The sequence below is a fragment of the Excalfactoria chinensis genome, chromosome 4 (genome assembly GCF_039878825.1).
Source record: "Excalfactoria chinensis isolate bCotChi1 chromosome 4, bCotChi1.hap2, whole genome shotgun sequence".
Taxonomy (NCBI): domain Eukaryota; kingdom Metazoa; phylum Chordata; class Aves; order Galliformes; family Phasianidae; genus Excalfactoria; species Excalfactoria chinensis.
In genome coordinates, this window is record NC_092828.1 from 14,000,145 (window position 1) to 14,144,323 (window position 144,179).

The 144,179-nt window shown below is 40.1% G+C and overlaps 4 protein-coding genes across 16 annotated transcripts in view; all 4 read right to left on the reverse strand.

Annotated features, from left to right (window-relative positions):
* FGFBP1 (fibroblast growth factor binding protein 1) overlaps positions 1-701 on the reverse strand; it is a 2,151-nt gene extending 1,450 nt beyond the window's left edge. Inside the window, exon 1 of the mRNA XM_072336446.1 lies at positions 653-701. The gene's annotated coding sequence lies outside the window, so the exon portion shown is untranslated. The remainder of the gene's footprint in view (positions 1-652) is intronic.
* A 14,415-nt stretch (positions 702-15,116) lies between these two features.
* On the reverse strand, positions 15,117-16,164 carry FGFBP2 (fibroblast growth factor binding protein 2). Its single transcript, XM_072335334.1, has one exon. The coding sequence runs from the start codon at positions 16,112-16,114 to the stop codon at positions 15,488-15,490; it is 627 nt and encodes a 208-aa protein (XP_072191435.1). The 5' UTR covers positions 16,115-16,164; the 3' UTR covers positions 15,117-15,487.
* Positions 16,165-17,291: 1,127 nt separating this feature from the next.
* PROM1 (prominin 1) lies at positions 17,292-74,419 on the reverse strand. Of its 11 annotated transcripts, XM_072335333.1 has the most exons (28): positions 74,181-74,419; positions 68,201-68,611; positions 54,753-54,811; positions 51,732-51,758; positions 50,014-50,219; positions 44,231-44,351; positions 41,983-42,046; positions 39,973-40,062; positions 38,423-38,640; positions 37,948-38,022; positions 36,740-36,803; positions 34,722-34,881; positions 32,993-33,145; positions 32,224-32,347; positions 31,689-31,792; positions 31,195-31,279; positions 30,236-30,382; positions 29,896-29,967; positions 26,866-26,958; positions 25,683-25,736; positions 24,279-24,359; positions 24,128-24,196; positions 23,494-23,586; positions 22,425-22,540; positions 21,718-21,741; positions 21,302-21,370; positions 18,924-18,964; positions 17,292-18,693 (listed from the first exon to the last, which is right to left on the reverse strand). In XM_072335333.1, the coding sequence occupies exons 2-27, from the start codon at positions 68,418-68,420 to the stop codon at positions 18,946-18,948; spliced, it is 2,607 nt and encodes an 868-aa protein (XP_072191434.1). In that variant the 5' UTR covers positions 68,421-68,611; positions 74,181-74,419; the 3' UTR covers positions 17,292-18,693; positions 18,924-18,945. The 11 variants fall into 11 exon arrangements, 5 of the variants coding, with proteins under 5 accessions (XP_072191434.1, XP_072191430.1, XP_072191431.1 ...); XM_072335329.1 differs by lacking the exons at positions 21,302-21,370; positions 21,718-21,741 and adding an exon at positions 26,114-26,140 and having other exon boundaries at positions 74,181-74,418; XR_011903428.1 differs by lacking the exon at positions 17,292-18,693 and adding an exon at positions 26,114-26,131 and having other exon boundaries at positions 18,926-18,964; positions 21,302-22,004.
* Positions 74,420-98,589: 24,170 nt separating this feature from the next.
* Positions 98,590-140,842, reverse strand: TAPT1 (transmembrane anterior posterior transformation 1). Of its 3 annotated transcripts, XM_072335079.1 has the most exons (16): positions 140,432-140,512; positions 135,706-135,836; positions 132,975-133,093; positions 129,037-129,103; positions 122,414-122,437; positions 116,090-116,252; positions 111,821-111,956; positions 111,376-111,473; positions 111,150-111,219; positions 109,960-110,040; positions 109,337-109,446; positions 107,782-107,841; positions 106,687-106,755; positions 105,006-105,082; positions 103,036-103,196; positions 98,590-100,660 (listed from the first exon to the last, which is right to left on the reverse strand). In XM_072335079.1, exons 3-16 carry the CDS (start codon positions 132,982-132,984, stop codon positions 100,431-100,433), a joined length of 1,356 nt encoding a protein of 451 aa, XP_072191180.1. In that variant the 5' UTR covers positions 132,985-133,093; positions 135,706-135,836; positions 140,432-140,512; the 3' UTR covers positions 98,590-100,430. The 3 variants fall into 3 exon arrangements, with proteins under 3 accessions (XP_072191180.1, XP_072191179.1, XP_072191178.1); XM_072335078.1 differs by lacking the exon at positions 129,037-129,103 and having other exon boundaries at positions 140,432-140,842; XM_072335077.1 differs by lacking the exons at positions 122,414-122,437; positions 129,037-129,103 and having other exon boundaries at positions 140,432-140,816.
* Positions 140,843-144,179: the final 3,337 nt, after the last annotated feature.

Below are 144,179 nucleotides of genomic sequence, written 5' to 3' on the forward strand. Positions count from 1 at the left end.
CTGGTATGTAAGTTTTCTATTACACATAAAATAGCTTTTTCATAGACAGAAGAGTAACTCCAGATACATTTTTTCTTGTCTTACCTTCTACACAGACAGAACTGCTTTTTGCTTTTGAAGGCATCTGTAGTACAATTGGATGTGTCTAAAGCTGCCGTGTACAGAATGCATTTATTTCTGTAGCTGGTTCTCTCTATGAAGCAGCTTTCAGGATCAAAGCTCTGGTGGAACACACCATAATAGCTGAGGGTTAAATGTGGCTTTTAGTGTGCTAAGTGTACTGTTCAGATGTTTCCATCACACACATTTCAGTAGCCAAGCTGCCATGTTAGAAAGCAGAAATTCATGCAGAGACATGCTCAGAAGGAGCCTATTTCAGCATTCAGCTTTCTGCACATAGAACACGTAGATAAGCAACAGATGTGAGCAGCTCCCATTTCTGTGTAGCTCTTACCTGACTCACTTCATGCCTTATTCTTTTCAAAGAGATTTTCACAGCATAAAACCCTCTTTAGGAAACACCACATGGTAGTTACATTATATAGTTCTATTATAAATATGCAATCAGTAAAAATTAAAACAACTAATGATGTGGCAGTAACTTTCAGTTACAAGTAGAGTGATGTGAAAGTAAAACAGCTGAAATAAATACCTTGCCCAGGAGCCGGAGGTATCCAAACTTCACTCAAGATGCAGCTTGTCTCTCTCAGAAGGGCTGGAGCTGCTGGTAAAGGCAGTGCAGTATTTATAAGGGCAGAGACACACCTTCTAGGCTCCAACAGTACTGTTACAACATAATAGGATACCTCTGTGCCATGTTCCTTCACCTCTGACACACCTCCTTGGAGAAGTGCCAGGTCTTAGCACACAGAGCATCAGCTCTGGTGGGGTGACAAGGTGCGTGTGTGTAAATCAGACGTTCCTTGGGCCAAGTTCTTCCCTCTTTATACGCAGTGATAAGAACTTCCTTAGATCATGAGCTCCTCTAACAAAGCTTTTCCCAGACACGGAGAGACGTATCCTGCAAGTTGCTCTGCCACTGTGTGCAATTGATTTTGGGAGATAGCATGCATTCTTTGCAAAATGAAAATCATTCCACAGAGAACTTCAAGAAGAATGAAGACTTCTACCTTCAGAAGATTTCACTACCTCCTGCCACAAATAAGTGAATTAATAGTAAAGAAGTGTTGGAGAACAGTTTAGAACCAGAAGAAGTCGTTATTCTGCATTAGGGACAGGATTCATCACAGTGTAATGGTCACAAGCATAAAGTTCAGAAACAAATTAATATGAATACATACATAAATGTGTATAAATATGCATTTGGAGCTGAAAATTGACTTTGCTTAAATAACAGACTGTAGCTGGTGTTTTTGTAGTGAGGTTGCCTTTGTAGTGAGATTGCTTCAGGAGATTTTACTAGGTAGTAGAAGAGTGACAGTTGTTGTATGCGCTTTAGAAGTAGTTCTAAGACAAATAGTTGGGATACAACAAGAGGTGAAAGGAGATATCTCTGTAAAACAGGCAGCTCTTTCTCCTCATCTCTCCCGTAGTATATTAATGGGATGTGACAGGAGGAAAAAGCTGAAAGAAAATCATTGTCTGGACTAGTGATAAGGAGAACATTCACAATCTGTAAAAAAAAATCAGAAGCCAAAAATCCCCAAATAAAATGGGTCATTCTGCAATGTGTGAGTGAGAGAATGTGGGGAAGAGGACTCAAATATCCAAAGTACTGAAGGTGTAATCTATGATCCACAACTACCTGTTTAGCCATCCATCTATGTTCAGCTCCCTGGGATGCTTCTGATCAAGCTGAGGTGTCAGATCTGCCTTGTGTGCCTTTGGCTAGCATGAGTCAGTATGGAACTATTCGCAACAGTCCACTGAAAGTGGGAGATGTGTAGTTAGCACTGCCAAGGACTGATGAATGGGGCAGGTGTGTCTCAGGGATCGGAAAATGTTTGACAGCTTATCAGGTTGGGGGGGAATCTGAGAATGAAGATAATGCAAGAGAGAAGTCCAGGAGGGATTGTCCTGCTCAGGAATCCCAATATAACACTGCACAGAACAGACAGCACTGTCTGCAGACTATAGCTTGGATCCCTAAGCAGTGCAGCTGTGTTAGTGTGGCCATGCATCCAAACTAATGAGTGTCTCATCACAGCTAATTACTTTGGCGACAGTGTCAAGCCAAAGTGGTTACATGACCTCATGTTCTGGCTCTAATTCAGTCACAACTTTATCACATTCCATTGCCTTGTGTATGCATGCTATAAATTGATTTTTAGGTGACAAATTAGGAAGTTGGTTTGGGCATACCACCAAAAATGAAACCACAAGCAAACCAATAAAGCATTAACCTTTGAAGCTTGCAATCTCCATGCCCTTATCAGCAAATCCAGTGCTTTCAGTGTCCCAATATGGTCTCCATTTTTAATCTCTTTCTAGTTTCTTTGTTTCTCTGCTACCAGCCTTTCCTTCTTTTGTTTCTTCCTTCAAGAGAGGGAGAAGCCATGCAAACTAGAAACTAGACTAGAGATGTGCTTTCCATTTCTTCTGAAGATGTTGCCTACCTTTATCTTTAAGAGCAGTAGTGTAAGTAAGAACAACTCTAAAGTAGTTGTCTGCATCTCTTTGGCTAAACAACTTACACAAATAGAGGAGAGGAACGTTATGGGGAGGTATGTAAGGAAGCACAGGCAATAAGACCAAGCACAAGGTTTATAATAAGGAACCTGCATTCAGCTCCTCTGAGATGTCCATTAGGAGATGCTTGTCCACTATACATTCCCTCCTTGGGAAGGGAATATTATACTTAATCTCATAGGTGATGTTACAAATGTTTTGGTTGATATTCACAAAATAACACTTACTGGAGAAACTAACCACAATGTCCTGAAAATACTGCAGCCCTCCACCACAATAAAATTGCTTATTTTAGACAGTTTTTGCCTACCCAAGATAATCATTGTTAGCTGCCCCATTGTTGATGGGACATATCAGTGTTGTCTTCTTGCTTCGTAAATAACAGTGAAGATACAGGGAGAGAAAGGGCTGTGAAGATGAAGTCCATAGCATTAACGTAGCATCTTCATTTCCTAATTGATTATAATTAATCAGCATCTGTCAACAACAACAACAAAAAAGATGCAAAAACTTGTTTATAATATGATTTTCAAAGAAAATCTTTTTTTTTTCTTTTTTTCCTCCTCCCTTCCCCATGTTTTAAAATACATCTTCATCTTCATCTTTGATGAGTCGAAATGCTGTTTGCTTGTAAACTACAGTCATAGCACTGCCATGGAGCAAACAGTGCAGACTAATAACTGAGAAACAGTTTGATCCTTGTAGCATATGGCGAATCTGAGCAGCTAATTTGGCAAGATCAGATATATGGGGATCTGCTTAGTTATTAAAATCAGAAGACAAGCACAGAAGGCATTTGGCAATACTAACACATAAAAGTAATAACTGGAAAATACAAAGATGGGTGCCCAGATCCCAGGTGGGAGGAAAAACCTTAAACCAGCTGAATTCCTGTTGTCTTTTGGACTCAAACTTGAGAAATCAGAGCTTTATTTTCATTAGAGATGACAAAATTAAATCTCTTTGGTGTCTTTCTGCTGTTGATTCAAAGAGAAAAGGGGTTTTATGCATATTCCTGTCTGTAATTCACAAACTTGGAAGACATGCAGTATTTTCTATATGCTCGTATGTTATCCACTCATATCTAGGTCTTTTACATAAGAATTTGTTATTTTTGAAACTAATTATTATTTGCACTGGTGCTTTAATTGCAAACAGCTATCTGCTTTTGGTGTCGTTTGTGTGACGCTGTGATATATAGATGCATTTCCTCACAGAATAAAATGCTACATGAAAACAGTAAATAGTGAGGTAATTCCCTTGACCATGTACAGGTATGTATAAGGCCCCCTCCCTGGAAGCATTCAAGTCCAGGCTGGATGGGGCTTTGAGCTATTTGGTATAGAGGGAAGTGTCCCTGCCTACAGCAGGAGGGTTGGAACTAGATCATCTTAAGGGTCCCTTCCAAAACAAACAATTTTATGATTCTGTGATTCTAAGATTATTAGCTATTTGCCAGTCACAGATGTGGTACCAGGATGCTGTTCTCCATACAAGTACTCCAGTGGAGAGAATTAAGTGCAGTGAATAGATGCTGCACTTCAAATTAATCCCCCCAAGTGCTGCTCTGCAATTCCAGAGATGAGGAGCAACTCACTGCACAGCTATATTCCAAGGATATAACAGAGGGAATTTACTTTAAGCACTCTATCACAGAATCACAGAATAGCTTGGGTTGGAAGAGACCTTAAAGCCTGTCCAGTTCTGATACCCTGCCATGTGTAGGGCTGCCAACCACCAGCTCAGGCTGCCCAGGGCCCACCCAGCCTGGCCTTGAACACCTCCAGAGATGGAGCATCCACAGCTTCTCTGAGCAGCCTGCTCTGATGCCTGCTCTCTACCCACTGAGTAGAGAATTTCTTCCAAGCATCTAACCTAAATTTCTCCATTTTTAGCTTAAAGCCATTTCCCCTTGTCCTGTCATTACCAGACCATGTAAAAACTCAGTTCTCCTGCTTGTAAGCTCCCTTCAAGTGCTGGAAGGCTGCAATGAGGTCTCCCTGGAGACCAGCTCCCTCAACCTGTCCTCACAGGAGAAGTGCTCCAGCCCACTCTACATGGTGCTTTTAAAAAAGTAGCTGCCCTACTATGAGGATGATATTAGCTGTAGTTCCTTTCAGGTGTTTTTTTTTTTTTTTTTTTTTTCTTTCTTTCTAAATATGACTAGCATTCAAGATTTGAATAAATAAATTCAATTAAAGTATGTTTATCAGATAATTGTGGTGTATAGGTACACACATTATTAACACGCGATTCTTACCACAATCTAAGTAGACTTGTCTTTTTGTGCACAGTTTATTAACAAAATATAATCGTTCTCAGGCTGCAGGCTGTATTTTGCTGAAAATATCTGCTGAGAGACTCAGTTTGCCAACAAAGTGAGAGCCATACCCAAGTTCGTATCCCATTTTGTGTGGCAGCGAGCTGCTCCCTGGCTCTGCACTTCCATTCCTGGCCAAACAAACTCCAGGCAAAGACCCCAGGTGAAGAACAGTCTGCCCAGAGAGCCACCACTCCTGGAGGAGTTCGAGAAAAGGGTGGATGTCACACAGAGCAACATGGTCTGGTGCAGTCACAGGCATGGACTGATGGCTGGACTTGATGATCTTAATGGTCTTTCCTACCTTAGTGATGCTAAGATTCTATGATTCGTACCCATAACTTCATTTTGGTGTTTTTGTTTTGTTTTTGTTCATTCTGTCAATCCCTTATCTTCTAAAGTGAGTAGACAACAACCCTACTTGCTGAAGCCCTCTTACTATCACAGGAGTAGTGCCACCAATGCCAGCCTTTCTGTATCTCACGATCTATGCCCACACCTCAGAATAACCTAGAGCCTCTTGGCATGCCTCTGGAAGAGACTACTTCATCATGCGAACATGGTGATGCCTTCAAGGCATCAAGGTCTGCTCAATAACTATTTCACCTGGAGCCATAGCTGCTTGAAAGGAGGCAAAAGAAAACTCCTCGGTTAACAATAGTTTTCAGTCACTCCTCGCTATGTGTAAAATAATTATTGAAAAATGGTCCAGATTGACCCTTCATTGCAACTTCAGCTGTGGACACTTTACTTTGTACTTTAGTGTGAATTCAGCAGTCCTTACTTGTAGGGTTATTCTCCATTTTCATGCATGATGTGGGCAACATTTTGACTAGACTCTGTCCTGGTTCTGAGCTCACATGCAGCTTTCCCCAGTCACTGAGCTGCTCACCAAACACATACATCTAGAGAAGGGTGACGTTGTTTTCAGATGCGCAGAGAAATGCTTTATCTTGGTAGGCTACAATATGTGTGTTTTCAAAAACAGTCCATCCTTTCGATTAAACCAAGGAAACTCAAGGCAGGGGTGGAGTATGGGCCATTAGGAGTGTGTTTCTAAAATGATGAGGAAACTTCTTTTGTTTCATTAGATTATATGGAGGAAAATTCTGAGGACCATGAGATGGAGATGTATGCTGCCAAGTGGGGTTGAGAGTTTGGCCTTCAGGAGGAGGCTGCCCAAACTCAAACAGGGAAAGTAAAAGTTGGAAATCCTGTTTCATTGTAAAAGCTTCTTGAACTGAACTAAAAGGAAGTTTGTCTTCATTTAAAAATAATTAAAAGACGAAAAAGATACAAAGAATTGCCTTTACTAGCTAAACTCGATGATTACCCTAATCTATACAGGATATTAAACACTGATGCCAAGATAAAGATAATTGCTGCTATACAAGAGCTAATGAAAAACACATTGCGATCTGAGCAGATCCATGAGACTTTGATCCTTGCATACTTGCATCTTATGGCTCTATAGGGTCACCAAGGCAGAGCTGGGATAGGTAGATACAAATCCATAAGCTCCTGGTCTGCTCTTTCTAAATGCGAGATTTAAAAAGAGATTTAAAATGTTATTTCCTATAAAACATAGAAGAGTTTTTCTTCATTAAAAACTAGCTTTCATTAAATAGAAATGCTATATTTGATTTAAAAAAAAAAGAAAAATAATTAAAATGGAAGGATTGTGTACAGAAATGTGTTTCATATTAATTTTTTGAGTGCCAAGAAGAACTTAATCTCAAAACCTGATTTTTACATATTTTTCTAGAACTTTGGCTCTAATGAAAATGAACAATCCCATTATCTCAATCATGGCGAGGGATTCTCCGAGCACAATCACCTCATAATCCTGTGGTTTTGTGTGAGAGAGCTGGCTGCTGGGTTTGCTAGCTCAGCTTCACCATGCTCAGGGTGGGCTCAAGTTGCTGTGGCAGCCAGGGAATACTATTGACTACTTGCCATCTAAACTTTCCTCCCACAAGATTTTTATTGCTTTGAGCAATGCAAAAGCCTGTCTGTCTGACCAAAACAGCTCCAGAGATACACTCAGACAAAAGATTGCTCTCTTAAGAGCCATAAAATGAGTAAAGTAAAAAAAAAGATGCCATTTTAAATTACTGTCTGCCAACACACTGGAGTCTGCTCAGAGTAATGGCGAGCCGTGCATACCAATGAGAAGGAAGAATTGGACGAAACCACTACGCAGGTCTCAGTGGGACACAAGGGACTGCTTTAGTGCTGCTTCCCACAGCACTGAATTCAAAACTCCAACCAAAAAAAGTTCTTTCAGCTGTCACGGATCCCTGATCTCTCTTTAAAGCACTGCAGGAAAATATTATCCATGTTCAGCTGAACGGTCAAGAATAGTCCATTGCACTGAAGTGATACAGGTAGAACAGCTAAAGGAAGCAGGGGAAAGAAATGAGATGCAATTTCATAGAATTCTAATCCATCCTATCACAAAGGTAAAGTTTTTCTCAGTAAGAATTGGAACTTTTTTTTCTGGGGCATACATATCTATCAGCAATCAATTAGCTACTCTCCAGGTAGAGCTCCTGTTAACTGATCCTGCACAGGTGAAGTGAATCAAGTTCACAGGAGGGCTGTGGTTTGGTTTGGAACACTTCAAATATGGAGCAGAGGAGTAAATGAAGTTCCCTCACACCTTGGTGTGGTTGATGGCATCATATAGGATGAAAGGAAAGGGAGGTAAGGGGAGGTAATGTATGGGCTGGGATGTGGTTATTAGGAAGATCTTTCTTGTCTGCTTACCACTTCATTGAGGCCATATCTGGGTTTCTATAAGCCTTCTCTGATCTGAACTGATACAACCAACAAGGTTGGGGTGGTTTTTTTTTTTGTTTGTTTTTTGTTTGTTTGTTTTTCCTTTCACTTCTCTTCCATTTTCTTTTTCTTTTCCCCCTGAGAAATCAAATTAGCTGAGAGTTCCTTTCTAGTTCTTCCCTACTGTAGCCCTGGTCAGACAGCTGGACTTTTAGTGGAGTGCTTTGCTATCAGTGATGTCTCTGAGCTTTGTCTGCTGTCTGGGTCCCTGCTATCTGCAGCTGTTCTCTGGATAAATCAAGCTTTACCAGAAAACACACATGTGCATATACTCAGTTATACAATACGCAGCACTGATTAGTTTTCTCCCTTTTATTGTAGTTAATAAGTCTTAGTGGGTTTTTTTGTATGGCTTTTCTTCTTCCTTTTTTTTTTTAATGAGTGTTGTGCATGTATGTGTGGAGGGAGAGGAACAGAAGGGCCTACACTGACTGTGCCTGGAGCTGGTTGAGAAAGGTGGAGATGTTGCACTGAGGGGCACAGTGGAGTTGGGTTGGGGTTGGTCTACATGATTTTAGTGGTCTTTTCCAGTCTTAATGATTCTGTGGTATGGTGCTGTGCTGTGACCTGAATGATGTTGATAACACAGCGGTGTTTCAGCTGTTGCTGATCACGGTTTGCACGTTGTCAAGTTTTCTCTGTTTCTCACTCTGCCCCCACTGCAAGGTGCTGGGGGTATAGAAGAAGCTGGGAGAAGGCACAGCTGCAACAGTCTGGCCCTCACTGCCCAGATGATATTCCATCCTGTATAATGGCATGTTCAGCCATGAAACTATCAGCAGCCTTTCCAGAGAAGCTATTGCTTGGACTCTGGCTGAGCATCAGTTTGTTGAGAAAGGTACAAGTGAATGTCTTTGTATTACTTGGTGGGAATGGAGAAATCAAATCTTATTTGAAATGTTCATGTTTCTTCATACTGAGATTGGGATGTTTGGTTGTATAGCGAATAAGGGCTATAAACAAAGAAAAAGGTTTCCTTACCCACTTCCCCAAAGTCCAGTGCAACTTGTTATGGTTAGAAGAAGCTGTAAGGACACACAGCCTGCATCACTTATAACAAACAGTTATGGGGTTTGCTCAGTTAACCAGCAGAACATGAAGTCTCTGATTCTCTTCTTTGAAATCTTATCTCATTCTTAACTCTACAGCTCCGCCACGTGGAGATCATTAGCAGCTAAGAGATTAATACTCCTGAACAAATAGGGTTTATTATTGCTTTTAATGGATTTTCAGAGGATTATCTGTGTTCTAAATAGTTAGAACCCCTTTTTCCTCTGAGAGGAGTTAAATCCTATTTGGCCAGGCTGATGTGAAGCCATTTTGTGAAAAGCAGCATGCAACATCAGAATGCCATTGCTGATACTGTGATGTTACAATTCCAATTCTAATTAAAATTTCCTTTTTCCTACCTATCATCTATCTCCTTCTTTAATAGTAGTAATTTTAATTAGAATTGTAACACCACAGTATTAGCGACGGCACTGGAACAAAAGTGAGAGTGTATCTGGTTGGCTTCTTTCACTCCCCTGTTGGTTAAAATCAAGACTAAAAGTAGTAAGGTTCAGACATTTTCCACTCAGGAAGAATAAAATGAAGTTAAAAAGATGGAAAAAGGAAAAACTGAAACACTGTCTGACAGAATCCTTGCTACCCCAGATCAATGATTTACTATTTGTACAAAGCTTTTCTTAGTACAAAAGCAGACTAGGTTTAAAACATTATTTTTGCTATCTCTCTTTATCCCTTCCTCTGAATCAATATATTTAAACAGAGAGATCCGAAGAGTAATGGTTTTAATTAAATATAAACATAACTGCTCCAGAGAAACACTGTTGCATTCAGATGGGAAATACGCATTAAACTGAGCTGGCAGACATCACAAGCCTGAATTCACTGGGCACGCTGTATATATTAATCTGTTCTTAGCAGTGTGACTGTTTCTCATTTGGAAGAATTAATGAGATGCAGATGGACAGATATGCATGGAGACAACATTATAAACAGCAAGAAAGAGCTGGAACCTGCAGAGCAGAATTTCATCATTGTATAGGTTGCATTAGATGACTTTAGTGTTCTTTTTCCATCCTCAACGATTTCTATGATTCCAACACATACAACCTATGGATCACAAAAATAATGCAACTGTGGGTGTTTATTCAATGTTTATTCACCTTCAGTGCTCCCCCAGAACAGCAGCAAAGCAGTGGAAACATAACACAGACAATAGAAACGACATTTCCAGGGCAGCACTGATGGGGGATACCTGATGGAAGTGCTGTTCACCTTTAGCTTGACTGTCTGCCCAGGTCAGTGCCTCACCAATGCCTGGCACTCAGGGAATGCCTCAGAAGGTCCAAGTGGAAGTGCAAGATGCTGAAGTGAGGAAATCCATAGCCCAGCTCAATTACAGCTGAGAATTGGATTGTTTCTGTTTTTCTCCTAAGATCCCACTGGCAAAAAACTGGATGCAGGCTGAAAGTGGTGGCAAAACAACCCATACCAGCTCCTACTTGAACATTTGCTGTCAGAGGCCCCTTACATGCCTCTTTGTTTCCAACCTTTTGAAGGTGGATATGTCAGAGAGATGTAAGGAAGTTAACCTCCTATTCCATACCCCCCACCCCCCCCTTTTTTTTTAATATCCTCAAATTGTACAAGTAGACAATAAGGCAAAAAAAATGTATTACAATTTTCATCTATTTTTATTACTTGAAGTTCGTGTTTGAGTTGAGCTCAGGATTCTGCTGTTGTTTCCTTTCCCAAGTCCACGAGCTGCCAAGTGATGCACTTAGATGTAGGTCCTCTGAAAGTAATGTCTCTTGTTTATTTCCATGGAAACCATTGCAGATACAAAGAGCTTCATAACACTGTTTGATAGAGCAAATTCTCAGCTATAGGTTTAATGTGAGAATACACACTTTGTGTTTGAAGGCTGGAAAGGTTATCTGATGCCCACACAATTGCACAGGAGACCCTGATAGTGTTGAAGAGAACAGGAAGAAAGCACAGAGCAGGGTTTCCACATCTGTGTGCAGAACAAAAGCTGATAACAGCTCTTAGGTGCCTCAAGGGGCACAGGGAAGCTTATGCGTTAAGCACCTGCTTTTGGGCAAAAAGCTGCATGGCCTCTATGTCGGTCTCTGCATGAACTCTGTAGCAAGCTGGGATCAGCTCAGTACCTGGATGATGGCACTATGTGAGCTGTGTCTACTCTGAAAGCAGGGCAAGAGCACCAAGTGGCCAGTAGCACTGGGCTGCTTTGGCAGAGTATGCTGAGAGGCTGAGCCGGAGTTCTGCTAACCACTTCCTTCAGCACAAAGTTCCTAGCCTACTTCAGTTACTTCAGCTGCTAGTGAATTCTCAGCTTTATTACCACCACCTTTGTGGGGAGGGCCTCCTCGCACACCATGTAGGTTGGTAAGAGAAATAAAGGGGGTAACAAATTTCACAATTTGCACATTAATTTTTATGGGTGGCAGCAGTGGTGACCGAGCACTGAGAGTACTGCAGTTACTTTCTCCTGGCAGCCAGCAGACCTAAAAGGCAGTCTGTTTCCTCTCCTGACTACAATCATTGTAAGCACAGAGGTGCTGGAGGCACACCGCAGCACAGACACCTATGGTGAGGAGCTGGCTGTGCAAACACCTTCCTAACATGTTGAGGAGAGGGAAGCAGGGAGGGAAACTGAACTTCCGCTCTAACTCAGACACCAGCTTTGCATTTCTTTTTTTTCTCTAGCTCCTAGACGTAATGAGATGCAACTATCCTAAAAATTCAGCAGCTGGCCTCATGCAAGTATTTACACATTCAGCATTATATGGGAGACCAAAAAAAAAAAACAAAATTCTCAAAATGGCTGATATATGTCCATGAGGTAGTGTCTTGATGCCAATAGGATGAGAGGAAATGGCTTTAAGTGATGCCAAGGGAGCTTCAGGTGGGATATTAGGACAACTTCCTTCTCAGGAAGAGTGGTGATGCATTGGCACAGGCTGCCCAGGGAGGTGGGGGAGTCAATGACCCTGGAGGTGTTCAAGAAATGTGTAGATGTGGCACTGAAGGACATGGTCAGTGATATGGTGGTGATGAGATGACAGTTGGACTAGATGATACTAGTGTTTTTTTCCTACTGTAATGATTTTATGGTCAATCTGAATGCATCTCTTCTGCTTTATCTCATGTTTCTTGTCATTCTGAAGTGATCTGTGAAGTCTGATCAGAACAGTCCTCTTGTTTTTAAGGGCAGAGGAAGCCAAAAGAAATCTGTTGTTGTGCATCTGACTTATCTTTGGAGAGAAATGGAGAGATTAGAAGAACAGCAAGAGGAAAAAAAAAACAATGCTTAAATTCCTGAAGAAGCAGGTGTGTCAACAGACAGTTTTGGGAGATCTCAGTATTCTTTGTCTTCTTTCCATGCAAGATACCTTTTTCCCTGAAATTCATGCCCTATCAACTAAGGCACTCACTGGGAAGTCAAGAACGCAAAATGTAATATTGCAAATCATGCAAGAATGACTAAAACAAACAGAACTCAACAATTCTCTCAGAAAACACCAGAGTGCACTACTGCATAGTTGGGATAATCTAAAGGCAGATGCAGCAGTCTTATTGAGGCGTGTGTCTGCTTCAGCACAAAAGACCTATAGACTGCAAATGGTGATTTCCTTATGTTCAGACACTTAATTTTATGGCAAATGGGTTCCTTAACACCCAAATCTTTTGTTAATTGTTTCCAGTGTCAAAATCAGGGAAAACAAAAATAGGTACCAAAAGGTGGAAGCACCACATGAAGGTTTTTAAGATAGCAGCATCATATGGTTTTTAAAAGTAGTAATTCAGAAAATCCCATTGTTTGACACAGTGCAGTTAGTATGGTGGAGCCGAGAGGATAATTTAAGAAGACACAGATGCTAACAGATATATAGAGAGCTTTGAAGGGTGGTTTTTCAGAACCTTGCCTCTAACCACTCATGACTGCAGTCTCTTCTATCGCTCAGGTCACGGAAGAGTATAGCTGCATTTTCTCTACAGCCTCCTCTGTTACTGGGGGGGCCCTGAAAGCCTTCCCTTCCCCAAGCTAATCCATTCCCTCAGCCCTTCCTCACAGGTGCATGTCTCAACCCCAACAATCTTGATGTCTCTTCCTTAGACTTGCTCCAGTTAATTACCGTATCTCTTAACTTCATTTGCTAAATGCAGCAAGTACTTGTTTGTGCTTCTCTCTGAGCCTCTGGGTGAAGATTTGAGGCAGGTGCACTACACTGCCTCACATCGCAGCAGAATTGGGCCTGGATGTTAGGAGTCTCCTTGGCTGCAGGAATCCAGGCAAGCATTTCAGTGTGTGGCTCCTCTGTCAAGAAAATAACTGCAAACTGCATCTCCACTTGAGCAGACTTCCTTTGGTACGCACTGCGGGGAGTAACAGGTTAACCTAAAATGAATAAAACAGCAGGTTTCATTCATTCACAAAGTACTTGAAAAGTGCACTGAGCTCACCACAAACACGTCTCAATTCATCCTTTCATTAATGAATAGCACTTTCATACCAAAACGGTAAACTGAAACATTGTGATTATATTTCTAGTGCTGAACACAGGTAAGTGGCAATGTGGCCAACACAATCGCAGCACTGTTAGGCTAAGGTGAGGTATTTCAGTTAACATCTCATTTGGTGGCAATGTCATTATAACTAGCTGGCTTGCTGAGGGTGCATAGTGTTGCCCAATCAAACATAATCCAAGCTCTCCCTCACCTTGGTACCAACACCTTTACTGTTCTGTTTAATATAGAGCTGAATCATGCATTTTTGGACCTTGGATAATTTGCAGAAAGCATCTGATGAATGAAGGGCCTTTGGTACAGGCACTAGTTTCCACTTCAATGATGAAGCTTCATGTGGCCACAGCAAGAACACACAGCTCTGCTCTGCTGAAAGGAGGTATGAGTTCCCAGAGAAAAAATGCATTATAGATGTGATGTTTGGCCTCTACTAACTAGAATCAGCAATGGCCATGTATTTTGTACCAAGAGTTAGGTGAAGCTTTGCTCTGCTGCTTTTGGTACTCAATGCAAGAGCCTGACAAGGATAATGGAAATCACAAAATGAAACCTTACTTATATGGTAATTCAAGCCATACTTCTGCCTTATATGTAAAATAGTAAGAACAAAGCAAAACATTCAGTGATTGGGCAGGCAAGCCCTGGAATCAAGGATTATGAGGCAAGAATTGCAAATCTCTGAGTAAAGGTGGATTAAGTAATTAACTAACTATGCATTGCAGAAACTATTAATTAATATTAATTAATAACATTGAAAATATTCATTAAATATTCATTAAAACATGTTAACAGTGGAGAAACAATTCACTTCTGTAACTTCTCTCATACATTCTGCCAAAGAATCATTTAAGAAAGAGGTGTCAAGTATGATAACCTTACACAAGTGCCATCATTTGTTCAAGATTATAAGAAAGTGCACGAAACATGTTTCCAAAATCATTATTTTTATTGTTTGCCTTAACTGTAGCATCATGTACAGCCTTCAGCTGTAGCACAGCAAAGCAGCTCAATGTGCACAAAGCCCTATTCAAGACCAGCAGAAGTGGAACCTTGGTTACATAACGCAGTATATGCAAGAGTAGGTTTATCATAATATCCGAGTACAGCTGCTCTGATTCTTGATTCTTTCAGGGCTGCTGAAAAGTTTCATTTTAGGAGTGCGAAGAGAAAATAGCTACAGCTTTTATAGAGATGACTCGTTTAAACCCAAATTCTCAAGTCTGAATTATTAAACTACAGCAGGGACCCTTCTTCAGTTGTGAAAAAAGTTTGCTCTGGAAAACAAAGAAAACAAAAGAAGGAAATTAGTCACTTGGTTGTATGAAGCACAACTAAGAACATTAGCAGACTAAGCCATGGCTCATGCTAAGTACACTCCTGTTTCTGTCAAAAGTTTTTCAGGCTTAGCTGCCAGCTCCTGGCAGTCCCTCTGAGGTGAAATATAAGTGGGTATGAAGCCAATTACTTCTGGGAGGGCTTTGCCACTGTGTAGCCTGGCTGCAAACTTGAGACTTAACAGAGGAGTCTGCATGGGATCACCTAGCGTGGCTACAGACACAGTTTTGGTTTCGTTAATTTCTGCAAGTTGATTATAAATTGCTTTTAAAATTTAAATGGTTAACTACTAAGCAGCAGTTCTGATAAAAAAGTACTTTTCACATGCATCTGTTGTATTTGTTATTTATCACATTCCACTGGCTTTAATCCAAAAATCAGCACAAGAGGGAAGAAAAGACAGAAGGGGGAAACAAGCCCAATTCAAACAACTAGAATTGAAATACTATAGGATTCACAAATACATTCTAAGAAGCAAGAACATACAAGTAATGCTCAAAACGTCACTATTTGTTATCAACAGATGGAACAATTATCTCAGTACGTTCTAAAGACTCAGACTGAGTCTGTCAGGGAGTTCCGAGCTACTAGAGGCTCAGAGGAGTTTAAGTCCTACAAACCCCCAGAAATCACAGTACAAATTTCCAACTTTAGATTTGTTAGTGATCTTGGAACACCCCTGTTCATGCTCCTGAAAGAAAATAAACAGAATTACAACAGGGTTACTCTTAGATAAATGTATTTTACTGTGCTGCAAGATTGAGCTTTACCTGAAGTAAATCCTTAACCTCTAAAGAAGCCAATAATGTAGGAGCAGAACTCATGCAGGGATTCCCAGCAATGTTCCCGTGCCAGTTTCATTGCTTCGGTTTCATTTTCAGAACCTTGTCCATGCTGGGTTGGTTTTATACGAGGTAACATTGCAGGTTTCCCTACTTTCTTAACAGAGGTCTTCCCAGCTCCTCTCACAGAAGCTGAAGTTTTCTGGGATGATTTGTCCCGATTCATTACATCTTCCGGCTCCATGCCAGCAGCTACTTGCTTCATGAAAGCATCCACAGGAGCCTTTTGGCACATGGCGGCCTTCAACATTTGTGTAGATTCGCAGGCATGAGGGAGCTTTCTAAGTTCCGCGGCGATCTGATTCCAGTACATTTTTGGATTGTTTCTGAAAGGAGGACAAAGCAATGGCATGCCAGTGTATTCACACCAGTAGGACTTGCCTTGGCTTTTGCATTCAATTCTTGCTTTCATCTCTTCATCCCCACTTATGCTCATTGTGCAGATGTCTTTGGTTTTAGTCCGAAAATTGATTTCTTCACCGTTGCTTCTTTTCTTTGGTTTCAGCTTTTGTCCCAGTCCTCCCATGCCACATATCACTACCAGGAAAAGAAGAGCAACTCTCTTCATGGTGAGTGGAACTGACTGCGATCCTTCAGCAAAATGATCTGAAAAACTGGAAGTAGTAAGTACCCGGCTGCTCTCAATTTAAAGGCTTGGTGCACAAAGAAGCCTCTTTCCAGCTACATGTGGGATGGATGTAATTTTTTAATATTTATTTAAATAATAAATCACCCTTCAGTAGGCATGTACCCATAATTTATAGCCTGAGGAAGTGTCGAATAAGCTGTGAACTCTCATGAAGGTAACAAGACAAATCTTGTAAATGCAGTTAAATACAGAACGATAGTTGTATAACTGAGAAGCACATTCCTACCCAGACTGAACATGTCATATTTGATTTTTAACAGGTCTTTTCCATTCTCCAGCTGCTTTATAGCTATCTTCAAGACAGAACTTGTAATGCCAATTTAAAGTAAAAAAGATAAAAGTGCCAAAGCAATCTATGCAGCTACATCTGGATTGATGATTATGTACATGTGAATCTAATGAGATTCAACAAGGCCAAGTGTGAGGTGTTGCACTTGGGTTGGGGCCATCCCACATAAGGCTACAGACTGGGAGAAGAACTCACTGAGAGCAGCCCTGCACAGAAGGACTTGAGGGTCCTGATGGCCAAAGGTTGGACCTGAGCCAGCAGTCTGCACTTACAGCCCAGAAGGCCAACAGCATCTTGGGCTGCATCTACAGAAATGTAGCCAGCAGGGAGAGTGAGGGGATTGTCTCCCTCTGCTCTGCCCTCAGGAGACCCCAAGTGCAGTAGTGTGTCCAGGCCTGTGGCCCCTGGCACAAGAAGGTCCAGAGGATGCTCAGAGGGTTGGAGCACCACTGATATGAAGAAAGGCTGAGAGAGCTCAGCTTGTTCAGCTCAGAGAAGAGAAAGCTCCAGTAAGACCTCATTGCGGCCTTCTAGTACTTGAAGGGAGTTTATAAGCTGGAGGGAGACTGACATGTGCAGATGATGATCTCCCTCACACAGGGTCAATGTTCTTTCAGTCTTTCCTGCTCCCATCCTTGGTCTTTTACCCTACATGAGCTAAAGTCTCCACAAAATGTAAAATGCATAGCAAAAATTTGTTATTGAAGTAAAAATCTTAAAAAGTGATTTTGCTTTTTTTTTTTAAAACTCATTGCAAATATTCTGAAACAGATTACCTGACAAAACAATTGAGAATCAAACATCAGCTAGTTAAGCAAGTTATTTTTTATTTAAATGAACTGGGAACATCTTCTCAAATTAAAAATAGAAGCTTTAAAAAATCTACAGTTCTGAACATTACATATACACATTATGCTACATACTGTCAATTAGGAATGCTTTGATTCGTGACCTAAAACTGAGAAAATAAGGTTATTGCAGATTGAAGATTGGTAAGACTTTTAATAGTTATTTGAATGATTTTCAGGATTGCCCCTACTTCAAACCACAGACATATGAACAGACACTATTTGAGACCAATATGTCCAATTATTTCACACACTGTAATGTTTTACACTAGTAAGTTTAACACTTGCTGCCCTTTTGATGAATTCTGCTGTTAACTAATTCAGCAACACACTCGTATGCCTAAATTCAAGGCAATAACTCTAACAGTAGAAATGTTAACTCCAGTTGCTAAATGTCTGAACTTCAATACTGGAAATCGTATCTTGAAATTATGAGACAGAATTATTATCACTGGCCCCTGAAAGAGGTACAGTTGAACAGTGATGCTATTAAGGATGTTAAAGAAGTGGGTACAAATTAGGAAAAGGGAGACAGGATGTAAAGCATTCTACAAGTCACCAACATTATGACATCTTTCATGCTCTTTTTGCATACTACTGAACTTCAGAAAGCTTAGCTTTTTGCTGCATGAAGCATTACGCATACTCCCAGCCCTCCCACCCAAATACAGTTTCAAAACAAACGTCTCCCTTTTAGGTCTATACTGCAAAAATCACTAAACCTTAAATAATAATAAAAAAAAGGGAGAAAACAAAATTGCAACTGACCTTCTCAGAGACACAAATTGACACCGTGCATCCCATTACACACTTAAAATTAGTCCAAAGTGGTCATTCAAGAGCACCAAATAGCAACACTGATCATGCTGGTAAATTCATTTGTGAAATGTACTATACAATATTAAAATCTTAACTAAACACATGTTTTAAGAAAAAACATATATACAAAAGTCTCTGTATACAAAATGTATTTTTATGTAAACGTGTCTGTACCGTATTTAACACATCTCAACAATTTAAGATAAGAATTTGATCAACTGTCAGAAAACTGCTAAGCAAAGTCAGTTAATCTAATTAATTTATATCCTGTGATGTAAGATAGAAAGCCATATGTAAAAAAGTAAAAAAAAATAATAATAGTAATTCAAGCCTTGAACAGTGGTATTTGAGGGGCAGTGCCCTGGTCACAAAATATCCTGTACAGTAGTTTATGGCATAACATTCAATAGTACATTTGTGATTCACAGTACAGGTCGCATAAAACAAGTGGCTCAGTATTCTGAAGTTGACTCAAATGCCAGTGCACTTGGAAGAATATCGATATATTCCCGTAGAAGAATCTTGAGCCTCATTTCTATAGCCTGCAAATAACCACAAATAGAATTCAGGAAAATCTGACAGACAGAATTATACTGCAATTCAACTAGAATGAAGGCACAGATTTTCACATGGACACGAATGCGGCTCAGTAGTTGTTTAAAAATTATTTTTAACTCTTGCAGCATTCAGGCCAAAAAAACCAGCACAGTCTTCATAAAAAATAGGAAAGCAGTAGTAGGTCTAGAATTCACTCTACAGGCTTTTTGCTTACCCCTTTATGATTCCAGTTTCTGTTACCACTGTTCCACAGAGCTACACAAGAAAACAAACAAACACAAATCAAGCCCATACATTTCTCTTGCCCACAAACAGCAGGACAGAAATACCATGTCTGGTTATAAAGTGAGACAGGCTCAGTTGGCACAAACCATTCACAGACTTAAGCATTTAATGAAGAGAAAACAGATTTATGGTTTTCTCCACCAACCTTTCCTGTTACGTTTATTTCAGAATGGAGAGAAATGCTTCTGTTATCAATTCAACACCACTGACTTCCTCTGAAGACACCAATCCAGCCTCCAATTCTGCTCTCACAAAAATGCTGCCTGAATTTGAGGCTATTTATATATTTCAGAAATATATCTATGCAAGATACTTATACAAAAGTGAATATTATCTCATATGGATCTCAATCTCGTATTTACACATCCTTTCCATGACGAAAGATGTTTGCACTTTTCCAGCAAACCAATCCAGCTGATTTCCAAGGACAAAAATCTACTTGGGATTCTTTACATCTGCAAAAGTACAAGTGTACACAGATTTTATCAAACTCATCTTCCCCTGAGTGTCTAATATCAGTTGCAGGAACTGAAAAAAAGCAAGGATGGCATTAAAGCAAATAGTTTGCTCAAACAAAAATAAAGAATGAGACTCTATTGTATGGGAACTCTGGACTGAGAAACACAAAGCACATATCTAATACAATCAGTCATTTTTCAAGTGATCTGAGTTAAAACATCAGAAGAAAGTACTGCTTCAAACTCAATTCTTACACTGTATAATGGAGGCCAACTTTGAATAGCTCTATTAAAATTTAGTAAGAGGAAGACAGAATCAAACTAGTAAGTTTAAAAGATTAATTTATGCTAATATTTAGCTTATTCAAGGACACTGTCTTAAACTATTCATCAATCACTGAAATATCATGAAATATCATGCTCTAAACTCCAAGGTTATTAACAGTCATGTTAAAGATTCAAAGATCAGAAAGGGACTTCTATAGCCTGAGCAATTATTAGCTTCCTCTTATGTAAAATATCAGAAGTCTTAAAATGGAGTTCTTAGATGTGCCAGCGGAGACTAGTTTTTAATTAGACACTCAGTAGGTTTATTTAGGGAGTCCTTAAAGTACAGTGCAGGCTATGACAATCCTGAACATTAAAATCACTATCAACAGTTATGTAAAAATACATCCACACAAGTTAATGTGGAATCAAAATCTGGTCACGAAATCATTACTGCAGAATACAGCTCTATTAAACAATAATACACAACTGATGCAGCCAGAAAATCTGGCAAGGCTTCCAAATCATCAGCTTTCTTGGTATTTAACCATTACTAAAAGAACAATGCTATCTGATTCGTCTGCCAACACTCAACTTACGTTTTTAATCACAATGTTGTAAATTAAGGCACAGTGAGCTAAAGATTTCAATAATAGATTAGATCCTTCCTTATGCAACTCAGGTATCTCGCAAAACCTAATATTAAAGTTGTGGGACATTCTATGTTATCTGTACAGGAATGGTGCATCTCACAACTAGTTTCAGGTTTTAAAGCACGAGTGTCGCAGAGCCAGTAGAGAATGCAAATCTCCTGCCTTTTAAATGTAACTTGAATATCTTGTTTTGTGAAGTCACCCTAGTTCTACCTGTGCAGAAACATCCATTTTAACTGCTCACGCTTTCTGCATATCCTGCATCATCTGCTTTTTGCACAGCAAAAGCTCTTTACCACATTATCTAAAAAGCTGTAATATAAGCACGCTTATTCTGGTGACAAAGGAAATGAGTAATTAAATACTACGTTTATCTGCAGGATCTCTGCTGCTCCTCATTAGAATTTTGAATGATCAGAAGAAAAAGCTGATTTTATAAAATCTGGTTATGTGTTCTATGCGTTGCACAGGAAAAACTCATAGAAATTAATCTGCTTGTAAAGTTGTACCTGTTTCTATCCAATGTAACACATGTATTTGCTAGAGATCTTTGTATGAAGATAGAAAAAAAGACTCAGGGGCAATAATGCATCCTGCCCTACCACTCTATATTCATACCAAAGTATTTTAATTCACTCATTAGTTTAAAACCACCCACTATACCAGATAAATACCTAACTATCTGGACTTTAAGTTCAAATGTAGGCAATTCATTTGTTAAATCACTGGAAATCATTACAAAATCTGCTGTTACTTCCAGAATATTTGAGAAATATAAATCAAGCAGCATTTTCTATAGGGAGTAACCATGCAAAAACAAATAGAGAACTATGTGATTCACTTGAAAACATGCAGAAAATCGGAGAGGTGATTAATACAGTAGATTAGGCAAAGACACATGGAGACGTGCAGTTTCAGACTTGGTTTACCTTGTAATAACAGGATTGTGTATACCATATAAATGCTCTTTATGATAACCATTATTACCATTTTCCATACTGTAATAAAATAAATACACCGAGAAAAAACATGTTAACCGTATGATGCACTATGTACAGTATGGCTTCCAAGACATGTAAATGAATGATGGTATGCAAAGCTAAAGTGTTTCTGTACAATAAAAGATATCTTTTCTTCTGTAACATTCAGGAGTTATGGAATAAATATAATTGTAATATTCTCCAAAAGTTAATTATTAAGATATTTCTGTAGAGTTGGATACTCTAATTTAAAGTCTGGTGAAACAAAATATGTTACTTCTGTTGAAGTAACAAGTTGAATGAAAAATATAAACCCCCCCACCTGAATAAAGTCATTTTACCACATACCAACAAAAATGTCTTACTTTTCCAAGGGTATAGTTTCAACACTAAAAAACACAAAAAAGGAGTTGTTAACTAGACAACAAAATAAGTAAGTAATTTTAGCTGTACATGCCCGTTTCTGCTCTACTGACTTCTGAACGTGGAATGAAAAATGGGCAGTGTGAAACTGGAGGAATGGAGCGCACAGACTAATTGAACAATGAGCAAAACAAAGAGCAGAAAAGAAAAGAGTAAAAATGAAACTGATTGGAAAATATGTAAGAACAGTTATCATAAAGTAAAATGCCAAGTCCCTGAGACAGAGGAACTGCAAGTGAAAAAGGAAAGACTAGTTAGGAATAACTAAGGCAGTAAGGAAATAAGTAGTTAATTCAAGATTACAAAGGAGGCATAATTCACCTTAAAAGCTAACTTAGCGAAGCTAATCATCTCTACACCAGCAGATATTCATATAAAGCCTATACATAAAGCTATGAAGACCCATTCAGAAGTAAGTTTCTTATTGTCAGAGCTGCCAATATCTACAGAGTCATGGCAAGCTGAGTTCATAAAAGTCCACCTGCATGAAGCACTTTGCAGGCACCAACCCAAAGCTGCAGTATTTCACAAGCAAATGCAGTTCTATCTGACAGCACAGATTAAGCACCTGATAGCACCTTCATGTGAAACACCATAAAAAATATTTAAGCCCATCCGCCATTTAGCTTGCTTAGAAGCATATACTTACTCATCATACACATCCTCTGTATCCATTCTACGATAGTATTTGGAGAGTTTCACAGCAAAAATTATGGCAGGAATTAAAAATATTGAAGAGCCTCCTAAACCAAACCAGAAGGTATTCTGAAACAAAACAAAATCCAAGATAAAAAGATGGCAGAGAACAGTCACTCAGAGAACATGGTACAAATCACTGCTATGGGTCTGTGCGCTCTCTGAGGCTCCTTATACTAGTGTGGAAAAGGACATGTTAAGCACTTCCACAGTAAATGTGAAGAAAATCATGAACACCACTGTCTTACAAATGTGGCCAAAGAACATCCAAAGATGCTCAAATTCATACAGGCATAGTGTCCTAAGCAGTAATTTCAACTCAGTCAGCATTGAGCTATAAAGTGATTTTGTCTCTCTGCATTAATTTGCAGCCACATTTTTGCTCGCTATTTTAAAAGTTATTACCTGTGATTCTTCAAAAATCGGAGCTTTCAGCAAGGTGATGTTAGCTTGCTAGCTGAAGCACACTTACAAAACTTTTTATTATTACAGAGGTGAGGTGAGTTACTATCTGATGTTAGAATCATGACTTTTCAAATTTGATTTGTAAGAGGAATTTTGACTTATACGTGACTCAGCTAAGTTCTATCACCATGAAAACTGCAATCCATCTACTACTGGATGGCTAGTTGAAAAAGCCAACACTGGCCCCTTGCATAATGCTGCAAGTCATCCTCCAAGTCTCCGTTGTACTGGAATGATTCAAGATCAGTCTGTTGCAAGTTACGTGATTAAAAAAGAAATCCTTTTATTTATTTACAGTTCAAATTTGAATAAATTTAGTAAAACAGTTAATTTTACAGGATTCTTGCTAATTAAAGCCTAACTTTAATGAGAACATAAATCAAGTCCAGCATTGGTCAGTTGATCCAGATTGGAACAATCTTTCCTTGCATAACTTTGGATATGATATTTTATCATTGTACTTAGAATGGTCTAGATGAAATAATTAAATGCAGATTTATGTTCAAAGAATTTCCCACTTGATGCCCCGATTTTGAGTAACAAAGAAGATTTCTTACCACAGAATCAGTTACATAGCTGCATAAAAATATATCCACTGCTGTATCTATCACATTGGCAATAGGCTTGCATGCTGCTACCTCCATGGCAATCTGAAAGACATTAAAGAAAACAGTTTGAGGTATATAACAGATTAAAATAAGAACCTCACATTTTGCTTACAGCCACAGTTACTGTTTACTGTATTGCTGTCTCTCGCTCTCTCTAAATTGAGAATAAATTCCAGTGGGATATGCTATCTGCTGAATTTATAAATCTTCAAAACATCAGATCAATTTCTCAAAGACTGAAGCTGAAGAAAGAAAAAATAAAGATGCAAATGGTACTGATTTGAACTACGCAGGGTCAGGCTCAGTACAACATCAGCACCAACAGCAGACTGCAGGCCAGCCCCGGAAAAAAAGATAATACAGAAAATTTGCATTTTATTCCAGTCAGTACTACTCATAATTTCTCTTCTGTTTCAAAGAAAACTATTTATAGAAGACAGGTTTCCCTCTTCATCCCGTGCACAGAAATCTTGAACTGACTGAAAATTACAAAACCCACTCTCAACACAACTCTTCTATTATCACTGTTGAGCTCCTTCATGTTTTTAAAAGCAGCGTCTCTCAAAAAGCAAATGCACCTTACCGACTCCTTCACCCACTCAATGTACTGCTCAAAGTAGCCAACGATGGTGTCCATGTACTTCTTTGTTTCCTAAAACCAGACAGAAGTAAGTGAACCATGGAAACAGTTCCATAACACTGTGAATGAATGTACCTAATTAGATAAAGCTTACCTGGACAATAACTTGAGAAGCATTGTTATTTATGAGAAGCTGGGCAGCATTAACAGCACTAATGACATTTTTCACCTTCACCTGGATTGAAAGAAAAGGCTTTTAGTAGAAATGAATCTGAGTCTGAGCAACCATCAGACACCAAAACTCAGCCTAAGGATTCAAGACCACCTGGCAAAAAACCCACACTGCTAAAAGAAGATGGGTATCAGTGATTATGAACCACTGCTTTCTTGTAACTTATGCAACTGAATTTATACACAAGACCAGCTTTCTCTTCTCTTCTGTCTAGTTTGTTTTTTTCCTTTCCTTAGGTCCAGAGATACTTTTATCACCTGGGACAGTCAATCTTTGAGTCCTACAACTGTGACTGAAATCTTAAGAAAGCTAAATTTAAGATTTTACTTAACCATAGAATTTAAAGCGTACCCTGTTTCATGACACATCAGTATATACACATGCACCAACATATACACACAAAGTGTAGAGGAACAACTCATGATTACCAGCTTAATTATTACTGCTGCATTCAGGACAGACACATTCATACACTTTGTCAATACACATATAATCCCATCAAGTCTCCCCAGAAACATACACGCACACAACCTTTACTTTCATTTCTTACATAAACTTAAGGCTCAAACACCATCTTTTTCTTATCAGCATATTTCCATGCCTCTTACCCTCACCATCCAGGGTTAAATCTCATATTCTGAAATAAATCTGCTTGGTCTGCTGTTGTGAATGAGTCAAAAATCTTAATGGGAAGAACTGTGATAGGTGAGGGCCGTCAAGCTGTTCTAATTATGATCTTATGTGGTATCATGGCTATATTTTTTGCTACCGGAGACAAAGCAGACTGGAGACAATAGAGAGCTTTGCTGCCATGAAAGTAATCATCCTGTTGCTTATCCTCCTCAGGCTGGCGGAGCCTGAAGACAGCTGGTTTCACTGAGGTGCAAGCAGTAGCTGCTGTTTACAGGAGAAACATGAACTGTCTGGAGAAGCCTCTGTACAAACCCACCTTCCCAAAATTCAGCTGATGCTGCAAAAACAGGAAGGGAATGACTATAATGCTAAAGTCACAGGACTTTACCTCTTTAGTAATGTGAAAGCACAATATACGGAAATGTACTTATCACCTGATAGTCAACTTAACAATCCATATTTTAAAAAACATTCTCTTTCATCCCTCTTTTTTATGTGGAAAGGAAAATCAAGGTAGAAAAATCTGTGCAGAAGAGATGTCTGTATTTCTATTACTACCTCAGTGCACTGAGTAGCTTTGTAGTAACAGAACAACCAGAAGAAGTAAAAGCTGTACTGAAAATATACTCCATTCATGTGGTGGATGATTTAAAACACATTAAAATGTACTTGCTGCCAGAGGGAAGAGCTTACCATAAGTTCAGATGATGTCCTCTTCAGCAGTCTAATGCTCTGATTTAAAGTGCTCTATTAGAAAGAAGGGGAAAAAAAATTAAAAAGATTTAGGTCATCTCTATAGGTAAAAGCCTAATTGTTCTAACACTGTGCGTATGCTTGGATTCTGCATAGATGATCTTGTTTCTAATAGGACATACCACATTATATATAGTAAATGCAGTTGAAATAGCTCGAAACTAATATATTGTGCTTTTAAACAATTCAGTATTTCACCAAAAGAACCAGGTAGCTATAAATTATGTATTGGAAGACTTCACATTAACTCAAAACTATTAGCAATAAACTGAGACAGATTTATTTGGAGAAAGAAAGGACAGTGAAAAATCAGAACTGAGCTTCCAGAGTACTTTGATATTGTTCATTTTTAGAAGGGAAAAAGCACTTACCCTAGCTTTAACATATTTCTTGACAGTCAGTTTTGTAAAAGGAAAAAGAGATGAGAATAATTAGGAGTTAATTAGAAAGAACAGCAGAGAATCAAAGGCCTAATGACTTTCTTTTTTTTCCAAAGGCCTTTGATAGGGGCAGCAATACTATATACGATGTTAAGATAAACTAAAAGCCTTCACGTCATGTAGAAGAAAAAGCCAACAGTTACGAGCTGCATGTATGAGACTCAGAGCTGGATGCTATACATATCAGTGACTGGCAAAAGCAGTCAGAAGGAGCTTCTTCACATCTTGTATAGCATCAACAAATAAGATCTTCCTTTGGCTCTAAGTGCTGCTATTAGGGGCTCCAGTTCCAATGTAGGTGCATCACTGAACTTGAGGAAATAAAGTGTAAAAGCCATAACTGCTTTTGTAACAGAAGACAAATGAAAAGGGAAAAGGAAAATGAGTGATTTAGGGTTAGAATTTTGGAAAATTCTCCTGCTTCATCTTTTATTCATATTTAATCACAAAATAGAAAAAAACAAAAAAAAGAGCTCCCAATATTAGGCAGTATTATAAGGTAGAAGTATCAGAAGTAGGTTAAGTATTTCTCAAATGCAGACTTGAACCAGATTACTCTTTGGTGACGATACAAATGCAATCTGTGCTTACATACTACCAGGTGCAGCTTTCTAAACTGAATTCAAGACTCAGAGATTCATATTTTCTTACAAATATTTTTAACTATCACTTTAATATTTTACCATAGCTTGCTCCAGTGGAACAACTTGCTGGCTATGAATCATCCGAATGTTGTTTGCGTGTCCTTTTAAGGCATTTTCCAGTGCTCCTTTTGGCTGTAAAAAAATGAAATTATGCTCTATTGTTTCAACAGTTTTACCACTTTCACGCAAAGGAAAAAAATACGAACTGCAATGCAAGCTGCACATTATTTGCTGCAGAAGAGCTGATGCTAACAACAGGATACAGCAAACTGAACTCAGCAAAGAGAGGGGAAAAAAAAAATAAAAAAAAATCGATGTATTAATCGATTCAAAGCTCAGTAATGAAAGCACACACATTAAACTGCTTCTCTGTCTGTATCATCACTGGATTAATAGAAGAGAATGTCCAGAGTGCAATGAGTTACTTTAAACAGCAAGGGGAGGCGCACCCCCCTGCTACTCTGCTCTGCTCCAGCCCATCGCTAGTGCAGGGGTGCCCTCCACTGGGACGAGTGTTCCTCATTCATACTCAGTGCTTTTGCTTTCTGCAGCATGAACAAGGCTCCCTGCCTTCTGAGGCACACAGAAGTTTCAAGACTTTAAGTCAGTAAGCTTGGCATGAATCCGTGAAGGGTGTTGTTCCTTTTAGTGGCTTTCACAGCTTGTCAGAAGATGTGCTTGTAGCTTGATTTTACAGCCTGCACACACACCTACAGCCCACGGCTCTCATAAATACATTCCTTTTCCATTTCTTTTTCATGGCAAAATCACTTGGCTCTCATTGTTAATCAAAGAACGAAAAGGACCCCATAATAAATGGTATCTATTTTGGAAGTGGAAGAATTTTAGAGTAAGACCTTGCTGAGAAATCATTAAATACTGGGGATGGGGGGCAGGTAACTGTGGATCTGCCTCCACAGGACACAGTTGTAAGGATTCAGAAAGTGCTGGAAGTGCAGGAAGAGCTGCCCTGAATGCAAGTACAGCCTTGTGTAGACACGAACCATCTTTCAGGAAAATGGATTTCAAGATGTTTCACCCAGGACACTCTGCAACTTTTTACTGGGAAAACTTCAGCAAACATTTTGTACTGATCTGGCCATTACAGAATGGAAAAAGCCATCGTTTCATTTTGTTGAGAATGTGCCTTTTTTTCAAAAGCTACCTCAGGAAAAGATGTGTGAGTGAAATACCAAAGGAAACAAATGACTAAGTGAATGGCCATGTGAATTTTGCTCGAAAAGAGAATAAATCCCAGGGCAGTACTGTCATTGAGAATGGCAATACATCTGCCACAGTGCTGCTTCCCCTTCACTGCTGCCATCTCTTTGAGAGCACCATATCCTAGTGAATAGCAGCAAAGTGTTTTCCAGGTGAGGCCTATGCTTTTTTAAGACATTTTTTTATCTTTGGGGTACAGATTTCCGCAACATTTTTCTAGATCCTACTGCAGCTCTTCCCATCTCTGCCTATTCCTTTGACAGCAGCCTGCCAGGGGCTCTGTTCTGCCTTGTCATTCTCTTCCCAAACGTAAGGGATGATGAATCCTTACACACTTCACAGATACAACGACCTAAGAAATAAATGTATTGTAAAGCCAAAAAGCAAAAGAACAACGTTTTTAGCTGCACGGCTGGCAGTTGTTGATGCTAAGAAGTGTTTGCTTCCTGGAAGCATTCATGTGAGCAGTTATTTCGGGTTCTCTGTTTTGAGAGATAAGAGTGCTCAAAACTGCGGTAAGGCTACAGAGCAGCTTCAATGAGCTTTGTACTGATGAGCTGAATCCCCTTACCTAATAACAACTGCGGGCAATATTGCTCCCTCCTCCACACCATGGAGTTTTGATTTGAAGTTTCTTTTTATTTTTTCCCTATTCCAGTGTTAAAATGTGCATTTCATGTTGTTCAGAGTGCCAGAAAATTCAAACTAAATGCTCAAAGTTAACTCCAAAAGTTTTTAGATGGATCTAGTCTCACTTCAACAACATAAAATCAAGCTGCCAATACAATGTATTTTCCTTCAGGAATCTAGCTAAAGATCCAACTAACTACCTTTAAGGAGCCATCTCAGGAACGATTCTGTTAAAACACAACTTGTCCAAAGAACCTCAGCTTTCACCTAGAAAACAGCCTCACCAAACAAAAACTCTCCATCTTATAACCTTTAAAATGGCAGAATAAAAATGGAAACGCAGTGTAGCCAAAGCTCTTGGCATCAGTTCCAGCCAGCAGACAACTTAAATGGGTAAACAGACAATATGTGACTCATCCAGTGTGCTCAGAGGATAACTACAATACCAAAAAATCATGAGTGCAGGTCTGGCAGAAAAATAAATGCAACACAAGTGATCAATTTATGCAGAAACACAACAGCGACCTCTACTAGTGCTGCCCTCCCTCTGGAGAAGGAATGGAAATCTGATAAATTACAAACAGCAAGTTCTCACTCTGCTGTCTGTGTCCTTCTGTGATCCTAATGACTGTACGAGTAGAACATGTGTAGTATAACTCTCCCATACCACAATGTGTGAATTTGTTTTGGGTCTGAGCAAAGTAATCTAGAATCCAAACTGACTCTCATTTTGAAAAATAAATAGAAGGTGACCTTGACACAGATACAAATGAATCAACTGAGTATTTATTATCTGTTAATACAGCTGTGGCACTTTGCACATTCATTTGTGGGCAAGCTGTTCTAGTCTTTCAACAATGCCAGTGTGTCTACATTCAACAAACACTACACAGCACCATGATCTAAGCAATTTTTCTGCTGGGACCTAAGATATAGAAAACATCACAGGAAATACTGCAGTGGGCTTCAGCGACTTCTCAAGGAAACTGTGTAACTTCATAAAATGAAATTCCAAAGCAGAAGTTGTACAACTACTAACATATAAAACTCAAGAATTAGGTCATATACAACACTTTTTTTTCAAAGTTTTTCCTTATGTGACAATGAACCAGGTATGTGCGTCCAAAGTACAAGAACTCTCCCATACAAAGACTAAATATTTGGCAATACGTAATCAGTAAAATGAAAGAAATTATTATATTGGTGAATTAAACTTACCAGTTGGTCTGCTCTTGCTTCTAAGTCATTAGCAAATGACAAAAGATCAACCTTGGTAACACTTTTATTGATCTAAAACAAGATTTGAACAGCACAGAAAGAAAAGAGTATTACTGCACAGGCAGAATGCACTTAATCATGTCTCGTATGTTGTTCATCCTTCATTTCTTCAAATGTTTAATGAACTTAACTACTGAAATGGTTTTGCACCATGTTTTATGCATCTTCAATACCTCCCCTTCCAGACAAAAGCAGATTTGTCTCTGTTTCGCCCACTGCTGAAGGTACATGTATTTTTATGCTTTGTTCCAGCCACATACCTAGATTACAGTGGTCTCACCTCTGTCAAATATGCTCCGAAGTTTATTCCTTCTATTCCTGAAGAGCTGAAATTCAGAAGATTCTCTTTCCCAATTTCATCTAGCAGAATGATTTTGCTGAGGTTTATCTGAATATGTTCAATTCTAAGCGCTACATCTTCTGTATACTGAGAAAGAAATGAAACATAGAGGTAGTTTGCAGCTGGTACATCTCTATATCCCTCATTTCATATGAAAGCATCTCTCTTTTCCTGACTGATCATTTCCATGAAGAAGCACACAAACAACTTCCCTTTCACTTACATCTGGTTAGTTTACTTAGCTTCAACAGAATCCAGGTGAGGTCTTTCCCTTCCCTGCAATACCCACACAGCCCATCCATGCCATATTCTAGCCCACCTGTGCAGCTTTCCTACCAATGAATTACTCTCTTCTCAGCCTCTACCATATGGAAACTCAGACAAACTTCAGTGACTCTCATTCATCGCTGTATAATTACTGTATATTATAAATACATTCTATTGTATGTATACATATATATGTAGCTACATGTATCTTATGAACATGATAAATAATTATATATTATCTGGGACAAAGACCATATGCATTAAGTGTAGAAACAAAACTTGGCAGAATGGAACACAGACCCCAAAGTATTGCTGTAATGCAGGTCAGTATTAGAGATAACCAAACATAGCACACCCATGTGTTAGTACAGCTTAACTGAAAATATTTTATCTTATCCCTCTCTCCTCTATTCCAAAGCTGGAAACATTCTTAAAAGCACAGCATATTGTATCCAAGACCACATAAGTATGATAGGAATTCCTTTCAAATCAGGTTGGACAGTTCTTGTCTCCTACTGCATGTTAAGATCTAAAATCCTTTAAAGCTTGGACATACTATGTCGTGTTCAAGACTAAATATGTCTTTAGCCCTCAAAAATATTCATGAACACACTCAAACATTCCTTACTTACCATACTAATATTCAAAAATTCATTGATATTGAACAGGTGTTCTAGATGAAGGGAAGTATAAATTCCTTTGTTTTCCTTGCAATCACTACAACAATAAAATTAAAAATACATACATCAGCCTGAAAATCACCACAAGGACAGAGGGTAAAGGGAACGATTAACAATATTTTCACATTTACAAAAAAAACAATCCGTTAAAAAAGTGCTCTGACTATATTTTTTGAAGCTTTGTATGTAAGAAAACAAGTAATTAACAATTTCTGATGGTCTCAGAGATATGAAACAGTATTTGGAGGAGCTCAACTGCTGCTATTGCACCATATTACGTTGAGACCATCCCTAATAACTCATTGATAGAAGATCACTTTTACTAGCAGTTCACCAGAAAATCAGAACATTGTCAGATTTCTGTGTGTGCCTGAAATACAAAGCTGGAAAATAACACAAAACACAGGTATAAATGGAACTAAATCTTGACCCTTAAATTCACATACCTGTATACTTTTTCAAAAGTCAAGTTAATATTTGGATTTTTAAAAAGGATTCCAGAAAGATAGTTTTTCCAATGCTGGTTTAGTAAGTAGGGAGTATCCAAAACCTAGGAGATAAAATTCAGTGATGTTACCGTAATACTGTGTTTTCAATGCATGAGTATATTCCTATGTGATCTTTTGACACATTTCCACATCTAAGCTTATCACTCACTGATGGAAATAAAAGCAGAAGAGCAAATTCAATCTCTCTGGTATAGAAAGTTAATATTAAAGCTCTAAGTCACCGAGAAATGCTGAACTACAATAAAATTCATTTCTGATAGAAGATGGGCATGCAGTATTTACACTGCAAAGCAAATTAAATCAAGAAAGGATGAAAGCCTCCGCTCAGTGTGCAAATGGAAAGCAACAACAGATCCAAACTCACTTGTGGTGTCCCCCAAAAAAAATAATACACCATGCATAACTGACAAGACTGTTAAGACTTGCAGGGAACCTATTCATTGTTCAATCATTTGAATATGAGTAACTTCACCTTGAATAAAGTTTTATCTTCAAAGGGCTCACAGACCAGTTTTTCTATATTTCCTCCTGTGACAAAAGTAAGCACCACTACAATCATCAGCACCCAGGAGAAAAGAAAACTGAATCCAACGCCACTGAAAAAGAAATAATTTAGATAAGCTTTTGTTTTTTAAGAAGAAAATACACATAATTTGAGTAACAGTGAAAGCAGTGATTAGCAGCTATGGCATTTGTAGAGAATAAGACCTGGCAGATGGAAAAAATACTTGTATTTTCCAACAGCATTCTTCTGCATACAACACAAATGATATTTAAACTCCTACTGGCAGTGTCCAAGAGCAGAACCAAACCTTCTGAAGTGACTTTGATACCAAAGTCACGTGTTTGAAGCCTCCTCATATGGCTTATTTTCCTTTATTTTGAACAAATGCTTCAATATATTTAAAAACAAAACAAAACAACAACCTATAAATTCCATTTATAGTTTCAATTATTTGATACAGTTCTGGAGTTTCCAAATGGGTTTACACTGATAGTCACTATCTATAATACTTTTCATACAAGAGTAGATTAGGCTATGACCTTCAAGGAAGACCTAAGTGTTTCACTGTAAGTATGTTAGGTGAATGTTTATGTCCTGTTTATTTCAGAAGACGAACATTGGTAATAAAAATTCTCTTCATGCATATGTCCTTTAAAAATCAGTTAAAAAACAAACAAACAACACCTTTTACAAGTACCTATATGTATATTCTTTTTCACAAGTAAGTGAAACTCACGCCATAAGAAAGTTTCCTCCAGTGTTGGAAATGCAGCCTCTGGTTGTTGGAGAAGCATGTTTATCATAACCACATGTTCCACATAGCAACCCAAGATAGTAAAAGATCACAATCAGGACCACCATGCAGCAGAGAATGAGACAACCCAGCCACCTAGGGAATAAAGCCCAAATGCCTGGTTAGGTGCAAATAAAGAACACACTGAAGACCTGCAGAACACTTGAGGCAATGCTATATTCCTAACTGGCCCAGTTGTGATTCTTGCTGGGCAACAAATGTCAGCAAAAAAAAAAAAAAACTGTTTTCCTACACCAGCATACATTTTGGGCTAGGAATCCAATCACTGGTCGATCACAGACAACTGCCACTGAAGGGCTGGGGAACAAACCTTATAGATGTTCTGATGTCCAGCTACTGTATGTTGCTTGTACAGCAGCTTCAAACTCAAAGTGAAACAAAACATGAATCTGCCTCTTCTGTGCCAAATGGTTATTTGTTCAAGAAGCAAATGAGAAGTTTATGTGTATGGATTGGTGGTTAGTCATGAAGTACATCACTGCTTTTGCAGTTCTTACTATATTTTGCTCACCGTTATGATCGGGCCTGAAATTGAAAATAACTTTATTTGAAGGTGTTCAAACCTAAGCTTTATGTGCCTGTTCTGGAGTGCTTTCAATGAACACCTTACAAGCAGTTTATGGAATTTGATCAGGAGAAAGATGTTGGATAAGATCAGAACTTCAGTTCTTTTTAATAAAGTTATGTAATATTTCCAAATCACATGTATGGAGCGCATTCATTTATTCACACATCTCATACCTACTCCTAGCTTTTTAACTTCCCCCAATTCCCTCCTCTTTTTTCTTCCACCATCAATGTTCCCAGCTTGTATTTCTTATATTTCTTTTCCCTTTCAAGTCTCATCACAAAAATTTGAATAGGCTAAAAGAAAGGTTATTATGACTATAAAAAAGGGTTCTTAAGGTTCAGCCTCCTTCTCACTTTCATTTAAAACTGTATTAAAATCATTAGCACATTTATTCTATGGCAGTGAAGCGGATTAAAACAGGCAGTTTTTGATAAAGGTTCAACAGAAATGTCAAAATGTAGGGAGAACTTTATGAGTTTGAGGATTTAAATAAATTCCTGACAAAGCAAACAGTATGGAATAAAAAGCTTTATGCTTCAACATAGGAAATTATTTTTCAATTATAGAAATCATTCAGGTCACGAACAGAAAGAATGTGTGTAACAGACCCATGCATTCACAAGGACAAGCACTACATCAGTTTGAACAAGCATAAAGATTTACAAAGTGGGAAGCAAAGTCTTTGCTACTACTTCTTTGCAGTAGGAAGTCCAGCAACTTGCCTGCAACTCAACAAAAAGAAGTCCCAAAAACAGGAGTCACCCTAACATTATGAAACTATCTGCTTCTCATGTATTACATCTGACATCTGTCCTCCCTAAAAAAGATAGGAAAGCCTGCAGTGAAGAAGTCATCTCTGTACTGGAACAGCACCCAGATTGGTTAGCTGCAGTCAGGGCCTTTACTAAAACACCCCCAAGAAGTTGCCTTCTAGAGTCTTGACTTCGTTCCCCATCGTTAATTGTTTCAATGCCCTTTCAGAATATTAGAATACTACATTAACACATTAGTTACATGCTACTGCATTAACTGTAGGTAGCACTTCACTCCTGTGTTATTTCCTGTTCAGTATGTTCATACCTGTAGAAATCATACTGCTCCACTACTGGAAAATAATCTTGAACATATGCTTCACTCTGTGTCAGATATACTGTCAAATCTGCTATAATCTTCTGGACAGGGAGAGCTTTTGTGAAGTTACTGATATTTGAACCAATGGATTCCAGCACGTTTTTGATATCTGAAAGAACAAATGTATTGCATTGTCACAGATTCACAGAAGAAATATATATTCCATGTATGCATTATAAAATGCTATTAAGCCTTTTTGCACATATAACAAGGCAAGCCATGAAGACAAGCACGAGGTAAAGATGAGCAAGCAACAAAAGCATTTAGCTTCAAAGTAACACAATGGCACTTTAAAACGCACACTTTATATTTAGCATTCAGTTTAATGATGAAAGATGTAGATGTTGAGTCAGAGTCGCTTATCTTGCCAGCTTAAATCTTGCTTTTCATGCAGCATTGCAAATGGTAACACTGAATGAGACAATTAGCCACCAGGTTTATGAAAGAGATCAAAATCTATTTAAACTTCATCCTTTGGGAATACAACATTGAAATAAATTAGGCTGCTTATATTGATAATCTATACCACTTATTTCCAGTCTCATTTAAAAAGATTACCTAAATTCATTCCAATTAGTTAGCAACACTCTTGAGATAAAGATCAATTAAGCCAATTTTTTTTCTCAAACTCTATGTTTACAATTTAGATACACACTACCTAGATGCACAAAGACATGATTCATTCACTTATCATACATACTCTTTATCTGCAAAATGCAATGTCTGTTTACTCTTCCCCTTCTCTCGACTTAGAGAAACAGCAGAATGTGTATCTAGAGGTTGCTACTTGGTAGTAGGCAGCACCTTCACAGAATCATAGAATGGCCTGTGTTGAAAAGGACCATAAGGATCATCTAGTTTTAGCCCCCCTGCTATGTGCAGGGTTGCCAACCACCAGACCAAACCACTTCCTCCTACTCCAGCAAGAGCTGGATGTGTTTTCAGGTGTGTGATCTGATGTTTCTCTTCCAATCAAGCTCAACCAGGTACCAAAATGCTCATTAAAAAAATAACAAATGAACATGAAATTTATCTAGTAGAACTGCTGGTTTTGTTTGATTTGCTAATGAAACTCAGTTTTATAACAACAAAAAAGTGCAGAAATAATAATGGATAAATTAAGATGGTCTGTGTTTATGGATATGGGCAGTTATTGAAAATGACCAAATCTTTGTTAGATTTCCTAATGAAAAGTACAGCATCTCATTCTTAGAAAACTGGCTCATTTTAGGCAAGTTCACACAGTATACTACAATTATATACATACTGTGTTTCATTTTGCCAAAGAAAAAACCAAAAAGAAAAGAAAAACTTACAAGGAACAGCTGTATTTTTATGCAGAACAGGTCCACAATGCAAGAACAAAAATTAAAACAGATTAGTATACATACATTATACTACATTTCAGTCAGTGTCAAGTGTCCAGGTACTGTCAAAAAATCACAGTTTAAAGCCAGAGTAATAAAGCATTATTAAGCAGACATTAAGGTACATTTTTTACCTCCCCTTTGCCATCTGCTACATTTCGATACAGCAGCAGGCAGGGTCAGGTAGTTGTTTCGTTGCTGTGGAGTTCTTTATTTGTTTGTTTGTTTAAACAACTACACAGCTAAATACATCATAGATACACCACTGCTCATGCCAAATTAGCCTTTCAACCCAATAAAGTAAATATCAGAGTGTAGCTGGTATCTCGTTACTTGAGTAGTACAATGCCCAGCAAATAGAACTCTTCCATTAAATAGCATATGGTCTATTTTTAGACTTTATTTTGGGTCTTATATTGAGATATACTTACTTCCTATGCTTTTCATGGAACTAAATCTTACAAGATTTAGACTTAATTTTTGATACCATTTAGCCCAGGAAATATATTATCAATAAAAGAAAACAAATGCATCAGTAACTGAAGAAGAAGTATTAACATTAAATAGTTAAAGTGAAAAGGCAGTTTCCATTTTCCTCACCTGATAAGATGTTCTTAGTTTGATTCACTACTAAGTCGGGAGTATCATTAAAGGCTGCGTAACCCTAAGAATAAAAGTTGGAAAAATTAGGATAAGTTTCTCATGGCCAGGTTACTTGCAATTTTTTCCTTTCTGACAAGGACTGAAAGTCCACACGCGGTAAAATATATGCGGTAATACCAAGAAAAACATAACTCATTACTGCACGTTAGAGAAGCTCAAGGAGAAATAAAGATGCATTTCAGGTTTCATTCACTCACCAGGGTATTCCTTATAAAATGTCTACATTTAAAAACACACGCATCAGTCACAATCATCTCAAACTTTATAGTACTTTTGCTAGACAGTTCTCACTCCTACAAAACTACCACATACATGAAGACTCACTACGTGAGGGGAGTGACTGCATACCAGTAAAACACTTACCCTCTGCAATCCTATGCCTCTTTAACATGAAATGTTTGTTACAAACAATGAAATCCAGCTACTTTTGTTAATGCTGTAATCCATTTTCTTCAATGAGAAGGGGAGGAAACATTAAAGCTGTGGGGACCAAGCTCAGGAGCTCACACTGACAGAAAGGAGAAGCAACTGCAGTGGAGGCTTGAAGCCTTTTCCTGCAAACCTGATCCCTTCATAGGCAAGCAAGGGTGAGGGTCTCCAGCACACAGCCTGCAATCCCCTACAGTGTCCTTTTATTCCCAGCAAGCATTATCAGATTGCTAGGTTTTTAAACTGCTCTACTTATGCCAGATTTGCAAAAATACTAATAGTTATTGCATTAGATCCACTGTACCAGATTTAAGATTGAATATGCACATTTCAAGATAACAGGAATACACTACAGCTGATTAGAAGAGCGTGGATGTTTAGCTTTTTCTTATTATTATTTTGAATAAAAAATGTAAAGCTTGCTAGCACATCCATGTTTCTCCTTTTTTTTTTTGCTTTTTAAGTATCCTTCTTTCAAGCAGACCATTATCTACACACTTTTGACGTGCAGTATCCTGCGGATGTAAAGCATCATATTCACACTTTTTAACACTAAATCTTGGTCAAACAATGGAATAAGACAGAGAGATATCTACCATGAGGAACAAGGAGGTGGGAATAAGAGAATTCTGCTTGGGAAAGCCAATTGAAAACAACAGATACTCACATATCCCAGTTTATTAATTAGTAGTTTATGAGCTTGTTGTGAAACATACCTTCTGAACCAGACTAGAAAGGTCTATTTTAAGGACATCATTGACCTTCGCAAGCTGTGAGCTCACCCCCGGTAACTAGGAAACAAAAAGCGTCCTTAAGTCACATCAAAGTGTCTGTCTTACTACTTAACTCAAAATTTCAAAGATAGGAGTGAAGGTAAAGAAACAAGAAAGACTGTTTGTAATAGAATCTTTGTAGCATAACCCTGAAACCTTTGATGTACAAAAGCAAAGCTAAACTTCAGCATTTTTGGGAGGGCAGATTCTTTTCCTGCCCATAGCAGCACTTTAATGTAGCTGCTTGACACACATTTTATTTTTTTTTCCACACAGAAAATGAGAACATTGACTGTAATTACCCAGAAACACAGTTAGTGAAGGTCACTTATCTCACAAGTGCCAGCCATTAACTTGCATAGATACTAGCTGGCTTATTTGAGGAAGTCACACTGTGAGTCAGAAAACATTCTCTTACCCCACTGAAATTGGCATTAATGTTCAGCTGATTTAATGAATTCCTGATGATATTGCAAGTTGAGGCAGCCTGAGCTGCAGCGCATGCAGAATCATTGAGGGTGTTGCTCAGGTGCATTTTAACATCCGTCAAGTTTGCATGAAGCCTCTCGGTGCCTTCCTGCAAAACTTCTACAGAGACGCTCACATTTTCCAGTGCTTCCTTCGTTTCTCTGATTGCTGCAAGAACGAAAATCATTTTTTAAAATACCTTTAGTTAGAAACTAGAAACCATTGCAGAGGGAAAGTGTGAATACACGTGTAAACACCATGAGCTTCTTGACAATACTGATTTAAATGATCTTTCCACCCCTCCCAGAAAAAACCCTCTAGCACCAAATACGTTTACGTTCATAAAAACAGATCACTTATCCTTCTCCTACAAACAAACCAATGTGCTCAACCTACTTTTATTGAGATTCTACCCACTTTTCAGATTACTCTCTTCTACTCATTCTCTCTTTCTTCTAACCCAGTTGTTTTAATAAAGATTTTCAATTTTGGTTGTTAGAATTCAAAAGGAAGTCCGTATCCACAAAATAGTATTTTTAAGGTCAGCTGTAGTCCAACTCAAGAATTATGTGGCTGCATGAGGAAAGGAAAAGAAATCAAGTTGCATCAGCTAAGCACTAATTCACGTTAACACTTGTCTGCCTTTAGATTTTGTCCCAACCACACAACACAAAAGAACACTAAACAGTAGTTTTAAGACAAAAACCACACAGATACAACTAAAAATGCACAAGTGTACAAAAATAAAGCACACTTCACACAACACAAGGTTCTCTTTTTTTTTTAATTTAATTTTTTTTTACCTTTGATAGCCCTTTCCACTTTGACTTCAAGACAAATAAGAGAAATAAAGCAAAAAAAAAGGAGAATGATGATGAATGAACGAGAAAGAATTTGAAAGAGAATTCATGGGTTAAATAACCCACCAAGTGACTCAAGTTTAAGGATGATTTTCACTTTACTCTGTAATGTGCACCTGATTCGCGAAAAAAGAAAACCTTCAAAAGAATAATGAATAAAGGAATACTTTCTATAAAAGGGAGATGGAACAATGCAAAAACAACAATGAATTCCAAGATACAATCAAGAAATGATGGTTGTTGGCACTCTCATAGTAGGCTTGACAGTGATGACACTCAACCACAGACCTGTCAAAGACTAGCCTGCAAAGACCTATGGACAGATCTGAGAGCACAGCCTTCCTAGTCTTCTTTATAATCACTGTAATCCCCCCACTGAAGTGGGGATTGCAGATTCCATTTGCCTTCAATGTCTGCTGAAACCAGACATCAACAATGGCTCTTATGTCTTGGTTTACTTTTTAAATACACTTATAAATCTACTGGACAGTCTCATTTTAAAAGAAACATCAAGGCATGTTGAAAAATGCTAAGTAGAATCATGGTACTGCATAAAGCAATCCCACATTGCGCACCAAAAAAATGAAGCCTGTCTTCCCATGGCAACAGAATATTAATACAAGAACATGCACATCTTTACCTCCTGCCATTGTCAACGCTGCATCAAGTGCGGGACGTACTTCTTTCCCCAGCTGTTCTTGAACTCTGCTACCAAGCAAAGGTCCAACATCTGCATCATGGAGAGATGAAAAAACTATCACATGCTAGTTCAGCTTTAACTACCTTTTAGTATAGGTGCTACCGATCTCTGAATGAAGTATACAAGAAGTACTACAATTTCTCTAAGGCCTGATACAGTTATTTTTATGGCAATTACTACCTATTATGGAAACAGATTATATTCAAAAGTAGTCTTAACAAGGTCTAACATCTGACAGGAATTTTGTGGCATACTCATTCACTACAAGCTATGGCTCTGTAGTGAGAGAAAAATAAGGAAACAGTTTCTTTTCCCTTCTCCCATTCCTGACATGTCAAGGTGACCCACAGCCCAGACCTGACAACCATCCTCGCCAAAATCCTTTAAGCGTGTTATGCATGGCTGCCAGCCTGTCCCTCAGCATTCAGTGCTGACTTCAGGCTCACGCAGATCCATCTCCTCCCTCCGAGCCCTCCTGCCTCACTGCCCATAAGCAGAAATCATCTTAGTTCAGTAAAAATGAGAATGGGTGTGTGCAGGAGACAGACAGATGCAGAGCTGAGATTGGTGAAGCATCTCAATGCAATGCATCCTTCAGGTATTTGCTGGGTCTCCTCTGAATTCAGGTTACAGCAAACAGCTCTTGGAGCTTTTGTTCCTGATGAGATTGGAATACTGAATGCTACAGAAGCATCCATTACTGTCAAGACTTACATTTCTAGCTTGGGTTGAGAATTTTTATCAAGCAGAAAAGACTTTCAGCATTTCCTTAGGGTGGGCAAACCGAATTCATCTACATTTCTCTGGAGGTTCATTCTACAATTGATTCCCTTTTAATGAAATCCTTTTGTCCTCAGGTGTCACACACTTAATTCTGGTATCTCAGTACTGTACAAGAAAATAAAAGCTATCTTTATTTATTGATGAGCTCTCCTATCACAGATCCAGTTAGGTTCCTATTAGCTAACATATTAAACTCGCACTGAGAGTAAATAAATATTTAATTTGAGTTGTTGGTTTGAAAGCTAGAAGCTAGTACTTGAAGTGCAGATATTAATTTATTTTTCAGCTAGTGCTCTTGTTTTTAAAGACTTATACAATGCCCACTTTTTTATACACGAGTGTTCTGGCATGGAAACAATTAGGAATATGTGCAAATACTGCTTTGGCTACTGACTTCAGTGTGCTTTAGTGATCATTAATAGACACACTGACTTGGAGGTATATCAAGCTCACTGCACTGAAAACTGTCCTTATAACATGCTTTAAGCTGATACCAAAGTATTGACTCTAGGAATCCAAAGTTGCTATCTTTGCTTCCAGCAATCCTGTTCACAATCAGTTTTGATATTTCTGCACTGCACTTCAGTCTGAAATGCAGACCTGTACACAACCTCACATGTTTATCAGTACATGTTAATAATGTATACTGAATTCTAATCTATACTGAGTATAATTGGTCTTTTCTATTATCGCCGTTTTTGAAGAGTGATGCTTAAGTTCTGAAAAAATTCAGTGGTTTGGTTTTTGGTTGTTTCTGCTTATTGAAAGGTTTAAAAGGTGACGCCTCCTATCATGACCACACTGAAGGAGAAGGTGAAGCAACTGTATCTCAAGTGTCATTTCTTGTTCTTCAACTGCTCATCCTGAAGTGCCAAATACAATCAATAAGCAGCTTTGGAAAGAAGATAAATGTGCATCTCAACTTCTAGTTGAGTAGAGGACAAAAAGACAACAACAAAAATAAACAAACACAGAGATCTATCAGTACCACAGCAACAGCTGAATCTCAGATTTTAGTCTCACTTAATACTAAGAACAGTAATAATGCTTGCAAACCATATAATCTTAATTCAAATTTCCCTTTGCATTATGAGCTGTTTACATTATCTTATTGAAGGCTTTAAATAAACAGCACATCACTAACCCCCTCTAAATCAAAGTACTTACTATTTAGGTCAGAGAGCGCTTTATCCTTGGTTGTGTTGTACTGGCTCACCAAGTAGTCAATTTGCTGGGAAAAAAAAAAAAAAAGAAAAAAAAGAAAAAATGATATAAAAAACTATTACAGTAATTGGAAAGAAAAAAAAGAAAAAAAAGAAAAAAAGTAATACTTTCAAATAATGAGTCAGAAATTGCCACACTTTGTAACACTCCAAATATTTGTGCAGTATTCCCCTCCCTTCCCCCAAATTCCGGAGTTCTACTGTTTTCAGTTAACTAAATATTTTAAAACCCTGCTTGGCACAACTGCACATAAAACGATGTGTTTTATTGGGAAATGTACATTACTGAAAGATCTCTGGGGAAGAAGACTCTACTTAAAAATGTTACGTAGCAGGAACTGGGCAACACGAAGGCTTCCAGTGAGGCACAGTATATTTGTGCGTGTCTTCATCACTCTGATGTGATTCTCTAGTAAAAGATGATCTCTCTTGAGATAAAAATGTGCAGCAAATTTATGGGATAGTGGTTCTGAAGAAATTCACTGTCCAGAGTGGCTTTTATGGGGACAGCCTCTCAGAGTTTCCCTAACAAAAGCAGCTGGTCATTCTGCCTTAACACAAATGGTTTCACTGATAAACAGATCTGGTCCAGTCGCAGCTTGGATTCCACCAAGGCACTGCATCAATATACAATATCAACTTAGTTATCACCAGTTCCTGGTTCTGTACAAAAGGCTATTAAATAACTATCCCAGGAAGAAATCTTGCTACAGATACGAAGTCACTTTGATTGATTTCTGCATGTGTAAAGTAATGCAGTGTGAATCCTAACCGAGTCATGCAGAAGTTAATATGCACTGTAAACGGGCTTCCAATTTTAAACAGAAGTGACTCAGATGTGCACAGAAGTGTATCTGGCTTGCAGCCTCAGGTTTTCAGTGCTGTGTATTAAAAAAGAAACTAAAAAACACCCACAAAACAACCCCATACATCATACAGCAGTGAATGTAATTAAATGACAAAGTAGGAGACAGACTTGTTTGTTTTGCTTTGTTGTTTTCTTTTTTAATGAAAGGGGAAAAGAATAAAAAGGGCTTTTCCTACCAAGAAAGATGTAGGTTTTTTTGGTGTTGGTTGGTTGGTTTTCTTAGACAGACCTGAGGACTAACACTTTGCAGGTCAGTAAGTCTTGCACTGTTTCCAGCAATGTCACAGACCAAATGCGATTCGCATATTTAATAGTGTTAGCACCAGCAATCGCGTAGTCTGCTAATCTGCTATAACAAGAACTCTTTACATGTGACTATTTTCAAATCCTCCTATGTTATACACCTCATACTCACGAGGCAAGGACATCAGCTAGGAATTCAAAGCTTATAGCCAATGAATTGAATTCCATAACTTTTTAAAGAAATGCAAGTCCTTATCTTCAAGAAATTCTTAAATGCGCGTGTTTATACATGGTATCAGTGTACTTCGTCTGCCAAAAATGACTTGTAAGACGTACCTAGTGATTGCATAATCAAGTGCTATCGAGTCTAAGAAAGAAAAAGTAATAATTCTGCATATGAACTAAAAACCTACTACACGACTGGAACTTTGAGGAACTCCTGGCACAAGTGTTTAAGTCCGACACTTTTAAATTCCATAGTTCTAGTGTTCTTCTCAACTTTATAGCTAGTGTCTATTTTTTTCTCTATTAGAATAGCTTCTCCCATGTAAGAAGATTTTCTACTCTAATATTTCCTGTCATATGCTTATGAGTATAATCACTCAGTGAAGAGGCATCTGGTGGGTTCTGAGGGCATTGGTTTTTTCCTTGCACTGCAAGCTTTCTCTCAGTGCCCCAAAGTAGCTCCAGGTCCACAAAAGGCAACCTGTCTCAAGAGTTTCCTGATGCAACCTCCACTTCCTGACATATGCCTGCATCATCAGGCTGTCACAACACCTTGCCCAAATTAATAACTGCATACAATCAACTCCCAATACTGAAAAATTTAACAGCACTCCCCAGATGCAACAGAGTTCAAAAGCTACTCAAATAATGTTTGTTATCAAACATTTACGGTCACGTGAAAGCTTCTAACCACATCTCATTCACTCTACTTTATGAGAGTGACACACAAAGAATTAATACCACACCGTTGGTTGTCATTTTAACCAAATAGAAAGAAATGATTATTTTCTGCAATACTTCTTCCTTATAGTTCTCTCCTCCCCCCCTTGTTCCCTATAAAGAACAAATTCTTTACCGCTGGAGTGTCGTTAAGGAAAACTTTCAGATCTTTGAAATTACTGTTGACCAGTTTCTTTGCTCCTCGGACTTGACTAGTTAAGTGTTGGTTGGCAGCATATGCACAAAGCACTCCAACGCTACAAAAAATACAGATAAAACATTTATTACAGTGAATGCCTGCCCTAACATTTTAAACCAGACAAATGATACAGCAAAAAAAAAAACACAACCTCTAACGTCATGAAAATAAAGGTCTCCCCAAGTTTATGCTTTGTCTTTCTTACTATGTTATCTCATATCCACCAATAGACAGAATAGAGGAATCAGCTGTCAGGGCAGATATGGTGCTACTGATTAAAATATAGAAAAGAAAAAGCAGAGTTATTCCACAGACTTCAGAAGCAAATAAATTTACAGGCACTTACCCATCTGCACTGACAGCATCAGCAAACATGTAAATTGTACGCAGCTTATCAGTGTTACACTCCTTCACCAGTATCATTAATGCTGACATAGCCACAAACATTCATAAAATAACTATGAAAAGGAATATTTTACATTTGAAAACTTCAGCAACATTTGCTCATAATGGTTCTATTTATTTACATAATTATATACATATTTTAAAAATAGTTTCCATTAGCTCTAAAAAACATAAACATTTCCTGATAATAAAACAAAAAGTGGGAAGCAAGATAAGACTTGCAATCAGCACCGCCACTAATTATTTCCTATTGGATCATCCCCACTGCAAAATTCTAATCAAAACACGGTAGATCTGCACAAACATCAAATGAAAAGGCAATTAAAAATCCCATGAGAGCCTCCAAAGTCTTTCACAGTGTACAAAATAGTTTTGTTTGTTTGTTTGTTTAGTTGAGACGTAAAATAAACAGCATGATTTTTTTTTGTTTGTTTTAAACCCATCTCATACTCATAACAACTAACCTTTCAATTGGGAACAATCTTTTGCAGTTACAGGTACCAGAAGACATGCAGAGCAGCCTCAGGTAGGGATGCAGTGTTGTGAGCTGCCAGAGCAGGCTGAACACAAACCCACTCAGTGCTGTAAGGTTTAACTGGTAGACAGCACTCATCAGAGGCATGATGCATCCCCAAAGGGAAGCACTGCCTGGAGCCTGCAGCCAGATACATTACAGGCATTTCTGGATGATGCATTAGTTCAGTCCCTCAATTGTGTATAACAGCTCAGTACTAGTAATTAGGCAGCATCTTGAAAACAAACATTACAGACATCCAAATGACAGAAGGGAGTCACCGTTATGAAAGGCACTGGACTCCTCTCAAACTGACAAACTTCATGTGCTGGCATCAAGAAGCCCTAATCATTTTAAAATAGGACTTAAAGGAAACTTATTCTATCTCCCTACTGGGCAAATTACAGTAAATAAAATTCTTGCTCCAGAGAATTTGAGCTCAAAGTAAGCCATAATATAGGCACTCAGATGAGAAATCAGATGGTGGATGGTGAGTACCTAGAATAACGTGACATATGCATCTCAACAAGACAGAAGCAAACACTCTGATGAGGCTCATCTCCTCTTTTTATCCCTGATCCCAAACAAATCTTCATCTTTATTTCACTTTTCCTATTTTAGCTTTCCCACACATGGTGAAGGCTTGCTCCCCTGCTCTCAAGTACAAGACCTTTTGCTGCTGACAAACACTCAGTAGGAAGTTTGGTTTCAGAGCATGACAAAGTTAGAGATGACTTCCCCTATATTAGAGTTTCAGTCCAGCCTTTAATGTTGACTACCAGCTACCTTCCCAAAAGAAGTCACAAGCCAAGGGCCACCATCACTCACCTTACTACTTAACTAACAGCCAGGGGCAGCTATATTTCCAACATGGCCAAGCCCTTGTGCAACCATTAACATCATCTGCTACCAATGAACTTAGGATGCCAACAATTGCTAACAATGAACTTAGGATGCACAAAATGCGAAGAACCTGAGCAACCTCCAATGGTTACTTACATTTTGGACACATACAACATGTAATTAGTCTTCCTTCTACAGTAATGCTAACAGTTCTGAGAATATTTTTCTATTAAGGTAGTCAAATATTTTTCTTCCTCCTGAAATCTGAAGGCAAACTATCTGAAGCTATCAGGAAAAGCAAACATTTGCGTGTCCCTCTGTGGACTTGGTTTATAATGCCATCTTTGTTCTTTGGGCTGCCAGCATTTTTATGCCTTTTCAGAGTTATGCTCACAGACTAGAAAGGTCAATTTCAAGCTAACAAAACAGTACTTTGTGAGATTTGAGCATGATCATTTTTCTCTTCGGTCTCCTAAATGGAAGGGGTGGGAGGACATGGGATAGGGGGAGATACTTTATACAGCTGATACATCCGGAACAACCACAGCTACATTCTGAATGCAACTAAACAAATACACAGCACGAGAGAGGAAAAAAAAAAGATCTATTTATTATATAACTGAACCTTGAGTCAACATTCAGTAAGCAGCTACAACAAAAAAAAAAAAAAAAAAAGCATAAAGGAGGAACAAAAAGATCATCTGAGAACTGTTTAAACAGGCTACTCAGGAGTCGGATCCTCCATGCTCAGCTCCTAGTCATGTGTCACAGAGATACAGAAGTCACTACTCCAGTTACAGGGGGGTCGTAAGCCTTTCCTTTAGCTGTGCTTGCTAAAAAATATTCAACTCACAGAATAGAAACAGAACTGATTTACATATTGGGTAAATGGCACCTTCCTCCCCACCAAACAGCAGACACAACATAGTAGTGGATTGGAGCTTTCTGTACTAACCTGCTCACCAAATCTTCTAATTAAGGTTGATTCCCAGATTCTGAACAATGCATGTTATCAGTTCCACACAGCTCAAGTGCTTTCTATGAAGCCTCAGTGAGGGATTTGTCAATATACCAACACAGTTTCCATCCCATCAGACTTAGCTTTGCCTAGCACATTATACATAACAACTACAACTTTATACATACGACTTCAGAATAAAACTCAACACCACCATCTCTCCGAAGGACAGAAAACCAATCACATGCTTGTCTATCCTATCAGCTAAACCAGTTCCTATGACTGGTATTAAGCATGGCACATAGATTTTCACTAAAAATAAATTAAAATGTCTCGATTTTGTATGGCAGTATCAATACAGGAAAATGAAATGACAAACACCATGATGCTCTACCAAGAGAAGTATTTCAATCACAAAATGCACCTTCTAGGGAATGTAAAGCCTATGCACTTTAAAACAAACAACTGAGTACATAATCACAACTCTTACTTGCTTCCTTATACTTCTCCTTGAGGAAGCCTTCAGAGAGCACATCTCTGTAGAAAACCTTTTTTTTTTTGCTATATTTGGGGGGGAGGGGGGGAGGGGGGGGGGGGGAAGATGCTGTAATCTTTTCCCTTCTTTACACAACTCTCAGTAAACTTAAACCCTCATCTTGATATCCACAGCACCATCAGTGGAAAGGTAAGAAGATAAAATCTGCAAGAAGAAATCTGCTAAAATCTGCACTAACAGTTACACAGGTTGGTGTGAATACACATATTGACACATAGAAAAGCCACCCACGTTACCAGAGTTTTCAAGAGCTGTTCTCTACAAGTACTATCGAGCACGAGCTCTGTGCTCAGCATCTTTCCCCTGCTAATACTCCTCCACCATGCATTTGAGCTTCCTTTCCCAGCCAAGAAAAGACAGTTTGGATCAGTCTTGATGTCACCCAGCATCAGTGGGGTCATTCAAGTTTCTGCTCTTTTGGCTGTGTTTGCAATTAGCCAGAAGCATTTTACTTGCTTAGGATGGAACTCTTTCGTGTTACTGACACGGCTTATGTACAAAGCTGTGGTTCAGCCTTTGAGAAGCATGGATTTGGGAAAAACAACTACAGGTAAACCTTCCAACTGAGCTGAAACAGCAAGGTAACTGGAGAGAAGAGTAGAAATGCACCCCCAAGGAGACTTAGTCTGGGAACAGTGTATGAGGTGGAAAAACAGGTACATCTCAGGCTCTTTTTTTTTGTGAGGCGGGTGGGGAGGAGAGATGGCTACCAGCACAACTCTCCTTTGTATTTCAGTACAGTAGTAAGCAAGCTGCCGTGGACTTAAATAGATCCAGGTATAGCATCCTCTCTTTCGTTGTTAACGAAGATCAGGGAAAGGCAGCAGGCTCCTGCTTTGTGTAGCCATGTACTGGAAATTTGAGAGCCAGACCTGCCTCAGCTGGGCTGAGATCAGCAATACAAGCTGTACAAAGCCCCTCTTTGCCTTGTGTAGCACTTGCAGCATTACAGACTTAGCTGCAAGTCCTATGGGATTATCTCTGCCCATGGCAGCCTGCAGAGAGAGCTCAGGCCAACCTTTCCCTTGGGGTATGCACCTGACATTCCCAATGCCTGATAGAAAAGATGAGTTAAAGAGGCAGTCTCCCATGCCCTGGAAAAATATATTAGTATGGATCACTGATCTCCCATTCACGACCTGGGGTTTGCTTAAAACCACAGCAACAGCTGGCAGCAAACACACCAGTCAGCGACTGACAGGGAAAGGATCTCTTAATGCACTCTCTGCTGACAGGCAACATCCCCTCAGGCACTACAACTTGAACACAGTGTCCTGAGACTTGATGAAAAGGTGCTGGCAAGCTCTGTCAGCTCCCTGCAGCTCCAGCATGCTGAAGGGTAACTTCATACCATATTTTCTTTGAGCACTGCTGTACTTGGAAGAACTTCTGTCCTGTAACTGTGGCAGGATGTATCACCTGCTGTATTTTTTTGGCTCTCTGGAAGTCAGGTTACTTAAGTGTCATGTCTGTCAGTGACACATGGCAGAAAAGCACATTATCTAATACGAAGTATCACCGAGTGCTACAGTTAAGCATAAGGAAGGCCTTAATTCAGCATGATGGACAGCAGTAAAAGGAAAAAGAAATCAAGGTTACAGTGAAGTGACAAGGTAAGTCCCACTGGATTGAACACTGACATAGTACACATGAAAAGATGTGATGGGTTTTTTGGAATATAAGAAAATAAGAAAAACAGGCAGGTTAAAAAATGAAGTTGAAAGAAAATAACAAAAAACAAAAAAACCATACAAACAAAAAAACCCAAAACGTGAAAGCAAACAATATATTTTGAAAGCATCTGCAGGGAAAATAAAAGCTTGGGCTGCAGTCCCTCATCACCCACTACACGCCCAGCACAGAGCAGAAGGATGCAAATACTCCTCATGCCAACAGCATCAATATGTAACTAAACGCAAGCACTTACAGAGAGCAAATGCATGGCTTAAACAATTCAATCAGTGCCCAGAAAAAAAAAAAAAAACCAAACAACATTAATTTGAACTTATAAGAAAGTGCATTAGACAAATACCATAGGAGGTCACACAATTGCTTTTCTCACCACTACCAAGAACAAAACAGTACGTTGTACCTCAGGTTCTCTATGGGATGAACTGAACACAGGACACAGTATCATTTATTCAAGGGTTTAACATAACATTCTGCAATTGCCATTTGAGACTGGCAGAAACCTCATTTGGTACATTCAGGCTTATTTTTTATGTTCCATATCTGCATCCTTTCAATCGAACACATAATGACCTGGGGATAACGAAGGCAGCGGCACTTTTATAATGCAGTCGCATTTTCTTTAATAAGTACTAATATTATTTAGCATAATAAAATGATTTCTGCACCCGTAGGTTAATACAGTAACATTATATGTCACATGGCACTGCAAATTTAGTGCTATACCAAGCTTCGCGTTGTTCTATTACACTTGCCTTATTATTAAAGAAGCAACAAAAAGAAATGTTGCAAAACAGCTCCTCTGACAGTCAGCATTTTTCTTCTGTCTTTGATGCATTTCCCCACCACAGTTGTCACAGCAACGACACATACAGAAGCAAAGTCCCACAAGAGGCAGTAACAAAATAAATAGCAATCCCAAGGCTGCGGAGACTATAAAACCGATCTCATAGTAGATGGCCTGCAATTCAGACAAAAATAGTGGTAATAGCAGGTATCACACAGTCACTGCAATCATACAGAGCAAATTAATAACAATTAAACTAAAGACTAAACCATCTACTACATCTCTGAGGTTATGGGCCTGGTGTTTTTGTCGATAATCGACAACTATTGCAACAAAAAGATATATAACATTGCAGACACCAACAGCTAATAGTTGTTTAACGAGAGCACTAGGAAGTAAGCTACAGGAATGCATTCTAGGCAAGAAATATGTGCACATGAAACGAACGCAAAGTGATGCAAATGAGGTAGATTAAAAATGAACATGTTAGATTTCCTGGACCACAAATCTAATGTTGCCCACGTCTGTTTCCAAAAGGCCTCCATAAATGTCAGCAAGGCTGCCTGGATCAATGCTGCACTGGGGAGGGAGGATATGTTGTACTTTCTGTTAATCAGGTATGGAATGATTCATGGGACCAGCCAAGGGACGTCCTTCCCAGATGATGGATTGCAGTAGCAGAGTTTCCTGCAAACTCCAGATGAAAAAACTGCTTAGGGACTGAAAAATGAAACAGTGTGGATTTTAGGCTCTCACAGGTAAAAACAGTTATTCTGGTGCCAAACAGCAAAACATCAGCAGCTAACAGTGTGCTTTCCAAAGCTGGAAGGAAGGAAAGCATGTAGGAAGGAAGGAAGGCCTGCAACGCAATACCCCACCGGCTTAGGACACAGTGCCTGCAAGGTAGTGCAGTCTCCCAGGGACAGCTGCTGCAAACACAGGGCAGCACAGCTCAAAACAGGCCAGGCAAGCATATGACAGCTGGGCAGCACGGGGTGGCACACCCCAGCTGTCCCTCCTGCCTAATAGATCTCTCTTCCCAGATTCTCTACAGTTCTGGGAGAAATAATCATCACACTCATAATTTGAACCCTCCTCTGTTTTACAGATCTGCCAGCACAAGATCAGCTTGGCAGTAAAAGTCTAAAACTGGGGCTGCATACTGTCCTGCAAAATAAGTTACCATTTCACACAAGCTATCTATCATGCTCCAGTTCCAGCCTCACTGATGCCCTTCCTTGCAATCCCTAATTACCAACTGATCCAAATACAGCAACCATCACCATTAGCAGAGTTGCAAATTTCTGACCTAATTACCAATTCTAGGATGAAATCTAGTTTTTGTGTTGTTGTTTTTGTTTCCCTTTAATTGTCATTACTACTAACTGCTGGTTTAATGCTGCTCTCCCTTCTGAAGAACACAAAGTAGATACTTGGAAGAGGAATATGGGTATTTTTCTGAAAGAATTACACAGGAACCCACAAAAAACATTCCAGTTTTCTTCTTTAGTGAGCTGAACATTTCAGAAATTATTGTATGATGTACGTTTTAAAATAGGTTAGATGGAAAAAAAGCTATTTATAAAAAAAACATAAGAAATAGTTATGGATGTTTTAATAGGAGTAGTGCGTATCGACACGGTTAGTTTCTTGTCAAAGCTGTACATCTAGCAGATAAGACATTACCTGGAGTGTCAGGACAACATTTTCGGGCTGTGGAAGTCAAAACAAATGGAGAGTGTGTGTAACAGGCAGCATGCACAAAAACAAATCGAGCAATGAATAATTAACCACAATCAAAACAATTAACAACACAGAAACAATAACAAGAAGCCACTGAAGTAAAATAATGCATAGAAGCACAACTATGTAATTACAGAGAATTACATACAATAAAATACACAGCAGGTAATGTCTGGTTTCCTTTTTAAGTAAATGGAATCTAAGATCTATCCAACAAATGTTTCCATCTTAGAGCAGCACAGATCAGTGTAGCAAACATCTGTTCCTTTTAATTCCCAGCGATCCCAAGGCCAGAGATTGGTTTAGTGATTCCTTCAAAATTTCCACCAGTTGTAACTGACCTGTAATATTCCTGACTAACATTTTCTTTTCAATGCTAATTTTACTTTGGCATAAGTGCAGCATTTGCAGCATTAGTTTTGGGAACACAGCAGATTACACAGAAAATTCACTTTCAGCTAATTATGGAGACATTATAAATTATGCAAAAGTGAAAAAGAAGGCATTCAAGAAGGAATGGGGAAGTGTATCTAGCAGGTTCTTAATTCATTTTTCATCTGTATTTCAGGAAAACACTGGAAGTGAAATATTCAGTGACAGGAATTTCTGAACAACCTAATTCCCCCTTTGTTTTCACAATGAAAACAGAATTTATTGCATTACCCTATTAATCTCCATATGACAAATTCACACGTGATAATGTTTTTCCTTTTCTTGTCAGCAGAACAGAAAAGCTACGTAGGTAAAACAGCAGACCCGCAACCTGAAGTCTGCTGTGTGTTAATCTTCTTCAGCCATTACACAGATCTTTGTGAAACTTCTACTGTACAACATGCTTAGAAGAGTCGCAATCATATTTGGTACCACTAACCTCCCCTAAAAATACGGTACCAGGTATGATTTTGAATGGTTTTAGCAAGCCATCTCCCAGCAGAACTAAGGCTGTTGCAGCAGCAGCGAGCTGAGTCCCTGTGAGCACACAGCAACTGTGCTCAGCTGTCAGGTTATCCTGGCAGCTCCGGGTCCCTGCCAGGGGATGGTGAGGCATCTATGCAAGAGTCCAGCTGGGATCACAGGGACACACAGCGCAGAACTGGGGAGGGCCTCCTGAGCCACTAACACATTCTGCAAATAGCTTTTTTTTTTTAAAAAAAAAAAAGGAGATGAAGGAACAGCAGCAGAAATTTAACAAGATAAATATCAGAAGCAGTTAGATTTCCTATTTCTTTCAATTCCCTGGTGAACAGCAAGCCCTCCTCTAATGTGGGTTCATACATAGCCCACTTCTTCCCCAGATTCTGTGATAGCATCACCTTTTTCCCAAATAAGAGTCTTTTCTTCCTGGTGTTTCTTCTCCATATATATGCATTTACAAGGAATAATCATATCCTTTGCCAATTCTTTTCCTAAGCTAAACAAAGACTTCCACTGTCCTCTGGAGACCCAAGTATTTCCCAGACCATCCTAACAAACACTCCCTGAGTCCATCATAGTTCAAGTTCATTCCTTCTGACTGAGCAACCAAACCCAAGGCAACGCTTCCAGTCTCTTACTCGCACCCTCCAGGGATGTTCCCATTTCCCTGCCCCTGCTGGGAGCTCCTCCAGAGGCACGTTCACAGCCACACTTTCCTCTTCATAGCTACACCTCTCTGATACCTCTGGCTTCTGCAAGTCTCTCCACTTGCCTTGATTTAGTCTTGAAGCAGTTTCAAGGTTTTGATTATATTCTGGTCAGAATTTGATCCTATAGATGGCCTACATCTTAAGCACACCTGATATTGTATCTGCCATCCTATAATCACACAGTATTTTACCAAATACTTTAATTACAGATTACAGCTATTAGTCTCAAATTTCTCATGACTTACACAGTAGTTACTAATCACTACACTCAAGCTCATTTATACCACCTATGTTCTAACACTTTATCCAAGTACCCAGCCAATAAAGTCCTCTTCATGATGCTCTCTCGGAGTGCCTGCACCACAGACAGGTGTTGCACTGCTATGGGAAAGCCCCACTAGACAAGCCCATAGAATTGGCAAGTGCTGCTTGATGCACCAGGAGGACAATACACAAGCTCTTGAGTGTCATGCAGAGTGTATCAAACCCCTGGAGTGATAAGCTCACTGTCAGAAAGGCATAGAAACACAAGGTCTTCCCACTGCAAATCCCAAGGTCATTCAGCTCATTCTCAATCAAGGCAATAGATTAATGTCTGTATGCTAAGCTCCATTCTCAGCTATCTGTCAGAACACCACACGGAGCCACATGTTCATTGCATGGACCTGGTTATGACTCCCGCTACACAAGGAAGAAGGCCTGAGCAGTGACACTGCTTCAAAGATGGGGCACCATCCTCAAGAATGGCCTGAAATCAGACACCCGAGTTCCATTCTACTTCCTCTTGTTAACAGACATCCTAAGAATTTCAACTGTCACAGAAAAATCACAAACCTGAAGAGAGAACGGAGAGTATACTTAATGTGATTAGCACACTCTAAAAATACTTTATCAGTAGACTATGGAAACTCAGTTTGACCAAGGCACCAGAAGCAGTATATAAATTGAGCTTTGTGAGGAAAACAGCTGAAACTAACATAAGAACTGAGCAGTAATGAATGGTTCTTGCTATAAAGCATTTTTAAATGAAAGCACTACTTTTCAATACAAAGGGGCTTCAACTTCTGCATAATAAGGACTGCAATGACATTACAGCTGGAATTTATAATGGAGCCTTAACTGTGTGTTTTCTACACTGGCATATGAAATTTCCTTTGTGACATTTTTGACACATTTCAGTCTCAAATTTTATAAGAAACCATCAGTCTTGTTACCCTCAAATTTCATTCCCAAATCTTTTTGTTATAGCTTTAAAATACTACTCACTGTTTCAGAAATAAACCTTAATTTCAAAGTCACTGTTTTCATTATTTTATGCAGACACACACAGACAATTTACCTTTTGATAATCGCCCTGTGAATTTCCAAACTTCTGCTGTGCCAGTTTTCTGATGAGATCTGAAAATAAGAATATTCCAGAGTATTAAACAACACACATTATAAAAATGGAAGAAAGGATGGCATGAATTCTACTCTTAGGCAGGCAGGATGCAATAAAGAATAGACATCTACAGGATCAACAAGCACATAAGTGTTTCCATAAACTCATCGAGTACCATTTTTAATTGACTGAGCATTTTATGAGATCACAGGAAGATAACCAGGGTATATATCAATATACTGAAATGCAGTGAAGGTTTTTCTGAGGTCAGCTGTCTGCAACATTATTACAAGTTAAGCACAAACTTATCAATTACTTGGACAAAGTTCAGGGTGTCAGCTTTGCTTCATTTCTATGACAGGCACATACACAGATACATAGAAATACACAAAATTACATACATAATGTGCAAAATAAGAGTGCTAATGGTGACTTCTTGATTGAACAGCACAAGGAAGAAGGTCCTTATCTTGCCCACTTTATTCCACTTTCTGTTCTTTCTTGATTTTGGGACCAACAGACCTTACACAAGGGAATGCAACACAGCCAGAACAAATCCACATGGTACTGCAAGTGCAACTCCATTTTACTCACTTCTACAAGATACCATTCAAAAAATGAAGTAGAAGTTTAACACCAATGCCACTTAACATCTGAAATACAACATTTCTGCACTTATTTGCTGCAGAAAACCCCAGCAGCTGAAGGAATGGTTCTCCTTTTGCAGACATCAGCAACCTGCCCTCGCAGAGGTGTTACTATCCCTATGGGAACCATACTGGGACCTGTGGCTGCTGGCCACTAGTGTGATGCCCTGCAACTGCAAGCACTGGGAGCCATAGCTCTGCTCCCTGCCAGGCTGCACACAAGAACCCACGCTCAAATGTCCAGTAGAAACAATGCACAGAGCTTCTGGTCTCTGAGGAAAAGGAAATACATTAGGAGGGAACACTCTGACCCCATGTTCATACAGGACCAGGCTCAGGGTGTTCAAGGGCGCTGCAATCTCACTCCTCTCTAATTCCACACAAGCCTCATAAAAACAAATCCCCAAGCAGGGAACTCCCCTTCCCCTCACCACCAGCACCTGACTGATCTGCAGGTTCAAGATCCGCACAGAAAATCAAACATAACTGCAGGGCAACAACTGCTGTTCTCAACATGCCAACGAAGGTTTTCCCTGCAAGGAAGTTGTAGCCACCAAGACTGCAAATTAAACAAGCAAAGTAAAAATCTGTTAACGTATCACAGGAGTGTCAAGCTGCTAATCATTAACAGAAGGGAAGTGTATTTTAAAACACAGGAAGTGTGCTAGCAGTAGATGATAAAGGATTTCATACAACCCCCATTCTGAAAGACTACACAGAATCTAGAAGATAAGGCTGAATCCCACAATAACAGAGGTAGAACAAAAACATCAGTAAAGTAGGAACCTAGGTAAAAGAAAGGAGCTACAATCCTAATAAACCTGTTCAAATATTGCTTGGCAGGGGCCAACCAACCTGTGCCAAGATGCTCACAGCATCCCCGACGATGTGCATTCCTCAGGGAGTTTCAGTAGCAAGGAGGTGCACAGCCAAGTGGGGTAGCACTGCACAAAGCCCAAAGTACAATGCACACCAGCTGCATCAGACAATATTTTCCTCATCAGCAAGCACAGAATTTATTCCCACTTTTTTAAATCTACATCCCTTCCAAAGAGGTAATTTTTAAGAAAGATTTGGTGCACGAAGCATCCAAAACAATGAGTTTTCTTTTGATCTCACAAGCAGAAGGGCTGAAATAACCCTTTCATTTACATATTTATTTACCCATTTAGGATTGTGTAACAATACACTGTAGAACAGTCACTGAAGATGGGTTTTAAGGTCCCTTTTAGCCTAAACCATTCTATGACCCCTGGAAATCTTTCTGTCAAACCGCTGGCTCAGAGCACAGGCAGCTACATCATGTTGCTCAGGGCTCAGTCCTGCTCTTGATAGTCTCCAAGCAGAATATCTAATATGAAAAAGTAAAATTAAAAGATCCCCAACGCCTCTGACTACCTGTAACACACCTAAATTGCTCAGAATGTTTCTGATTCACAGTTGTTATTTATATCGTTCCTGTAATTCATATCTTGCCAGTGCAAAACAGTACCTGAATACACTATGACAAACTGATACAGAAAACAAGATCGTTGGTGTGTTTTCAAGATTTAGAGGCTCTAAATCCTTTTCATCAGAAACTAAAGCCCCAATAGGTTTACAGTAAACAAAAAACACCTGAAAATAGGTACAAAAATGTCCCCATATGAATTGTATAAATTAGATACTAAACAGTAAGATAAATATGGGTTTTATGCCATACACAGCACAATGACTGCTATTACACAGCCCTTTTTTTTTGGCCTTAATTTTCAGAATGGGAGTTTTCCCTGTTGAATAAGGATTTACTACGTACATTACTTGGTAAAGATTTGTTTAGAAGCTTCAGCATGTTCTTCTCAACAGGCAATGCACAATGGTTGATCATTCTTTGCAATGAATTTACTATTTCAATAGTCTTCAACATCAACTGTTAGATATATTGTAAGATAATTCATTTGGAGGAGTCTCAGGAGAGAGCTTATTGCCCTCTACAATGACCTGGAAGGAGGTTGTGGTAAGGTGGGAGTCATCCTCTTCTCCCAGGTAGCAATGATAGGAGAGGTAATGGCCTTAAATTGTGCCGGGGGAAGTTCCCAGTTGGATACTGGGGAAAAAAACCTCTCAGGAGGAGTGACGAGGCATTGGCACAGACAGCCCAGGGAGCTGGTGGAGTCACCATCCCTGGAGGTGTCCAAGAACCATGTAGGTACGGCACTGAGGGATGTGGTTAGCAGGCATGGGTGGGTTGTAGTTGGACTAGGTGATCTTAGTGGTCTTCTCCAGCTTTAATGATTCTGTGGCTTTATGCTTTCAGATGATACGTGGACGTTGTATATATATTCCCACAAGAATTAATATTGGCCAAATTCAAATGTAAAATTACCTTCAGTTACTCACTCACATATCTGTAGGCACAAACACGCCACAGTGGTTTTGCAGGATCAGGAATCCCCCTCTCAAGTTTTATTCACATTGCTAGCAATCAAGTTTAATACAACATCACTCAGAGGTTAAATGGGAGAACATCCTGTGCTTCCATGTATACTGTGTTTTCACGTACACAGCTCACGGCAGCACAGTGAAGAAACACCTCAGTCTACATTTAATTCCTAATCCCTGTGATTTAGATTTGCTTTTACAAAGAGCCATTCTTTCCGAGCTAGAACATCTCAAATCTAGCACTGAAATGCACTTTTATTTTAAACTGAACTGAGGCAACTCCACCTGATACTATTCTGCATGATGCATAGAGCACCTCAGGGCCAAGCCATCATCTTTGAGTCTGGTTCCCATTTTGAACACAAAAGTGCTAGGCAGGTGTGGAAAGGAGTGTTGCCCTCTATTTTCAAATTAATTAGATTACTTCTGAAATCTTGGCTTGACCAGCTGCACACATTGTTTCACAGGACCAGTAATCCAAGGCTTTAGCATAGAACACATTTCCTCACTGGGGTTAAAGAGATTTACCTTGTGAGGCTCATTTACACGGCTAATTACATTATTGCTCTGCACTGTCTCCTCCCTGCTCTCATCACACATACGAAATGCCATCTGCCCTGGTAAATCTAACTAGCTAGATGAACTGATAATTTACCAAAGCAATTTGTGATTAAATATTAAGCACCTCAGTGGAGCTCCAGTCAATGAAAAAATCACCATCTTCTGCAGAACGTGTCATGTACATCCAGCCAATAACATTATACTGTTCAGATAAGAAAATAAGGTTACAACTAGGCTTTCTTCTTGGAACTGCTCTACAGAAAGGGAGAGCAAAAATCATACAGATTTAAAAATAAACAGCCTGGCTACTAAGTCCCAACATAAATTAGTTATAAATGCTTCTTCCACGAAAGCATTTCAAATCTAGGTGACAGGAAAACAGTTGGAATAAAACCTTTGGGAACTCTACGCTTGATGTTCACTCAAACAATTCCACTGAGCCAGTTCAGTTATAGTGCAATTCCAGCATTAATCAAATTATGCCAGAAATTCATTTATCCTTTTATGCATAATGTAACATATTAAATTTCTATTCTGAAAAAAACTTCAAGCTAACCAATAAGTACCGTGACTGAAGCATTCAACTCACACTGAATGGAGATCTTCAGAACAACAGGAGAGAATTACACTGATAATATACATGATAATAACTGCTTTCATAACATCTCATATCACAGAATTTCCTCCCACTCCCCATCATCTATAACAGACAGCGACAATAGACTAAGTATACACTGCTCAGTTCAATGCTTTTCTGAATATGGATCAGTTTGACCCCATTTAGTGTTATGAATAAACAGCAACAATTAGTGTGAAATTAATGAATTAAAATAGCTTCAGGATTGTTTTTTTCCTCTCTAATTATAACTCAGAATATAAACTAACTCTCACAAGTCCAAGAAAAACAAGACAACTATAACACATTTTAGATTTATTAGCAGAGAGAAAAAAATCTTTTGGGTGCTCCATCGCAAGTTCAGTTTACTGACATTTTGGAGTACTTGCTTTGATCTGAGAGGAACTTACATTGCTTCCTCGAAGTTAGAAATCCTTTTGCCATTGACCTTAATTATAGTTAGATTCAGTTTCCTTTGAAGAAGTCTCCTCCAGTAGGTAACCTAGGGTGCTTCCCTTTGCTGCTGCTCAGCTATCTCATGGATCCACACACTTGCTCTGGCCCTAGTCCCAGGACTACTCTGCACTGCTGGGGCCTCACCTCAAGCATTAAGTGCAGCTCTGACATGTAAGATGATGCCCTGATATTCTATGGTAAGCAGCTGAATGGAGGTGAAAACCACCAAGTACATACTAAATTACCTAATTACTATAACTTCTCATTACATCTGCAATGCCAGTCTGCCTTGCTACTTTCCACTTTCAATATGGTGTTTCCTCTAACCAGTATGATCATCTCCCATTCACGTTCTTTGGCTTCATTCTTCAATTACATGATCCAAAGCAAGAGAAATTTGCCACATTTTCAGCTTATCCTAGAGTACTCTGTTTTTGTCTCAAAATCCAGCCGAGACAAGAAGTAAATACACAGTAAAAGCATTTTATATCTTGTTAGACTAAGAGAGCACACACTGCTTTATCTGCAGGTGAAAAAGACAAGCTACCAGACCACCTAGAAAAGAGCCTTAGCTTATAGCGGATGAGGTGAAGGGTGATGCGAGAGGGTTAAGGCAGCGGTATCATACAGGCAAAGAGACTTGAGAATAGCCATGAACAGGAGTAGTCTATGCAAAGTGAGTTTTAATCAGAGCAAGGTAGGAGCAGGTACACTATAACTGCTGAAGACACAGAACTACAGTGCAGCAAGAGCTGCTGAACGTGCATGCTGCAGTAACCAGATCTGAAATATCAGACTCCCTTTGCACTCTTGACAGAAAATAACACCAATTTACAGAAGAAACTATACAGCAGTGGATTAGATTAGTAACAGTCTATGAATTCCATTCATGCACAGAAAAAGTTCCCTAACTTCCCCAAAGCCCTGATGAAACCACAGAAGTTTTATTAGTCAGGAAGATCAAACAAATAATTGCAGTCTTCCACAAAATATCCTCACAGCTGTCTCAAACTGACTACGTTCCTTTAGTATAGTTACACATTTTCATTTCTGGGCACATTCTGCCTTTCCTCAACATACAGAGACAACATTAAAGAGCCTGACCAGGAAAAGGTTTAAGGACAAAAAATAGCCCATGTGCTATGTATTATAGCTACTATACTGTCTCTTATAGTACAGCTAGAATGAAAGATTTCTCCTTTGAAAATAATCTTTGCAGAGACTAGAAAGAAAGTTCTGTTCTTGTTCAAGTTTTAAAGAAAGAACAAAAGAGAGAAATCTTTAGAAAAATCTTGGGGTTTGCAATAAATTTGCATATATCATGCAGACACCAAGACAAGTAGGAAGCTTTGAAGAACCGTCCACACAGAAACTGCATCATCTCATATTCTGAAGGCAATGAAACTTCTTCAATGCATTCCTTGTGCCAAAGCAGCTATTTTTTGCCATTTATTTTGTTTGTAGTAGCTACCCAAAGTTCTCTCCAGGCCACCATCTGGTAAGGATTTACAGCAGATTACAAGCAAAGATTTAACTTGGTACGCTGTGTATGCTTGTCTGTTTGAGCACACTGCAGGGACTTAATCGTTCACAGGTTGTGTAACATATTGGACTTTTAACTTTTATTAGAATAGTACATATTTACATTGTATGGACAATAGCATTTTTCCTGCTCTTCACTTCCGTCCTCAGAAGCTCCTGTAAACTGAGAAAAGCACAGAAAATTCTATTTGCTTGTTTGCTTACTGTGGCACATACATTGGTTCAAAATCCTATACAGGTCACTCCTTCACTCAAAAATCAAAGGAAAGGCTGCCATGATGAAAGAAGGCATCATCTTTCTGTTTGTTCTGGATGGCAGCTTTCAGCTGAGCTACACATCCTAAGCAGTACTTATTGTCAGTAAAAATATTTACAACCGTAATAACTATTTACAGTTAACAACAACAAAGTAATTTGCTATATTTCCTTTCTAACTTGCTTCATACTGGTCCCTTCTCCCAGGAAAGCAGTGACAGAATGAGAAGGAATGGCCTAATGCTGCGCCAAGTGAGGTTTAGGTTGGATATTAGGAAAAATATTTTCCTTTGAGAGTGGTGATGCATTTGCACAGGCTGCCCAGGGACTGATGGGCACCATCCCCAGAGGTGATCAAGAAATGTGGTGATGTGGCACTAAGTGATGTAGTTTTAATGGTATGGTGGTGAGGGGTTGACAGTTTGACTAGATGATCTCAGTGGTCTTTTCCAACTTAACAGTTCTGTGATTCTGTTCTTGGTTTTTAAGAGACTTTCACTCTCTCTCCACATACACTCCATGAAAGTAGAATTTAGAAGAGAAAATGAGATCCAATACTGTGTAGAGAAATAAGCATATAAAAATAAAGTGGAGGAGGAGAACAGACAGTGGAACCAGTCCCCTCATCAAGCCAGGAAAAACAGAGATCCTCTCCTCTGGGGGGCCTGAAAATCCAGCTGTGATATGCAACCAGAGAATCTGGCTGACCCAAAGCCTATTCCAAAACACTTCTCACCATACAAGACACTCAACGTTTCATATGTCTTGACTATAATTTTGCCACCAGAGGTAGGGATACAAACTACTGCTAAACTCATGTGGTGTGTTCTAAGACTGTGACTGTGCACTGGCATCTGAAAGGCAAAACGATGCTTAAACCTGTTTTTCTCTTTCCCATGAAATACTATGTGAGACACCATGTAAAAAATCAATGCACACAATTTCAGGAGTTTAATTCAGTGATTCACTGTAATTGCTGGTACACAGATACCATGCTACATTCAAAATAACTCGTTACTCATACACACTACACACAGGAACGCTAACCATCCAAATTCCCGCATTATTAGGAGATGGCTTAATCAAATAGTTGATTTATTTTTTAACCTAGAACAATAAACAAGCAACAAGGCCACTCACCACGATAATCCTGTCCTGTACCTCTCACTCCTCCCATCCTTGCAGCCAGAATCTCTGGGTTTGATGCACTGAGGTCTCAACCCCACACACTGATGGAGGGAACACCACCGATGAGCTCTTTGGTTGTACCTTGTGCCTACCATGAATGTCACAGGGTCAGGATAGTTTCAATCCCTGCTCTGGTATTTCCCCATACTGCAACAGTTTTCCCAAGTCAGCACTCCCAGAGAACACCCAAGCCAAGCGCTAGCCAATGTTCCCAACAGACAGATAGGACATAACTGTTTTATCTGGAAGCTGGTTTTTTTTGCCTTAATGTTATCGAGGTTGCAATGCTGGACTGACATTTTTCAATTGCTGTTGAAGCATGTTTTTCTCCTAGGCACAGCCAGCAGGCAGCATTATACCAGATCACAATGAACATTCAGGATGCTGCAGAGAGAGGATTCCAGATACGCATAGAGCGCTTGATTTTCAGATTATCATACATGCCACACTGGTTACAACTGACTTGCACATTTTCTGCACAATACTTGTCTCTATATGGGACTCCTTGTTTACATAATCCAAATGAAGTGGGCAGGATGACATTAGAGAAGCACAACCTTCTTTTTTTTTTTTCCTTCCTCCTATGGTGGCTTCCAGTAGATAATCTGTATAAGCCTCCCCCCTAAAGCCTCTGTCTCATCCCTATCCACAGAAAGTCTTTTTGACGAGCAGTCTGATGGGTAGCCTACAGTTCTGAATAGTTTTGGAAAAAAAAGTATTATGCTGCCTATTACAAGAAGCAGAACTCAAGTCTTTGTCAGGAACTATTTCTGTGTTTCTGGTTTACATATATATGCTATCAAGCAGAGCACCTCTTAATTTCCCAGCATGAAACGAGCAATGATCTTTTAAACACTATTTCCTTAAGTGTATGTGAGTGGGCAGAGAAAAGAAGATGCTAATTTATCCTGTTATACTCCTGCTGCTCATTATTTCACAGTATTTCTAACCTTAGACACAAGGCATTCCTTTCAGCGTGTATCCCATATAGTCACATAAAGGAGTTCTGTAATTTCTCCCTCCTTATTCCAGATCCACCCTCATTACATCAGCACTGTTTACTATATAGAACACCTATCAATGAAATGTGCCATTTTGATCAACACTCTTCAGTTATTACCTGAAATTCATGTTACAGCTGAGGCAGCAGCACTGAACAAACCGAACCACACAGTAGGGTTGCAGCGAAGACAGTGATCCCACAGCTCAATGTCATTTCACAACACAGATTGGCCAATCTAACAGCTACCTCACTCAGAGGCAGGTCTTACTCTCACACAACCCTCCCTTCCTCTCGGCTCCAGCACCAGTGATTGCATCTGTGCTCCCATCCCAACTCCAGGAGGCAAGCTGTAAGAAAGAAATCAACCCACAAGGCACAAGGTGTAGCTGTCAAAAACTAGCATCAAGAAAAAGTTCACATCAGTGAACACATCAACATTCACATCACATCAGTGCAATTCCTGAGGTTTTTATAAAAAGTTCTTAATAGTTTTGGAAAACTGAGTACTGCCTTATGTTGCTGAACTGCAGTACCTGAACCTAAGTCAGAAGTGATGTGCACACAGTTCCTTCCCATCCAACACATCCAGTGCATCATCAAACACTGAGGAGATACCCAGCAAAAGGAGGTACAGTTCTTCTATTGCAGCTGTACTAGGTAGGAATATTCTGTTCATATTCACATAAAATTACATGACTTTTTTTTTAATGTTAATGTACAAAATGTTACAATTGCTGAATACACTCATGTGAGACAATGATTTCAGGAACAAAAGACAAGAAACAAACTTGCTGAACTCCATGATTTGCAGCAGCTCTGAAAGATGCTGAAACTGCTCAATATATGGGACCGTGAACAGAACCAAGAGGTGCAGTCCAGGTCTACGAAACTGCTTATTGTTCTTCCCCACATGGAATATACATTTACCTCTTCACACTGTGCTTTGCTTAGCAAGGTCCTGCATTCAAGTTTGCATTACAGTTTCATTTCTGCTTCAACAGAAATGGTGCAATCCAGAAGAAAAAGTAGAAGCGGGAACAAAGCAGTTGCAATTAAAAATACTCGGCACAACTGTCCAGCAACATGCTCAGGTACAGCAGAACAAGGAGAGTCTGCCTTAAATGTTTGTCTTATTTCATCTAAAACGAAAAGGAACTTCAGCTTAGTTCTTTTGTGAACCCCTTGCATATTAGTTGTAAGGCACAAGCTGTAAAACTGAAGATGTGTTGTGCAGATCCTGCTGGCAAGTGGAATTTCAGATTAAAATCGTCTCACTGCAACAACTAGTTTCCATGGGAACAAAGCCATGCTAAGACAGCCACACAGCCAGGGCTCACACTGACCGTGCCTCTACACTAAGTTCATATCTGAAGGTCCCCAGCACAACAGGTGATGCACACCTGATGTCACATCTGCAAATTGACTTAACTTTATTAACACACTAAGCTTCAGTTTGTACCAAATTCTAAGCAAGACAAAAGCTGACAACTTGTTTTGGTAGATGTCCTCTTAGTCAAGTGACTGAAACAATCTAAAATTTTTTCTGTTATCATCTCTTTATTGTAAATTAAGCTGTTAGCAGAAAGGAATAACAAGCCTACAGAGTCTCAACAGCAGCAGCACCTTCCACTTCATGTTACAAACAAACCAAGGCACTGCATGACTGAAGAGACCGACTGAGCATCATGCAGCAAGCCGGTGACCAAGCAGACTCTTCCACCCCAGTATGTCATCAACTCCATGCAGGGGCAGGTATGCTCCAGTGTGAATCACTCCCATCACAGCACTACATTACTTAATAAGGGCAAAAGTATTTGACAGATGAAGCTGGAAGAAGGATCTGAACACACTCACTGAAGCACTACAATCAGATATCCAATCAATGTAGCACTGTTCTTACAGATTCAACCGTTTAAGCAAACCTAAAGCATTATAGTTCCTTGTTCAGTTTCTGTCAGCGTGCTTTACTCAACAACTGCATTTAATCCCATTAATAACTTACCTATGAAACCAGATTAGATTTAGCTGCATGCCCACAAACCTCAAGGCACGATCAACATCCTTAATTTGAAACTGTTTATCAAACAATTACTCAGATTTATCTAAAATAGAAGTAAAAACAAAACCAAAAACATACCTACAAAATTTGCTTGTGGATGGTTTTCTTCTTAAATAATCACTTTCAGCTTTAAAGTAACTATTAAGAGCATTTCAATAAATCTGCATGCGACTGGAAAACTTAACAACTTTTCCCAAGGACTTCATCTTTTGCTAAATCACAAACTACGAAACTCATACTAGCTTCCTTCCTAAAGGCTTTATTGGGAATCAAGGTGTATAGAAGTTTCACTGTAACATCAGAGCTCTACTGGAAGCACAAATGACTTGCAAAGGCAGGAATGCCGATCTACATGCACTCAGGCAAATCCTGTCACCTTCCTTTTTCTTTTTTCTCCCTTCTGTTTCCTCTCAGCTAAGCATAACTATAGATTGGAAAAGCAAACATTAAGTACTTCCAAGTAGTTGGAAGGGAGAAGAAAAAAAAAGACTAAGATAAAGATATGAGTGTCCGATACAGAGCTCTGCCTGTGAGCCACATTTCTACTCTGCATTGTGGTTACGTGCAATACACTGGAGCATCAGCCTGGAACTAACTCTTCTGTGGCTCCAGACCAATAGCAAGGATGATGCTTTGAGTCAGACACACTGAAACAGCTTTGTGTGCATACTTGTGATTACGTTTATTTTTATCTCTGAATCAGAATTAATCCTATTTCAAGGTGGCAGTTAAAAAAAAAAAAACTAAACCAAAACAAACACATTTCAAATATTTAAGTGCACTATTAATACACTGAACGTGAAAATAGAACAGCATATGGCAAAAGAGATTAAGAGGATTAGCCAATTAAATGGTATGACTCAAACTGACATGATCCGTCAAATCTGTGTTTCGCATTGAGGTACGCGGGGGCATGGGAAAAGGACTTCACCTTATGAAAGCACTGAAAGCCAAACTTCTAAGAACAGCTGGTTTGGATGGAAGCATCCACTGGGAGGGAATGAGATCAGCGACACAAGCAAAACTTATGAGGTAAATGAAAGTGATTTACTTCTGGATGGCTCCTTTCTCTTTAATGCTGCATTTCACAAAAATCCACATACCTGATGCAAAACTTAACACCAAGAGCCCCAAGTGATGTGACAGTGAGCTCTATATGCAATAATTACTTGTGCGTTTTGGTCACGTAATATTAAATTTGACAAACAAGGCTATAGATCATATTCCTGTTACTACAAAGACACAGTAAACATCTCACTGTATTCAAGTTTTCATCATCAACAGAGTAAAATATTCAAGCAGGTCTCTGGACAGAAATAATGCCTTTTTCTGAGAGCTGAATGCAGACAACTCAGCATATCACATCTCATGAGAAGCAAATAGCTTATCTGCATGTTTCAAGGCAGGAAAGAAGCCACAAAAGCACAGGCATCTGGAAAGTGCTCCTCCAAAAGGTGACATTCCTGTCAGCTTCATGCAGTGGCCCTCAGTACACCTGGAGTAAAACCTGCTGGGAAGACCCATCCTGCAGGGAACAGGCCAGACCTTCATTCCCCAGGTTAACCTCAAGATCTCCGAGCACTTCTCTAAATACAATTAATTCATTTGACTTCATTCTTCTATAGCTATTGAAGAAATGGCAAAAATACAAGCGAATAATCATTGGCAGGCATCATACAGGCTTGTAACCAAAGAATTTAAGATGTCAAATTAGTAAAGGATTTAACATCATTGAAATATATACTACAAAATAATATAATCTTCTTTTATACACAGCCACAGCTGAAACGCCAACATTAATCAGCAGCAAACCAAAGCTGTTCTTAGGTCATTAAAACTTCATCTTGGTATAATTTAAAATATCAATATTATACAAACATTAGCATTTCTTTGGACAGCTAAATGAAACAAAAGCATGTTGAAATGTTCCACTGATAGAACAAACCCTATAAACACACAGATCCCAAAAGCATATTTCAAGCAATGTAGTCTCATTAAGCACGCACTTTTCCTATGTCTCAGCTTCTCCCTTAGAAGAACTCAGTTGGAAAGGAATGGAAAAGATGCAGTTTCATTCTTAGCTCTGGATCACAAAGGAACACAAAGTTGCATGCTTGTATAATGGAAATGCATTTATATGAGAGTTGACTGGATTCAGATATGGAAACAAAAGCAGTTTATTTCCAGTTGCTGAGTTTCTATGATCCTCCTGAGAGTGCATCTCATAAAGCTGTATTTTAAAAAGAATGTTTATCACAATATGCAAATCTCGACGCGCTGTCTTTCATGGATTTAATATTAAATACAAAGCAAATCATGCCTTACTCCTGCAAATTAAGCTTTACTCCCAATCCCACGCTTCTGAGCACACACAAGAAAAAGCAGCCTCAAACGTATCAATGACAGCTTTGAGATGTCTAAGACAAGTGCTGTGAAATTTCATTAACATTCTATTTTCATTAATACCACCCAACTATGCACAACAGAAAAATGTTATCTCACGTGGTACTGCACACATTCCCAGGCCACTCCACATGCTACTAATAAAGCCCCTACTAGCATTTACTTCCAAATTACAGCCTTGGTATCTACAATAACGTGAATGATTCAGTAACAAATCTTAAAATGAAAAACAAAAACAGAAGTTTATCCGCTTACCTTGAGGAAAAGGATTGGGCTGCACTAAATACAGGAAAGCGTGGACTACTTTAAACAAAATCCCTATTGGCCCAGGTTCATGGTATGCACCTGTATCGTACGTCTTGGCAGGTACAAACCCAAAATCCAAAGTCCCAGGAGGCGGCTTGTATATAGGCTGAACCTCTGAAATAGTACTTCCACAAAACAACAGCAGCAGCAGGCAGAGTTCCACAGCCATGGCTGGCAGTATTCATAAAATTTGAGGTAGAGGTATTTGTCCCACCAAGTCCAGAAATCTTCACTCCATTCACCTGGGAGATAGATTTCTCAACAGCGAAACGCTGGTGCCCTCACACCTTTATTCTTTAATGTCTTCTTGTTCTGGAGTGATATAGGAGCCTCTCAGGGAAGTGACTCAGCGCACCATCTCTAGTAAAAGAAAGAAAGAAAAACTCTGAGCTCATCAAGCTATTGGCATGCAAGCAGAAATTGCAAGATACCTGCAATTTTCTGCAGACACCGAACTTATCATCACTTGTAAAAGCAAGCCTGGAAGAACAGTGAAAAAAGAACTGAAGTCTGTAAATAAAATGGTCTGCTACACATGCTGTACTTGAAAGAGGGATAAAAACAATTACGCACAGTTCCAGGTCAATGAGTTTTCAAAAACAAAGCAGAGCATTGGGACAGCTCCACAGAAAACATGCAAAAATTAAAGGCAGAGCATACAAGCTGCAGTTCTAACTAAAGAACACGGTATGTCACATCACAGCAGTTTGCATTCAGTCAGCTACCTCTAGTTACTATAAAGAACAGCAGCTACTAGTTTTATGTTGTCGTTTCTTTAATCTGTAACTGTTCAGTTGGTAGGACTCCCACTATCCCTCCCCACAAACAACCTTGCAGATGGCACTTCACGACACCCATTTCATAGCTAAGGCCGAAGATTCATCTCAAGAAAGAATCTAAGCTTCCAGTTGTTTTGCCATGACAGTAACTTTTTATCAATGAAAACTTAAGGAGAAAAAAAATAAAATCCACTGTCCTCCTGAAAGATCACAGCACATGTCCTCAATTGCTTTCTATTAACTCAAACATTCACAACGTTCTCCTTCAGAGTCTGAGCAGCCAGTAGGTTTTATACAATATCTTGTTGAAGTTGAGTAGCATTAAGATGACTCTGAATGCCTACAAAGCATTAAGAATGTTGTCAGTCTACAAAACCACGACACTTCCAAGGTGCTTCCATGTCAAAGGAGGTCTGAAGACAAAACCACTTTTAAAGTTGGTAGCAAGGTGAGTCTTAGCTTCTCCCATGCTTTGCAGTCCCCAGTAAAACAGACGCTCCCTATCTCAAAGCCCACACTGACTCACTGGAAATCACACAGAAAGCTTGTTTACTACTCCTTCCTGTATGCAAAAGTCTGATTAGTATCAAGAAAACCATGGAACATAAAAATACAAACCCAGATCAAAGAGCTAGGGATAGTCTTGTTTCCCTGAAACCCAATCTAGCTAAAAAGGAAAACTTAAATCTATTTCTCAATTCAGCTCCCACTGAAAACCAAGAAAAACCAATAATAATTGCATGAACATCAGTTACCAAGCCATACTCAAAGAGCCAATATCTCTCTCTATATAATACCCAGCACTGAAATGGAAAATCTTAGAAAATATTAAAAAACAGGGATTTCCATATCAGAAAGACATGCTTTAATAATAATTATCATAGAACCATTTGAGTTGGAAGGGACCTTTAAGGGCCATCTAGTCCAACCACCCTACACTGAACAGGGACACCTACAGCTGGATCACAGCCCTGTCCTGCCTGACCTTGAATGTCACCAGGAATAGGGCAGCCATCGCCTCTCTGGGCAACCTGTGCCAGTGCTTTGCATAATTGTTTTTTTTTTCCTTATATCCATCCTAAATCTCACCTCTTTTAGTTTGAAACCATTTCCTCTTGTCCTGTCACAACAGACCCTGCTATGGAGTCCGTCCTTTCTTACAGCCCCCTTCAGCCAGGCTGCACTCAGCCCTCCCTGGAGCCTTCTCTTCTCCAGCCCTAACAGCCCCAGCTCCCTCAGCCTGTCCTCATCAGGGAAGCGTTCCACCAATTATCCAGCTCCAAAATATTATTATTCCCCTTTCACTCATTTCTTGACACTGAGATTCTTGAGGTTTCTTCAGCTGAAAAGACACCTTCTCAGCAGGATTTTCTTCAGTGCACCTGCCACGCCATGGCTGAACGCAGAAATCGACAGCACATGAAAACTGCTTTGATGGCAGTTTAAAATCAGATCCACAGAAACTCCCTGGGATAAAATGTCACCAAATCCCAATTAAGTGCAATAGATTTTTATTTTCTCCTAATGACAAATCAGTGCAGGTTGCGCAAATTCCATAAAATAAACCAAGCTGAACTCTTACTAAAAAGTTTGAACACTTTCTGAGTAAATTTGAGTGCTCTGGAGACTTCTCAATGCTCTCCATGAGCTCAGCATGTCGGGAGATAACATAACACACACCACCATCAACCCCTGATTGCAGAAGTTACAAATCAGATAGAAAAACAGGCTGAAAACACTGCATGGGAATGCTGGGGGCATTTGTGAATAATAGAAGTGGAGAGGAAGATGACCATAATTGGTGTCCTAAGGCAGAGCTAGAAGACAGGGCATGTTTTCTGTTGTGAACTCTGTCAGAAGGAGAAGAGGAAGATGCAAACAGTTGTCTTAATTCCCCCCCACCCCCTCGACCCCAGACAATTTGAACTAGATCTAATTATACAAATGGGAAAACAAAGCACAACCAAAAAGTCCTTTTGATGTTGAAAAAAACAATCTCCGTGCATGGCAGAATTATGAACTGATACACTAGCTGATAGTGAATCCTACAAGGACTGAAATTGCAGGGACGCTACCTGTACCTCAGACACAAATGATACCTTGTTGAATAGAGACGTATCTGTCCACTCTGAAGACACTTCAGAAATCACCAAGTCTGTATAATTTTCAGCTGAGCCTTTATGAAGTCCAGTAATTCTCAAAACACGGACAGGCATCTTGTAAATCAAAGAACCTGCAGCATTCAGCCAGATGTGCTCCTTCTCCCATCACTGGCAAATCCATCACAATGAACTTGGTATACACAGGCTTATTGGGTGATTCCTTCAGGCTGACACCAAATCTTCTCTGAACTATATAAAAGCTACGCTAATAGTGAGCAGGAACTTACAGAAGCACTATTAAGCCTATAACTCAGGCTACCTGTGAGCATTCAATAGCAGTTCAACCTACATAAAAATAACCTTGATGTAACAAGCTCCCAGTAGTTACCCTCATCTCAGTAACTATTAAAAAAGAAAGCCTACAACCTGAGCTGGAAGCACATTAGTAGCTGAATACGCTACTTAAACAGCGCTGAAAGTGAAAATCAATCCATGAAATCGTGAGAACTGCCAGTGTGGTATATGAACAGAAGTGACATACATATAGTTTATGATAATCCTGCTGCAGTGTGTGGCCATCTCATCTCCTTTGAGGCAGTGTGACATCGGTGTGAGTTTGCTTGCACAACTCGTCCCACGTTCAAGCAAACAGGGAGAGAAATTCAGCTGTGTGAACCTTTGGAGTGCTTCCATAAATGATCAAGTATTATCAAGTGAGGTGTTCATTTCGTTACTGTTTTGATTACGAAAACAGCCATCTGTTAACTATGGAAGATATATAGCAATTAAAACTGTCTTTTATTTTCTGTGTGCTTTGCAAACATCCACCTTAGAAGAGTGGAGCTTTTGCTTTTTATTCCACAGCTGCCACCTACGTATCCCACACAAATCACTAAGTAAACATTCTTAGGTTGTTGGTTGTTTTTTAAGCCCTGTCTGTGGAGAACATCATCACTGCTTCACCACATGTGCTGCGATATTATCACATCCCCACTATATCTCACTTTGTACTAACCAACAAACAAACTGCAATGTTTTCCACAACTGACAATGCTTCAGCAACTGCAGCGTAAGTTTAAGAAGAGGAGACAGATTGAGACACAGAAGTTCAGTAACTGCTTCTATGACGGTACCTACACTAACGAGCAGAACTCAGAAGCATTGCGATATCCTCCTCAGAAGCATCACGATGTCCCACTCTTTGTTACTACAGGACCGGCCTCCTATTTAACATTGCCATCCACGCACACACAACTCTGCAGTGCAGTGATGTGGCTATGATTAACCCTGTGAACTGAAATTCAATCAACCAGAGGCTACATTGCTCAAGCTCAATGTGGGAGCCTCTTGGCAGCATACCAGGTCGGAACAGGGGGAGAAGCAGCTGTCTGCAGGAAGCCCACCCTGAAGAGCTGGCTGAGTTTGTTATGTCTTTTAATTAGTCGTTTGAAAACCAGAGCCCATAATACCCTTCAAGGTTCCAGCAAAAGCAACCAGCAGAAGACTGAAATTAATTATGACAGCCGCAACACAGGTAGCTACAGCTGGCCTTCAACTCCTGGATGTGCATTAAAACAAAACCACAAATGAGATACGGTACAGCCAGCCAAACCAGACACTGCCAAGTCAGAAAGGTACAATTTTCTGACACAATCTCTCCCAAGCCAACCAAGGATTACAACCTGTTGCCATAGTAGAAAGCAAACAAGCTCAGTAAGCACCAGGGACTGCAGAACTGTCTGAGAGCACCACACAAGCAAAATCCCCCACCCCAGGGAGCTGCAGGAGGCACCTGCTGTGTTTGCTGCTCAGTGCAAAGCACTCAAGTCAGGAACATGGATATGCAGAGCACTGGTTAGATTTGAGCTGCAAGCTGCTTCAGAAGCTGAAATAAGCAAATACACCCCTCTTCTCCCCACCCCCAAACAAACAAATAAAACCAAAAGAACTAATAAAACCCACTCACCAACCAGCCAACCCCATACTGTTTGCCATTGTAGAAGTCACAGCAGCTTACTAACAGAGACGCACACAAATAAACTCCGGGTGACATTCCTTCCCCAGAAGATCCACAGCTCTGACTTTTAGCCTAAAAGTTACGTTTTCACTAACTGAACCAAAACCAAATACATAACATGACGCTAAGGGATGCGTTTACCCCAGAGCTCATAAAGCCTTCCCGTGGGAGAGCACTCCTCAGCATCATGCGGGGATCACTCGGACACCACAAAGCCATCCCATAATTAGACAGCTTTCCGACAAACAGGCACGAGCGAGGGCTGATCGCAGCCCCAGCAGCAGACCCGGACCAAGTTTCCCCCATCTTTCCAATTACTTGCGCTGGAGAGGCTCTGCCCCCATCGCACTGCCGAGTCCTGGATCCGCACAGCAGCACCGGCGCCTCAGCTCCGCCTCTGCTGGAACGCGGACCGCTCGGTAGTTTCTCCGGCCGTTCCCCCCGTCTCGGCGCTCGGGCGGCGATAAACGGTGTCCGTCGCCGCAACCGCCCCCCACGGAGCCGCCGCGCTCCCCCCGCCGCGAAGAGGCCGAGCCGCCCCAGGTGCGGCGTTCGCCGCAGCGCGTTCCCACCGCGGGAAGGGGCGAGCCGCCCTCCGCGCCCGCAGCCACCATTCCGCCGCAGCGCCGAGGCAGGGGGCCGACGAAGCGATGCGGACGGCCACGGCCCCACCACGCAGCGGCCGGACGCCCCCGGAGCTCTTCGCTCTTCTCTCCCCGTCCCCACCGCCCGGCTCTCCTCCGCGGTAGGATCCGCCCTGGCTCCCCGCACGCCGCCGTGCCGCAGCCCCTTCCTTTCCCGCAGCCGGAGCCGTCCCCGCGGCTCCCCTCACCCTGCCGGCCTCTCCCTGCACCCAGGCCGAGCTCTCCCCGCCCGGCTTTCCCAACGACCGCCCTCCTCACCCGGCTCCAGGGGAAGGGGCTCTCTCCGACCACCGCCACACTTTCTCTCCGGGAAGGGCAGCACTTGTGCCGCCCGCAGCGGGAGGAGCCCCGCCCCACCTGCCGCCCCTCCCCGCGCCCGGCACTCACCGGCGGAGCCGGGTCGGGGAGATGGAGGCTCCGGTCCCGGTTCGGCCCGCTCCGTTCCGGCTCAGAACGCAGCGTCGGTGCCGCCCGCGCATGGATTACGGAGGGCGGGCTCTGCCCCGGGCCGGGCTGCGGGACCACCCCGGCGAGCCGGGGCTGGAGGAGGGAGAGGGGGAGGAAGAGGAGGAGCGTGAGGCGCTTCGCCCCGCTGGGCGCCGTGGGGGCGGCACGCAGGGTCGGGTCGAGCTGCTGCGCGGTGGGAACGCTGCGGCCGCGACCTGTTGCTGGGCGGGTTGCGGCAGTGCGGGCACGGCCCCTCCTCCCCGCCGGGTTACCTCTCATCAGCTGTTGTAAGAACGTTTCGTTTCACCCCTCCCGGGGGATGCCCTTCTTTCCTGACAAGAATATCGCCTCTTTTGGGACCGGAATCCGTGTTTTTTTCCTTCAGAGTGACTTTGTTTCTGTGTCCAGGGACACCTCGGTCAGACAAGATGCACCTTTCCTTATGCCATGACACAGTAACACACTTCCAAAGGCTCCTTGCTGTTTCCTCGTTTGCCCTCTGTGATTTTTATTTGCAGTTTTGGTATTTCAAAACTGCCCCCGTCGTTGCAATATCGAGTCATCGGGTTTAGAAACAATCCTTACGGTTCTTACCAGGCTCAGCATCACCACTCAGGGCAAACAGGAACCTCTGCTGGGCATCCAGGATAACACGGACTCCTCAGAGGTACTGAAAGCACTGATGGAGAGGACAATGATGGAAGTGGCTTTGAGCAGGCAGAAAGATGCCAAGGACAGGGTGGATGGCTTTAACCTAGAAGAGTGGAGATCTAGGTTAGATGTTTGGAAGAAATTCTCTGCTCAGAGGGTGGTGAGGCACTGGAACAGGCTCCCTGAGAAGCTGTGTGTGCCCCGTCCCTGGAGGTGTTCAAGGCCAGGTTGGATGGGGCCCTGGGCAGCCTGAGCTGGTGGGTGGCAGCCCTGCACACAGCAGGGGATTGGAACTGGGTGGGTTTTAAGGTCCCTTCCAACCCCAACCATTCTGTGATTCTATGAAACTGAGGCTTCTGCTATTGCAGGAGGCTGCCTTGCTATTATAACTTTGGCCAAGGTTCGAACAGTTTTCTCACAAGCGGTATTTGGCATGGCTGAATTTTACCTGTATTTCAACTCAAGGCATTTGCCAACACTGCACATTGGAGAACAAGCTGCCACGTTGGCTCCACACAGAAAGAACAACTATTCTGACCAGCACAGTTCCTGGATTGTTCAGCTTGAGTGTGCACAGTGCTGCAACCCAAGCTGGAGAGCACAGCACAGAGCTCAGCCAGTCTCTTGTCTCAGCTCTTGTTACAGTTCTATGTACCCAAGCAGTGTGTCAGACAGGTGATGCTATAGTTTTGGTGAGACACAGAACATGATGGTGAAAGGGCAAGTGTGCTAAGTTAAGCAGATAGCCTTCAATTCTAGAAGTGCAGCTCCTTCTTAAGCTCCAGGTGATTTTTTTTCTAAATAGAGGAGAATTTGCTTTTCAAACAATAGGCTGCATGTAACCAAAACTATGAATCTAATGATCTGGTGGCTTTGATTTCTAACACTCCTGTGCAGTGTTAGAAGAGAGAAGCTGAATCTTGTTGTTATTTGACTGATTTTAAACTGTAGAGTAAAGGCATGTAGATGCAGCAATAAATAACAGCAGAAGAGTTAGCCAGAAATCAAGGACAGCAATGTGGGAATGTGGAAGAGAAGGGCGTGGAATGAGAAGTAAGGGAGTTGAGCTCTTCTGGAGCCAGAAACACTAAGATATTCTTTTGGATTACTAATTAACACAAGTAATAGATTTACTAGAAGTTGATGGTAGGCTACTGCAGGACTGTTAGGTGAGATGTGGCTGTAGTTTGCAAGCAGGACACACAACTAGATTTACAGGAAAAAGGCATGAGTGTTCACAGAAGAATTCAAACTGAATTAAATCAAGAGCAGCTCTGTTAGTGGAAGTGCTTCCTCAGTGAATGAAGGCAACACCAGTTTCCTGATGAACATTATTCATACGAGCGACTGAAAATGTGTTTTCTGAGTAGCACCTGGTTAATGTGTCACTGAGATACGGTGGATGGAAGCCTGACCTCTTCAGCTGCCTCCTGCTGTATTGCTGGCAAGCCAAGTGTATATCTGGCCTGAAAGTGCTCTAAGCAGCTGTTGACCTTTCCCTGATGTTTCTTCTGCATGTCAGGTAGGGGTGGACAACAGTGAAGTGGGAAATGCTGCACCAGCTTGCAGTCTCCATCCAAATCACAGCAGAGGCCACGTTTGCTTGGCTGCACATTTACCTGCCTGACATTTGGCCATGAACACGCTGTTACCACACTTGTGTGCGCGCTGTAATGCTGTCACATCAGAAAAAGGGAGTGTGTGAAAAACTGCACACAGTCGGAGCAGGCTGAAAGAGTATCAAGGAAACTTCTCTTACAGGGACCACTCATTTTTTTCCCTGTGGTCCTTTCTGTTTTGGGGCACTTGGACTGAAATTCATCAAGACACCCTCTGTCTTTATCCTTTGTGCTCAACACTTTTAAATGATCTCAGCACTCAGGTGCCCAGAATAGTCAAACTCCTCATTGCTGACATCAGTGAGGAAGTGGTCTTTCAATCCACAGCACAGTAGGTGCTAAGGACCTTGAAAACCTGCTCTGAAATGCGCGTCCAAAATGGGAGCAGCTGGATGAAGAAACCTGCCCTGTGCTTGTTGGCACCGAAATCTGGCTGCGTATCAATCATCTCTGTTATCTCAGGGGAAAATCCTCAGATAACAGGAAGATACAGGAGTTTTAGGGCTTAACTGTAAGCTGTATCATGTAATTGATTTTGAAGCAGTGCCCATGATTAGAGGTCTATTAGGTAAATAACCTTTTTCACTGGTCGTAGTTGTGCTAGGTATAGCATTGCCTGAAGAGAGCTAAAATCAGATGTCCAACCTTCTCTTCTCCCAGAAAGCAGAAGGTTGAAGCTAAAATGCCCTTATGTTGTAGTTAGTCTTCCTCTGGCTGTTTTCTGAGTGTTGTCAGAGAGAAGTGTGCATGGATGTAGGGGTTAGAAACAGCTTGCCTTCCCTGCACAGGGCTGCAGAGATAAGTGGTTTACAGACATTGTACCTACCCTAGTTACCATTTTGCCTAAGTTTCTGTGGATTATAACCTCAAAGTTCTTCCCTGCCTCCCCACTGTGCTTTCTGCCTAGCCCTGCCCTCCATCTGAGCCAGAAATGCAGGGGTAGGAAGGAGGTCAGGCTCTCACAACCACCCTGGCAGCACCCAGTGCCTGCCCATGTACCCATATCCTCCTCCTGCTCATCTCCCTGACCCTGTTGTCCGTCCCCTCTCTGACATCTTCATTTGCATCCCTCCTTGTCCTTAATTCTCCTGTGGGATGTGAGGCTTAAAGGATTACAGTCTGTGTGAGTTTGCAGCCCGGACTCTGCAGATGCTGGGAAAACACGGGGCTGGGGTGACAGGAGGCAGGGAAATGTCAGAGAAAGAACATGTCACACTATTGTACACCAACCACAGACATTTTGAAGGAAGGATCAGGATTTACAAGAATGGTGGGAAACAGAGCACAATTGCTGTGTGCTATAGCTTACAATGTATTTGTTTAATTTCTTACTCCCGAGGGAAAATAAGAAAGGAAATGGACAATCTGGCTCACATTTGTTCTCAGACTTAGCAAATAACATGGCATTTCATTTTAAACCTTTGATTCATGCCAGTTTGTGATATAATCTCAGTAAGGCTTGCCTTCATCTGAACACAAGATTTATCCCACTGTACATCACTTCACGCCTTCAGAGAGCTGATGCTTTGTCAGCTACACGCCTTGCCATTACACTGCGCTCTGCCCCCTCCTCACAACTGTGATAGATCTGCATGACAACTCCTCAAACAGCTTAAGAATTATGTTCATTTCTTTTCATCTGATGGAAAACACTACGAGTTGCTCTAACAGATTTCAGAGATGAAGTTACACAGTGACAGGGATCGCATGATGCATGTGTTCTATGCTTGTCACTTCTCTGAGCTCCCCCCACCCTGTTTTGCCATCATCTCCATGCTTTAATTTTGCTTGCAAGTCTTGATGTGCGGCATTCTGATAAATTAGTATGTCAGAAGAGCTTGAAATGACAGTGGGAAAGGCACATCTCTTTTGACCCTGGGACAAAAGGAGATTGCTCAGGTTCTAATGTTTTTTGAAAGAAGACTGAGGAGAAATGGCTAACAGCTACCCAAGGTGTTGGTTCCTGCTGCAGTGGTGCAGAGGCCTGGATCATGGGCCCTCTCTCTCTGCAGCAGCTGTATGTAACAAGCAGCCTGATGGATGTGGCCACAAGACCTAGGACCTGTGCAGTCCCACAGGAAAGGCTGTAACATACAGTTTAGACAAGGTATTAAAGTGAGTATCTGCCTATCAGTAGGAACAAATCACTGCAGGAATAATCAGTCAGCCAAACTGAATACACCCCTTGAAGCCAGCACAGAAGCAAAGATGTTGATCCCAGAAGTCGGTTGTCAGAAAGAAAGAGATCTGTTTTCCTCTTTGTGAGTGACCCTTTGATATACAGAAGTCCCCTCAACGCAGAGCAGCTCTCCCATGCCTCCCACGAAACGTAATCTTACCTTATGAGCTTAACTGCTGCAGTGACCTTCTTTTGTCTGTCTGCTCTGGAGTAAATTCTGCCTGACAGGAGTAAAGAAGATTGGGAGAAGGTTATTTTTAATATCAGTATAGAATATTACTAGCAAAAGAATGTACCAGAAAGAGAGGCATCCATCCATTCATTATGTTTTCAAGGAGAATGATACCGCCATCATCTACGACGTCTTGCAGGGAGCACACAAACAACTCACATCACAGCATTAACCTGACAAGGCCCCTTCACCCCAGTTTCTATTATTAACTTTACAACTAGTGCAAGTCTCCTCAAATGAACTGCGTGAGGTAACTATTTATCTCTCACAGACTGTACCTCAGCTGAACATTTATTACCAGGACAGGGTGAATCTTATTAGCCCTTTTCAGAGCCCTTTGTGTCTGATCACTAAGTTTCTTGAAGAGCGGCAGAGAACACCTTCTTGTAACTTAGCCCAGGCTTCTGAGCTCAGTCATGAGCTTTTTCCTTCCTCTCATTTGTTAAAGTGCACACTTAAAAGAAGCAGCATTTCTGTCCCTTCCAATCCTGAAGCCTTGCTTTCCACTGACACTGGGAAGGCAGTGCTCCCCACACGCTGTTATCATGCAAAGCAGATGTGCAGCTTCTCTGCCACCTCGCAGCTCCTTTCTCAGCCCTCTCAGGGCTGGCGCAAAAATCTTTATTAGGGATGAACAAGAGAAGATTGCAGCCCTGATGGTAGTTTGCTCCCAGCATAAATGCCATTTTCTTCTCTATAATGGAATGGATTTTTTCTTATTAAGGAAAATGTTTTGGAACTTTAAAGAGGAGATGGGATTTTTTTACTAACATTCTCATTAATTCATTATTTCCTGTATTTGACCTCCCTGGTGATTAAAGGATGAGAGACCAAGGAAAGGAAAAATGTTCCCACTGGTAAAAACATAGAGAAGCTGACCTTTAACTGAGCTCCTCTGCCTTTTAGCAAGTCAGAATGTCAAATGATTTTCCGCATTAAAGTATTTCATGGCAACACAAAGTATTTGCGAACAAGAAACACTTACAGTGTTGGAGGACGCCTGAGGCTCACTGTCCTAAAGCTAAACTGTAGCCTTATACTCTAGCCAGAGTAAGAGAAGCCTCATGCCTTGGTGTGCCACTTGGATCTGCCCCGCTGCAGGCTGAGGCTTCCCTTTCTGTGTGCTTGAGCTCACAGTCATGCTGGTGAGTGCAGCCAGGGCACATCATTGTTGTCATGCTGGTTTGCTCTTTGCTCAGTCTCTGGCTGTGAATGTATTAGATCATGTATTATCTTCAAGGGATGGTGAAGCCCGGTGAACCAGGCAGGACATTGTTCACCTGAGCACATCCTTTGGCCATTCAGACACAGTAAACAGAGTCTGAACACAGTCTGGGTGAAGGAAAAGCTGGTACTTACTCATCATCTGCACAAGGTCCTGTGGTTTTTGATCTGCTCTGTGTCTAATAAGGAAATGAATGCTGAAGTGCTAGGGGAGACTGTCCTGTCTGCTTTGCATGTCATTCATACGTACAACATACATCGAGTCATGGAGGCTCACATACTAGTTACAACAGCAAACTCATCAGACACGACAGACTTCTGAAGGGAAGGCTTCAGACAACAGCAGATCTTTGTTGGAATATGAACTATCTGAATGGCCACTTGTTCTCCTTATTAACAATTAAAAATGTTAGCTTTAATTTACTTGTCTACACTCAGCTTCCAGTTTCATTTCTACTCTTTTGAACGGCCACATAAGAGCTATGAACAGCCCCACAGTACCAAAGATTCAGGGTTGTTTTGTTGTGCCTCACTTTACATGTCCAGATGAGAGGACTTTTCACTACATTTAGGGAAAGCTTTCCCAAGGCTGCCAGATCTCACTTTCTGTTGCACCACGAACTGCCTTTACTTCTATTCAGGCTTAAATATTTGCTTTGGCAGATTTGTAGCTGTTGCTATTTGTACTGAGGAAAAGAAATAAATCCCCCAATCATATTGCAGTTGTAGAAGCAATCATCCTGTAAAAAGTACTCCACAACGCACTGCAGTAAAACATCTTAAATATTAGTTTATATATTCTGTATGAGCTGAGGGCTGATGCAGTATAAGCAGACAATTAAAAAGTGCACATCAGATGCATTTTGAGCTTTCTTTAGCAGCTGTTTCATGTTACCAAACATGCACACTGCAGGCTGCTTTTATGGCTGTGTATATTTCATTTAGCTTGCAGTGTCTCTCAATATACTGAGCAAAACCCAGCCAAACATTATAAAAGATACGCAGGTCAGTTTCACTCAACTGTTGCCAAATTGAGAGCAGAGAAATGACATGACAAACATTTCCTGCCCGTGTGAAATCTGTGAGTAGGAAAGTCTGCACTGGAACTGTAATGCAGTTTACTTAAACCCCACGAGAGGAATTTTACCTGTGTGTAGCTGTCAGCCAACCCGGAGTTCTGGTGTACATCAAATGTTATTAATTTGTACTTACTGACACAGCCCCTGAATAAACCTCCCAGTTGAATTTCCAGCATAAGACTGTGTATAATACAGCCACGTCAGCACTCATTTTCTGCAGCTTTTTTACTGCTTCTGAAAGATGGCAGATTGAATATGTTGTCTTCGGATTTTGACAGCGAAACTGAATTTCATTTTTAACGCTGAAGTTCTGCGATGGAGGAGTGAGGTGGTGCATTTTATAAATGGGCGCTTAAAGATTCTCGGTATTCATTATTTTCTCACCAGTTTTAGAGAGGGAGCAAATCTTCTACAGCGTTCCTTGCTCCTGAAGCAGGATTTGCAATACTAGCAGGCTCTGATGTTCTGTTTAGGAGCTAGGATTACTCACAGTCAAATGGCTCAGCTCCCCAAGGCTCTTACAACTTGAGCTATGCCTCCACCAGATCTACAATAGTCTCATGTTTGTTATTTCTCTAAAAAGAAATAAAAAGGAAGAGTGTGCATGGGCAAAAAGCTTCAAGCACATCTGCATGGGACACCTGTGTGCTGAGGAGCAGAGTCTCATTTACCTCTGAAGCAGGGGCTCTCCACTTCAAGGCTCGAAACAAAAGACTGGGGCACAGCTGCAGTGAAGCTAAAAGCTCTCTTGTGCATCTATCTGCCCTCTCCTCACTAACCTAGAGAACAATGGTTATAACAAAAGTTGCCTTTATCCCAGGGTTTTGCCAACGCATCTGAATCTCTGCTAGGAAAGCACTGTGAAGGATAGTGCAGCGTCTGGGAAATCAGACAGAAGTATGCTGTGTTTAGAAATGATTTCTGTATTAAATGAGATCATAATTGTTGAAATTGCCTGGTAATTAAGGAATTTTGCTCTTCTTATTAGATAAACAATTTTTTTATTGCAAACAGTTCTCGTCTTCCTAAATTAGTTCCAGGAAACCCTATAATGTCAGTCACTATTAGCATTTGGAGTAGCATTAAGGGATTTATGCGGGCTCATATTAATCTGTCTAGGTTAACCTTTGTATCCAGGCTGCCTCAGTTGCTGTATTTCAAATCTGCAGAATGTCATTTCTTCTCAGTGGGCAGGAAAAGGTTTAGCCTAGATTTAGCAGCGCTTTGATCGTACTATGAAGTCATTTTGAACTCATTTGTGACCAAAATAAAACATTTCTCTGGAGCACTTCTATTCAGCCTTATATTGAGTTGCTTAACCGGTTGGATCCTAGCCCCTTGCTTTCCATCTAGAAGCTGCTGCAAAGAACAGACAATTGCAAGGACAGAGAGCAGCATCAAGAATATTCTGTTTCATTTGGGTACTGCATCTCAGAGCTCCAGAAATACATCATCACAGACACTGAGTAAGGAGGGGGTTTAGTTCTATTTGCAATACCCAGAGCCCCCAAGGCACTGCCCAGCACTGTCTGGAACAAGGGCAGATGCTCTGTGTCTATTAGGAGGCCTGGTCCAAAGTTTAATGATGATCATAACTGGAAATGTTCCCTAATATCTAACCTAAATACTCTTTTCTGCAAATTGGGTTCAGTTCTTCTTATCCTACCCCCAGTGGACATGGAGAATAATTGATTGTCACTGTTTTTATAGCGCTGTTCAAAATACTGGAGCATGTACTGGAGCATGTTACCATGTCCTTCCTTTGTTCTTATGTTTTCTGGATCAAAACCCACTCCCTCCAAAGTTATTCTAAGAGTCAGGTTTTCATTTATCTCCTCCACCATCTCCATGATTTGTGTATGCCCTTTCCTCATGCCAACATGTGATTGCAGCACCTTCCTGAAGGAAGCAAGCTGATGGTTTCCCTGACCGTGCCAACAGTGTTCTTCTTGGTGCACTGCTGAATCTGCCTTTTTGGTAAGAGCCCTCCGTCTGTGGTGCACACACAGTACACCTGTGTCTTTGCAAATTCCAGAGTCTTTTGCTATAGAGTTAGACTTGCTTATAGTTAGGGTACTGGTTAGGCTGCGGTTGGACTTGATGATCTTCAAGGTCTCTTCCAACCTGGGTAATTCTATGATTCTACCCAGGCAGCTGTTCCCTGGTGGTCTTTTTGTTTGTTTTAAACAGTAATTTTTTTATTATATCTGATCCTTTCTCCTTTATCACTTTCATTTCCTTAACTTCGCATATTTGATTGAGAATTCACTCATTTATCAAGCATGACTTGAAAAAGGTTGTCTCCAAAATGCTCATGTCTCTCAAAATAGTAGCATCTGCATAATTGATAAGGAACACTCCACACCTTGCGTCACAGCATTGTAGAACAGAATGGCTTAGGTTGGAAGGGACCTTGAAGATCATCCACTTCCAATCCCCTGCTGTGGACAGGGCTGCCATCCACTAGGTCAGGCTGCCCAGTGCCCCATCCAACCTGGCTTTGAATACCTCCAGGGATGGGGCAAGAATGTGTCTTTGGAAGGTGTTGGAAGGCACAGAACTGGGTCCAAAAAGACACAACCTGACATGCTTCAGAGGTCATGACTGAACAGTTGATACCTAGCTGCCATGCTGAGTGCAGGGAAGAGACTGACATGCCCACCAGCATTCTTGGCTGCATGCAGAGCAGGGTTGCAATAGCACAAAACTTGGGCTCAGGGGGTTTTGATTTTTTTTGTTGATTTTGTCACCAATTTGTAATGCGTATGACAGAAAGGTACTGTAATCCCTCTTTTCATTTATTTCCTTGCCTGTAAAAAACAAATGGAAATGTTTGTGAAGTGCATGGCTCCAAAGGGGGAAGACACTATTGAAGTGCAAAATAGAAATGCTGTATCAGCCCTATCACCATTTATGCAGGTTAAAGCAGGGAGCTCAAAAACGAACATTTCCAGATCCAGTGGAGCTGCTGCAGGACTGATGCCTGTGGTGACCAAACCTGGCTCTGCAGCACACTGTCCTCGGGCCAGGACCCCTCATTGCTGTTTCCCCTCCTCACTGTAGGCAACAGGGAGTGTGTTTGTGTTCCAATGGTGCCAGCGCAGTGTGAAGCGGTTGGAAATGAATTCTAATTACACTGCTCTGTGTGCACCTGGCACAAGTGTTTGGACCATTAAAACATACTATGATCACCAGTAGAAACAGAATACGGGATGAGGCTGGGTTAATGGCTGTTTGAAGCACATTACAATAATTGATTTTTTTTTCCTTTTGAACTTCCTAGTGACCATGCAGAAGTTTTTCTTATTTGCTGCAAACATGATAATAACAGAACAGCTTGATGTTCCAGCAAGATTTGGAATCACAGAGGTAAACAAAACTCGTTCCAAATAAAAATGTGCTGAAACACCTGCTCATAGCTGTGACCAGAGCTGAGAAACAGCATGTAACTGTCATACCAAGAGCTGATCCTGCAGCCAGGGCTGTGCCTTTTGTCCTTTATAGGCTCTGCTCCAGCATCCTGTGAGGGCCACCTGGCCATGGAGACTCAGCCCAAGAGCCCATCCATACTGCAGTGACCCCACTGCTGCACCTTTGAAGAGAAGAAGAGAAATGCACATGATCCTGGAGCGATGGGGAGAAAAGGGAATGTTTCTGACTGGCTGCCTGCTTGCTATTCAAACCTGCAGGGAGATAAATATCTGATAAATATTTAAGTTGCACCAATTTATTTAGTGCTGTACATGTTTAACAAGATGAATACTAAAGAGGCTAAATAGATTAAGATTTCCAAAATGATTGAGCCACATGTGTCTTCTTACTTCAGGCCTTTGTGTAGCACAGATATTTCCACCAGTGTAACTATCTGTTAATACATTAATAGGCATTGTGCTGTGAAACCCTAATGAACATACCCTGCACTAAGCCTGTGCCTCTGCTGCGGCCATCACCTGGAACACCTCTATTCTCACCTTGAAACTCTTTGCATGAAGACTGCTTTCTGCTTACTATTGACATTGCACAGCAGTTTCACCAAATTCTCAAGGAAATATCTGTTTATATACATGCAGAATCTGACCCTCCGTATTTCTGTCAGCCACATATGGTGGGAAGTGAGTTTGCCTGTAGAAGATTAGCTTCTGTACTCTGTATGACACATAAAGCACGCTGAATCTCACTTGATTAGTTCTCTGTCCTTATCATAGTACAGAGATAAAAACATTGGATGGCTGGTACTAAACTGAGAGCACCAAACTGTGATTCAAGTATGCATGACTAAATCTAGCTGCCCCCAAAAGAGAATGGCTTAGGTAAATACATGATGAGTCCAGTAACAAAGGAAGAGTTGCACTTAAGCACTCGTCTGCATTAGTCACAAGGCATAACTGTGCAGAAGCCCTCAGGCAGTGCTAAGTTTATTTTTTTTTAAGACAGTAAAATACACATTAGAAATGAAACTACAGCATTAGCATCACTGAGAGCTGTTCCCTTTTTATTGCTTTCTGACTGAGACACATGCCATCGCATAGCTACCATTGCTATCAGAATCAGAGCAGAAGAACACCAGCAGAGATCAGCCACTGAATCACACCTCTAACTACTGCCCTGCAACAGCAGAGAGGCATGGCTGCAATCAGCATAATGGATACAAACACACAGAGGTTCAACTTCTCGCACACTAAGAGGCAACAAGGACAGAGCAGGCCTTAACAGGGCAGCCCAACTAGAGCATCCACTCCCCAGCTGTAAGCATTGCTCAGGTACAGCTGACATCCCACTGAAGGATGGGGCAGAGCTGCTGCAGGGCTGCTCTCTCTTCATGAAGCCCAAACCCTTTGTAAAGCAGCAGTGCCCGAGTCTGCACACAAAGCCTTTTGTTGGGCTTTTGCTTTTCCTCTCAGGCTCTAGCTTCAACAGCTGCCTGTTTTGCCCATGCATTAAGATACTAACAGAGAGGGAGACGTTTTCACACAGTCTGGTGAACATCCTTTTGAGCAGAGTTGGTCCCATAAGAACCTTAAAGAGGCTTTATAAATTATGCTACTGTGTATGAGATGAACAGTTTATGCGGCCACCAATAACAAGATTTCATATTAAATGCATTTATCCTCATTCTGTCATCCACACAAAGTTATTTTCACCGTTAAAGTGATGTCTGACAGCTTGTTTATCCATTCTGAATGTGCTGAATGGACCTAGTTTTCCATATCCAGAGCAAAATGTTCATAGCATCATAGAATCCTTAAGGTTGGAAAGATCACTAAGATATCCAGTCCAACCTTCAACCCATCACCACCATAACACTGAATCACATCACTCGGTGCAATGGGCTGAAGGAAGAGTCCCAGATGCATGGCTCTGCTTTGAGAAGTACCAGCTCTTCGTGCTCCTACTAGGCAATGGTTACTTGAGACTTCCTCCAAGCAGATAGGATACTGAAATAGAGAAAAACTAGTTGCCAGTGCCTTCTGTCTTTACAGTCACCTTATGCTAAATCCTAACTATTGCAAAGCCATTTAGGAATACAGAAGCAGACAAAAAAAATCAGGGTAAATCTGTGCTGCTTTTGAATGGAGATTTCAGTAGCATACAAATATTAAAATGCTGGGCCTCTTGCTGTGAATATTTTTCCTCTCTAGTCCTGGGGTGATTTGCAATACGAGACACAGCCTTTAGGAAAACATTAATTAGTGTTTCCAATCTCGAGCATCTAGCTTGAGCCAGCTGTTCTTTTAGTTTCATCTACAGCATATGTCTGTCTCTGAGATTGTATAAACAAATTAGACTGTGTATAGACTTGTTTTACTTCAGTATTTAAGCATCATGCATTGGGAGCTCCTGTCCATATAGCCACAGAAAAGCCCTCATGATGACTGAGAGCAGGAGGAGTGAAGGATAATAAAATCTCCAGATTGTCATTCTGCCTTCTTGGTGGCTGCTGGGGCCTGTGAGTATTTATGTGGCTTAGAGACTCCTTTGGAACCTACTGGTACATTCCCTCTGATTCAGAAGCAGTAAGCCATAATAACTAATTATATGTGCATTACTTACACATCATTTCTGTGCAATTTCCATCACCCACCTACAAAAAATACCCAAATTTAACTGCATGCTTTCTTATTCATTATGTCTAACTTGCCATGTCTCAGATGCACACTTCAGGCTATACTTCCCTATGTAATTTTTTTACCCCCATTTACTACTATACTGCTCCTTTTCCCTGAAAATAGATATAATTCATTCTGAATACGTTATGCAAAATGAAATACTAATGGGATTTGAGTCTTGCTGATAAGGCTTCAGGTTCCATAACTGATATTCATAATATTAATATAAAACTTAGTCTCTAGTATTCAAAATAGATGCAATTCACAGCACAAAGCAGCTTAAATTCACGGAAATGACAATCTTTAAAAGAAAGAAAAGAAGATAAACGTCAGCCATGCAATTCCCCAACAGTTCTTCCTGCGTGGGAACAATTTCTTCTCTCCCAAGAAGATGACAGTGGTGAAGCCTCTCTCATTACCTAAAGGAACAAGAAGGAAGAAAAGGCCCCTCCTCAGGCTGGACAGTTCACAGTCCCGTCTGTACCCAGCTAATGGGGAAGGTGACATCCTCCCTCCTCCAACGAGTGCTTTGGCGCAACGTGTAACCTCAAGGCATGTAAAATAAAAGTTCTTTTAATTTCCTGCCGCACAAAAATAGAGATATTTTTGATCAACCCGGAGCATTCTCTCAGTATTTTCTAGGTGCACACAGCCACAGTATACCATGAAAAAAAATCATGTGAACTATTAGGTGCCTCATCTCATTTGCCTGTTTCTTTTTATCTAGTGCAGCTCACTGGAAAGATCTGAGTTTTATTTGCACTCATACTTCCATTCATTACAAAAGTCCATATCATACGTGCCCTTATCTCTCAAAATCCCTCTCTTACTTATACAGTGTGAATAACGCCTTCCTTATGCCACTTACTGGTCAAGAAGAGCTTCTACTTATTGAATCCATTTTGAAGACAGCATGGTCTTGTGGCATAAACCTATCTATGTAATAATGATTTCTCTAAGCAAAGATCTCTCCTCTGCCACTACTGGTCTGCCATACTGCCCCTTTATTCATCTGCACTCAACCTCTTTTAAAAACAGAATCCACAGAGTAAATGTGCCAGAAATAACCCTGGAATACTCCTCCAGAGAATATCTGGTAACGTAACTGCTCTGTATTTTTGCACTGGATGTCGAACAACAACTGGATAGAACAGCACATAATCCAGGAATTTTCCTCCCTAGAGTTTTTTGTGAATAGTCAAACCTCAGCTCCATAACTCCATTGCTGATAGTCTTGTGGGAATTATATGAACTACCATGTTCTCGTGTGCATGTCAGCATCCTCCCTGATTGTTAGACCTGTAAGGAATATTTCAGCATCTAGGAAATGAGCACAGAAAAACCCAGAAGGATGGATTCAAAGCCGTCTCCTTTGGCAGAGCTCCAGCAGCTTCATTCAAACACCACAACAGCTTGAGCAGCACCGGCTGATCTCCCTGCAGAGTTCAGCTTTCCAACATATGGTGGCCATAAAAGGGTACACCTAATCACACTAATTGTGTGAGTGGGAAAATCAGCATCAAAAAATGGGCAGATCATAGAGGAAGAGATCATTAGGATTAATGGCAGGTGCTCTAGAAAAAGCAGTCCTAAAGTGACTGGAAAGAGACAATCTTGACAACTCTGAGTACTAATTCACAGTTGAGTTTATCTCCACCTTTTCATAGAATCCCAGAATACCCCAAGTTGGAAGAGACTCTTAAGGATCATGGAGTCCAACTCCTGGCTCCACATAGGACCACTCCAAACCCAAACCCTTTACCTGAGATCATTGGCCAAAAGCTCCTTGAACTCCATCAACTGTGAACCGTGACCACTGACCCGGGGACCCCTTTCCATGCCCACCATCCTCTCAGCATTATTTGTGGTACAGGGTTGTACACAGCTGGATACTTCACTTGTGACAACTTTTCAGTCAAAATAAATTGTTTTGCAAGCAAACATCAGCTTTATTCATAAAAGGGTCTGTCCTAATTTTTGCCTCAAAATAAAGCTCCAAGCATAGCTGAGGCAACCAGTGTGGTCATGACGGAGATAGGAATTAGGAGTTGTTCAGTTTGCAGTATGATTGCTCTTCATAAGCTCATATAATTGCACAGTAATACTGTGCAAAACTACTTTCTGTGGGTTCTCTGCAATAGAGGGAGATTTAACCCTGGGAGAAAACATAGAGTTAAGGTGGCAAGCTTCACTTCTGCACTGCGGTCCTGCCAACCTCACAATGCTTCCACTTCTTTTATTTCCTGAGGCTTGGACTCCTGGAGTCTTCGGATTGCATGGAAATCTACATTTTATGTATTTATTTTAAAGGATAAGACTCTAGCCTTCAGGTTACAGACAACTTCCCAAAAATATGTAAAGAAAAAAGATTCTGTCCAGGAGGACTGAGAAAAGAGAATGGAATCCAACAGTTGCATTTGTTTTGAAGTCCTGTGACACGCATTTGGTCATGCTGCTTCAGAAGGAGAAGGAACTTTCTTGGAAACTCTGGACACTGGAGATAGACAGCAGGGTGGGGAATAGCAATGCCTGGGCTTGAAACACACTTGCACATACGCTTGATTAATTCAAACACAATGTCAGTAAAGCCAATTTTTTCCTCACGCCAAGCTGGGAATTGCTTTTCTTTAGCAAGTTCCAGTTCTTGAAGTCTTCCTGGCTTTGTTTCTTACTGTAAGACAGATTTTGGATCAGGGAACTATACTCCCTTTCCTTTGTTTCATGAATTTCTTAAGTGGGAACAGCCTTCTATGTCCCACTGTGGGAGAGTGCTGCCGTGAAGCTTAATTGAGATTTATTATTTTTGAGATTGTTGGCTGAAATGTGAATATGTGGTATTGTATTTGCACAGGGATTTCTTGCACATTTCAAAAGGCAGAAAGGACTGTGGCTCAAGAGGAAGTTACTATGGATTCTGAGGTATACATTTTAATATGCCTATCACTTTCTAGCAGACTCAAGCTTTTAAGAAGAGCCAGTTGTTTGCTAAGGGAATTGCCTAGGGGGAACTACAGTATATTTCCTAATTAATTACTTCACATTAAAGGTATCTTTAAATCCTACCGCATTGAAGGGCAAGTTATATTGGTGCTTTCAACTTACAACCTAAGAATTACTAATTGAATTTGTTTTAATTAGGGAAAGTCAGCTAGGACCGAGGAGCTGTCCCACATCCCTTTAAAGATTCTTGTCGGTTGTAGAGCTCTGGAAATTGCTATCATTTGCCTGAAAATATGATGCTTTCTTGTTTGTTTATTTGTTTGTTTTTAATCAGGTGTTAAACCTTTTTCCCTATTACTGACAAAAGCAGTTTTTACACTGAATTAGCACAATATACAATACATACAGTGCACGGGAAACCTGTCAGGGTGAAATAGATTTTTATGTCTTCACACTCCGACAGTATTCCATTGAGAGGAAGGCTCGGGGCCTTTTTGCCTGGAGTATTTCACTTCAGTGCTCAACTGAAAATATAATATCCAAATCTTTGACACCTCGCTGGAAGTGCAAATGTAAAGATTATTGAAGTGCAAAGGAAATCAAGAAAAGCTTGCACCTTTCATCTCTCATCACAGCTCTACATCTAGGATTTTATGTCAATGGTGATTTTGTAAATGGAGCTCGTACCAAAGCTTATAATTGTATGCTTTGGGTCATGGAAAAAAACAACTGACTTATGACTGTCTAAAATCAAGTCTTCAGAGTCTTAAAGCAAAACCAGTAAGTGATATTTATGGCTGTTAGCACCTTAATAAAGAAAAGTGGCCATCTCCATAGAAATTATAAAAGATCAGCTTTCTTTCAGTATTCTGGTACCTAAATAAAATCCATTCACATCTAAATCCTTTTGAAGTCCAGTTCAGGCTTAGTGCAGTTGGCCATGCTGCTATAATGGGCAGCGTCCAAGGTTTTTTGCTGATCAGAACAACTTAATGAAAGATCTGCTTTGTCAGACATGAGCTATGTCAACAGGAGCATCTCATGGAAGGAAAGTACTTATCCCTTTGCTTTTGTTAGCAGTGAAGCCTTGATAGGAGAACTGCCTCCACTTTTGGGTATGACGTCTCAAAACACAGAGAAATGGAATCCAGAGGAGAGAACGTTAGGCTTCTTCAGATAAAGATGATCAAGAACAAGCGACACCATCCTTCCACTAAAAATGGTGCTATGAAGAAAGTGATTCATTGTGCTGCTTATCTTCCAGGTCTAGTAGAAAGGAAATGAGTATGTTGCAGACTTCCTCTACTTTGGCTCTTAACATGAAGCCATCAGATAAAGGATAGATTAAGTTGATGCTCCAATATCCTGCCAGCAAGTGAGAATTCACTCCTTGTTGCTGGAAATGACAGGAGACCCACCTGAAACCAAGTTTCACAATAGTAGTGCTAGGAAAAACAGTAGGGATTGGTGAATTTCAGCTGCACATGACAAGACGGCTCCTGCACAGGATATGGTTCAGCCTTTGGTCACCCAGCTCTTAAAGATGGATGGCCCCAGAGACTCACCCAAGAATTGCTCACCACGTGACCCTGGCTGTTTAAACAGGATTGTCTTGTGAAAGGGTCAAATAGGAGATTAAGTGGCGGAGGTGGTGTTGCTCTGTACTCGTGAATCCTAATCCTTCTGCTCAAAGGTCAGGTAGGGCCAACTGAACCCCAGAGACAAGCACACATATGATGCTTCCATGATGGCTTTTTCACCCTCAGCTATGGGGCAGTGTTGGGAAGCTGTAGGGAAAGGCTGGACTCCTGCTTATGAGGAAAGCTGCTTTGCCTGCCAGCTTTCCAAGATGAAAAATCAAACCAGCTGTAGTCTTACAGCATTTTTCCTGGGCAAATAATCAGATTAAAAGTTTTGTTCTTTTTAGTACTTGAAAAATAACGTGACAATGAATGAAAGCCAACATAAATTTGTCAAATCATTTCAAACCACAGAGAGAAATGGTAGAAAAAACTTCAACTGCAGCAGCTCTAATACAGAGCTTTAGATTTCAGTATCACTACAGAATAACATAAGTCTAGGTTTGAGAACAACTAAGCTCCTTCATAGAAAGGATACAGATCTAGCAGTACTTTCACACTGTCGTAGGTCCAAAGCAGCACGCTGTTTTTAAGAAGTAAATCCCATACAAGGATGTGATAACTAAAAGCTGCCTGATGTAATGCTCTGGTTTAGCTCAGCTCTGTGAGAAGGCACCAGCTGGAATTCTGTGCCCAATTTGTGCCTCAGGATGAGGATGGGATGAGCAGTCCACAGAGGAGCTGAACTCCTTTGGGTTGTTTAGCAAAGGAGCCTGAAGGGAAATCTGAAATGGTCTCAGCTGCGAAGGATGTAAGAGGAAATGAGAGAGATTACATTTGCTTTCCATGCCCAGGATGGACAAAAATTGTGGTCTATATTGGGGCCAATGATCTTTAATATCTTCTTCAATTACACTGACAGTGGGATTGAATGCACCCTCAGAATGTTTGCAGATGACACCAAGCTTTGGAGTGTGGTTGACAGCACCTGAGATGATCCAGAAAGACCTAGACAGGCTGAGCAGTGGGCTCAGGAAAACCTCGTGAGGTTCAACAAATCCAAGTGCAACATCTTGTATCTGGGTTGTGGCAATTCTCACTATCAGCACAGGCTGGGAGATGAAAGGATAGAGTGCAGCTCTGCTGAAAAGGCCATGGGGATACTGGTGAATGGCACAGAACATGAGCCAGCAAGGCGCAGCCCAGAAAATTAACTGTATCCTGGGATGCATCAAAAGAATTGTAGCCACAAGGGTGAGGGAGGTGATCCTCCCCTCTACTCTGCACTGGTGAGGCCTCCCCTGGTGTATTGCATCCAGATGTGGAGTTTCAGAACAGGAAAGACGTGGTGCTGTCGGTGCACGTCCAGTGAAGGGCTACAAAAGTGCTCCAAGAGCTGGAACACCTCTGCTGTGAGGACAGGTTGAGAGAGCCGAGGCTGTTCAGTCTGGAGAAGAGAATACTCTGGGAAAACCTAAAACCTTATAGTGGTCTTTCAGTTTCTGTAGGTGGGCTGTAAGAGTAAGAAGGAGACAGATGCTTTAGCAGGGTCTGTTGTGACAGGACAAGAGGAGATGGCTTCAAACCAAAAGAGCTGAGATTTAGGTTGGATATGAGGAATTTTTTTTTAAGATTAGGGTAAGCGAAGCACTGGCACAGGTTGCCCAGAGAGGGGGTGGCTGCTCCATTCGTGGTGACATTCAAGGTCAGGCTGGACAGAGCTCTGAGCAACCTGATCCAGCTGTAGGTGCCCCTGTTCAGTGCAAGGCAGTTGGACTAGATGGCCTTTAAAGGTCCCCTCCAACTCAAGCAATTCTATGACAATTCTCTAATTTCAATTACAGGAAGATTTAAATCAGACAATAGGAAGCTCTCTGTGGGTAATACCAACACCTGGCCAAATTCCTGAGCAGTGTGACAAAGGGGAGGAAATGCTGCTCTGCTAAGTGCCTAACCCCAGGCCCTCACAGTCCCCCAGCTCCATCAGCTGAGGATTAGAGTGACTTGCAAACAAGAGGGCTTGTGTTTGCCTATGTACTGAACTGGGTTCTGTGAGAGCTTCTTACCTGGTGTCAGAGAAATGCTGCTCAGAAGATGACTTTCACCTGAGCATATGCCTTCCCAAAGGCATGCTTTGAAGACCAGCCTGAGGAATGAACGCACTCAGCAATCCACATTACAGCTGAATTCTGTTCAGGCACCATTTGGTTGATTTTAATGAGCAAGGCTCATCTCTTCCTTTCAGAGAAGTGGAAAAAATAGCATGGCTTGTGAGCATGCTGACACGACGGACAGGCTGACCCTACTTTGTCCTTGCCACCAACATACACAAACATATCTCTGGACCATGCACTGAAATGCATGTTATTCTGACCATCATACCCCACACGCCAAGCCCTGCAACTGCAGAAGCTACTTTCAAACATCCCTTTTTTACAATGGTCAAAGTTACTTATCAGCCTAAATTGTACATACGCTCTTTGTAGAGTGCATCAGCAGCCATGCAAATGACACGAGCTTCAGAAGGCCTCGGTCTGCTCACCATCGCTCCGGGTTGGGCAGAAGAAGATCAGTCACCAACTGTGAAGAAACACACTGAACAACTTCTCGTCAAGACATCAGAGAGGATTTCAAACGCCCCATGAGATGTTAAAGATTTAAAGGTTTCATGTGGCTTTCAAGCCACAGCTCCCCATTGGGAAGGGAGTTCTGGTTTATAACCTTTGCAGGACTGTATTTGAAGACTACCAGGTGTCCTCGTACCCGTATTATCCAGAAGTGAATTTGTGCTGCAGATGTGATACTTATCTCACTACTCACTGCAGGTTACCAACAGCTCCTTGGAATTCTACAGCAAACTAACTATGGTTGGAGAAAGAAAAGGTAATTCCTATAAAAACAAGACAGCCAATCTTTAAAGTCCAAGAGCCTTTCCCTTCTGCAGTTAATTGCAGGGAATGTATTTTCTTCTAAAGACAAGATTTATTCAGCATTTTTTTCTCTTTTCCAAGCTACAGAATACAGCTTTATTCAAACGAACACCAGGAAAACATCAGAATAGCCAATAAGAACCCAACGTATCCAAAGTGAAAGAGTGCAGAGTGAAGACCAAACTCCTTTCCTTGGTGTTTAAACTGTAAGGAGAATTCAGAGGGACAGAATAGGACTTGCAAACTTTGAAAGCTATGTTTTATTTCTTAATACTGAAGCTCGTTAGCTTGGCTTCCTACTCATGGACTGCTCAGTCCAGTGATGAAGCAGAGGTTACTTTGCTCCTTGCAGCGGTTAGCTGAGACCACGTGGCTTATTTCTATTAGTTAGTATGCAGTTTTCTTACAGTATATGAAGGGTTTGGGCACACCTACTGCCTGCAGGCACCTCCAGACAAAAACCCACAATATTGGAGACTACAGGAATTTTAATCATTCATAAACTAAATCTGTCAGATCCATTAAACACAAATAAATGACCAAAAGCTCCAGACCAAAAGCTGAAACTTACCTTACGCACTTTGCCTTTTTGAACGTAAGACCTACAAACAGGTAAATCAGTTCCACAAAATACCTGTTACCATTAGCAGAATGCCTGCAAAGAACCGCTGATTTCATACACTCCAGATCTTTCTTCCATTTAAGAAACAGAAGTATCACGAACACTGGCTACAAAACACGTTCGTGCCTGTATGGAGGCAATACAGCATGTGGTTACTAAACTACAGAACAGCACCAGAAAGCACAGCCACAGCTGAAGCAGTAGCTCTCCCCATTCAACGTTACAGGCACCTTAAAGTGACCCAAGACAACTCAAAGGGGCATTGCCTCCAATCAGTAGCTAGCGCCAAGCCTCAGCATAACCTCAGTTTTCATTACAGATCTGCCTTGCGGGAGTCAAAGAGCGATGTTAACTGACCTGAAAACAAGGTCTCATCGCTTCGAGGTTAGCTATCCTTTGAGGATACTTCAAGAACTATTTCAGAAGACAACAGTTTAGCACAGCTCCTGCTGCCTTGGTTATAGGAGGAAGCTGGCTGATGGCTATGTGCTGCCTTCAGTAAGAACACCATGCTTAAATTGATCCTGCATGAAAATTCTGGACTGGCACACAGTCCATACACCAGAACTATACCACCACCAATTGAGGCACCTTCCTGTTCTACATACCGAGCTGAAGAATGTGTCCAGTGCTGCATTTTATGTTTCTCATTAAGTCATCGCTTCCTAAGACTACACAATTCAACCTGTGTATTACCTGTTTTAAATCTATGCTACCTATTTCATACTGCCAGCATCAAATAGCATCAAGTGACTTCTCAGCTACCCGAATACATATTCTCAAATGCAGCAGAGGATGTAAGTATGTCAGGACTGGACATCGCTAAAATGGATGCTTTCAGATATTCAAAGTCACTGTGCATACTAACTTCATTGCCTTTTCTGTCTTTGTTAGACTGAACATGGATGGGAATCAGCAACTCCAGCCTAAAACCTGTTCCTTCCTCAAACTTCAAGAATTGCACTTATTAAAATGTACTTTTTTTTGCAGCACTTCTCTTGTATCACTAATCCGTGGTAAAAAACATGCAAGTAAGGAATGCACTATAATATGGTATTTGTCTATTCAGTAATACAGGATTTATTTAGTGAAGGTAACTTGCAGTAGAATTGCAACCTTAAAAATTAGAACCTCATATAGTGCTACTGGAACCCAGATCTTGGTACTCCTCCATAATGTCCCTGTATGCACAACTAACTGCAGTCAGGTTGGAAGACAGAACTGCCTCTAATTCATGGCTTCAAGCTTCAGAGGGTACATTTAAGTTGGACATAAGTCTTTTACAGTGAGGGTGGTGAGGCACTGGAACAGGTTGCCTGGAGATGCAGTTGATGCCCCGTCCCTGGAGACTTTCAGGGTGAGGCTGAGTCAAGCCCCGAGCAACCTGATTTAGCTGTACATGACCCTATTCATTGCAGGGGAGTTGGACTAGATGACCTTTAAAGGTGCCTTCTGACTCTAAGGGATCCATGATTCTAAGTGAGAATGCAGCCTCAGTATTAAAACTGTCAGTGTTTAGTTTAATTTACACTACAACAGGCACTGAACCCGGCTAGGCTCAAGCTTAAATGGCTTAACAGGTAAAAGGTACTATTTTCAAGAAGACAACACAGAAATGATACATGAGGTGCTTTTGAGATCATAGTCTAACAATCTCATGCCACTATATAGAGGAAAGTTTCCTTGTGATAAAGCTGGTGCTATTGAGCTGCTTTCAATGCTTGTTTCAGCCTCTTCTGTTAGCTGCCTAGTAACCAGAACCTCCTTAGAGGCAGCAAAATTAACACAGCCCAAATTCCTAAGAGAAAGCAATTCATCTCAAGTTTTACTTGAAAACTGTTTTGTAATTATGAAGAACGCTCCCAAACCCATGATTACCCAAGACTTCCACAGCTGGTACAATTCCTATTTTACTCAGAACAGTCTGGTCTGTAAGACAAAACATTGCTAAGATTCACACAATTTCACAGTTTGACTGCATTTGTATTGCATTTGAGTTGCAGCAATTCTTGCTTACCACAGCAACTACCTTCAGAATCGTACCAAGGTCTCAGCTGAGCTGCAACAGCAGCCATAAACAAAGCCAACACAAGGGCTTGAACAGACTCGAAGTATGATGCACAAAAACAGACTTCTAAATAAATCTTTAGAATACAGAAAACCGTGCATCACAAAAAACACACCAAACCCAAACAAGGCAAAGTGCAGAAGCATCAGGCTCTCAGGCTCTCGCAGTTAAGGTGCAAACACTTGTGAAAACAGGGGACTTGTGACTGCAAAACTACTCTGCTCATCTGTTCTGCTTGGCTGATGAACATGTGAACACCTCCAGAAGATCAATTAAGTAATTCTATAGAAAAAGCAGTTGTTACTTAATACTCACATAATTAATAATCCTCATTATGAATACACGCTGCATTCGGTGTGCGCTTTTGGAATTAGTTTGGCAACTGTGACTTCATCTGAAATATCACGGCTTCCATCAGAACTGCCTAGATTTCAATTGTGGAAGGATTTATGAACTGAAGAACTCCATTTATTCACTGCTCATCCTCTGGTCTCTTATTCCACTATGAAGACAAAGCTTTTCTTGAAAAGTTACAGAAATGAAGTACTATATTTTTAAGACCAGTACTTTAGTCCTCACATTTTGCCTCCCTCACCCAGCCCCCTCCAACAAGCCACTGTTGGCCCTGAGAGAATCAGGTTCAGGATGAAGCTGCAACCTGCCATTAAATACACTCTGCTAGATATTCCAGAGGTTAATCCCGGGAACACGAGAACAATTAAGAGAGTTTAGAGCAAGAGGATGAAGATTCATGCCCGGTTGGGCCCTCATCACTTCTAGAGGGCTGAACAGAAAGTGTTGCATTCACAATATCCTTTACTCCAATACCTCAGTTTGACTTAGTTTGATTTCTAAGTGACCAACATCAGCATCACGCACACGCTCCAAAAGCAGATATAATTCCCATATTCAGAAGCCCAGCTATGCTGCTCTGCGGTCTACGTATTACAACTGAATAGCAAAAACAAAGCAACAAAGGCTCCCAACATGTGGATCTGGGCCATCCCTTGGCCTTAGAGTTGTTAGCTGTTATCCTTTCACCATACAGTAAACACTCTGCAAATCAACCAACTATGAATACTAACAAAGAAATGTTGACACTGTACTTTTCCTTTTTTAAACAAATATTACAAAATTGAATTTATTGAGTTTCACACAAGATGCACTTATAAAATTGATACAGAATGTCATTCAACAGAAAAAAAAATGAAAGCAATTCCAAGCTTTCTTTAGCAACTGCTAAATAACTCAGAAATAGAATACACCAAATTGACAGATAATCTGAATTTCAATATGCGAACATCTCCAATTAGTATAAAATACATCCAAAATTATGGATTTCACATGTTTTTCCAGAACAAGTCATCTTTTTTTCCTTCCCTGAACAGACACCACAGATCTTGGCCAGCACAACATCCGCTCTCTGTATAGGAGTGGAGAGGTTGACAGACTGCAGGAAGAAGTTTCCATCAGAGCAGATCACAGTAACCTGTATGGCAAAGCCACCTCATTGCCAGGCCTGCTCACATACCTCACAGTTCCGCACTGTTGTCTCCATTTGCTGAACGACTGTAGTCCTGCAAGTGTCAGGGATTAGCAGATACACGATACTCACATTTTATATTCATCAATTAAAGACACTCCAGCTTTTCTATGATAAACTGTGAAACAGTGAAAGATAAATGTTGTCATAATTTGTTCAGCACTGAAGTATTAGTATGATCCTTTTCCTTAGAAAGTAAACTGGTGCTTACTTAAATACCTGAAAGGCATTTGCAGTTAATGCTGTGTTTTAATAACATGTGACACAGGGTCTCTTTTGAGGCCTAAGTTTAGATAGGAAATGTATTTCATTCTTGGTTTCAGGTTTCCAAACCGCCTTTCATCGACTCTCCCACAGTTGCTTCTCACACCAGAAAGTAAGATGCATTGTAAAGCTTAAATGCACTTCATAGTTAGTTCATCTATGTGAGTTTGGCTAAAACCAATCAAATAAAATGGATAACTCTGATTTGATTGTCAGTATGTGCTTTTACAAGCATATTCTCAGGCAAGTTAATACATGGATGTCATTCTTAGCAGTTAAACAGACAAAAAAAAAAGCAGTGTAATATTCTTCTCTGTTGTATCAATGCCATTCATACAATCCCACATAACACAGTCATTCCTCAACATATACACGTACTCCCCTTTATTAGTTCTTTTTTTCTACAGCAAGAAAAAAATCCTGAGCTTTTAAAAATACTTTTATAAATAATTTGTCTTGCAGGACACACAGCTGAACACAACAAGCGATTATACTTCATATTTGCCCAGTTACGCAGGACCTTCATTGTATTTTGTCTTCGGGATCTTTCCTGGGTGTTTGGTATTTCAATAAAATAGTATGCAGTAAATCTTTCATTTAACGGCAATTTTTTATTCTGATTAGCTCAGATACACCTTGTAAAGATTCTTCTGTTGATAAGAATAACTATCCTGACTTAATGTTTCATGTGCCAGTGCTGAATGTTGAAATAAGCACAAGTTTTGAATTCTCTTTGCAGATGTTTAATAAAACAAGATAACTGGAAAGGCAAGTTTCCTGTCATGCTGCCATATACTTCCAGGAGCATCTTTACACTGGAAGAACCTTCACAAAAAGTAGTACGTTCTGGAAGCGAGGTTTCATAGTGCAGAACAGGATTATGCTTTTTTTTCCAGTCTATTTTCCAGACAAGTGATACTGCAGCTCTGCCACCAGGCTAGAGACTCATGATCCACCATATTTTCCAAGAGGCAAGTTAACCTGACCTGATGCCAAGCCAGGATACCTGTAGAAAGAAATTAATATCTTTTTTTGCCATTAATAATTTAAGTTTTTAAATAAATATTTCTGTGCCTTTTGGGGCAACTGTCCGTTCTGGTAGCATCTTCTGTCCCAACAGCTCAGTATCCTCAGCACATTGATTAAAGAAACTTAGTCAATTCTGTTTCCACAAATAGTAAACCTGTCTATCTCCAGCAAGTCTTTCTTCGAAGACCTGTGTTTTAATTCTGAACTGTCTTGGCTTATATCTTTTTCTTCTCCATCAGGAGTTGTCAGGAATTGATCGGAATTGCTTGTTACAAGTAAAGATGGTGGACTGTCTTTCTGATGCACAGGCTGATTGGTAACTGACGCAGATCCATTTTCATCTGTGGAAAATCCTGTTGGAAGAGAAGACAATTAGAAAGATAATCATGAATGTAGCACAGATATACTGATGCATCTTTAACACCAAGGTTCATCCAAAGCTGTCCTGACAAAGTGCAATCTATCAAAGAAGCAAGTATGACAGAAAAATGTTCTGTGGAAGTCAGGTAACAACTAAGCCACTGTCTTGTAGCCAGAAGTCTGACTGCATCCTCGTGCAGTCTATTTTTGTTTGCTTCAACAAGAAGATTTCTGACAGTCACTGTGTGAGTCATACGAGTATTCTCCACTGAGATAAATAAGAGGAATCTTAGTAGAATGAATTAGATGTGTCTAATCCTCTACATATGTACAGTAAACCTGGTTTCTCTTGGGATGATTAAGTGACTCATGCAGAGCTACAAACTTCAATAGCAAAGGATCTTAAAGCAGTACTACTAAAGCTATTTCGGTTCCCGCCTCTTACTTCATTGGAATTGATCACTGGTCCTAACAACTTAAGATATTTAGTGAGTAATAGCTGTGTACAATTTCCACATTTTGTTAAACATAAAGGAATATTAAAATGCAAACACAACAATGAAGTCAAACTTCCTTATTTACTTGCCCCACTTAACTGAGTATTGAAAGGAATCTGAAGAAATCTGACCAGTGTTGGGAGTACTGCAAAGTGACCCAATGAAAAATTATTTGACAGAATGGCATTGCTCTACTGTTTGAAGGCAAACAATTACCCCTCACAGCATTATGCAAGTCAAAGGTACTAAGCTTGCCTCAAAGAAGGGGAGAAGTTATTCCAATGGTAGCTCTTTGTTATAAAGGAATCTTCTGCCAAAGCAGCTTCAGGAGAAAAGCTGACTTATGTTGTAGGCTGATAGAAATTAGACTCAGTTAATTTATTCATTACCTTATACTTATTCTAGCAAGAAATGAGCAGAGAGAATACGTGGAAAAGACTTGGTAAGTGAGGCACAAGGATTAATCAATATTGCAGAGTTCAGCAGTAATGATAGAGACACACAAGCTGAGGAAGGTGAAATCGTTCTTGAATGTAATTGAGGTTTCTAATACATATAGAGCTGCAGGAGGGTATGAAACACTGAAAAATGACTAAAAATTGAGCCTCCCCATCACTGATGGAAGTAAAGAAATTCTAAATAAAATGGAGTTTTTTAGTTGCTACTTATAATTATAAATTTGAGGAAATAATCATTACTGCTGACCAGCCTGATAAAATTCCTGCTGTTTCAGTCAAAAATACTCTTTGGGATTCATTTACTTTAAGGGTCACTCTAAGCACAGCCTATTAAACCTCATATCCAAGTGTAGTCTTAGAATGTTTAATTAAAACATTAGCATCGGTATGATACAGTTCCCTAATGAAAGGCAAAAGGCATTCAGACCAATTCATATCACATTCTTTTATACTGAAACTAAAGCAGCTCTATAAATTTAAGCTATTTGGAAATGTCTGCGCCTTGTTTCAGCCTGATGTCACTTGACACAGCTGAGATAAAGGGAATCGTAACTGAAGCACCCACAGATTATTAACTCTGCTACTGCTGGCAAGATACTCTGATGACTTATATTTCAAGCTGTTCAAGCCTCTGGCAAGCAGAAGAGTGAACACAATAAACACCTGACTGTTAAGATCTCCAGGGCTCTCACTGAACTCTATGCAGAAGAAGATAAATGATCCAACTCTGATGACTGAAAAAATGAGAGTTTCTTTTTTCTTCTATAACTTGTCACAGGATTATAACGTAATGCCTCAGACCAATTACTTATCAACCACCAACGCTGAGGACCTATACGAGGAAGCCACTCTGCGTGTGCTTGAAATGAAGTAAGGACAAACTGAAATTCCTATCTAGATTTCATAAAGCTTTTTATTCATGCATTTATTAGAATAATAAATAGATATGACCATATTGAATCACATTTTACATTCATTTCCATAATGAATGGAATGTTTCTTTATTAAGCTTCAGCACTACAAGAGATTATGTGTAAATTATTTACTTGTGTAACACTGATTTTCTATCACCTCCACTCTATCAGGGTAGGATTTGTTTTTGTTTTTTTTTAAATTAGAATTGGGAGTATTTACAAGCAAAAGATGATACATGAATTAAAGGTAATACCAAGATAGGGTACTATGGTTAGGCTGTGGTTGGACTTGATGATCTTTGAGGTCTTTTCCAACCTGGGTAAGTCTACGATTCTGTGATTCTATTTGCAGATGTGCTTACACCTGCAATACTGTACAATTAGTTGGTCCAGCAACAGAGCGTGTGGCAAACAGCAGCACGTATCTGGTTTACTATTGGATTTAGTTTGAAAATGATTTTCATTCCAGCTGAAAACAGAACGACACATTCGAACTTACCATGGGTAGATTTAAACATGCTTTGTGGTTTGCCAGCTGGCTTCCCTGCAGAGGCACTCGGGACAGGATTGAATAATTTCTCTTCCATTTTTGCTTCCTTTACATACTGACATGATTTCCCCAGCAATACAATACTGTTAAGGACTTTTAGGGATATTAACCTGGATAAATAAAAGGATCGATTTAAATACATGCATTATCAAGTATGAATATTGAAATAACTGCATATAATTACTGCTATCTTGGAACAATTATCTGAGAAACTAAGTCCTTCAGCAGTAAGATGAAAAGTTAATTTGCTTTTCTTAATATTTTGTTTCAGGTTCAGCACACAGAAAAAAACTTTTCCCCTTCAGAAGACATCTAGAAGAAAACAAGTTTTACGGAATGGCAGAGAAGGTTGAGCCTTTAAATGCACCAAGGATTTCAACAAAGAATTAAAAAGGGCTCTTGACAGAGAAAGTCCAAGATAACTGCATTACTGGTAAGTCTGTAACCTTAAGTGTACTCAGACAGACTGGTAGCTGACTTGGAAACAAGATGACAAACATCCAGCATCCATGAATCACAGATTAATCATCCTTTTTGGTATGACAAAAGACAGTTCATAAAGTTCAGCAAATCCAAGGGGCAGCACTGCATTCATGGTAGTACAGTGCAGTTGATGGCAGATTCCTTTTCTGTTATCACTGATTCATGGCATGAAGTTCAGTAAAAATCTGAGAATCTCTTTATTATGGGCACCGCTAACAGACTAAAAGGAAGATCTGAGAATAAGTAAACATTCATGAATGAAAATCCATGGAATGGTGTGACTGCTTAATCCTAAAGTGGCCCAAGCACACCTGAGAAGCAACATCACCATCTCTGACAGCATCGATGTAATCACAGTTTGTCAGACACAAAAAACAAAGTACATCCCATTAAGGAAATTTTATGTAATGCATTCCTTTTTAGAAGTAATTTAGATAAATGAAAGAAAGAACAGCAGAGACCATTTCAGTATTGAGAAAAAACATTTTAGTATCCAAGCAACCGCAATTATCTTATACAAGCTGAATACCATGATTCTATAATTCTATTTGGTTATCAGGGCAGGTTTTGTAGAAACAGAGTTGAGAAGTTGCCCTAATTTTTTAGTCTATCTTACTGAGTTTTAAACATAACAAAAGTTCAGTCCTACATTTGTTTTTTTAAATCTAATATACGCTTTTGTCCAGAGATGTAAGTGTTTATATCATGTTTTGAAGTAATGATGGAAACCAGAATGTGTTCTTCAATAAGGAAAAAATAAGCCATAAGTTTGTTTTTTTTTGTAGAATTTTAACTTCCTAATACTAGGCTTGAACACAGCCCAACAAAATGGTTTTGGTCCAAATCTCCAAAGAAAGCCCTCATTGTTGCCTCTTCCCCCATTCTACAATTGTCCCTTGTTCAACCAAATGTACTTATCCTTGACTACACACTGCAGCTTCCCCACAGACTAGCAACTATGTCTTCAAAGAACAGTGTTTTATCCTGTATGTTAATCACTGTACTTCTTTCTTTCCTCCATCCTCCTAGCTACAGAGACAGAGAAAATTCCAGGACAGAAGCAGTGGAATGGTAAAAAAAAAACCAACAAAACTCACAATATTCTGCAATATAAAGGTGCTGAGCTTAGTATATCACAGCATGAATGTGATGATAAGAAACAAATGCCACCCCACTGCTAAGAATCCTTCTGCTACCTTTCTATTCATTATTTTCATTATTAAATTGCTTCACTGAAGGCTATAATCCTCAATACATTTATGATACTTAGGGACTAATCTTTTTCAAACTCAGTTTATTAGCAGAAGCATTTTACATATTCCTCTCTTCAACATAATTGGTGTTCATATGTATAGCCAGATGTATCAACAGAAGTTTTTTTCCCCCCACATCTGATTACATAATGCTAAATACTCTGATTGTGTGCATTTACTTACCCACAGTAGAAGAGCACAACACAGACATAGGCTAAGACTCCTTGAACTTTTATTGAGCTTGTTACGACTCTCATGAGCTGTTTTAAGGATAAAAGTTAAACAGTTATAACATGCAGCATACAATTAACAGAATATTCTAACAAACTGCATATTGAGTAAATACAAGACAAAAATAGAAAAAAAAATGTTTTAATAGTAACTTATTCTAATGATCCCCTTGACAGCGCTGACTACTCAATAATTTGGCTTAAATAAATACTATACCAGCATCTAGATACAATTCTGCTAAAACTAGAGAGGGAAGAGGATAGACTGAGGCTACATACTAGGAAAAAAATCCTTACTGTGAGGATGGTGAGACTGGAACAGGTTGTCCAGAGAGGTTGTGGAGCATTCAAAGCCAGGCTGGATTGGGCTTTGAGCTACCTGGTCTAATGGAAAGTGTCCCTGCCTATAGCAGGGGGCTGAAACAAGGTAGTCTTAAGGGTCCCTTCCTACCCAAACCATTCTATGATTAGTGCCTATTTCAACAATGGTTTCTATTAAGATAACAAATGAAAAAGCATCCCTAACAATCAAGAACGAGAAGGTGACTTAATCAAGAAGAGCTGATGTGGTAAAGGAATTACAGCGTTTCACAACATATGAACATCATGAAAACAAACGTGTTTTGTGGACTAGGGCCACGAATTCCAAATCAGAATGTCAGAAGGTCCTGAATTCTGCCTTTAATGTCAGTATTTCACAGTTAAGAGCTCCAACGTAGCAAAATGTGTCAGTTTGTATTCAAAACTGTTACTATCAGGGATAACATCTAATTAACTTGAAAAGGGCATTTCAATTGTTTCTGGATGCTCTTTATTTATTTTTATTATTATAGTTTTTTCTTCTTTAAAAATCCTGGATAAGAAACAGGTAAAGTTTGTAAATAGTACTTCCCCTCCCCCATCTCTATAGAAAATAATTATGTTTAAAATTAATTCACTAAGACAGTCTTCAAGGGAAATTATGAATTAACATATTTGCTTGCAAAGTAAGTACATGTTCCCAATATCATCACAGCAGCTATTTACAGAAAACATTGTGTAATATTTAATTCAGAACAGACGGCACATGGATGTAATAGCAATAACAAAGTGTTTCATTTTATAGTAGCATGTCCATGTGACAGGGTCAGACCCTTCAGAGTCATGATGAACAGCTCAGAAGTACAGTGCCCCCAAAAAAAGAAAACAGCTACTGAACATGCCATTATGGGGACAACCACAAGGTTGTCCTGTAAGAACCTACAAAGCCCAGCACATTACTACGAACCTTCTGGCAACCAGCTGCTTTGACTTTTCTGAATGAATGAACAGGATACTTGCCAAAAGGAATAGATGTTTAATAACCACAAATGTACTTTAACTCCACTGCAGCAATCCAAGTGCTGATGAGTTCTACAAATTTAATATGTATTCAACTTTTTAATGAAAGGTTGATACTCACTAGCACATTTGTGAAACTCTAACTAATATGCAGTACAGGTTATACCGAATACTAACTGAACCTTGTAGCATCCCTTCAGTTAACTAAGGAAATTGTTCTGTCCTCAAAACATCAAAATGAGCTAGCCATCTCACAAGCATGTTCTCAACAAAGATCTTACTGATAAAAAACTGATAGGAAGGGTACAACTTACTAAAACAGCCAGTGGAAGAGGAATAAAACCCATTCTTCTGGAAACTGAGTCACTATAATCTGTATAGGCCTAGAAAAAGAGAAAAAAAAAAAAAAGAAAGAATAAGAAATGGGGTATGCAAAGGAATGATGTCATTTTAGCTTGGTACATCCTCTACATAAGAATCAATCTATGTTGACAAACACTGTAGTGGTATAAAGTGTAAAGATTTGCATTCTGAAATGCAAATGAAGGTATCTGTACTCAGACAAAAAAAAGTAATGCTATCATGACTGGTAAAATCAGCTTTAGCGAACTAAATATTCGACTTGCTGTTGATAATACAAGTCTCTACAACAGTTAGGACAGGGAATCCAAACACACTACAATATTTCAGTTGTACATCATTTCAAGCTTAGAGAACTCTTTGTCCTTGTTTGACTTTGATCCTCAAGTATTATAAAGAAGAACCCTGAAGAGGGGAAAAAAAGCTGTTATCGTACCATCAGTTTTAAAGCATTCTAAATTGCCTATCCCAATTGTTTGGGTAACTGCCTTAAAACTCTTTAAAAATGGTTACATTTGCACTCTCAAAACACAACCACTCTGCGTGAAATCTTTAATGCAGGATTGTAAGCCATGATGAAGTCGGGTTGCATCTCAGGCACTTATTTTGCACAGATCATCATCCAGAGAAGGAATAAAGTATTCGAAACTAAAAAACATTTCTTCTGTTACCAAATTATTGACAATTAATTGTTTGCATGGTATCTAACTTCTGTATTAGCTATACCTAATACATTCTTAACAACAGCAATTGAACCTACCCAGGAAAACAATCAAGTTAACAAATAGAGCATCCATCCAGAGCTCTCATGATTAGTTAAAGACTTATTCAGGTGAGGTGTGCTGTAAATAGCTCATCAGAAACAGTATTCACAAAAAACAAGCAGTCTGTGTTGTGTAAACAACACTAATATACATAGTACAATTATCCACATACTAGCTACCTGTGCAAGCTGATTAGGTATACCTCAGTATACATTCCAATACCCCTTTCTAACAATTATGATAACTAATACAAGAAAAAAAAAATGCCTTCATTTTCAGGCTTACATTTTTTTGTCGACTGCTAACAAGGTCAAATGCAAGACTGGCTCTGTACTCACTGTAGACCTGGAAAAGATCCAGCACATCAGATGCATGATTAATGCGTTAGCATACTCTACAGAAATGACATAATGATTAATATTTCCGTCAAATTATTATAAACATTTATGTACAGACTGAAGGAGTCAAACACCCTTCCTGAGATATAACTGCGTCCTTCAACAGATAAGCCTGCAATTCTGTAGTAACGTCAACTGATGTATATATACAACAAATAAGACTGCAAAGCTTTTGGAATGGAGCGAGACTTCATAAAGCATTTACTGAATTTGAAGACAGTCAGCACCACAAAGTATGAGGAATCATGTTTGCTTTTCTCCTTACAATTCATGATTGTTTTGAACTACATGAAGGACAGTGGTGGGATCAAATTAAACAAATGAGCAAGCCTGCTTACATACTAAGCAAGTGATCCCTTGAAAATAAGAAATATGTATCAGGAAGATGAAGGAAGCTTTCTCTTTTTAAAACAGTTCTATGCATTAAGACAGAAAGGCATTGATTTTAAGGATAACTTGCAGCACAATCTGCACAGTGGGTGCACAGAACTTCTGACAAGGTCTGACCAAGCAAACAAGTCATTAGACTGTCATACAGAAAAACTACCAGGTTCATTAAATAAACTTTGCAAAAGTGTTACCTGCTGTCCTCCACACCCCAAGCTGTGTCAGCATACTGAAGCATGCTACATTTGTGGCTACCATGACTCCATTATTTCTCTTCTCTGACCTTTCTATATGAAAGTAGGACATCCATAAATGCCTCTGGCATAAGGGAGCTTATCAAGTACATCTATTAAACTTGTTTCCACACCATACAACATAGTTATTTCAGTGATGCTGGAAATGATAGTGCTTCAAGTCTTGACCTCATTTCCTGAAAAGTGGTTTTAACAGTGAAGAAACGCTAAGATCTCTTCACTAATTTATCAAGCACATTTGAATCCACGCAGGACAAATGACCCATGTATCATGCTGCGCTATGGAAAAACTAATCTCATTTACTACCTCAAAGGAAGGAATACATAATATAAGGTCTATGAAATTATAGGGGTGGAAAACTAATAGATAATCTGTTTCATTTTTGTGGGGCAGGGACAGTGGAAAACACTTCTGATTTCAGATTCCACCTTTAACATGCAAGAACACAAAGTCAGCAGCCTCACAAAATCTGTTGTGTTTTTTTTTTATCAACTCAACTAGCGACCACTTCACAAAACTACCTGCCAGTTACATGAACTGCGGTTATTATGTGAACTGCTACACAATACTTTCAAAAAGTTCATGGATCTGGAACTGCTACTTTAGGAGCAGATGTGTTTCTTGCACACATTAAACTTCTGAAGAACTTTTAAAGATCAAAATGTTACCAAGCTTTCCCAAATTATAACTATGTATGGAAATCACAATTGTTACATTGTACTGGAATTGATTTTAATATAAAAAAAAAAATAGCAAAGAAAACTTAAAATAGCATTCAGCATGTCAAACAGGATACCTACATCTGCTGTGATGTCATTGAATTTTGTAATAAAGGCATGTTTCACAATATCCACTGCAATTTCCGAAGCAACCACCATGCAAACATCTGGGAATAACACCCAAAGATGATCTGAAGATTGGAAAGAAATAAGTCAGACCATTTAACTTGACTCCAGTATACAAAGTGACATTTACAAGACTTTTGATCAACAGCCAAAAATCCTCAATCCCCAAAGCAGTGTCTGTAATTTACATCACCACTAAGACTGTACTGTGCCAATCCCCTTGAATTTCACGGCCGCTCTATAAACTTATTAGTGCTATACAATTAATGTCTCAACTAGGATCAGTTTGTAAAGTCCTGACATTATGAAACTTTATCTTGACTAGTATGCCTTTATACATACTGGATAGCACTTGTAGTTTGAAACTTGTAAGTAAACATTTAGGTAAAGAAGTAACACCCAAGCAAAATACACCACAAAGATTCAGGCCCAAGACCATTAAAGCAGTAATAATTTTATTAAAATAAAACCTATATTTTAGTCAATGTTGATTTAGTATTTAATTATGAATTTCCTTATATTATCAACAGCATAGGAATTTCTTGTTTTCCATTTTGTTTTTCTACTAGTTTACTTACCTGGATTCCATGAGAACTGTTCCATATTTCTTAGACATACAATTAGTAGCAGCACATAATTGGTGAACCTCTCTTTTATATCTAGTTTAAAAAAAAAAAAAAAAAAAGATGTCAACTCCAAACAAACATTTACCTACATACATGGATACATTTCTATGCTTCTATTTACCACATTTTAGATTAGACAATCTTTTCCACACATTATTTGATCAAATTTGAGAGGGGGATGCTTGAAACTCTACCGTAGACAGAATATCTGTGTCAACCCAACGCCAATACTGCATCAACTCGGACTTCTCAGCATCAGAAGAGACATAAGATTTTGCAACTTGCTACCGCCTTTATTAATAAAGTTAAAATACAGTTATCTTTCTCCCTAACTTCTGTGCCACCTCCTGGTGCAAAAACAGGGATAAAACACTCATCCATGCCATAGATTGGATCCAGGATTAAAAAAAAAAAAAGGCTTTCAAGCCAACTACAGAGCTCTCTTTAGAAGATTGCTCCTTTTATACTGCCACCTTGATAGGGCTGGATGCTATCAGCTCAGATATTAGAACTGTAAGAATGCTTTCACAAAAGCAGGGAGACCTGAGATGAAGTCTTATGATGTGACTTCCTAGACTAGGCAGGCAGTTTTTCTCATTTAGTAGCCTAATTCTAAAAATGACCCACGCAGCTTGCTTCAATTTTTTCTTCTTGTACATGAAATTTTGGTAAGACTTTTGTTCTTGAGCCAACACTTTCATGTCATCTTTAAACTATTACTATTCATTTTAAAAATGGTATTTCTGAAGCATCCCCATGACTGTCAAACAGCATGCACTCTGGGACCTCTGTCAGCACAGCATACTACAAGTTAACTTCTTGAAAAGGCAAAAGACCTCAGGGATTTACAAGTTTGGATGTTCTCAACAGCATAAACTTAAATATTAAATCTGTACGTAACAAGCTATTGGCTGTGTACTAAGCTTGGTTCAGTACCTCAAGCAACAGCTAGCCACTTGAAATATTTTTCCTCAAGAACACTACTGTGCTCTTATAAGTGGAATTCCATTTTCATCCCACTGAGCCAAACAGTAACACGGAAGACCTCACATTTATTGAGATAAAGCTGTTCTAGCATTAATATTCAATAATAATCAACCTCTTACTTCACATATTCCCCTGATTAGCATAGCCATACATACCGCTATTTGACATTTGAAAAAGATTGTTCTTCTCAAACTTCTTGAAAACACTTCCTTTTATCTCAACGAACTGCAATTTTTAAAAGCAGTTATTTAGTTTTTATTTATGACAAACTGGTATAAGAAAAAAATCAGTCAATCAATATGAAAATAGACAATATGGTACACTAGAATGAAGGCTGCTGAAAAGATTTAGGACAGCCATACAACAACGCCATATACTTACGTTATTGGACATCATGATGGTAAGTAGTGATTTATTATGAGAGTTGAAGGCCACATTAAGGGTTGTTGCTTGAACCATTATAAGAATAGCATGCAGGACTGTAGATAAGGTTAAGGAAGCAGATTTGGAAATAATTTTTCTGCACAACAACACTGAACAGTATCAAAACCTGTCTTCCTATTTTGCTGCCCACTACTGCAGGTGGAATATCATCACAAAGGGTGAAATATCATCACAACGTCGTTTTTTTTCTTTAAAGATTAAGTTAGAAGCTTTTTCACTTTATGTTTAAAACATGCAGTTCTGACAATCTTTCTTTCAAAGTAAAGAAATACTCCTATAGGAACACAACTCAATTTTCAAATATATCCTACAAATAAATCCAAATAGTTCCTGCAAAATTTAATTTACAAAACTCTAAAATTTACTGAAGAAAAAAGGATACAGACATACAGCACTGCCATGAAGAAGTGAGGAATCACACCTATATGGGCTCTTTTCCTTTCCTTAGGTTCTGTAGCAGTCCAATAAAGAGCATCCAAAATATCTTGTCCAAATGAAGAAAACAAACGATCAGCCACCTAAACAAGAAGAACTTTTTACTGCCTTACAGCAATAATATTCTCTAGGACATGCGGTTATGCCAGTGTGAATACACCTCAAACTAAAAAAGCTTTTCACTTATTTATGAGATTTTTGCCTCTTTTACATATCAGTCCAGTTGATCTTGCAGTTACACGGGCCCTTTTGTATATACAGCAACTTATCTCTCTCAAATGTACCTTCCCAACAGTATTCACAATATGAAATCATGTGCTATTATCTTAAATGCTCCTTTGGAAGACAACCAAGTACCGTTCAGACTTTGGACTCTGATAAAGAACTATCCATGTTGTATAAAAACATCCCATTTATTTCCTTGTCCCCCTGGTCTTAAGAAAAAAAGTGAATGCTGATTCATATATCAATATCAGCCCTCAAGTACAAATGGGACTTAAACTAGGTTTGGCTATATAATTTCTTCCATCTTGGAAGAAGGTACATACTCAATACAGATCTCTGCATAAAGCAGAAATAAAAGGTATTAGAACATAAGTCTGAGGAAGAGGAGGCTGAGGGGAGACCTTATTGCTGTCTTCCAGTACCTGAAAGGTTCTTACAGTGAGAGTGGGGCAGGTCTCTTCTCACTACTGACTTGTGACAGGACGAGGGGAAATGGCCTCAAGTTGCGCCAAGGCAAGTTTAGGTTGGATATTAGAAAGAACTTCTTTACAGAAAGGGTGGTTAGGTACTGGAATGGGCTCCCCAAGGAGGTGGTTGAATCGCCATCCCTGGATGTGTTTAAGAGTCGCTTGGATGTGGTACTCAGGGATATGATTTAGCAGAGGTTTGTTGTTGTGGTATTGTTTTGTGGTTGTTTTTTTTAAGAGATAGGCTACTGGTTAGGCTGCGGTTGGACTTGATGATCTTCAAGGTCTTTTCCAACCTGAGTAATTCTATGATTCTATGATTCTATGATAAGACCAAGAGATTAAGAAGGACTAGGCATTCTGCCAAAAAGAAAAAACAAAATCAAATGATACAAAATCCCTCACAACCCGAAACCTGCAAACATTTGAAGCTTAATCCAAAGAATATGTAAAAAAAAGAACCCTACAAAAAGCCTCTATACAGCATTATTAGAATAGACAGGAAAAACATGGGCAGTAAACTGAGCTTGTAATTCAGTATCACAGCAAAAAAGGTCACATGGAATCCTACCAGTTTTCAACACTTCCTGATTAGCAAGCACAAAGAAGCGAAGAGAGTTACAAGGAAACACTTTTTTTCTACCTATACACTGAAGTTTGGTCATTTTAAATTAAGCTGCACATGGAAAAAGAAAAATCACTTTAAAATGGGTATTACGAGTCAAGACTAAATTAGAACTTATCTTTTAGCACTTAATCAAGCAAAAAGTAGGAAAAACTAATTACTGCTACTTAATAAACAAAACCGCTATTTCTTCCTGTCTTTTTGGAATATGATAATTTTGGACACGTTAAAACAGCAAGCAGCAGGACAGAACTGAACCTCCAAATACTGAACCAAACCCTATTAACTAAAAAAATTAACTGTAGGCACAACGTTGATGTTTGGAAATCATATGACAGTAACAGGGTTCTAGCAGTAAATATACTGAAGGAATAGAAGTTATACGCTTTAACTCATTCAAGCCAATGCTCCTTCAAATTTCCTGAAATACAATGGCTAAATAAGAACAATTTACAATATGTATCAAGTGTGCTGGACTTTCATCTCCCATCTTTTAATTAACTTGATGGCTACTCTTTAATTGTCACCTATGAAAACAAAATGAACCCTGAGCTGATGAATTATCACAAACCTGAAGCTCAAAGTAAAACATCAGTTTGAGAGATATTTACAGCGGCACTGTTTTCGGCTTTTAAATTTGTAAGTCTAGATGGTCTGCCTTATTTGGTTCCTGCTCATTGTGATGACCCACTGAGTAACTACATCTACTACAGAATGCTTCAAGTTTCATAAGATTTTGTCCACAATATTGTGAGGGTTTTAACAGACAAAATGGTGCTTTTGCTTTCCTTTTTACTTACAGAAGTCTTGTTCCTTATCATATAGGTAGAAAATATTAAAACCCATCACACAATATTGTTGTCTGCTTTTCCAAATGAGACTTACCTAAACCCTACATGCCGGCTCCAGGCTCCAGCAGAATTCCATGGTGAGCGCTGTCACCAGCATAACGCACACTGGGGCTTCACAAGGAGCAGGAGCCGGTGGGTCTGAATCTAAAAAAGAAAAGTGTCATTTAATTGTGCTGAACACTCCCCTCAGGCTGGTTACCTGGAGCATTCAGCACATAGTTTGAAGATGTGGCACTCCTCATGTCCAGGAAGATATTCCCAGGACACGCTAACAGCCGAAAACATTAAGACATTGTAAACATCTCCACTGCTCAGTGATTTAACTGAATTAAAAAGATATTCTAATTTTATAAGTTTGTGAAGATGTGAAGTTTTTATATGTGTATTTTATTTAAAGTTCACTTTAAGCACATATTTAACAGCTCCTAAAAACAGCTTCTTTCTCATATAACAGATTCATAATGGAATTCACTCAAGTAGACTAAATAAATAACCAACCTGTTGAAAGCTGACAATCAACAAAGCCTTTCAGTAGGATTTCACTCTGCTTTTGTTTTTGGTTGGTTTTTTTTTGGCCGATTCTATAGCTGCAGCCTACTGCTGTAAAAAAGCTGCTCAAAAAACATGCCCTCTGTATTGACATGAGGGCACCATGAGACATCAAAGAAGTTAAAAACCATTTCCAACTTCAAAGCCTGGTTTAAGTTTTCTAATAATTATAGTAACCATTCACTGCAACATTTCCTCCCTTCTGCCCCCACAACGGGAAAAGGAAACTCAGGCACCGCCGCACTTCTTGAGGCACACTCTGGATTCAGACAAATGTAACAAAGAAACTCAACTCTTAATTCAGAAGGGCACAATACAGTTTCCAACCCGCAGGAAACACTGCAGTCTCTGTTCGGATTACTTGGTAAGCACTTGGCGTTGAACTTTCGCAGCATTAAGCAAAGTGACTCAAAGGCTTCTCAAAGACTATTAAGTGATAATCTCTCACAGGTTAGGGAACTATTTATGGATGAATATTCCCAACACAACTACAATCCAGGCACTAAACTGTCATCGAGTTACTGTTTTTTACATGATTGTCATTAAATCTAAAATTAAAAAAAAAACAACCAACCAATGAATAAGCACCTTAAGTGACTTCTATGACTGTTAGTTGACTTAGGAATTTGCTCTTCATGCAGTATTTACCATCTCTTATGAGAACAAATGTTTTTTGGATAAAATATGCAGATTTTGCACATAGTCCCATTTAAACCAAGGTACAACAGGTATTCAAAAAAAGATTAATATGCTATTCGGACATAGCACAGAACCTTTGTAAAGCACCTCATGTACAAAGCCACACAGTCCTTTTAAGAGGTTGTATCACTAGCATGCCCTATATTTGCAGACTGGAGATAAGATTTTAGCTATAAGGGCTCTATTTACTTAGTGAATCACTGATCACCAAAGCGCAATTAAAATCTCATGCTTTCCATTAGGATCAGAACAGATTCCCTCCCCTCTGGGGTTTCTCTTTATGCTTCTTGTTTTTGTTTCTCTAGATTCACTCAACTTACTAAAATGTACTCGGGTTTTTGTCTGTCAGTCAGGACTGAGATAAGCAGCATCATGTGTTACTTCATATAATAAAAGCTGTACATCTGTAATCAAGAAATAAAAAACAGATTTCTTGTTCTCCTGCATCTCTGTTCTTTGTTCTCTGTCGTGATCTTATCACTTATTCAAATCAAATCTTTAAATCTATCAACAAGCTCAAAACATTGTTGATTCTGCTTTTTGCCCATCTGTCCTTCTACCATAGTTCTCAGTTCTCATTTAACTTAAACAGCTCCATAAGCTCCAGGATTTAGGTAACATGAAATGTTACCTAGAATTTGTCATGAACTACTCTGTTTTACAACATCTAGGTTTTATATAAGTGTTTGTACATTTGTGAGGATGAAATGTGCCATACTCCACATACAAATATCATAACACAGCAGTATTTTTTAAGCATTTAGAAAACATGCTTGATATTCCGATGCTCAAATTCTTACCTCAAGCATGTTATAGATGATGTAGAGCTTTATGACTGACTGCCCCCTTATTAGATGATACATCATAGAGTAGTCAACATAGTGCATCATGAAGTAGCAGATGACCAATATCACTCCTTTGAGAATGTCGCACACCTGAGCAGGTTGCAGCAAACGTCTGTCGCTGAAATACAAAGGGCAAGAAGTTTCACTACAGGTCATATACCCACAACACACAAATGATAGCAAGTCAGTATGAATCTATAGAAGCTATTTAGCAAGGATGCATCTCAGTGTAGTCTATTTTACTCCCAATGCACGGAACACCATCATCAGGATAAACACTTCTGCATCATACTCCTGAACAGGACCATCTAACCTGTCACATCCATTTAGTCAGAATATTACCACCCTTGGGCAAGGGACCCCACTTGTTAAGAACTTTCTGCATGCATGACCTTTAGCTTTAATTCACTTCTCTGCTTCCAGTCAACGGTACTTATCATTTTTAACTTCCTCAGTTACAGAAACTGAATTTGCTGTAACACAAAGGAAAATAAATCAAGTAGTTATCTTCAATTTCAACATAGTAAACAGATGCTGAGGAACAGTTTTTATCCACAATTCCATCCCTTCTTTTAGCCTTAAGGTCTGCAGCAGACTCCAAACAATTTTCCATCATAGCTCGAGGTTGATCCTTATCCAATTCAGAAGTTTACCACCTATGGTCCCACAGGCAACCCAGAAGCCTAAACAAATCATTACACAATTTCATGCTGCAAGTCAGAACTTCAGTAGGAACAGATTTCTATCTCAACTGCCACAATACCTGCCATTTGCATAATGAAACTGCACGGTGGTATTTACTTGTCTACTTACTTTGCTTAGAACTAGTGGGATGTAATGCATTTTAGAAAAACCTCCAAATTAAGTCAGAAGATTGACAATCATGTATCAAAACAGAGATTTGATTTCTGTTAAATTAATCTATTTTTAAATACACACCAACTCACTGAAGTTCACATTTTGTAGAAGTTGAAACCAATTTGCCTTGAGCTATTAATTTTCCTTCTCTGTGTTGCTCAGTCATCAGCTTATCACAGATTAGATAATGCTCCATCACTTTTTTTCTAAACATTACGAATCATCACGAATACACTGACAAATATAATGCTGTTTTCAAAAAAGATCCCAGTACTTATGTATGACTTCCAACCATCAAAGCAATCTCATGAGAAACTGATGCAAATATACACAGCTACTATCATGGGGAAGACAAACTACAAATGTAATCAAGAGTACAATTGCACTCCTGCAAATGATATCACTCTGAAGATTAAATCAAGAGAATGATACCTTATGAAAGTGCAAACTGCACACAACATTAACTCTAAAGATGAAGGCATTTTGGAAATATGCCGCATATGGTACACTTGAATAGATAATCACTACTATTCTATAAAAAAAGCTGCCCCAAAGGGTCAAATGAACTATGCCTGACTGCTGTGATTTGCAGGAATTAAGCTTTTCTAGAACAGAGTGCATCCAAATAACGCTGTCACAGAATCTTACTTTTCAGACTTCGCTGTAACTTAGACTTAGCTTCACTTGCTGTAAAAAAGCAAGTACCCAAAAACCATTCCTGTAACATCCCATCAATGGTTCTGAAGTTTTAACTAAAAACATACTCCATCTTCCGTTCAAAGTTGTGTAACAACTTGTACTTCTCATCCAGGAAAAGCAGAGCCAGCACTTTTGCTGTGATAACTTTTTCAAAGCAGATATTTAGAGAGAGACACAAAAATATCTGCAGAATTTCAACATAATCAGCCTGATGACAGAAAAGCATTTCTAACGTGGTCAATACAAGAGACTACTGCGCAGGCTGACTACAGAATACTACTGTCCAGAAAGTGAATAGTGTAAGCAAGTCCTAGCGTTTAAAATCTGTTCCAACGTTCTTTCATTATGCACTGAAAAGACCCCTTTATATTGTCTGGGCAAGCAACCTAGAGCCTACAGCTAACATGTTTCTAATTGAGAGAGATTAACCATGACTATTGTACAAATCTACAAAGGCACTCCTACAGCAGCAGAATTTCTGGTCTGGCTAATGACATTTACAAAAGGATTTTCATGTGTGCTCTGAACATAATATAGAATAGGAATAATTACTTCCTATAAAGACAGGGCAATCAAGTAAATGGATTAAGTATAATAGATTTGACACCTTTTTGGCATATATACAGAAATAATGCAAAGCCTGCAATTATGAAATGATGTAGTCAGTATTCAGCGAGAAATGAACCTTGCAGTTTTAGTATATGATTAAGTTCAGATTGGTTCTATCTGTACTCACTGCAAATCATTCCTATCCTTTACATTAGATGCATTTACATGCATAAGCACACACAGGTTGATGTGATTTCACATCTAACATCAAAAGTCTTAGGTCAACCATTACACACAGCATTTTCTGCTTTTCTTTTTCTCAATATATGTTTCAACGTAGTGTCTCCAGAAATTCATTAACTCTTTTCACACTCAGTACCAATACTGGGAAACACTTTTAGAGCCATCTTGAACACTAAACAATACAAGCTATAAGTCACAAAAGTCCAAAATGAATAAGGTACACACAGCATGGTTCTGATGCTCTCAAATTCTCAGGTCCAAGTGGATAACAAATAAGTAAGAACTAGGCAACACTGCAGGAGTACGCAGCTCTAGAAAACACTGAACAGCCTAACTGCATAACTCATTTTGAGCACTTGCAGACATAACTTACAGTTGTGTCTGACGGTGACACAAGGCAGATGGAAAGATTTCACATGAAAATTTGTTACGGGTGTTTCTTCTCATGAATGAGAAAAGGACAACAGTGAATAAAGGAGATCGTGACAATGATCCCATTTTATATTCAATCATTCTGCTTACTGAACAGCAAACAACAGAATCCTTCTAAAGAATTCAGCATCCCAGAAGTGAATTAAATAAACACAGTCCATGCTTCAGTCAACTTAGCTCTTCAAAGATAATATCATGAGAGTCTGTTTGTCTAAGATGCAATTCTTCTTACTGGATTCCAAAAACAATGTCATGTGAGAATTGTTTTACAATTCAGCTAATTACAGAGGTGAATATGTCACACCTTATAAGCCAGTAAATACACAGACTCAGAGCATTAGGACTGCCCTTCAAAAGTGCCTTGATAAGGTAGAGGATTTCTGTCCTTGCACTCATCTATTTCCTACTATTAATCCATAACTACATCTCATATTTTTTGCTGTAACTCATGCTCTTCAAGATACTCTTTTCACAATTTTACTGCTTCATTAAGCAAAACCCCAAGTTTTCCTGTTTAGCAGCACAGACCAGACTGAGGACTCATCACGCTTTCAATTTAAACATCTTCAGACATCAAAGGCCCTTTATAGCAAAGCATAAAGGTTACCCACTCTTTCCATTATCTGTTACATAAATTCTTACTTTGCTTTACTAACAAAATTGAATACAGGGAGTTGTTTGAACATGAAGCGATCCTTCAATCTGCATGAATTCCAGCTGAAAATCCAAGCATTCCTTCACAAAGAAACCTGCAGATAAACGTTCTCCCACAAACTAAGGCTACACAGAAAGACACATGCAGGTACTTATCATTCCACAGCAAGTACTGAACAGCATGTTCAAATTCTCAGCCTATCAGCTGCTATTACATTATGCCCCATGAATGATAAAAAAATGAATAAATCTCAGCTGAAACATCACTTAGGTTTCCAAATAATATAATTGCACACTTTTGAGGATATACACTCCTGTTACTAACTTTAATATAAGAAAGCGGCATGCAAGCATTCCTGTTACGCCTCTATCTTCCACCACAGCAGGCTTCTGTTTCAGCTCAGTGATCACACTGTGTCTGAGACAATTAGAAGTGAAACCACAATAAAAGGTATGCAGTGCAGTGGTTGGCATCCACCACCAACTAGGATCTTAGAGAACCAGTCTGCTAAAACAACTTCTTGCCAAAATATACTTAAAACGTGTGAATCTACATCACTGCTCTGTTTTGAAAATGATACGATCTGAACAAACAGCTTCCCTAACAAATACTTAGGATGGGTTACTTTGTCATTCTATAAGGAAAAACTAAAATCAGATGAGAATACAACTAAATTTTGATGCTACATAGATTTTTTTTCCTCCCGTAGAGATTAGAAACAGAAATATACATTTGTTTCACTTGTTAGAAAATCCAAGGTAAGGGTCAAGGCTATTTCATGATATACATAAGACCCAGTAAAGAAAAGTGTGGTGTGGAAATCTGTTTTGACATCAGCAATTTGCTTAGACCAGTGAAAGTGAAAGAACTAGCAAACCTTGCAGCCTTTTTTTAAGGTCTGCTTATCTGATAATATACGCTAGTTGTCTCCATCTACTGGTTGGAAAAAATCAGGTTCAGTCATAACAAATAATCATTCTGATGCTATGGAGATAAGTTACTCATATGTAGTGGTAATGTAGTAGCTGTTCCTGTTTCAACTGATCATGAAATGGCTAGGGTTGGGAGAGACATCAAGGATCATCAAGATCCAACCCCCTGCTGCAGGAAGGGCCACCAACCTCCCTTTCTAATACTAAACCAGGTAGCCCAGGGCCCCATCCAACCTGGCCTTGAGCACCTGCAGGGATGGGACATTCACAGCCTGTAATTCAGATTTCACAGTATTTTTCCTTCAGGTTATTAAATAAGTGAAATATCTCCAGGCTTTCAGTTCATTTATACCGACCCTATTAAAAGCGGTTAAACCACCTGGAACGTAAAAGTATATCCCAGTAAAATCGGGAAATTTTTCTTACTATTTAGAAAACGCTGACTGAGAATCTTGTTACAGTTGTCCGTGGCATGCTTTCAGCACCTGACAGTGCAAAATGAACTTACTCACTTTGGTGTTATCCATATGCCTAAAGAGTAATCTGTAGACAAGTATGCTTGTCTATGTGTTTACTTCAGTATGTGATGCATGCGCACACTGCAGACATTATTTCAAATGTAACACTGCAGAGCTGCATACTATTATGTCCTATGACTTATTTACTTTTGCATTTCATGCCCACTGTTGTCTCCCAATTCTTCACCATCACAAGTGCATATGATTTACTGACTACCTGATAGAGATACGTTTTGTTTTTAAACCAACGGTAAGTTTTGCCATTCGATTTTACAGTGTGAAGGTGTCCAACAGAACGACTACATTTTTAATTGGTTCCTTTACTCTAACATCACCTACGCAATTTGGGATGCTTTACACAATTACACCTTAGTTGGCTACAATTGCCAATACTGATGTCACAGATACAGGCACGTGACTACACTACGGCTGCAATAATGCTTTAGATGGATTATTAAATCTTAATAAAATCACGAATGTAATCACCTGCATATAAAGATATTTATAACATTAAAATAACATTTATTCCTAGAGACATTATTTCACAAAACTAAAAAAACCTGCCACTTGAATTGGCTAGTTTGGCTAATAAAACACTGTTTCAGCACTGAGCTTAGAAGCTTAAATGAGTGTTTTAGGGCAGACCTTTTCTAACTTTATCTTTTATTCAATGATAACTTTATCAGTTGTCAAACTTAAATGACCTCTGAGGTCTGTATTAGCTAATAACATAATTCAGTTATGAAAGCAGTGATCTAAGTAAGCAGTTATGTTTATATATCGTTTCTCCCTTTCTTTTATATCTCAGATACCTGTATGAAAATGCAATATTTTGTTTTACACATATTTAGACATCAAAGTCTTAATTCTTCAGTGTATTGTTTAACCATGAATGGTGATATCGTAAGTTTTTAACTTTCTACAGAACATTAACAAGAATTGAACTGATTGACATGAAGCAGCAAAGACGCCAGGGGAAAGAAAAGCCAAGCAAGTTGGTCTTAAGGATATACTTGCACATGTGCAGCTACAGCCCAGCCATTTTTCAAAATGAGCAAAGTGAAATATTGTAAATACTTTCCTACACTGTGCTTACGTTTGGAATTAAGATTGGCTTCAGCAAAACCCAGAAACTAAGCCAATCAATTCTAACACTTAGTTTCAAACTTAAAACTAAAGATGCAGTTTACAGTACGCAGGACTTCACTGTCATAAAACAGTTGAGATACACAGACTCAGGGCTGACAAAAAAAATACGTTCCAATAGAAGAACTGAATATACAGAGAGCTGAGTTGGCCAAGACTAAATGGTATTTTATATCTCAAACAACAGAAAGCCTCTACATGCACACAACACAGCACAAAACCATGCTAGGAATGAAACAAAACCAACCTTTCTGTTAGGCCCCGATGAGAGCTGCCTCAAAACAAATTAAAAAAAAAAAAAAAGAAAAAAGAAAAAAAAGAAAAAGGTTTCAAATAAGTGGCAACTAAAATTAGCTTTCATTAAGCTTTGATTCTGTTATTAAAAATGAAATAGAATGTAAGTGAAGTCAGTATATGAGCATAAAATAAAGAACTGCACTTTGGTCCACAAGCAATTAACTTGAAGTCTAATACTGATACGACAGCTGGCAAGAAACTTCCAGAAGACTCTCCAAAACTTCTGAAGTGCTACAAAAACCAAAAAATAAAACCTAAATCAACCCATCTGATTGAAATTAACATAAAATATAGCTATAGGCATGACTTAGCTTAGAATATGACTTACTTAGAATAAACGTAAGAAGCTTAAGGCACTACAAATGAAGTACAGCAGGGGCTATGCTTTGTCCAAAACAGCCTGTTTTAAATTGGGCTGAAATGGAACACAGGTACTCTGTATGTATGGGAGATTGGTAATCACAGCCTGAACCTCTGATTAATCAGCTGAGGCAAGTATGGGGTCAGCTGTGGGAGCACAGGTGAGAGTGATGTAGCTGTGCTCCCGGGAGGGGTGGAGCTTGACTCCATCCCCTCTGAGACCTCATTTAAGGGCTGACTCCCACTGGAGCAGTATCTCTTGGAGATCGCTCACCAGGGAGGACTGCCTCAGCTGCTTCAGTCAAGGCACCACCATTGGTGAGTTTTTCCTTTACTTATTCACTTATATACCTTCTGTACATTTTGTTTCCATCTGTACATTTAAAACCAATACATTTGGCGAGCCAGCCAGGAGCCTGCAAATATCGGAAAAAAAAAAATGTCTTTCCTATGGAATGTGTTTAGCTGGTTCAAGGGGGAGAAGATCACCCCCTTAGGGAAAATCCTCCCTGGACAAATACCAGGGTTTGAGGCGTCCCCATATTTTCAATTAGCGACGATTATCGAACAATGGGGGCCCTTACGGGTAACGGGCAATATGTCCCCTTACCATCTAACTGAATACTTTCAGGGGTTGCAAAAAGATATTTTGACAACCAAGGAAAGGCAAATGGCTGCATCCATGGCTGCTTGGCCTTTATTGAATGCTTTAAATCAGGCAGAGGTTAAATCAAATAAGATTGAACATGAAAATCAATTATTAAAAGCCCGCATTGAAAAATTGGAAGGCGAAATTAATCTATTAACGGGGAAAAATTCATCATTTTTTTCAAACACCCCCCAAATTAGATATATTACAATGGATGATAGTAGGGATCCTGAAACATCGGATCAAACTAAGGTCACTAAATCTGACCTAGAAGAGCCACTTAAGACGGACTTATTAGAAGTCCGTCCTATGGTAACTCAAAAAACAAAAAAAGTCCAGGAGCGACCAGCAGGGGTGCCTCCTGATCAATGGACCCCTGCTGACTCCTATTTACACGTAACAGCACGTCCATACACACCCACCGAACTTATGGATCTAGTACAGCGCTTCAGGCAAAGACCGAGGGAAAGTGTCCCAGCCTGGCTGCTACGATTATGGGACTCGGGAGCAGAAAGTGTAATAGTTAGCGGCCCCGAGGTATCTAAACTAGCAACAATAACAGTCCATCCTGCCCTGAGGCAGAGATTGTACTCAGGGTCCCAGTTCCCTGAAGAGAATCATTCAATCGTAGATTGGATAATGGCTGCCTGCCGTATGGTATGGTCAAATAAAACAGACATGCCAATACATACAGGAATGTGGTCTTCTATGGAAGACCTACAAAATTATATCCGGGAACTAGGCATGCGAGAGGCTGTCTATGAAGATGCATCTGTTAGTCCGGACATGGTGAAGTTTTCCGCAGGAATGAGGGACCTAATTTTACAGCAGGCTCCCTCACATATGTATGGAACATTAGTTTCTATATTGAATCCTTTAGTGGCCGCAGAGGCAGCAGTCCAGCATGCTGCCCAATTGGTAGCGGACCTGGGAGAAACTGAGCGCCTGAGAACCAAGCGCAATATTAGAGTAATTGAAGATTCTGAAGTTTTTCCAATAACCCGAGCCAGGAGATCGGCTCCACGAACCCCTCGGGCGGGACCCATTAGGGTGTCCCGAAAACAAATGTTTAATGATCTACTCCGAGCAGGTGTTCAATTTGCCAAAATTGATGGGCAGCCCAATCACGTTCTGCTTCAGTTGTGGAAACAGCTGAAGGATGAACAAAAATTTCAAAACCGCCCCAAAAGACCGGGGATAAGGCTTATAGAACGACGACCAACAACAGTTTGGAATCTAGAAGACTTTGTCGTGCCAAATAGGAAAAAGAGGCCACCTCAGGTGCCTCGGGTCACAGTACCAGAGGCATCAGAGGTAAAAGACTTGAATCTGGCCCAGTTTATGGCGTGATGAGGGACGTCAGTCACCCTAGGGCCTCTAGACGGGACCAGAGGCCCTATGTGGAATTGACAATATATTGGTCCCGAGAGAATGTGCAGAAGGTTATGGCCCTCGTTGATACTGGGGCGGAAACATCTATAATATATGGAGACCCAACAAAATTCAGAGGGAACAAAGTAATGATTGGAGGCTTTGGGGGACAGACCGTTCCAGTCACCCAAACTTGGGTAAAATTGGGGGTCGGGCGCCTCCCACCACGGGAGTACAAGGTATCTATTGCTCCAATTCCGGAGTACATATTGGGAATTGATATCTTGTGGGGTCTGGCTCTCCACACAACAGTGGGAGAGTTCCGGTTGCGGCAGAGATGCATTAGTATCCGGGCAATTCAGACAATATTGAGAGGCCATGCAAAACATGAGCCTATTTGTCTGCCCAAGCCACGTCGGATTACTAATGTAAAACAGTACAGACTCCCAGGTGGGCAGGATGAAATAACAAAAACAGTGCAGGAATTAGAAAAAGTGGGTATTATAAGGCCTGCACATAGCCCGTACAACTCCCCAATATGGCCAGTGCGAAAATCGGATGGAACATGGAGGATGACAGTGGATTACAGGGAATTAAATAAGGTCACGCCGCCCGTTCATGCAGCCGTACCCAATATTGCCTCCCTAATGGACACACTAAGTAGAGAAATTAAAACGTATCACTGTGTCCTAGACTTAGCGAATGCATTCTTCAGTATTCCGATTAGTGAAGAATCACAAGACCAGTTTGCATTCACATGGGAAGGCAGGCAGTGGACTTTTCAGGTTCTGCCGCAAGGGTACGTGCATTCACCTACTTTTTGTCATAATTTGGTGGCGCGTGATCTGGCTAAGTGGCAGAAGCCACATAATGTAAATTTATATCATTATATCGATGACCTCCTGTTAACATCCGATTCATTAGAGGCGGTGAGACAAGCAGCAGATTTATTGATAGCTTATCTGCAGAAGAGAGGGTGGGCTATAAACCCACAGAAGGTGCAAGGTCCGGGGCTATCTGTAAAATTCCTGGGAGTAATTTGGTCCGGAAAAACCAAAGTACTACCCAGTGCAGTAGTGGATAAAGTCCAAGCGTTCCCAGTCCCTACAACATCGAAACAGCTACAAGAGTTCTTAGGTATATTGGGGTATTGGCGCTCCTTTATACCTCACTTAGCTCAGTTGTTGAGGCCATTGTATAAGCTTACCAAGAAGGGTCAATCGTGGAACTGGGGGAAGGTAGAACAAGATGCTTTCCAACAGGCAAAGCTGGCAGTTAAACAAGCCCAGGCATTGGGTATATTTGATCCGACCCTCCCAGCTGAACTAGACGTTCATGTTACCCAGGATGGTTTTGGCTGGGGCCTGTGGCAACGCCAGAGTTCTGTTCGAACCCCCATTGGATTCTGGTCTCAGGTTTGGCACGGAGCAGAAGAAAGATACAGCATGATTGAAAAACAGTTATTGGCTGCCTATTCAGCGTTACAAGCGGTAGAGCCAATAACGCAAACAGCAGAGGTTATAGTTAAAACTACATTACCGATCCAGGGGTGGGTAAGAGATCTAACTCACCTTCCTAAGACAGGGGTGGCCCAAGCACAGACGGTAGCACGATGGGTTGCCTATCTAAGTCAAAGAAGCAGCCTGTCTTCGTCTCCACTCAAGGAGGAATTACAGAAGATCCTAGGCCCAGTGACATATCGCAGTGATACGCCGAAAGAACCAATGGTCGCTCCACCAGAGAAGAGCCCTGTTCAGGAAGGAAGATATCCTATTCCTGAAGATGCCTGGTATACGGATGGGTCCAGCAGAGGCAACCCGAGCAAGTGGCGAGCTATAGCATACCATCCCTCTACTGAGACAATCTGGTTTGATGAGGGGGATGGTCAGAGCAGCCAATGGGCAGAATTACGAGCCGTGTGGATGGTTATAACTAAAGAACCTGGTGATGGCATCCTGAACATCTGTACGGATAGTTGGGCCGTGTACCGGGGGCTTACTCTGTGGATTACGCAGTGGGCTACCCAGGAATGGACTATCCACGCCCGACCGATCTGGGGGAAAGACATGTGGGTAGACATTTGGAATACAGTCAAACACAGGACGGTATGTGTCTACCATGTCTCTGGTCATCAACCCCTGCAGTCACCAGGAAACGATGAAGCGGACACACTGGCCCGAGTTCGATGGATTGGGAATTCACAATCCGAAAATATTGCCCGATGGTTACATCAGAAGCTACGGCATGCTGGACAAAAGATAATGTGGGCAGCTGCTAAAGCATGGGGGCTGCCTGTACAGCTATCTGATATCGTCCAAGCATGTCAGGACTGTGACGCTTGCTCGAAGATGAGACCAAGACCGTTGCCTGAAACAACATCCCACATTGCTAGAGGATATAGTCCTCTTCAGAGATGGCAGGTTGATTACATTGGGCCCCTCCCTCGGTCTGAGGGGGCGAGATATGCCCTGACCTGCGTTGATACTGTAAGTGGACTGCTGCAAGCCTATCCCGTACCAAAGGCAAATCAAGCATATACAATTAAGGCACTCACTAAACTGATGTCTGCATATGGGACACCTCAAGTCATCGAGAGCGACCAAGGGACTCACTTTACTGGAGCGATGATACAGCGCTGGGCAGAAGAGAACAACATTGAATGGCGATTCCATCTGCCATATAATCCAACAGGGGCAGGCCTTATTGAACGCTACAATGGTATTCTTAAGGCTGCCCTGAAGACAGACTCCCAGTCCCTGCAGGGGTGGACAAAAAGATTATACGAAACCCTGCGGGACTTGAACGAAAGACCTCGGGATGGCAGACCCAGTGCTTTGAAAATGTTACACACTATATGGGCCTCCCCTCTTAGGATTCAAATTACAGGTGCTGATAATGAGGTAAAACCGCAGGTTGGTAATGACAATAATCTTCTGCTCCCTGCCCCTGAGAATCTAAAACCAGGAATCCATAAGATAAATTGGCCCTGGAAGGTGCAAGTAGGACCCAAGTGGTGTGGCCTACTTGCACCTTGGGGGAGACTATTGGAGGTGGGAGGTTCAGTTACCCCCTCGGTGATAGGTACATGGCCTACTGACATCGTGGTCAATACTCCGGTCTTTATTGCTAAAGGGACACCCATCATGTCCCTATGGCAGATCAGGACTCCTCCTCTGGTGCCAGATATAGTTATACAGCCACAGATATCTGGCCAGAGGGTATGGTATCGGAGGCCGGGACATAATCCAGTGCGAGCAGAAGTATTGACCCAAGACAAGAATACGGCCTGTATCTTGCCCTGGAGGGCAGACCTTCCTCTTCTGGTACCCTTGAAACATCTGTATTACTCTCCCTAAGATTCTAAGCCTCTAGGACCATCAGAGAACAATTTGTGTGGACTGATGAAACGCAAATGGACCTGCACCTCGAGATGGCTTGTCTCCAGTAACATCTATCAAGCACTGGCCCACGGAAGATCGTGAATACCCATCCAATCATCATTTGAATAACATCAGCATTCGGTGCGACGGGAAATTGTATCAGCGTCGCGTTGGGTCTCTGTGATAAGGGAAAACTCACCTAATCATTGGTTCACGCTGTGAAGGGGTGGAGTGTATGGGAGATTGGTAATCACAGCCTGAACCTCTGATTAATCAGCTGAGGCAAGTATGGGGTCAGCTGTGGGAGCACAGGTGAGAGTGATGTAGCTGTGCTCCCGGGAGGGGTGGAGCTTGACTCCATCCCCTCTGAGACCTCATTTAAGGGCTGACTCCCACTGGAGCAGTATCTCTTGGAGATCGCTCACCAGGGAGGACTGCCTCAGCTGCTTCAGTCAAGGCACCACCATTGGTGAGTTTTTCCTTTACTTATTCACTTATATACCTTCTGTACATTTTGTTTCCATCTGTACATTTAAAACCAATACATCTGTATAATACAGAGTGTCAGACCTACTAAGATTACAAGCCAGTTTCCACACGGTAGTGAAGTTGTACACAAAAATATAAATACCACAAACAGCACCAAATCAATTTCATTTACTGACTACTGAACAACTGTTGGCATCTCCTTTGGAGTACGTTAGTTAACTTAGCCACCCTATTCATTTGTAACCAGTATTTTTACTGATTACATGCCGATGTGTGAATTTGGCTGACAGCACAGAAGGAAAAAGAAAATCAGGACTTACTCACCAAGGAAGAATCCCTGTGACACCACATTCCATCCTATAAAGGAAGTGAAAGTGCTCTTCCCTTCGGTCTGATTTACAAGAAAGAAAGAAAGAGAAGGTTGTAATGTTGCTACACTAGGCACTGTTATGGAAAGGAGATAGGAATATTTGATCTGAGAGATTACTACAGAAAATACTGACTGCACCTGCCCTTTTTGGTTGGTAGAAAGTCACAGGTATCGCCGCAGAGGCGCGTTACTTCACCATGAGCTTAAGCAGACAGTAGGAATTTTAGGTACGTAACAGCTAAGACTAGCCCTTAAAAACATCAGGCTTGGGACTATGTGCAACACAGGTTACATTTCTTAATGAACTACATCTATAATGAGAATGCCAGAGTGGTTCTTTTTTTCCTGAGATATTTTCTTCCTGCAATTTCTTTCTCAAAGTAATGCTGCTTTCATTTATTTCCTACCGAAATCTGTGGTTCCCTACTGTACATCTATGGTTTCACAGGAGGGCAGTGGGAAATTAAGAGGTATGTGTAGTATAACAAGTGACATGACTGCTGACTGAACCTGAATTCAATTCTTTCTGGGAGAAGGGAGAACAGTAAAAGAAAACAGGACATGTATTTATGATCTACAACTCCACTTCAATATGGAAGACAAGTAAAGACCTTCCCAATCATTCTTCGTGTAAGAAGAATCATATGCAGCTTCTGTATTTTCTTGAGAAAGACAGCATTTGCAATAAATCTCACCTTCCTTTGCAAAAGTCCTTACTTATTTGATGGGTAAGATGTAAAAACATCCTTGTGTAATTTATTGGGAGTTTTCCTAAACATGGCCTTCCTATCAGCATATTTTTTATGTAACACAGAAGAGCGTTTCCATCTTCCCACAAAAGGTTTTTCTGTCATGCAATGTATTTTAAAAAACAACATAAAAGTAAACTCCATAAACTCCATTGAGGTGTTTCAAAATGAGCAAAGATATCAACCTGCCCAGAACATCTGGGTGTGAGGCATTAAAACGAAGGCTGAATTGTAAAAAGAAACCACAGCTTTCAACCACAGGTACAGTTATTTTAGAAACCTGTTGAAGATTGTATCTGAAAAGACCACCACCAGGTTCGCCTCTCGCTCTGTCTTAGATTGATTGCTCCAAAAAAGCACATGCTTTTAAGTTGTCAGAAAGTATTTCAATCAAATGAAATTTGCTTTTTAAGATTCAAAAAATCATAGTTTGAGTATTTTCTCACTATTTAGAATACTGAATGGCTTTTGTTTTGTAATTTAAAACTGCTGCTCTTGCAGTTTATTTTTGTTAGGTGTTACTTTTTAAAGAGCACCCCCTCCTTTAAGGAGCTCAGGAGTTTTCACCTGCCAAAACCACCACAATCTGATGATTCAGCCACTGCCAGCTGGACCACAATGATTTAACCAGCAGCTTATAGTTAATTTAATGACAGAATCTTGGATTCTCCTCATTGAAGTTTTCAGATGTTTTGAGTCTTTAAAATAGCTATACTAGCACCAGTATAGCTCTGAAAATACACAAAACTAAATCTACTCAAAAGACCAAGGGATTTAGCAGTCAAATGGAACCAACTTGCAGGGTCTAGGCAGATAAAGGAGAAACTTCTTCAAGATTCATTTACTCTGTTCTCTTAGCTTTCTTAAATGGAAGATTAAAATGCATAGGAAGCTACAGAGCGTGCCCCCTACACTTAAGTCCTGTACATATCCCTATAGAGAGGAATTAACACATCTTAATTAGAACATATTTTCATTGTTTTGAAGAAGTGAAAGGGTAATATAATCTTTATCTACACTGTTACAAGAAAACAGAAAGGTTGAAGAGTAAAGAGGAAGGCTGACAGAACACTCACTGGCCAGTCACTTCACTAAGATGTTGAGAAAATAGTCAAGATGAAGGGAGGAGCACTTTTATTTACTACACAGAATGGAATATGATGTGGCAGGTTCAAAAACAACTAATCACACATATTTGTGAGGATAAATATGTTAAAAGATAACCAGCCACCTGCTTCAAGTACCTGTTGTAATTATACAAGCATTTTACCTACTGAGTTCAATTTACACACACAGAAAAATTCCTGAGCTAGAAAAGCAAAAGAAATAATCTCAGTTTTAACATCAACAAAATCAAATCAGAACGACTAGAAAGAAAGAAAAACAAACAAAAAACAAAATGCATACTCTGAGTATTTGGAAATGGACAATTCTACTATCTGAAAGTTCCATTACATACTATAAATCAAGTGTGAACTATTCAATAAAAAACATATTTAATATATTAATGACTTCAACAAAGCCTCAGTAAGTCAAGAGATTTTAAAGAAAGAAATACCATTAACATTTGAAGAAACTGACACAAAAGAAAATGTTTCAGGAATTCCTGCCATAATCAAACCTTCTTTCAAGAACATCTCAGTCTCACTGAATCTTACCTGATACCGTTTTAAAGTTAACACATTCAAGTTGAATTGATCAGGCTGCATCCTACCCTGCCTTTCGCACTAAGAATGTAGTTAGGCAAGAAGACTCAATTTTAACACTGCAGGTGTGTGTGGTCTTCTGATCGTTGCTTTGTTGGGACACTGACTTACAGTCCAAGCCAGCAACTGGTCTTTCAATTTTTTAATTACCAATTCAGAAGAGCAGAAAATTCATTTGTCAAAAGCAAGACTAGTTTTATAAATAACAACTATTAAGTTTAAAAACAGTAATAAATAATAATAATAATAATAATAAATAGTATGTTAAAATCCATTACATTTACCAGAATTTTAGTATTTTGGCAGTAGCATTCATACAGTAATATACAAATAGGCACATCATTTGATATGAAACTGGACAGCAGTTTACATTGCTAGGAAAATCTTGACAATTTTAGTATGAGATTCAGCACAAAATTAACAGCAGAACGCAATATTAGAGACTGCCACCTAGCGTCTGTTTTAAGCAGTACCCAAGAACAAACATTTCGACTCAGAACAATAGCTTTTAATGCAGTAAGATGTGATTTCTTTCTAATCAGAAGACACATTCTAAACTGTGCATCTAAAAGCACTTCACAGCTGGAAGAGTATCAATAACGGAAATGCAATCAATTTGATCAAAATAAAGAATCGGCAGCCATAAATCAACTTATAGCATGGGGAAATCCACAATGTCAACTATAAAGCCCTGATTTATTCAAAGAAAAATTATGACACCAATAGAAAGACTCCCATACTTTTAGGTTACACTTGTATAACTTTTGTCATAAAGTCTACTTTAAGTACCAACTTTTATCATGCAAATTAATTCTGTTCCATTATTTTTTAAATTCCTGTTCCAAGAAGGTAAGACACAAATTTCACAAATTAACGACCTTCTTAGCACTGATCTAAGCAAAAAAAACAAACCCAGATTCCTAAAGTTTAACATATTCTAAATGCTCGTCCCATCCCACTTGCTCTCCAAGATTCTTAAGGAATAAAAGAAAGCTATTTTATACACAGACCCCTTGGGAAAAGGTTACTGTGAAAAGAAGGAAGACTCTTGTAAAAATCAAAACTTGTTTCAGTATCAAAGTCTGTCAAACACAAGGGCCAAGTCATTAACTCAAAGCCAAACAAATGATAAAATACTGTTCAAACAGATATTAGAAGCACAAAACTACAGGGGGTACGTTCTTTACTAACCCAAACTTGCTTAGGAGGCATTGTTATCAAACTACCTGAAGGGAACAATGAGCACTGGTGACTGATGGCAAAGCTTAAGAGGTACTTCAAGGGCACTGTTAATTTAGCTAGGTTAGAGCAGAACTACTTCATAGTGGAAGAAATCATTAGTAGTTTAAACAGCCCTGGAAGGCCATGGAATTAACCACTCAAATAAACAGAAACATTATTTATGTGTATCAACATCTTTCTCTTGAAACAACTTACCGTAATCCATAGCAAGGCAAAGTGATGAACCGGAACATTGCCAGAAAAACTCTCAAAGGAAGCAGGGTGAATATATACAGAAAAGCATCCAGGCACAAAAAGATTCCAAAAAACATCAACTAAATTATAAAAACAAAACAGATGTTAGTAGTTTATACTGAGTTACAAAAAAATTTATACAGAATCACACTGTGTACGAAAAATGCACTTAAGTGTTACTTCAATTAACCAAACAAGCACAACACTACACATGCTCAGAAGACTTTCATCAAAAATTCTGCTCCACGAGGCCCTAAACAAAAACCTATACAGATAACCAGAGTCCACTAATCACATTTAGATGTTGCTGCAGCTCATTTTCCAACAGTGACGTTCTTTGAAGTTTACAGAAGTTAATGTTTTAACCTCAGGACAAAAAAAAAAACCAACAACCAACAAACCTCTAGAGCTGTATACATGTATAAAACCATCTGCCATATACCTGTATTCTGATATTCCCCCCCCCCCCCCCCCCCTCTAAAAAACAATTTTTACCTTGTCAGTTCTCTATCACACACCTAATTACAGCTGGAGGGATAGGCACTATCCCTTCTTTCATATGAAGAAGAATATAAAATATGAAGAGGTAAATTTACATACTTGCACTCAGCTAAAGTGCTTCCTCAATATATAAAAGCAGTTAAAGCCATTTAATTATGGACAGAGGCCAACTTATTCTACGATAACTAAACTAGACCTAAATTCTGTAGTTAAAAAGCTGTTATATACCTAATTCTCCCTGGATGTTCCTTCCTCTTTTTGTTATTTTCTCCCCACTTTGTGAATCTAAGTTTTTTCTAAATGGGACTCTGAGCACCCCCTATTTTCCTTAATTCTACCTAAATATTAAGCCCTACTGTGTTGGCATTATTAGTATATGTAAAAAAAAAATAAAAAAATAAAGCATATCTAATAAATGTACATTAAAGAATATCAAGTATTCACCTAATATCAGAGGATAAATCTTATTCCAGTTTATTCTCACTCTACCTGATTATGATTTACATTCCTACTCCACAATTACATTGTCAGGTAGTAAACAATACAAGTCACTAAGTCTTCCTTTCCTACTGTCCTACATGCTTCCTTTAAATTAAGCAGACTTTTAAATCAATTGAGTGACTCCTACAATAGCTGGTCTGCACATCATTCAGTTTGCTTTCCAGCTGCTTGCCCGCATACTTTTTCATTTTTTTCAGTATTATTCAATTTGTTATAGCTAGAATGTGAGCTACCTTGGACTAAGCCCAAGCAAAGAACAAATTTATTTCATAATCTCTCACTGTTAAAAGACATCCATCACTCTTTAAATCTACATGCTTATTGCTTAGTTTCATATTCTTCCACTGACAATCAAAACAGACAATAACGTCTAATTTACTGTGCAAAAAACTCATTAATTTCACTACTTAGAACATCAACCTTATTTATACAAGACTGTTGGCCCTTGCTTGTTCTTATATGTTAACAATTTTTATTGGAAACATATGGTGATGATCCTTCAGAATAATTTCTGTGGCTTGGAGACTGCACATAGTAGCCGCCACAATTACAATGGAGATGGATCTAATTCAGTAAAACCAGGTGTCATCATGGACCAAGGATAAATTTAATGATACTCGAGGGCTATCAAAGGCACGGACAACAGAAGCCAGACTCTTCCTTCACTGCTCTGAGAACTTTCTACTACTACTTCAAGCTACTCAGCTACCCTCCATTCCTCATGTGGGTTCTGAATTAGCGAGAACACAGGCTAAGCAGTCCACCATCTTAGCATGAAACGTGAAGCATTCACTGTCAAATTATGAGCTAATTTAAATCTCGGAATGGTTCAGTAACCACCAAAGTCCATGAAAAATAAACTGTGTAAGGTGAGGGAGAGAGGTAGGAAGAGTCATGGAGCCATACTCCTACTTCAACACAGCTTACTGATAATCAGATCAGGTTTACCATACAACTTTGTACCTAGAGGTTTTGAGAAATTTAACGGCATTACTCCTGAGTAACACAGTTAATAATGCAGTACAATGCAGTTATAGAACAGCCTAGATATCTTTATTAACCATGTTGCTTTATACCTCATCCCCTGAGCATATTCCGGCTGTCTCTCAGATCTTACATCCTCTCCTAGAGGGTTTCAAAACGGGTGAGAACAAAACTCTTCTATATCAGAGCACTAAAACTGGCCCACTGCAGGGTGAGAATTATATTTAGGTGTACAGAAAGGAAGTGGCAGGAAGGCATCTATGGGAATGACCACAGCACTTGGATAGCAGGGAAAGGAAAGGGAGGTGAGGTAGAGTGGCCAGAAGCAAAACAGATGGCTGTGGAAGTCAAAAACCTTAGACAAACTCAACCATCACCGTATTTTCAAACTGAAAAATTAACTAAAACAATTATGTTGTATTTTGATAAAAATTTACATTTTACAGTAAAATTTTGTATTTTGATTAACTATTCCTTGAAGGACCAGAGATATCTTTGTATTTGAATTAATCCAAATATCAAGCTAGTTATGTCTGGTTTTGTTAACAACACTGAATTGCTCTGAATTAAAAACACAAAGTTAATCAATGAAGATTTTTACCTTACTTTTTTGAGTGAAAAATATTCAAAAATAAACATTCCTTTAAATAACTTATTGCAGTAGATTTAATCTTTAACTTTAAAGAAATATTTTAAAGTACTTCACCTTTTCCAGTTCTTTTGGTATCCGCATGCATGTGTATACTCTTTCTCTCCGCTCTGTGTACTTTGCTTCATTGTGTTCAAGGAAGTAACCTCTTGTTAGCTCAGCACTGATGAATCTCAGCAATGAAAGATCTACATTCAAGGACATACACAAGCAGAAAACACTTCAGGTACTGACTGAGTGATAAAACTGCTATGCTTTTGTTACTTGCTATGTGTTTCAGTTCCATCGCATCTAACATGGTACTTTTCTGCTAGTAGCAACCAGAAGGTCAGATAACTTCATAAGGAAGGAGCTAATAAGACTTGAGTCCTTCTCTTTCCCATTCCCATCACTTCTCAACAAGAAAAATAAGCTACTTTTCCCAGACAATCATTTTCATCAGACATCCTACTTCCCCAAAAGATTACTAAAAAAAGTCATGCTGAATGCTAATGGATCTAACCCTTACCACACTGACTCCTCCTAGATTTATTTACTCTCTCTCTGCGTTGCCCTTGTGAGGCCCCAGCTGGAGTAATGCAGCTACTGCATCCAGGCCTGGGGCTCCCAGCACAAGAAAGATGCAGAGCTGCTGGAGGAGAGCCACTATGATGATCAGAAGGCTGGAGCACCTCTCCTATGAAGAAAGGTTGAGGAAGTTGAGCTTGTTCAGCCTGGAGAAAAGACTCCAAAATGGGAGACACCTCACTTCAGCCATCCAGTACTTGAAGGCAGCTTATAAACAGGAGAGAGACGAACTTTTTACACGGGCAGATAACAAAATATAGAAAATATAGAGATATACATAATATTAAAATATATTCTATATATATTAATAATATATATAAATATATTTAATACATATATAGAATATATTTTAATATTATGTATATCTATATAAATATAGCAGATAGACAGAAAAGTTTAAAAAAAAAAGGGAAATTCAAGGTCAGATGTAAGGAAAACATTCCTTACTTAGAGGGTAGTGAGGCACTGAAGCAGGATGCCCAGAGAACCTATGAGTGTCCCATTCTTGCAGATGTTCAAGCCCTGGTTGGAAGGGGCCCTGAGCTGGTGGGTGCCAACCCTGCCCATGGCAGGGGTGTGGAACAGGATAGGCTTTAAGATCTCTTCCAGCCCAAGCTATTCTGTGATTCTATGACATACAGGCCTTCTATACTCAAGCCATGTGGCCTTAGAAGAGCCTTTGTGCAGAATAGTTTTTCCAAAGGAAATATACAGCATAAACATAAGAACAGAAGCTATGAGCACAAGGAAGTTGAGCTTATGATTCCATGCTCATCAACAAGGTCTGCGATCACCACCTCCCCTCTGAAACACTTCAGAAGTGACAGCACACTCAGTACGGTTCAGTATGTCTGGTAACTACTGACACTTAAAAACAGATGCTCCCAGCAACAGCACAACATGCAAAAGATACAAATCACCTATCTAGACAGACAGGCGAGAAGCTACAGTGCATTCACCATGGGACAAGAACACGCTCTCTAGTAGAAGATCCAGATTGCAGTGAGTTTCAGTAACAACTGGGGAGGTCTTGCATGGTGCAGTGCCCCACATTTGCAGGGAGGATGGTGAAAAGATCAGGTTCTTAGTAAGATAGCCTTTATAATAACAGTTGCTGAGGTAGGAATACAAGTAGAGGTAGTGCATGTGAATAGTCTGCTCCAAACTGTCAGACAGTGGCTTCCCAAAATGGATCTCACTGAACATGACAGCCATCAGCTGCATGAAACACTAGCCAAAAAATTACAAAGAGTTTTGAGGCAGAGAGGAATAAGAGCAGCTGTAAAAGCAGGTTGGCTTGGGTCCTATGCTGCCTTGGGTAGTGAGCGCACGTATCTGCATGGAATTAGAACCACTGAGGATTACAAACATTTTGAAGTCTGTAGTGGTATTTTAACATAAGTCATGATTGGAAAGATCTCTTAACAATATACTTTTGTTTTCAACCATGTGAACCTAACCATTTCACCCTGTAAGGATCTGTTTAGATAGTAGATTTGACAATTTGTATACAACTGATCCACTTCTAGTAGACTACAGCCACTGTAACCCTCCAGGTGTTTGTTTTAAGATTACTAAACACCATGTAGTTTAATGAGTAGTGAAAACTAATATTGACATTTAAAGTCTCAACCAAAGTTCATTCCAGTAAAAATAACGGCAGAAGTTCAAACCTAAAACCTCAAAACTAAATGAAGGTTCAGATCTCTTGCAAACTTGTTCCCTCAAGCTCTCTTCTGTAATATTACTTTTAAACAAGAATTGGGAAACAAACCCAAAACGTTCACAAAATATAACTTGTATATCCTCACCCAAGCTTAACTACTCTGGTAAGTGCCAAGGTATATTTTCTCACACTAAAGGTAACCAACCTTCTGTAACTTAAAGGTAACGCATCTCAAACAACTGAAGCTTCCTACATAGTATTTGCATACAGGCAGCCATCACGGAGTAGCTCCGGAGCTGTTTGTTCCCACTTCCCATCACCTCACACCAACTGGTTCATGGCCCTATTGTTGAAATCCAAATGATTTTAGCCTTCCTCCACCTGGCCACACCCCAGGAACTTCTCGTGCCCGCAGTTATCAATATACGAGCTCCAGACTATGCCTGCCAAACAACCCCTCCAGCAGTGGGGCACACTGAACTACGCTTTTACAGCAACCTCCTTCCTGAGCACCCAGCTTCAGCCCTGCTTCTGTGCCAACACAGCAGTGAAATACATCAGCAGCTGACCCTGTAGGAAACAAACAGCAAGCAAGTGAACAGGATGAGACATCAAAGCAGCCCAGAGCAATTAAGCACCTGAAAAAATGGCTTAATTCTGCTACCAAAGCACCATTTCTTTTAAAATGAAGGAAATGTCCCAACTCCTCCTTCAAGTTCCTTAATGTTTCTCTCTGTTAATGAAGAAAAGTTACAGACCATAGCTTAAGTTTAATAGATGGAGCAGTCTTCAAGTATTCTCATTCACCGCCCCACCTCGGGACAGAAAGCACAAGGATCTTCAAAACAACAAAGCCCATAGTTACTTCCTCAAGGTGCGAAGATAATGATTTACCCAGGTTACACTTCAATGCGCAGCAACACAAAGGATAACCATTAACCAGAAACTGACGGGAAAACTTGTGCAGATGCAAAATGCTCTGCAGCTCAAAAACTTCCTGTTGAATAACAATCAGAACAGTCATCCCAAGCATAACTGTTTCAGGTACTCACTTCATTCTGAAGCACACAATTCTTCCATAAACATGCAAACCACTCAAAATTAAAGTACTGTGATATACAGTTAAATTATTTCCTTCTGCTCCAGACAAGTTAACTGTACACTACTTGTCCTGTTTCACCATCCTACTTCTACTATAAGACACACTGCCACCAGCAAAGACAAATGACAATGAAACCCATTTTATTATGTTTTCTTAAAGAAAGAGAGAGCACCAATGACTTTCGACCTTTTTTCCTTCTCCTATTTATGGTCAATTGCTGGAAGGCAGTTTTTTCCACCTTGCATACTGATTTCTTTGCTTTAAGAAGTTCCCTGTTCAGCTATCTTTCAGGCACAGAGATGTGCATTCAACTGTTATTGTCCCATCACAAAGCAATTTGTCAGCACTGTTATCAATTCCTTACAACTATGGAAGCTGCAGCAGTTTCAGTAACACCACAGAAGTGCCATCAGTGATGTTGCAAGTCTTAGGAAATCAATGACATAACACCAGTCAAACTTAGAGGGAAAGTGTTTGACTGTTAGTAAATACTTTAACTGTTTTCTCCCTTTTCTGTCTGGTACAACCCATAGCAACACATTCAAGCCAACGCTGCAGCAGCCAGCCTGAAAACTTGAGCACCTTTCACACTTTCAGCAAAGCACAACTGAAACTATGGCGCTAATAAAGTTCTTGATCAACTTGCCAAGACTAAATTAATCATACCACGTTATGAGGCAGTTTTTAATGTCTGTGGGCTGGATTTCCAGGCTGACTCAGTGGACTCCTGAAACACAGCACTGTCAACTTCATCAAAGATACAGATGATAGCAAAGCCCACCACACTTTCTTTTGTTATTCTTCCTTATAAAGTCCTTAGCTGGGAAACTACACTTAGTGAGCTCTAAACTCTACACGCCATTTCACGGCTTTGACAGCACTGCTCCATCCAGCAGTGAAGGCAAGAAGCGTTACACTCAGTTAGCAACTTCAACAAGAACCGCTCAGCCACAGAGTGCCTCTCGTATGGGAGGCAGAAAGTTACAGCACCCGGCGCAGCTCAGAACACAGGTGCAAACACCAACCTCCTACAACCCTCCTTTAGCAGCCTGCAGCTTTAACCGCCTGACTTTTAGCCTCAGAACGCAACACCACCGCAAACAGCCTCATCGCTCACAAACAGCCCCAAAGCTGTCAGCGGCCGCGCTGCGTCAGACTTCACCGCTCTCTGCCCGCTTCCCAACGCGCCCAAAGCGGATGCTCAGCCGGCCGAGCGCGGTGCTCCGTGCACAGTGCCGGGAGCGGAGCCCTCTGCGCACTTTTTGAAGTCTCTTTCTCTCCCAAGTTCCTCAGCCGCCTCCTCGCCCCGTCAGCCCAGGCCGCTCCGCTCACAGCCCGCCGCTCGTTCGCCCCGCAGGCACGACCCGGCCCGGCACCCGCTATGGAGCGCGTCCCGCAGGGGTCGGCCCAGCCCGGGGATCCTCCGCCCGCCCCGCCGCGCTCCTCACCCGAGAGGCCCCGCTTCTTCTTCCTTCCCCGGTCGCTCTCGTAGAACCCCAGCGTCTCCGTTCGCTGCTGCGGCGACGGCTGCCCCGGGCCGGCGGGAGGCGGCCGCAGCTCGCTGCTTCCCCACAGAGTTTTCGGCTCCCCGCGGCAGCCGTCCTGCTGCAGCTGCTCCGGGCTGCCGCCGCAGCGCCGCCCTTCCCCGACACCGCCCGGCGCGGCAGCGTCGCTAACGCCGGCCATGTTCGCGTTCCGCTCCGCGCCCGCCGCCCCCGAGCCGCGCGCCGCGCCGCGCCCCTGGCCGTGACTCATCACCGCGCGACAGCGGCGCCGCTCGGCCCGGCCGCCGCTCCTGCACTGAGCGCGGGGCGGGGACGGAGACGGAGCGGCGCCATCTTGCGCGGCGTTAACCGCTTGTGTGCCGGCTGCCCGGCGTTCGGCTCGCAGCATCGCGGAGCCTTCCTGCGTTCTACGGGACCCTCGCGCTTACTGTGGTTTTGTAGCTATTGCGATGTGCAAATAAAGGTGTTTGTCTGAGGGAACTGAGCTGGCGGGTCCGCTGCTGTTGGCCCGAGGAGCGTGCGCGTAAAGGTCGCACCGGCTCTGGAGTTCAAATCAAGTGCAAATAGCGCTATTAATCTGCGCCGCACCGCTCAAATAAAGCCATGGATAGAGAAGGAGTGTGAGAGGTGAATTATTAACTGTAAAGCCAACAGGATTTCAATGACATGCGGTACACACTGAGCACCTGAGGTCAGCGGACCGCTGCCTGTTTGTGCAGCTGAAGGGAGCTGCTGCCCATGAGCCAAGCTGTGCGACCCACCTGCACACCATCAGCTCCCGCAGGGCCGTCGGTGATCTGGGTGGTCGCAAAGGCCAACACACCCAGCCCGCCCCAAACCACCCCTGAAGTCTTGCGGCTCATTCTTGCCGAGGCTGGAAAAGTGTTTAGTTAGTTGTATGCTACAGCTGGCCCTATTAATGAAAAGTAACTCTTCCAGACTCACAGATGTTTGCGATTCTTAGGAGAAAACACATGAAGAGTTGCACAAAGAAATGACAGAGTACTCGTGTGAAGGCAGAGTTCACATGAGCGCAAGGACAAAGCACCTGGCCTGAAATTGAAGTGCAAGATCTCCTTCACATTCACTTCTCCTGTTCTTATCATGCTTTCAGAGGCCAGATTTTTTCAGCTTAATATTTACCTACTTATCCTGCCAAAACAAAGAATGCTTTATTCTTGCTTTGTAAGACCACAGTGCGTACAGTTTCCCCCTATAACTCTGAGTTAATTGAAGAGAGGGTTGTCTCAGAGCATTTCAGGCCTCAGATAGTCCAGAAGAACCCATTTCCACTGCCATTAGTGGTTCTGAATGCCCCACATTGGGTGGGATTAAACCAGGTCTTCATATTTTTCAGGCAATGAAGTGTTTTTTACAAAGACTTAAAATATGTAATATCAGAGAGCAAACAGTGTTAGCTACAGTACATCCACAATTTTGTCTTTCTTTTGCCTTTTTTTTTTTCTCTGTGGGTTTAAAAAGCAGTTGAAAAGTAGGATGCAGAACAGAAGCCACTAAAAAATATCTGATAACTTCCTCTCAGCAGGAAAACTGCTGCAGTGCATACAAAGTGATGTGACACCCTGAGAGGCTGCTTCTCTCCTTCCAGCTGTGCATTATGGCTATATCTTTCTGTGAGATGCCTATCACAGTCTTTAAGGACAGCAAAATGTAACAACCTTGTTATTAATCTTATCCAAATGAAGGCGTCTGTAGCATCAAACATCATCTGACAACCAGCTGTGTCTTCTTCCTTTAGGCCCATTGAGGAGCTATGAAATGAATTATCTGCATTAGTTGTGACAGCACGTATATTTCATATATCTTGGGCTGACCTGAGATAACCTTGCTTAGTTTACAGTATCTTCCAGTTTTCCATTTGAAATAGTTGGGCTGAAGGCATGGTAATAGTATGACTGCAGTACTTTTCAGCTAAGAATGCACTTTTGTTTTTGACACCTCAAGAAGCCCATTGAACAGATAGTCTCAAGATAATATGCACAGAATCCCTGCCTTTTTCCTGAGCTTTACATGCAGTTTGTAACCCATTGCTGGCCAGAATTTTGGTGTGAGTATGTCAGGTATTACCTGTGGCATTTTTGCAAGTTGGCCACTTCAAGAAGGTCACTCGACAGCTACAAGATTCAGTCTCAAGGTCTTTGAACTAACAAATTCGGAGGGGCAAGTTGTTTTGTAAAAAACTATAGTGGTGTTGGTACAGGAAGTAGTGGCTTTGCTGTGAGGAGTTATCTGGGACCATCTGTTGTTTGGGCATGTCAAGTTGTGTTTTGTTGCTTTGCGTAGCTTATCTGCTAGGAGACATGCTGCTGAGTGACTGTGCAAAGGGTCAAGAGACACTTTGCAGTTTCATAACCATTCACAAATCTTTTTCCCAAATCAATTTTCTTGGAACAAGACACTATCCTGTATATATTCCCACAGACAGAGTTCTGTTTTTATTCCAGGAGAGGTGGTTTGCAGGGAAGATGGTTTCAAACTAATGACTCACCCCAAGGAGAAAATGCAGCTTCGTTCGTGTAACAGTTGAAACCATTTGGATAGTCATAGAGTGCACAGGGGATAAAGAACTACGTGCATTTTGTTAGAAAAATGGGTACTGCTGATTTTTGGAGCTTTTGAAGATCACCTCCTTTTCTTTTCTTTTCTTTTCTTTTCTTTTCTTTTCTTTTCTTTTCTTTTCTTTTCTTTTCTTTTCTTTTCTTTTCTTTTCTTTTCTTTTCTTTTCTTCCCTTCCCTTCCCTTCCCTTCCCTTCCCTTCCCTTCCCTTCCCTTCCCTTCCCTTCCCTTCCCTTCCCTTCCCTTCCCTTCCCTTCCCTTCCCTTCCCTTCCCTTCCCTTCCCTTCCCTTCCCTTCCCTTCCCTTCCCTTCCCTTCCCTTCCCTTTTTTCTTTAGATTTCCCATACATATACGGGAGTAACGATTAACTACATAGAATGTACCTGATAATAAGCATAATGGAAGAAATATTGCTGATATATCAGGAGGATTCTTCTGACACTTAAAAGTTTTAAAACTTATAACGTGTCCAGCTCAATTGAGCTTTAGTCCCTGAGTCCTGATTGCTGCAACTATTCCGTCTCCTGGTGAAGATAGAGTAATGAGCATTTTTATATGTATTAAAAATCTTCCTTTGTTTGCAATGGATTCTTTTTTGTCCAAAAGACCCAACAAAGGGTTCTGAAGAAGACTCAGATGATGGATAACCTTTCCTTGCAGTGCTTTTTGCTGGCAGAATTTAGCTGTCTTTTCAGACCTTGGCATCTGTCACTTACCCCTACAAAGTCAGATATCCCCTCTTAACATGGAAGAACAGTGAAGCATGCTAAAAAGAGATTAAAGAGATGAAATGAGAGTTTATTTTAGAGAGCAATACAAACATCAACAAAAACCTGTCAACAAAGGGGTAAGTAATAAGAGAAGTAGATTATTGACATAGGTTAAGATACGTGAAAAAAGTCTTCAGAATGGATGTGGATGGAAACTCAGTGTACTGTACCAAACAGAGGTAAGTGAAACTGGAGAATACCTAAGATAGCAATAAAGTATTATCAGGTGTGAAAATGGTGATAATAGTAATGCAACACACTTCACTACCTGTGAGAAGGTGAGTCAAGAAAACTCATGATGAACCTGAAGTCCAGTAGTGATATTTTTTCCACAAGAAAATATT

Coding starts and splice junctions, on each gene's coding strand:
- FGFBP2 (XM_072335334.1), bottom strand. CDS start 16,114: ATGAAGAGAGTTGCTCTTCTTTTCCTGGTAGTGATATGTGGCATGGGA.
- PROM1 (XM_072335333.1), bottom strand. CDS start 68,420: ATGGCTGTGGAACTCTGCCTGCTGCTGCTGTTGTTTTGTGGAAGTACT. Junction 54,812..68,200: donor GCCCAATCCTTTTCCTCAAG/GTAAGCGGATAA, acceptor TCTTATTTTCAG/ATCTCATCAGAAAACTGGCA. Junction 42,047..44,230: donor TCCTTAACGACACTCCAGCG/GTAAAGAATTTG, acceptor TTTTTTTCCCAG/CAAATTGACTACTTGGTGAG.
- TAPT1 (XM_072335078.1), bottom strand. CDS start 140,738: ATGAGTCACGGCCAGGGGCGCGGCGCGGCGCGCGGCTCGGGGGCGGCG. Junction 111,474..111,820: donor CATGGCAGTGCTGTATGTCT/GTATCCTTTTTT, acceptor CCTTATCTACAG/TCCTGCATGCTATTCTTATA. Junction 106,756..107,781: donor TTAGCAGTCGACAAAAAAAT/GTAAGCCTGAAA, acceptor CTCTTTTTCTAG/GCCTATACAGATTATAGTGA.